This window comes from Equus caballus, chromosome 11, assembly GCF_041296265.1.
Source record: "Equus caballus isolate H_3958 breed thoroughbred chromosome 11, TB-T2T, whole genome shotgun sequence".
NCBI classification, from domain to species: domain Eukaryota; kingdom Metazoa; phylum Chordata; class Mammalia; order Perissodactyla; family Equidae; genus Equus; species Equus caballus.
The window spans coordinates 24,663,624-24,800,667 of NC_091694.1; the positions used below are offsets into that span (position 1 = coordinate 24,663,624).

Below are 137,044 nucleotides of genomic sequence, written 5' to 3' on the forward strand. Positions count from 1 at the left end.
TAGAGAAGGTGTTAAGAGGGCTATTTCACTGTTGACTCTCTCGGAGGAGGAGGAAGCAGCTTGTTCGATTTTCTTCAGGCACTAAGTATGTGCCTTAGCACTGAGCATGGAGAGAGGGATGGGGGGAGGGGCGGGAGGGGCAGGATGGCTGGAGGGGTCAATGGAGGATTTGGGCCACACCAGCCACAGCAGGTAGAGGGGATAATGTAGGCCCTAAAGGCTGCCTTCTGCAAACTGAGGACATGTATTTGACCACTGCCCATTTCAGGAAGATGTACAGCGGGGCCATCGAGTGAGTACTTGTCAGAGACCCAGTGCAAAGGTGGGCAGAAGAATTCAACAGGGCTGTTTAGAGAGACACAGAATTTGTACCTATGCTGATGCCCCAGCAACCAGATAAAACCTCACTAAAGGAGACTTTTAAGGTCTAGTACACCATGTCAAAGAAGAAGTTTGGTGGCTTTTCTTTCTTTTTTTTTTTTTTTGTATAAAATGTCCTCCTCTTTTTCAAACAAGAGTAAACGTAACTAAATGTTGGGGAAGGTGGCAGAGGATGAAGCCAGAGGAAAACGTGGCTAGGACACTTCTTAATACTCATATTTTTTGAATACCTGGCACCTGGCACACAGCACTGCATCCAATTACACGCTTGTTGAAAAGATTTCTTGCCCCATTCATTTAAATAATGATTGGGAGCATGATTCTTGTTGTAAAGATAGGAATTAATATTTGTTAAAATGGCTCTACCGGATACTGGAGAGGTGGATTATTGTCAAACATCGAGTCACCGCCTCCATTTTAAAGCACATGACACCAGCCGTAATAAATACTTATTTTTTATTTTATATTATTTTTTTTGAGGAAGATTAGCCCTGAGCTAACTACTGCCAATCCTCCTCTTTTTGCTGAGGAAGACCGGCCCTGAGCCAACATCCGTACCCATCTTCCTCTGCTTTATACGTGGGACACCTACCACAGCATGGCTTGCCAAGCGGTGCCGTGTCTGCACCCGGGATCTGAACCGGTAAACCCCGAGCCGCCAAAGAGGAATGTGCGAACTGAAATACTTAATACATTTTGTGAAGACTAACAAGTATACTTTTGGCATATATTGCTGCAGAGGAGATTAGAGTCATTTAGTTCTTCCATTTATTTTACAGATGGAGAAACTGAGGTCTGGAAAGGGGAAGGGACTCGCACAGGCATAAGTTAAATTTTTTTTTAATGACTCAAGGTTATCATGATTTCGAATAATTCCTCAATCTAATGGTCCTTTGCTTTCACCATAATATTAATGAACCATTCTTCTTAAAAGAATGACTCACCAAGAGCAGGGCAGACTGACCTGCCGCTTTGGGGACTCCACTGAAACCTTCCCACTGCAACCACAGCCCATTTAGAACCAGTCTGTGCTACAGACCACTCACAGTTGGTCCTCACCCAAGAGGAGCCCTGCCCCAATCAGGACGGGATGAGTGAGCACAGCTGCCTGGCGGTGCCCTCTAACCTGCCATCACTGGGGGGTCTACTGCCTTTTCTGGGAACCCCTCCTCTTCTCCCTCCTTCTCCATAGCCAGCCAGGAAAACTCAGTCTAAAGAGGATGACCCCAGAGACAAAACAAGGAGAAGGAGCTAATTTGGGATACAAGCATCCTGAATCCCAATTCTTGATGAATCCTAAATTGCCAGGCATTCCTTTGAATTTGAAATTGGGTGGGGAGATTGAAAACAGGAGTCACCTCCTTCTGGAAATGCATTGCCTCTTTGTTCTGCTGTAGTGGCATCAGAGATGGGGAGTTTTGTGAATATGGGAAAGAAGAGGAGAGAAAGCCTTGAGTGTTGCCTGTAAAAAGAGTTCCAACTCCTCTCTAATAATCAACCAAGGGAAATGCTAGACTTACTGATTCTCTGGATTGGTTGCTTCTCACCCCCAGGATACACGAAATACCTAGATCTAAACAGGTAGAGTGAGCCTTTGGCTGGACCCTCCTGGCTCCCCATGTACTTTGGCAGTGAGGACTCAGGACTGATGCAGCCTCAGGCAGGAGCTGAGCTTTCTTGCCCTTTGGGCCACTGGTTTGGGTTGGAGAGGATGGAAAGGCAGGGGCCAGGTAAAGTGGGTCAAAAATTCTTAAGCATGAAAGGAAGGCAGGAAGCAAGGTACTGCAGTATCTGGCAGTACTTCTCAAACTTTAATGTTGCCTATAAATTACGTGGAGATCTGTTAACCTGAGATTTTGATTCAGTAGGTTTGGAGTGGAGCCTAAGATTCTGCATTTCTAACTGGCTCACAGGTAGTGCTCTGCTGCTGGTCCATGGAGCAGTAAGGCTCTCAAAGAACTGGAGCCTCTGAGGCCCCTGGGTATTGCAGACCAAGCCATGATCCCAGCATGTGAATTCTCTCCAGCAGAGCGGACCCCACATTTTTGGCATTGATGAAGGGTGCTCTGCTTTTGACCAAAGAAAGTTGGAAGGTAGGCAATTAGCAAGATCCTTCTGGTATTCTTGATCTTTGTAACAACCAGCTATAGGTGAAAGAGCATTTTTAATTAGACCAAATTATCCAGTTTGGCTGTCCATAGAAATCAAAGCCCCAGCTGAAATGTCTGTATCATTTTGTTAGTGTAGAGATGGCTATGTGCTGTGATTTTTAAGATGTTAAACACTGCCTCTGGGCATATTTTATGGAGAAATAAACACCCAGCCCAATGAGATGTATAGTGTGGTTTTCATATATTGTATATTCACTTATTTATGGGGAAAATAAACACACAAGCCAATAAGCTGTGTATTATTACTTTAATATATTGAATTTATTTCTTACCTATATATTTTATGAGGGAAAATAAACTAATAAGATACACAATATTATTATAATAACACATCTAATTGTTCTATATTAATTTATTTATGAAAGAAATGAGTGCAATTTAACATGACATAAGATTATTTAATGCAGGAGATGAATTCTATATTAAGACAGTTTAAGGGATTAAATTCCAGCTGAATAAAATGTGTGGACTTTCCACACTGAGGGACCAGTTAAAAAATATGCTGGGGCCTGTCTAGTCCTACGTGTTACGACCTATGCTGGCTCCTGGCTTTTCCTGACAGTTGTTGCCTCTCGGTGCCTGGTACTCCAAGTTTCTGTCCTGCTGGTCCAGGGGAAAGTCTGGGAGGCCCAGGAAATAAACTGCTTTGAGAGAAGGGCAGCATCTGCCGGGGAGGTAGCCTGGCGGTGTCTGTTTCTGAGCCGGAGAAATATTAAATAAACCTAAGCAGGATGGATGGCTTTCCAGGGCCCTTTAAATCTCCACGTTCCCCAGAACAAACCAGGAGGCAGATGGGGGAGATCGATGCTTGCTTCCCGCTTACCAGGTTTGCAAGGAGCCAGGCAGGGTGCAATTGGGGATAGGAGACAGTGTTGAGATGGCAAATGAAGTTGTTGGTGAAGACAGGTAGGTTTGCATTTGGAGTAAGCTCTGGCAGGGCTTCAAATCCCAGAGCGAAGATCAAAAGTCAGACTCGGCGAGGCAGACCCGGGCCTGCAGAGCCGCCGCTCGCCCCCTCCCCTTCCCACCCCGCGCGGACTTTCCGTCCATCTCGCGGCCTCAGCATCCGTTGGGCTCATTTTTTAAACAAAAAGAAAAACTAAAAGGAGGCTCCCTGGCTCCTTTTTTTTTTTAATGTCGTCGGGAAGATCCGTAAAGGAGAAGGCGGGAGCGGAGACGGATGCCCGGGCTGGGCCCCGCGCGTCCAGAAGCGGCTGTCATGGCCGCCACAATCTCGTCGCTCACCCTCCCAGCCGCGCGGCCCCAGCGCCATTTTGAGCATCTTCTTTGCTTCCCTGTCTCCCTCCCGCTCTCCTCGCTCCTCCTTCCCTCCCTGCAGGCCAAGCGCCTCCCAACGCCGCCCGGGCCTCCCTGGGCTTGTCGCCCCACCGTTCCTCGGCCGCTCTCCCAACCCCAGGAGCCCTAGGGTGACTGCGGGGTCAAAGAGCATTGGTGCCCGGCCTCCTTTCTTGCCCTCTTGGAGGCCAGTTACCATCCCGGACACCAGGCCACGCTTCCAGAGAAAACCCCACGACCCCCACTCCACTCCTTGGCCCGGCCCATGTCCCCAGGCTTCTTCGCATCCCCAGGTTTCCTGCCTTGGGGGGCAAAAAGCTCCTCCACCCCGCTTGGGGCACTGAAGCGAGAAGCCTGGGAAACCCTAGGGTCCCTCCCAATTCAGCTGAACCTCGGCGCCCCGCGCCACGGCTCCAAAGCCTGTCCCCAGGCCGCCTCTCCTTGCACCTTCTTCCGTTGGCAGCACAGCCTCTCCCTCCTCCCGCCCACCTTTCTGTCTAAGCAGAGGCCCGGGAACACCCGCGCAGGGCCAAAGGCCGTCTGTTAGGGGCTGGCGAGGTGACGGAACTTCCAGCAAACTCCAGACTCTTTCTAGAGCTGCGGGCGGAGAAGCGGCGGCCATCTAAGGCCACTTTTGTACCAGCCGGACTTAGCCGGCCCAAGGCCAGACAAACGTCGCGCAGGTCCTGAGGGAGGGCCGGCCCAGGGGATGCGGCGACAGGGGCTGGGTCCCAACACAAACACTCGTTTTTGTATTATAAAGACATTTATTTAATCTATGAAAATAATGTACAATAAATACTTTTCCATTTTCCTATTATTAAAGAATTTTAATAAATAATCTACCGTCTAAAACAACAAAAAAAAAGAGGAAAATAGGTTCCTCTAATTCTTTTTTAAGAAAGTCCCCCCTAGAGTTTATTCCTGAGATTTTGTTGGAAGGAGTCTGCCAAACGGAATTTTTCCGTTTTGATTTTTAAAAGACGCCCGAGTGACCAATATTTTAGAGAGAAGAAGAAATGAAGTGGATTAAACACTAATTCAATAATACCTGAATTGTAGCAAAAAACAAAGTCTAAAAGACTTGGGGGTGGGGTCCTCGGGTTTTCCAGCAGACAGCCCAGGGGACCGGGGGTGGAAAGGGCCGGGAGCACGAAGCGGGTCAGGGGAACTGCAGGTCGATGGCACAGAGGGTGCTGGTGAAGAAGTCCAGCTCTTCCTCGGAAAAGGGAACCGGGCTGTTGAGCGAGCCTTGTAGGCTGGGGGAGAAGCCTCCGGACAGCTGGAGACAGGAATCGGCCGCGAAGAAGTCGAGGTCGGGCAGGAAAGGCGAGTCCTGCCGCTCCGGGCAGGCGTCTTCCGGCAGCGGCTCGGGCTCCAGCCCGCCGGCCCGGCGCAGGGCGCAGCCGGGGCTCGGCGCAGCCGCGTCCTCCACGCGAGAGGCCAAAGGCAGGGGGCCCGGGGGACGCGGCGCGACCTCGGGCGGGTGAGAGCAGGCGTCCCGCGCCGCCCGCGAGGCGGAGTGGCAGCCGGGGCTGGCCACGGGCTCGTCGGCCGGCTCGCCACTGTCCTCCAGGGCTCCTGGGCAGGCTGGCTCCCCGTCGGGCGGCTCTCGGTGCTGTGTCTGCCGCTTGTGCTTCATGCGCCGGTTCTGGAACCAGACTTTGACCTGCCTCTCGGTGAGGTCCAGCAAGGCCGCGATCTCGACGCGGCGCGGCCGGCACAGGTACTTGTTAAAGTGAAATTCCTTCTCCAGCTCCAGCAGCTGCGTGTTGGTGTAAGCCGTGCGCAGCCTGCGCGCCCCGCCGCCGGCAGCCTCCGGCACTGCCGGACCATCTACAGGGAAAGCAGGCTCGGCGTCAGAGCGGGCCGTGTCCTCGGGCCAACCTTAGTTTAGCCGAAATAAAGACGACTACATCTGCCAAAAACAATTTCAGCAGTAACCCCCGGCCTTCTCGCCTACCCAGGCAGCTCGCTCTCCGTTCTTTCCCGTCTACCTCTCGCCGGCAGACCCAGACCAGGGCAGGGCAAAGCATTCAGAGAGCCGCCCACGGCCCACGCAGGGGGTAGGGAGCGGCTCCTCTTCGCCCCCAGAACCTCAGAGCCCCCCTCCCAAGTCCTCCGAGTGCACCTCTCAATTCAGCACTTTCCAACTCAACCCGAGGAGAGGGCTCATAAAGATTGTTTCCCACCCCTTTTCCTCCCAGCTCTCAAATTCCTCCTCTTGTCTTGGAGCTGGGGAAGATGGGACTGAATGAAGCTTTTCCTGCCCCTAGACTCAACCCCAGCAACAACACATTCATTCCTCCACTCAGATAAAGGTGAAAACCTCCATCGAATCCTTTTCTTCTAGGAGAGAAAAAGCTCTTCCCCAGCCAACTTCCAAAAGCTGCTGTAAGGAAAAAAAAATGCTGGCAGCGACCAGGCCTGAACCCCAGCGGTATATACTGCTTCCTCGTCCCTGGAATCGACAAGGGCAAGGAACCCCAATAGGCTAGCCACCTTTTCTACCTCCCTCATCGATCTTTCTCCCCCCTCTTCCAGCTGCCCCTCACCCCACGCCTACCCCGCTTACCGACCTGCTGGCGATCCGACCCCGGAGGCCGGGAGGGAAGAGGCGGCCGGAGGAGACGTGGCGGATTGGCTGGGTTTCTTGGCGGATTTCTTCTCTTTCATCCAAGGGAACTCGGGGGCCAGAGGGGCGGCGGGGAGCGGCGGCGGCGGCGGCGGCGGCGGCGGCAGAGCGGGCCCATCTTCGGCTCGCTTTTGGCTCCCGGGTCTCTGAAGGGTGGAGGCGCCGGGCTGGAGACTGGGGAAGGTTTGCTCGAAAGGAGGAGGAGGAGGAATTAATGTCGACTCCTTGATTGATGAAGTTTGAAATGTCTCCAAGACAGCGGGGAAGGAAGTCAGACACTCGGCGAGCGATGGCTGGCTGTTTATAAACCCAATCTCCCTCTCAAATTCAAAATTCATGGCTTTCAATGGTGGGGGAGGGGGCCTGCTGGGGGGGCGTCAGGAGGGAGGATCGGAAGGGACCCCCCCTCCTGCCCCCCCCAGGTTTATATGATGGAGCGATTTTGGGAGGAGGGATTTTGCGCTTTCTCTCTCTCTTTTTTTTTTTTTTTTAATTTTGGGCCTTTATAATTGTATATTGCTGATAAATACAAGCGTATGGGGACTCTCTCTATTAAACCCAGGACTCCAGCGAAATTGCAGGGAATTCGTGGTCACGGGACTGGCCTTGGCCAATCGCTCGTCTGGGCCTAGTGGAAAACAGAGAGCATTATTTGCTTTAATTGATTCAAAAACTCTAGAGGACCACGACCTGGACACCAAGAGCCCCCTAGTCCTACACGCCTTCTCTCCAATGCCTCCCTTTCTCCAGAAAAACTAGAGGAACCTTTCCCTCATCCCCTTCAGAGGTTCTGGAAGCCCAAGAAACAAGAGAATCTAAGGGAAAAAATATTCCTCTTTTCCAAATATTTTTTATTTTTTAATACAGTAAATTAATGCTCTCTTTACATTCTCTTCCCCTCCCCCCCCCCAAAAAAAAGGAAACCTGAGTGAGGATCTCACTGTGAGAGGAAGAGGTAGTAGAAAGAGGCTTCCACTCTTTGGGAAAGGTCAGTGTTAAGGTGTAATAAGTAAGAGAAGAGATTTACAATCATCAGTATCACTATCCCGCCCCAACCCCCAAAAGCAACAGATAAATCCCGGAAAATCGACAGGCACTCCCAGGCTGACACAGAGGAGTGAGATGGATGGTGAGGGGTCCTTTTGGGCCTCTGGCCTCCATAGCTGTGTGGTCTCAGTCCCTTCTCTGCCCAGGGTTTGCAGCTCTGCCCCTGCTCTATGTCCACCTGCCTTCCTCACCTGGAGGCATCTGCCCTCCTCTACCACACCTCCAGCAGGCAGGGTGTAAGATGCATACGCACTCATTCAAGCCTCAAGCCTGTATCTGCATGTATATCCAGGGACATGAACAACCACCAAGGTAGCCGCCAATTTAACTCTGAGCGCTCTCAAAGCTCAGGTCAATGTATGGGGGGAGGCCTTTCCCCCCCAGGACAAAGAGACTCCCCCCCACACACTTTTTGCCATTGTGCTAGTAAAAAAAAAGAAATCCTTGGCAAGAAAGAATTCCTTGAACGTGGAAAGGGTGGAAATTACCACTGAGATGATATTCCACTTCTGGCACCTTGGGAAAAATTTTTTTTAATTTCTTTTGAGGAGACCACGTTTGTCTGAACTTTAGGGAGTGCTGTTAATTTACTGGAGGGAGGGGGCACGAGACTCAGGGCCCCAAGCAATTGGTGGGAAACTAGATCTCAAAGCAGAAAATGAAAAGTCGATCTGGGGGAAGATTTTTAAATAAGTGGGTCAGAGGGACCGAGAGGAGATGAGGCGATCAATCTTAGCCCCCTGACAGCTCCCTCCGATGGCATCAAAGAATTTGGCTCTTTGGGAAAGCAGAGGGAACAGCCGAAATTCCACATCCCTTTAAAAGGCCTGGGGGTGGGGGGTGTTAGCAAAAGAGAAAGGTGATTCCGGGAGAGCGGGGAAACAGATGGGAAATGGGGACAGAGGGAAGGGCGCTAAGTTGGGTGGAAAGTTTGTCTGGAGAACTCCCACGGCTCTGGCCTCCCCTCCCCCTCCTGGCTCTCTGACGCCCAGCGAGGAGAAGGCTGGTTAGCAGAGAAATGGCAACTCAGCCCGGAGCTGGAACTGGAAACTTTCTGTCAATGTAACAGCCAGCCGCGTGGGTGGCGGTGAGTATTTAAAAACGACAGAGAAGTCTGAGGGGAAGGGTGGGGGTGGAAGAGAGCCAGGATGGAGAAAGGGGAGTTGGAGGTGGGGGCTGCAGGCTCTGGAGGGCTCAGAACAGAGAGAGCTGCTTTGAACTGGGCGAACTGGCCAGAGACGGTTGTGTCTGGTTCCAAAGCAAGCAAGTTTTGCCACTTGGAGGCGTGGATGGGGATGGGGATATGGGTGTGGGTGGGGTCGTGGGTGGGGGTGGACAGCGAAGAATCCGAATAGGAGTTGTCTGGAAGTTGTGCAGTGAGGCCTGAGAGAGGATTCTCCCTCGGGCCACCCCCTTGAGAAGCCCTGGAAGTTTTTTTCACAGCCTCTCCAGCTGGCTGCAGAGCCAAGCGCGCTCCTCTCGGAAACAACTCCGGGAGAGACTGTCCCTGCAGGAAATACAGCTTTCTCTAACCCTGCTGACAGATTTTACAGCCAGATTAGAGAACAGCAGAAAACTTGGGTGTGAAAAGGGGCCAAGAGAACCCCCCTTTCTGGAGACCGCTTCCCCGCCCCTCTGTTGTGCTGTGAGTCTTACAGCACAGATATTTTCCCCACGACTTTGGCTGCTTAGCTAGCGCCTGGAATCTCGCAGAGAGAAGGGTAGGGGACACCAGGCCAAGTCGGCCTTTATTTTTCTGGTTTGCAATGCCAGCGTCAAGCCAAACCTCTGGTTTTCGAACTGGAGCTAAATTCTCTCTCTTGGCCTACCTCTCTCCTACTAGATACATAATCCACCCACAGAGCCAAACATGGCGCTTCATCTAGTTACATCATTCAGAAAATGTTATTCAGGGAAGAGGAAGAGAGAAAGACAGACAGAAAGAAAAACCCTTGAGCGTTATTTGATCCCAAACTTTGCACGCTCTTATGCCTTTAAATTATAGGCTGACCCAATGCTAAATTGCTTGCTGCTTGAATGAGCGCAGTCCGCTTAAAATCTTACTTGGTGGTGGTGGTGGTGGTGAGTAGGAGGGTGTAGAATTCAGGTTGCATTTTTATTGTTATTTATTGTTGCATAAAGACTGTAATTACTAACCTTGGACTGCCAGGATGCAACATAAAAATGAAAATGAGCCATCGCTTTAAGGCTGAGGGCCTGGAACGAGTCTCACCGACACTCCCCCCACCCAACCACCGCCATCACTACCGCCAAATATATGCTCCTAATTAAGCAGTGCGGGCGCATCGCTTACAATTAGAATTATGCAACTCTTCAGCAAGCAGCCCTCGCTTCTCTTTCAACGAATTAGCTCCATATTTCAGCCGCCCTGTCTCGTCGCTCTTATCGGCTCCAGCGACGCGGCGGTGACATTTCATCTTTGACAGACCCTCTCTATCCTCGCTCCAATGTGATAAAACTTTTATGGAACCACGACTGAGAAATGAAGTTTTCCCGAGGATCGTGGAAACAGAGGCGCACATTAGCCTGGGGACCATTTTATTTACGCGTGGATCCAGCAGCATCTCCCACCTCCTCCTCTCCCCTTTCCCTGGCGGGGAAATCAAATGCACCTCCTCTCCCTCCACCCCGAGTTTTATTTAGTGATTTAATTTCACTTTAGTTTTAAGGTTTGACCTGAGAAGTCTAGGCCTCAGATTTTTTTTTTTTTTTAGATTAATCATTTTCCTTTGTTTTCATTTTAGACCCAATGGTGGTTGGGCTTCGGGTCACGTGACGACTTCTTTGTAGCTCCGGAAGAGAACTGTGAAGTTTAGGTTGCGTGGAAGAAGCAGTAATCGGCCAGATTTTTTTGTTGATGGTGGAGAAGGGGGGGCGAGGAGGTTGTGGCCAAAGGAGCCAGGGGACAAAAGGTCAATGAATGAGAAAAACTAAGAGGCAAAGAAGCCAAACAGAAAGGCCCAAAGAAAGCACCCAAGAGTCCCTTTTCCCCAACTTGTTACTTGAATCTTAGCTAAAGAAGTTGGCAGAATGTTCCAGGCTCCTGTGAGTGAGAAAAACTATATAAACCTGAGACAGCAAGGGGGAGGTGAGGGCCTGGGCAGTGGACAAAAAGGCCAGGAGAGGGTCTTCAGTGTCCTTCTTCCCTCGGGGGAAGTCCGCAGTCAGTAGCCTCCCTCTGCTATCTAAATTGGACCACCAGGACAAGATAAAATTGATAACAGAAAGTTTATTCAAGAATTGTTTGACAGACAACCCTTTTAAGTAAGGAAAAAAGTAACTACAGAAGAACAAAGAAAGTTCCAAGAGGGAATTAACTCTAATTCTACAAATTCAGGACTATACAGTGACAATTAGGAGCTGAGTTCATGCCTTTTAGAACTAATTACAATTGCTCATAAGTACGAGGGTAACATAAATCTACAGCTCTTTTCTAGAGTACAATAATAACTAAAATAGCTGGTTTTACATGACAGGAAACACAACGTCCTTTATAACAAGTAAATACTAAAAAAAAGTACAATTTTTTCCTTTTTTCCCTCATATAAATACATAATGTAGGGGGATAAATAATACAAAAAAGAAAATATTTTAACAAGCTATAACCAATAAATATATATGAAAATGTTCACTAGAACACACGCTTTTTGAGCGATGCTGGACTCCTGCAGGCCCAGGCATCTCTCACAGTTGTTTTTATATCCATTAAAATGTAAACTCTAAGTGCAACAAAAGTGTCCTGTCAGGAGATTGAGCAAGGCGCAGGCCCAGCTGCAGCTCCTGCCTGGGACAGACAGTTTGTTAAAATATACCCTGTTTTCACGTTAAGTCAAGAGAGCAACAGAAGAAAAGAAAAGTGTAGAACCTCGTGTCGCTGATTGCCTGCTGTGGAGAGAGGGCGATGGACCTGGAGCTGAGATGGGAGGCAGCAGAAGTGACAGAGCTTCAGTCCTGACGACTTGCCTGCCCTCACCTCCCAGGTTTTCCATAAAAGAAAAAAATATATATTTATAATATAGACAGCTCTGACTTCCAGGATCTCTCACCATCCCTGAGCCCTCTGGAATCTGTAATTGATGGGGGCAGCGTATAGATATTAATATCGTAGAGCAGAAAAATACGAGGCTGGAAATGGAGGGAGTGCCCAATAAACCTCAAATAGATGGGAGGAAATTTGAGGCTTCAGGGAAGTAGGAGGGGGTGGGGTTTGTGCCCTTGGATTTGAAATGTGTTTTCTTACTTTTTTTAAAAGGAGAATTGAGGGAAAAAAATTCAAGATTTGGAGGCGTAACCTACAGAGATGGAAAGTAAGTTGTTGGTGATGGCCTAGCCATCTTGTCTGTTTTTGAAAATGTGCTTCTTTGCCTTGTTTCTCTATCTCCTCCTTCCTCTACCCCACTCTCCAACGAGCATGGAATTCCAACGGGGTACTGCTGGAGCCCTAGGGTTGATAGGGTCATCTCCAATCTGCTGCGGATTCTTCTCCGACGGGTTGGCAGGCAGATGGAACAAGGGTTGGAGAACTTTAAGAAAGCAACTTCTCAAGCCAAGGGAGGAGAAGGAGCTCCAGGCCGGTTCTTCCCAGGAAGCCTGGCTACCTCCTCCCGGCTTCCTCTTTCAGACTTCCAAGCTGCCCCCCAGAGCTCCATAGCCCTTGCCTCTCTTGCCTCTCCCCACCCCCACGATCTCGCCCCTCCTGCCCTCCCTCTCCCATCACAGGTGTGTTAATTTGGGCGCTTCTTGGATTCTACCCTGAGGAGGAGGCGCATGGTGAGAGGAGAGGTCTGTGTAGGTGGGGTGTGGGTCGCAGGGTCCGTGGTGCTGGCTGGGGGCCATAGGGGGCGCCCCGTTGTAGTCCAGGTTCCCCGAAGGGTGGTGGGAAAGGTGGTTGAGGCCATAGAGGGAGGGGCCGGCAGGGGGCGGCAGCGGATCCGCGTAGCCGCCCCCGCCCACGTACACTGGGCTGCCCTGCATGGTGGGCGTCCCGTAGGTGCCCCCGTTGGCTTGGAGGACGTGGGGCTCGTAATCGGGCGCCGGGGTCGGCGGGTACTTTTGCGGGGCGCCGCAGCCTTTGAGAGGGGGCTGGTAGTTGGAGGGCAGCGCGTAGGCATTCTGGTGGCCTTTGCCAAAGGCGGGCGGGGACGGGCTCTCGTAGCTGGGGGTCATGGCGTGTAAGGCGTTCATGAAGCCGGCCGTGGACTGCATGGGCTGCGGGGGGCTGCCGGCGGGGGACGGGCCCCCAGACGACGAGGCCAGGCCCTTGGCCTTCTGGTCCTTCTTGTACTTCATGCGCCGGTTCTGGAACCAGATCTTGATCTGCCGCTCGCTGAGGTTCAGCAGGTTGGCCATCTCCACGCGGCGCGGCCGGCACAGGTAGCGGTTGAAGTGGAACTCCTTCTCCAGCTCCACCAGCTGCGCGCTCGTGTACGCCGTCCGCGCCCGCTTGGACGCTGCCGACCCCGGGGGGCTCTTGTCCCCTCCCCCGCCGCCGCCGCCGCCCCCGCTGCCGCCGCCGCCGCCGCAGCCCTCCGCTGGATCCGCGGGGGAGGGGTGGGAAGGGGAGAAAATGAAATAAAAGATAATTACTGAACACGCCGAAATTGAATGCATCGTTTCTTAATAAATCCAGGCCTGGACTCGGAGCCCCCGCCGCCCTCCCCTTCCCGTCCCCGCCTCCTCCTCACTCTCCCCCCCCCCCCACGCCCGTCGCATTAGCGGACACTCTATAATAGTGGCATTTATTAAGAGACCTGTTCTCCTCTCGCTGCCCCAGCTTATGAAAATTTGATCATGTCACGCAGACAGAGCCGCATGGCCATTTATTTAGGGCTGGGTTTTCTCGCGCCCGCTTCTCCCCCGCCCCATCCCCAATTGTAGGTCTGGGAAGACACTCCCCCCACACACACCTCGTCCCGTCCTGTGGATAGGGTGGGTGGCTGGGGAGAACCTTAGGGGGAATCTGGACACTCGTGGGCAGGGCACGGAAATGTGGTGCGAAGAGACTGCCATGCCTGGAGGCCGGGACCCTGGGCCGCCCGAGCAATTGTGATTAATACCCACAGTAATCATACTTAATAATAATCAATCGTTGACGACTCTGCGTCTACTGGCAGCGTCTCCTGCCTCCGCAGCCTTGGAAGGGCTGAGGCCGAGCCCCTGGCCTTCTGGAGCTCTCAGAAGCTCAGGTGGAGGCGGCTGGAGGCAGAGGGTGTTGCCGGGGTCAGGGGTCATCAGGTGGTGGTGGGGGGGGGGGGGGGCCGAAATGCGCCACGGCCGCCGCCACCTAATATTGTTCCCAGGCCGCCGCCTGGGCGCCTAGGGGCTGGGTGCTAGAATAACAGTGACATTCCTGGCCCGGACAAAAGCTGACGAGGAGGTAGGCAGAGAGCGGGTACCTGTGCCGGGGGAGCTGTTTTTCACCTTGGACGTTTGCCTCGACTCTTTCATCCAGGGGAATATCTGTTTGGTGAGGGTGGAGTTGGAGCCAGGACCGCACTTGGGGGGGCCGCTTTTGCCGGGCCCGCCCCCGTTACTGCTGTTGCTAGTGGCACTGGTGGGTGCGGCGCTGGGCGGGGGCGAGCCGGGCGGGGCGGGCAGCGGCTCGGGGGCCAGGCCGGGCCTCATGCAGCTGCCGTTGAGCTCCTTGCTCTTGGCATGCGGGGCGGCGTTGCCCAGGGACTGCAGCGAGCACGCTGAGCGCTGGTAGTCGCCCTCCAGGTGCGTGGCGGCCTGGAAGGGGGGCTGGGGGGGAGCGTCGTAGCCGAAGCCATTGCTGCCAGGGTACGAGGAATAGCCTCCGAAGAGTGCGGCCGCGGCGTTGTCGTAGTAGGTGGCTTTCTGCATCGCTGGGCGAGGCCCGGGCAGTGGGTGGCAACTTGCAAGAGCCTGATACCCTCACGACCAGACATTGGCACCCCCGGGGGTCACGTGGCGCGCCGGACTCCCCCCCCCCCCGCCCCCCTCCTCCCGGGTCTGTTCGGAGCGGCTGACCTGCGGGGTGAGAGAAGAGACACAAGGGGGAGAAGAGGACTAGGGCACGAATCCATCTTACGGACTGAAAAGGGAACTGACATCAATAGTTTTGTCTTCTCCCCCACCTCAACATCTTCACAGCAGACGCTGAGCCCGCCTCCCTGACCTGAAATTTTTATTTCAACGTTTTAATTTTAAAGAAAAGGCCCACCAGTTTTTATTTCGACTTAACAAATGAGGACTCTACTCCCTTGGGGACTGCCTAAGTATAGAATCTTACTACTGCAGGGGCCATTGCTGCTCTCCTGCCGGGGCACTGGCCCCTGACCTCTCCTCCTCCCTCTCCCTTCCTCCCCCCACCCCCAATTCTGGGATAGGATGTCTTAAGGAGCGGGGGAGACCAGGAAACACCAAAACAAAAGCATCATCAGCACCCTCCTCTGAGCTGAGAGGCCTCTGCCTCCTTCCTTGTCTACCTAGGTCTCTGTCACCCCAGCAGAGTCTAGCCTGGAGAAAAAACAGGATGTCCGGAAGAGACAGGAGGGAGAAGCAAGTTGAGCAGAGAACCTTCTGTGTGAAGGGTCCTCTCCCTCCCCTCCCACCTCATGAAGACCACAGCAGCCTGACCTAGAAACTTCTTCAAAATTTTTAACCTCCAGAGCCAGCGGAACAGAGCCTCCTCCATGGCCCATGGTGCAGGTACCACCACCTCCGGTCTGAGTCTTTGCTCAGCCAAGTCTGGAAGCCGGCAGCCAGCGGCCCTCATGGGCCCCCAAATGGAGCAGGATTGTTTCAATTTCCCTGACCAGTCTGGGTGGTGCTGTGACCATTTGGCCCAGGTCCCCTCCCCTTCATTTTTTTCATCAGACTTAATTTTTTCCCACCCTTTTCTTGACAGTCTGTTTCCTTTGATTTCTCCAAAAGAAGAAAGAAATTGGATAACTGCTGGACTTTTCTACCAAGAGATGGGAAAGGGCTTTCTAAAAGAGAAAAATTTTCCCTAGCAGAAAAGAAAGTCAACAAAGCAATCTGAACAGTATTATTCTCTGGGTTGAAAACAGGGTACCCCTGTTTCCTGAAGTTCTCCAAGACAGAAAAAAAAAATCATCATTTTAATGCAGCCTTTTAAAAGTGTGCCAGAAAAATAAAGGTTCAAGCTGTCTTAGGATTTTGTGTATTTCTTCTGAAATTTCTGACTGCATGACCCCCCCCATCTGTCTTCCCCAACCCCTCACCATCACTTTTCAGAAAACTTCGACACTGACCCTCTCTCCTGACATGTGAGTTTGGACTACTTAAATCTCATTCAGCCCAGCTGGTTAACTCCAAAGAAAACTAGAAATAGGAAAATAAAATAAAAGGAGTAGGGGTGAAGGAAGTCCCTCCCACACATAAATTCCCTTCTTAATGGCACAGATTTATACTCAAAAGGGAGCTGGGGTAGCCCTGAGCTCCGATTGGTTTCTGGGAAGAATTTGTTTCTGAGAAATGCACATGGGTCTGCAAAGCAGCAGGTCCTTCCAGGGAGGAGCACTGGAGTTCAATTGACCAGGCTGACCCAATCCTTTTATTATTATTACCATTAGCCTCTGATGATTTAACCAAAATTAGCTTCGGAGCAGCCCTGGCTGAAGGGGGAATTAATTAACAGGCATCACTTGAGTTTGTTATTAATAGAAAGGAGAATGAAATAAAAACGTTGGAGGGGGTTGGCTGGCTGGGCCCTGGCTTTATTTAGTCTAAATGATTGTTACAGCAGTAATGATAATGATGATAATAATAATAATAAAACAATAATTTGACTAGACGCCTGGGGCCGAAATTCCTGTCGTTCCCCCTGCAATAAACCCGCAAACCATCGCAGGACCGAGGCCAGGCAAGTGTGGGAAGCGGAGAAGCCAGAGATGAGATAGGAAAGAATGGAGCCTCCGCCGGCGGCGAGACAGGGCCGGGAAGATCTGTGGACCGGGTGAGCCCCTGGCTGCCGCCGCCGGGCAGTCTCGACCGCTGCTGCCGCGGTGGCTGGCGACTAGCTATGCTGGCCCAAGGAGGCGAAGAGAAAGCGTTCAGGATGCTAAAACGGTTAGCGGCGGCAGGTTCCCAACACCCTGGCCTAGGGCCGAGCCCTAAGGGCGGCAGTAAGTTTGGGCGCTGGAGGTAACCGAATTAAAAGGCGCCTTAGCAACTCGGCTCCGGGACTTTGCCAGGCCGGCTGGGCTGGAGGGCGCAGAGGCCTGGCTGACGGGACAGTGAGAAGGCGGAAAGGTGCCGTGGGGGTCCGGGATCTGGGGATCCAGGAGAAGAGGGGGTGGGGAGCAGCTCTACCAAGCCAAACATGTCTATTTCCCTTGCCTCCATGTTGGAAAAATCCAGGCTCCATATGGCTTCTTGGGAGAGAGGGAGGGAGGGAGACGGTGGCTCCCGGCTTCCCCCCAGGGTCTCGCTGGAGAAGGGCGGTGAGCCACCCCAAGAACCCCACCTCTCCAGGCACACCCCCGGAAGAGCCGGGCAGAGTAACAATAGCTGGGGAAGCCCCGGGAGTAGAGGATAGGCCACCTTCCAGGACTTAAAAAAAAATTAATGGGAGGAAGAAAAAATAAAAGAACAAGAAAGGAAGAGAGAGAAATGTTAGGCTCTTCTTAGCAGCCGGGAATAAACTCAGCCCTGAATCTGGCTGTTGAAAGAAAAGAGGAGAAAAGGAGAGAAGCAGGAAGAGAGGGAGAGGGAAGAGAGGGAGGGAGGGAGAGAGAGAGAGAGAGAGAGGGAGAGAGAGAGAGAGAGAGAGAGAGAGTCGCTGCGTGGAAGGAAGCTTAAAGCTTGTGAACTCTTCTTGAACCGAGATTGGAGTCATATGGGCCATAAATCATTGAGACATACTCTCCGCCATTCACAAACTGATAGCCTATTTCAGTCCAGCTTACCTTAGCCACCGACGAGGGGAGAACAGGCAGACATAATATATATTCACATCGAGCCCCAGCGCGAGCGGCAGGCGAGAAATCTCCCCTCCTTGAAGGCAAAGGAAAAAAAGACCACTGTTTAAAGCTGCGTCGCCCCCCCCCCCCCCAATAGCCACCCCGGCTGGGGAGCCCGAGGGGCAGACCGGCCGGAGGAGCCGCGCGGCGTCCGCTTCAATTCACTCGGCTTAGGAGCGGGGGTGCGCAGGAGGGAGGGGGTGGGGGAGCGGGAAAAAAATAGAAGACCGAAAGGTGCTCGGGCGGCTCAGCTCGCCGAGAATCCAGCTCCGGGCTCCGGCACGGCCAAGCCGCCACAGTGTGGTTGCCCTATAAGACTGGTACGCCCTACTCTCCGTAACAATGGCCTCTGCTTTTGCACAGGGAAAAAAAACCACACAGACACACACACTCACTCACTCACACACACACAAGCTCACACACACCCCCACCACTCCCCCTTAAGCAAGCTTAGATGCCTGATAAGGAGGGAAGGTGATGGTGGTGTTGGGGGAGGGGGGAACTTTTTAAATTCTCCCCCCCCCCCCCCCCCGGCAAAAAAAAGTGGGAAAGGGAAGAAAGTAGAGGTTTATTGTTTTGGGTTTGCTTTTTTTTTAAGAACAGGTACATTTTTAAATTGAGATTTTGTCCAGGGAGGAAGAGGAGAGCAGAGGAAAGGCACAGCCGGTGCAGTTCACAGCTCTCCCAGCCCCACTAGCAAACCATTATGCTAATTGAGAAGTGGCTGGGGAGACCCAGTCAAAGGCACTGGCTTGCCTGGGGGTGGGGGTGCTGGGTGCCCCTCTGCACTCCTTCTCAGTGGGAACACGAGGAATTTCCTTTAAAGTAGTTTCACTCCTCTGGGACTGGTGGCTGGGTCTCCCGCCCTCTGGCTCTGGCTCCCTCCTTCTGAGTCTCCCAGTCTGTTTCTTCTCTCCCCGACACCCTCTCTATTCATCCTTTCTCCCGAAAATCTCCAGGCCCAGTTTCCAACCGGTAGGGGGGAAGGCCAGACCTCTTTTTTTTTTTTTTTTTTTTTGAGAACAGACAACAAGCGGTGAGTGATTATTTAAAAAATCCAGACCATCTTGCACGGGGGAGGGGAGTTGAGGAGAGGGTGACAAAAGGAGGACCCTGTGTTTAGCTCGAGCTTCAGACACGGCCGGCAATAGAGAGGCTGTAAGTACTTCATGGAGAAGTTTCTGTTAAGATTCTCACCTCCGTATAGGCAGAAGGGGCTAAGAGGTGATAAGGACATTTGTACTTCTAAGAAGATGAGAAGAACTAGCAAAACAGCTTAATTTTACATGCACTGGCAGAAGAGACGGGGGATAGTTACTATTATTCAGAGCAAACCTGTTTGTTTCTCTTAGCGCTGCAAGATTTATGACTCTTGGCACAAGTGAGGAAGACTACAAAAGCTAAACTTTTCCTAGCGTGTGTGAGAAGGGCAGGAAAAGGCAAGGAGGCCTGTAGGAGGAAGACAGGAGCCAAGAATGTAGGTGTCTGCAGATCTGGGGCGGGGGTGGGGAAGAGCCATTCCCGATGGGGAAAAAGACAAAAAGAGCACCAGGACACTTCCAAAAGCAGGAGTGTTTGCAACTCTGCCTAATTGCTGACTCCGGGGCTTAGGGGATAAAATAGAAGGCAGTCTCTCTTTTCTACGAAGGCAGCTTGGAAAACTTGTTCTCTTAAGTTCGAGTAGACAGAGCCAGCCACTGCCCTGTGACCACCTGGTTAGAAAACTTGGCTTTTTCCTTCTCCCATCTGGATGCACCAGGAGAGATGGGACTGGGAGAACAAAGGTGAGAGATGGTTTCCAGCTATTATCTCCCCTCCAGGAGAGGGTGGCTATGTCTGGCAAAGCTTCCTTTATACCCTGTTGATCCCTAATTACAGGCTCTGCTTTGGGCTGAGAAAGTGTCCTAGTCTCTCAGGGAGAGGCCCCTGGCCTCCTCTGGTCCCTACTGCTTCCAGGCCCGCTAAGTCAGGCTTCCTGGGCTGCAGCAGCCAGTTTCCTGGGATCCTGCTGAACAGAGAGTGGGGAACCCGTGTGCTCCCTACCCTCCAGCAATAGGAACTGCATGTGATGTCCCCAGGAACCTACAGCCTCCCTAGAGAGTTGGTGACTGAGGGAAAGGGGGAAGAAAGGTGAGGATGGAGAGTGGGAGACATTTTTATGTATTTACTACTAGTATCAAGAAAAGAAAATGCCCAAGCTAGACCCAGTATTGGGGCTCAAGCCAGGACCCTCAAAGAGAGCCCTGAGGGCTGCCTGAGTGTGTAGCTGCAGGGGTCTGTCCTGAGATCTCTGGACCTTGGTTAGAGACCCACAGGGTTGGAGCCGGTGTAGCTTTGGGCCTGGTGGGGGGTCAGGGGCTTGGGCCAGGGCTTCCAGAGGTTGAAGGCAATCATTCCCTTTGAGTCTTTCCTCTCACTCCCCAAAATAAAGTCAAGAACGTAACTCAGACCCTCCAGCTCTCCTAGCTGTTGCTACCACTGGCTAGAGAAGGACACTGTGAAATTGAGAGAAGAGGAGAGCCTGGTCACTTGTAGGGCTGCACAGCTTTGCCTCAAGGAATAAAAAAAGAGCCCGGAGGGCACCCAGCCAGCTGCGGGCCTGCAAGGCCAGGCTGCAGGAGGATCCGGCCTGGAGCCCAGCCAAGGGTGGAGGAGTTTCCAGAGACAGCGATGGACCTCTCCCCTCTCAGAACATCCTTGACTCCTTGTGGTCCCTTCAGGCTACACAAAGAGCTGGGGTGCAGCAGGGTGAGAGCAAAAAGGAGGACTGGGGAGCAAGAAAGCTAACCTGGAAAAAAATTTCAGAGGACATGCACCCCCAATTGTGGTAGGAAATGTTGTGGGAGCTTCTTAATCTTGGAAAACAGAGCCCATCTGAAATGCTGGGGAGGCAATGAGAGCCCAGTTTGGTTTCCTTCTTGCCTTTTTTCTTCCTTTCTCAGAGATTTCTGGCTGGCTGGCTGCCCCTGATTGGGGCTGGGAGGGTAGAGGGTAGATGGTAGAAGTGGCGGCCAGAGCGCGCCCATCTTGTCTGAGACATTGCTGCAGGCCAGGAACCTTTCAGACTTCAGGGGACAAAGGCGGGGCAGAGAGGAGCTTGGGGTGGGAGACTCCAGAGGGGTCTGAGGGAAAACTTGGGATCTGGAAAAAGAGGACCCGGAGGAGTTTTTCACCACTGACAGTGAAGTCATGATTCAGGAAGACTAGAGAGAGAAGAGGAGACAATTTCCTTCTGGATTCAAGGAGGGAAACTTGGACAACTAAGTGTGTGTGTGTGTGTGTGTGTGAGAGAGAGAGAGAGAGAAATTGAAAAAGCAAAAAATGAGAGAAAGATTAAGACACAGAGACCTTAGCGCAATCTAATAAATAGAAAAATTAATAATAAAGGTAAAAATTAGGGAAAATGTTCCCCTTCATAGACATTCTTTCCTCTGGGTTTCAGTTTCCACAGTCAGAGGACCCGCGCCGGCACTTCCCTCCCCCGCTCCTCCTCCACACCCGGGACCAGGAGACATGGAGCACTTTAACCCCCCTTGAGCCATCACTGACTGCCTACCCTTCCAGACTTTGGGGGGATCACGTCTGTTTCCCTCCTCCCCCCCCCAAAAAAAACCCCATCAAAGAGCAAACGAAAATTTTCCTCTCAACAATGACAAACTGGCTGACTCCTTTAAAATCGATTTCTGATAACAGCACTGGGGCCACCAAGGATCCTGCTCCCAGCGCAGCCGGCCCCAAATTCGTGTGGCCCGAATGGCTCCCTAAGACACTGGGACCTGGAGCCCCGGGCCAGACGTTTAGCGATCTGTTTCTTTCTAGTCCTGCCTGGGTTCTGGCTCCCACACACTTTTTCCAGCTTCACTGCCCAACTGTGTGGCCGCAGGAGAGTCGTGGAAAGTTCACACACGCATCTGAATCTCCATCTCTTCTTAAATGTTAATAAAGACTTCAAAGCTGGAGGTCGTAAATTGGGAATTGCTACCGAAGACTGCCTTTGGTCTTTGGATCCCCAGCCCCCACCTCTCTAAGATGCCTGGAGCGGGAGGGAACAAAGCGGCAGCAGGAAAGAGAAGATTCGGCGCCTCTGCAGAGGCCGGTGTAGACCCGGCTCAGCAGAAGCGGGATCGAAAAGAAGAAAAAGCTCGCTACTGTTGGAGAAGAAAAATCCAAGCTCTATTCTCCCTCCGTCCCAGGCGTCGGGACGCGAGAGGGATGCAGGAAAAAACGGGGCAGCTGCGAGGGTTTGCAAAGTCCGTCCACTCGGTGACCACGGAGGCCACGCCTGAACGCGCGGATGAGCGGATGGCGGCGCCAAGGGCCAGGTCGGGAGGGTCCGGAGTCACAGGCCGGCGGGCGCGGTGTGAGCGTATGAGCCCCTTTTGGATCAGGGGTCCCGCCTCATCTAGAAGCTCAGTCCTGGCCTGACAAACGCCACGCTGGCGGATGTTGAGACAAAAGTGGGCAGAGTGGAGAAGGCAAGATGAGAGGGGCGAATCTTGGACAGCTTGGGGGTGGGGTTGCTGGGGAAGGGAGGGAGAAGCAAGCAAGAGAGGACCCCGGCCCAGCCCGCTGCGAGTGACTGCGTAGGTCCCTCCTGACAGATTGGATGTCTCTCTCCCAGTGACCTCTGTTTAGCAGACAATAACTCACCGGATTAATGACCAATCAGCGCAAAGCCTTCCGAGGTGCCTCCAAATATAAAACTCCAAAGTCAGAGTGGGAGAGGGCCAGAGTCTGGGCCCGCCAGCCCTTTTGTTTTTCTCTCTCTCAAAATAGGGTTTGGGGTGAGGCTTTAGGAAATGGATTATCTGGCCAGAGATTCTGATTTCCAAAACCCAAAAGATGAAGTTGTTTCCCATCTCTTCCCACTTCCTCCCCCAGAACTCATATCCCTGACCACACTTCCCAAGGCAATCTGGGAACCTCCCCTCCCCTGCTGGCCTCCTCACATCCCTGATCCCACGAGAAATCTCCCTTCTCACAACCATGCAACTTCTGAGAAACCCCCATCCCTTTTGAATTTCACCTTCTCCCAGTTGGAGAAGATGGAAAATAAGAGCAAGAATAAAGAGGGCGGGGGTCACCCACCTTGCAGGCCTCCTGTCCTGGCTGCCCTGGGAGGAGACCTGGTATAGTGCGGTGGCACCCTTTGTGTGCCCTCTCCGAGAAAGAGAGGGTCCAAAGGCCCAGGGGTCAGGGTGAGGGTGGGGCAGGGGGGCTGCTGTCACAGAATCTAAATTCTGAAACCACAATTCAGTCCCTGGGCTGGGGTAGTAGGGACTTCAAATGCTGCATTCTGAACAACTCCAGCCTCAGCCAGGGTGCCTGGCATGGAAAGTGCCTTTCTCTGTGAGGCTGAGCCCTCCTTCCTTAGCCCCCATCCAAATGCCAATCCCACCCCAACCCAGCTAGCCAGCCCCCTTCCACTGCCTTCTATTGCCATTGCTCTGGGCCTGGGCTTCTCCTCTGCTGAGAATAAGGACGCATTCAGGAGGAGGAATGGTCCGGATTCCAATGGATTTCCTAGAGCCAGTTTGAGTAACCATCCACTTCTCTGTGCATATACAAACTCCCTATATACTGCAAATAAGCGTGCAGTGACACCCAGATGCCCTCAGAACCCCAAGATACACAAAGGAGCTGCTCCCAAGCAATAGAGAGTTACTCGAGGTCAGAGCTGGGGAGAACTCAGAGAGTGTCCTGTCCAACCCTGCCATTGTTACAGATAGGGAAACTGAGGCCCAGAGCCAGGAAGTGATTTGTCTACTATAATACTTGAGATTTCCTTTGGAGCCAGGAGGCTTGGATTCTAGGTGGTCCAGACTGTTGTGTGCTCTGAAGCAGAGAACACCCTGGGCCTCAGTGTTCCCTTCTGTGAAGCCAGAGTGCAGGAAGGTGCACGCACACATGTGTGTGTGTGTGTGTGTGTGTGTGTGAGTGTCTATGTGGAGGGGAGGGGAAGGGTTGGGCTAGATGATCTTCTGAGATCCATTTTTGGACTGACAGTTCGTGGTTCTCTGTAGGCTGATATAAAAGTGAGTGACAATAGCAGTAATAAACTGAGTTCAGACAATAATGGTCACCACTGAGACCAAATGCAGAATATTTCCTCTTGGGATTTAAATGCTTACACCCGCACTACTGAGTACCAATCCGACTCCTGGTCCTCCTTGCCTCCAGGGAGGCTCCTGGGCTGATTTTTACTGCTCTTCTGTGTATGCGTGTTGGGGGGGATTGTTCTCTACCTTTATTACCAAATCAAAACTGCTATTTTTGGACACAACAACCTGAGCAGTAAATAATTAATTTGTATAATTAAAGGAGGAAGGCTTCAACCTGGCAATTTTTAACCAGGAGTCAATGCACCCATTGTACCAGCCTGGCCTTCTCACCCCACCCCCAACTCTGCCCACATACCTACCAGCTTCCCCAGGGCCTCCCCCCTAGTTGGAGACCAGCCTTCCAAGACGGCCAGCAGGGTTCACAGAGTCAGACTCTGCTCCCTCCCCAAGAGAGTTCCATTCACTGCTTTGCTCCCCCACAGAAATCAGTCGGCCTGCAGCTGCCCCTCGCAGCTTGCTTTCACTACCCTCTAAAGCTGTGCTGGGCTCCGGGTCCAGGCTCTCTCTGCTCCTGGGACACACGTAATCCACCTCCCCAGCTCAAGATGCCCCAACAATGCCGCGAGTTTGCATTTCAAGAAACTCCCATTAATATCAATTTACTTCACTGAAACCTCGGGTTCTTCATCAAGTTGATGATTTATGATAAAATCAATTAAATTACGGCCACTTAGGGCCCAGCCGCTTCCTCTCAGATTTCATTGGTGCGGGGCCCAAGTGTCTGGTGGAAAAATGCAAGTTTAGCTGGAGGCGAGGAAAGATAATTCTGTGGCTGAGAAAATTTAATGCAAAACAATTTCCAGGCAAAGCCGGGCGTCTGGACAGAAATGCAAAAGCCACCAGTCGGCCTGCGGAAATAACTATCTGCGGGTCAAAATATTTTTCTCCCACCCCCATCATCCTGCATGGCTCCCTTGCTCTGTTCCCCTTTGTGCTCACTTGCCCCCTCCCAAGCAGAGACTTCGGGGGAATTTGAGCAGTGACGGTGGAACCCACGCCTGCCAAGGCCCAGCCTTAAACCATCATCTCCCCTACCACCTCAGGCCTTTTTCTCCTTTCTCCCTCCCCTCCCCATGCAGCCATGCTCACTAATTCCTCAGTCTCCTATGGCAAAGTTAAAGGTTCAAAGTTAAGATGACGTGGCGTGGGCAGATGGCGAAGAGAGGCCAGGGGCCAGGCCAAGTGGGCTCTGCTGCATATGGCTGTGGGAGGAAAGAAAGCACAGGAGGGAACAAGCCCTACTCATGGTGAGGGCACCGGCCAGCAAAGTGCCTCCAGAGCTGCCCCATCCCAGAATTCTAAGATCAGAGAACACTGAGTTTCCCTCCTGGCTCCATGTGTGCCCATGCACAAAGCGATGGGCACCCGACAAACCCCACCTCCAGCACACATTCGCCCCAATGTAGGATGCACTCACACAGTACACAAACACACCTACATGTGTGCATGCTTGCACACTCTCCTTATACCTCACACAGACCCATCACATCCTGTGTCTGTGAGGGACAGTTCCCACCATCTCCCACACCTGGGAAAATAAATCCCAGGGAATCAACCTGGCATCGCCTCTCACTCCAAGAAGAGGGGCTTCTCCCGCCTCTGCTCTGTTTGGTTTTTGGTTTCCAGAGCAGGCATGGAGTAAACACACTGCTTCTCTGAAGCCATAAATCACCCTCTCTCCTACTTCTCAGTTTAACACCCGGCCTCAGCGCAACCCCTTGTAGTTTCAGCTTCAAATAGGGTGCTAGGTGCTAAAAGTCTCTGCCATGGTGGCAGCTGGACTGTGGAAGCAGAGCTGGCGTGTCCCCCTACCCCAGTGATGCCCCTCACAGCCCACAGTTTAACTCCCCTGGAAAACCCTCCACAGCCTCCAACACCCTTCCTGAGTGGGAGAGCTCCTGATCCCCTGACCGGGATCCTGTCCACCACTTTCCTCCACACTGCCCTGCACACCAGGACCCCTCTCTCACTTCAGCCCCCACCCGCCTCTTTAAGTTGCCCTCATCTTTGTCTTCCACATTTCTCATCCAGCCTCTTTCCTGACCCAAGAGAGGCCTGGGAACGGGGACGCAGCCACCCCTGCTCTGCACCCCAGACGGGTCTTGGGCGCCCCAGCTCAGCCCGGTGCACTTACCTGTGCGCTCTCCCGCTAGGGCGCGGGCAGCGGCGAGCGGCCGGGAACGGGGGGCGCGCGGGAGCCGACGGCCAGGCCCGGGTCCCTGGGCCCCGGCTGGGGCGCCGCGACCGGCGGCATCGCGGTCATTCAGCCCCCGCAGCCCCGCAGCGGCCCGCCTGGCGAGGGGAGAGGCCCGGAAGCGCTCGCCCCCACCCCGCCCCCGCCCCCGCCCCCGCCCCCGGCTTTGTTCGGCCTTCGGGGCCGCCGGGCGGCAAGGCGCGCGCGGTGGCTGCGCTTGGGGCGCGGCCGGCGCCCCTTTCCGGAGAAGCGGGGGCTCCCCTCCGCGAGGGCCCGCGTGGGGCTGCGGGCCCGGCCCCGAGCTGCAGTCGGGCTTTGAGAGCTGGCCAAGTTGCCAGGCGAGAGGAGCGGCGACTGACAGGGCCACGGCGAGGCGCGGGGAGCGCCGGGGGCGCCATGGCGGAAGGCGGGCGCACGGGCGGCTCTTCAATGTCACCAGCGAAATGGGTTCCATATGTCCGGCCCGGCGGAGAAGGGAGGGGAAGGGAGAGAGTGAGTTCTGGGCAGGACAGGACGTGGGGGGGGGGGGGCGGGACGGGCGGTGCGCAATGGAGGGAGCAGTGGCGAGGGGTAATGGGAGGGAGGGATTGGAGAGGCGAGAAAGGATTGCATTTTCCATTTTCCCTGGAGTTTTCTAAAGCTGCTTAGGCTGGTAGAAACTTTCTTTCCCTTTTTCCTTTTTCTTTTTCTTTCCTGAAAGATGGGGAGGGAGGAGGTTAGTGAGGGTAGCATCCATTTGTTCAGTCTGTAGGTTCAAGGGAGGAGATGTGGATTGGAGATGAAAGGGAAAGTTCTTAGGCGGCTGAAGGATCAACATCTTCTTCCCGTCCCTGAAGAGGGAAGACCGAACCCACGAGGGGGAAGAGAGACCAAGGAAAGATCCCAGGGTCCAGGTGTGAGAGACTGACCCCAGGCCCCCCTCCCCCACGGTGGAATTCTGTTTTGGGAGATGCCACTCGTTAAGTTACTGCTGGTGGTGGTGGAAGAGGAGACTGAAGTGCCCAGGACATCTCAGCCATTCTCTGACACTTCAGCTCCTACCCCAGCTGCCTCACACCTGATTGAGCACCCCCAAGGGCCTCCTGGAGAGGCAGTTGCTTCTGGGATGGCCTCCCCTTTGGGCAGTTGTCTATAAAGAAAGCACAGTGTGGAGGAGCTTCCAGACCCCGCAGGTGCCTGCCCCTCTAGGGGTGGGGCTCTTTCTCGTGCTTTCTGTCCCTCGCGCTCTCTCTCTCTCTCTCTCTCTGCCTTTTCTAACCATCTCTGTTGTCCCTGTCCCTTTCTCATAGCCCCTTTGTCTTCTCACACTCTGCCTCTCTCTGTCTTAAGTGAATTTGAATTGAGCCCTGCAAAGGACTTAGGAGTGCCTCCAGAAATCAGTTATTAGGTTGCCCCTCTCCTGGGGGCAACCTGGAGCCCTTGGCTTCAGAGCCCTTTCCTCTGCAAGGGAAATCCACTCCTGTCATGGAGACATTCTCTTCTACAGAGAAGGTGGCAGAGTGTGTGGTTTCCTTTCCTCTTCCCTTCTTTTCACTTAACTTTGTGTGTGTGTGTGTGTGTACTCATCCAAGTTGTGGGACTCATTCTTGCAAGACTGCAGGGCCCCTCTGACTGCCCTTTGTCCCCACTCTCCCTGTCATCCTCTCCTTGGGTTCTGCCTTGACTTCCTACCCCAGAGACAGATCCTGCTGCTTGCGCTCTCTCTGGGGCCCTCTCTTTTTCCTTCATCCTCTCTCTCCTCATCTTTCTATCCAATTCCTCTAGTCATTAAAGCATTGGCAGCCCAGCTTCTTAAAGGCACCGGGAATAAACACTACAGTTATATAAAGTGGACACCAGCAGCGTCTGGGGAGAAGACAGAGTCAGCAGCTTTCCTAAAGCCCCTTCCATCAAATGCATTCTCCCCCATCCCCTGGACAGCACAAAAGCAAAGGGGGTGTGTGTGCAGAACTGGTAAGAGGCAGGTGCCTCACGGCTAAATGAACCAAATGTATATATATATTTTAAAAAATAACCAACTCTTCTCAAACGTCCTGGTTTGGGGGGTAGGCCAGTGCGCCTGGATGGAGGGCATCAGGCCTCACATAGGGAGACTTAGCGAGGGGCCAGCAACTAAAAGATAATGGAGGAGCGGGACAGTCTCCCTGCTTTTGTCTCCTGGGGAAGAGTCTGTGTGTGAGTTGGGGAAAGGGAAGGGGAGGGGGTATCCCCAGGGCCAGAGAGACAAAGACCTGAAGGGGGCTGAGAGAATGGAGAGGAAAAGAGGGGGGATCAGACCTCCACGTCACAGGCACAGGCGAAGGTGGGGGGGGGATGGAGAAGCGGGGAGGAGTTGGAAACCCAGGGGTAGGGGCCTGCAGGACTGGCTTCCAGCTCTCCCCACTAACTATGGCCTGTGCCAAAGAGCAAACCCTTCAGCCTCCCCATTTTGTTCCCCATCCTCCAAAACAGGCTGGATTTAGAAGCCTAGAAAGACAACTCTACCCTCTTCCTTCTCCATGTCTCTTCCCCTCTCCAAGGAAGAAGTAATCCTTCCCCGCTCTCTCAGGAATTCGAAGACATTCACCTAAATTCTGGAGCACTGGTTTGGGGGTGAATTCACCCTCTCCAGATTTACACCCCCTCACTTCCCAGGTGAGGAGGAGGGAAATACTCACCTCCCACACTGAGTGTGTGTGTGTGATTCTCCAATACACAGGGATGGGGGCCCTGAAGGGTTTGGAGACCCCTATCCCTCAGGTCTCTTTGCTGGCTCCCCCAGTCCTCCCCGCTCCCCATCTCCAGCCCTGTCAAAGCTGCCCCTGAATCCAGACTCTCCCCGCTTCCTTCTATCCAGGCGGGGTAATACCCACGCCCATCCCAGCCTAGGGTCTTGGACTTCTCCTTCTCTCTCCCTAAACCCTTTTCAGCCCAGACTCTCAAATTTGGAGGCTTCACCCACCACCACCCACAAGTCTGCCTGTTAACAAGGATGGGGCTCGGCACCCACTTGGAGCAGAGTGTGGGAGCTGGGAGCAAGCTCCTGGATGCTCCAGGACTGGGGCCTAAGCCGCCACTCGCACGGCCAGCTGATGCCATGAATAATTAACACCTGGGCAAGGCATCACTCTAATTTTCCTGCTCAAAGGTTTACACTAGCAGGCAGAGTTAAATATCACAGATAATAGTGGCTATAAAGTCAGTTGGCTGGGCTCCAGCCAGGAAAGGAACAGCTAGCAGCCTGGACTGGTTGTGGCAAATGCTCTGGCCCTCTGCCCCTCATCCATCAGAACTTTGGGGTGCAGCGCAGAATGTCCCCAGGAGCCACCTCTGGCTTTGCTCTTGACCAGCAGACTCTAGCCTAATGGGGAGAGACTGAGATCCCCACATGAAACTTGAGGGGAAAGTTACCAGCTCGCCCCCTACCAATCTGAACGCTTAGGGAGGGGAGCACACCCCATGTCCTGGAACACTCTCCAACTTTCTGGGACCATATGATTCCTGGAACATTTCTTTTCTAGAAAAACTTAGAGAACTTCTCCCTGCTTTAGCCTCAAACACACATAGTCCCTCACTACTGAGGAAACTTGCTTTGTTTCAGGAGGTCGAAGAAAGGCTACTGGGGTGTGAATTCATTTCCTTGTTTTGTTAGCCAGGAGGGTGGGAAGCCAAGGCTTCCAGCTTCTCTCCCTGCCCTTCACCCTCCGCCTCCATTGTCTCCCCCAATTTGGGTAGCTCCTTCTCCACCCTCGACACCCTGCCGCACACAACAGTCCTGTAGATTAACCTTTACTACTATAACTGAGTCCCCTGAGCCCCCTTGCAATTGCAGACAATTTTGACTGGGTCCCCATTGATTACAAAAATCTTTGCCTTCAACTCTAGCAATTCCTTCCTCCACCTCCACCCAGGCTCCTTCTGCCTTCAGAGTTGGTTCTTTACCCCGGGCTGGAGTCAGAACAGCCAAACTCCTGGAGGTGAACCACTGAAAACTGAAGCTCTGTCTGCTGCTGCAGGAATGTTGGCTCTGTCAGGCTTGCAAATATAATTTTTATATTAGGTCGTGGTCTTTGACTGGGTTTATATGCCAATGAGGCATTTCTGGTTTACCAAATTTATACAAATCTCGCCTTAATTGATAATCACAGATGCTGTAATTTAAGACCTCCAGCTATAGAGCTTTCATATTAACTGCTGATATATTACTGTAAATCGTCTGAAAGAACCAACTCCTGGGAGCAGAGCAGAGAGGGAGGAAGTACCTCCGAGAGCAACTCTCTCCCGGCCGCAGAAATAGCCCAGCTTCCACATCATTTTCCGTGAGAAATGATTTATCGAAGACATGGCCATAAACAACACAACTCGCTCACAAACACACGCAGATGCGCGCGCCCACACACACACACACACACACACAATGGCTGGCATGCCGGCCGAGAAGCTGACACCCATATTGCTATAAATCAAGAAAAAGGTTGGAGGAGAGGGAGAGAGAGAGAGAGAGAGAAGAGGAATATTCCTAAAATCTCTATGCAATGCCTCAATGGGTATAAATACACAGAGCACCGTGTGAAGAGAAATGGCAGGAAATGAAGATGGCTATTTGTCACATTTTACGACAATAACATTAATAACAAACAATAAATTTACATGGACACATAAGACGCGGTAGGTAGTGAGAAATCCCTTCTACTTACAATACCCCAGCCCGCGGTGTGGCTCCGGCTGCGGGGCTGTTTTATTGCTGTCTCCCTCTCTTTTTCTCTCTCTCTCCCTCTCTCTCCCCCTCTCTCTTTTTTTTCTCGGGGTACAGGCTTGTTTTTCAAAGGACAGTTGAATTGCACGTCAGAAACAGGGAGACCAAGCCTGCGATTTTCCTGACGAATACATATCTATTCTGCAACCTCGGCATTAATTATTTAATGAATCACGTGACCAGGAGGGGGAAGGGGGTCTTTCGATTTCAGGCTCAAAGGACCACTATGACCTTCCCCTTCAGGAGGAGAAATTTTCCTGCAAAATAGGTTCCCCCTAACCCACCAATGGAATAGTAGCGAGTTCTTCTCTCCCCCATTCACATCTATACCTACTATATCTACAGCTCCCTAACACCGCCCCAGACACACACTTACCCACAGCCCACCTCTCCTCTCTCCTCTCTCCTCCTGCTTCTGCTTAGTTCCTGGAGGTGCAGAAATAGTCTGCAGGGGCGTCTGGGGGGTGGGGGTGGGGTGGGCGCGGATCCCTTCTCCAAGCCCCTGGATTTCTCAGCTTCCAGTTCTTCTCTCAGCATCCTTTAAGATTTAGATTCCCCCCAACTCCATTCTCTCCCTCACTCCTAGGATATTTTGGAGAGATCCACTCCCCATTTCCTAAATAATCGACAAAATTTCCAAAAGGACCGGCTTCAACTGAACACTTCATAAGTCCATGTTATATGTGTATAAAGAATGGGGTTTCTGGCTTCAATTCTCTTTATGATCTTTTGTGGTACCTTTTGAAGGGACAGAAAAGGGACAGGGTGAAGAGATGACTCTGGAGCTTCCAGAGTTGAGGATAACCGCAAGGGGGACTTTTTTTCGTTGTGCTGTCACTGTTCTCAGGAGCCAAATTCAACTGACCCACTAAGAATATGCTCTGGAGACAAAGACCCGGACTAAGGTTTCTACACAAAAGAAGTGGACACTCAGTCTCTCTACCTATGTCACACCCTGTTTCAGTCCCCTCCACCCCCAACACACAGTGAAGACAGCTGGAGATTCGCACCAGAGGGAAGAGGAGAGAAAGGGAAGAGAGAGACTTTAAAGTTGGCCTGGCAGCCTGGGGTCCCTATTTCCCAGGTGTTAGTACCCTGAGCTTCCAGCAGCAGACAATGGAGATTGATCAATGGGGAAAACAGGGGGAGGGGGTGCATATTAAAGGGTTAACTATGGGGAAGATAGGAGAAATCCATCCCCCAGGCCTAGAGAGAGAAACATACACAGACTCCTTCATCTCAGATATAAACAAAACAAAACATCCTCCAAACCTTCACATACAGCTTGGCTCCAGAATGAGCAGATCAGTTACAAGCAGAAGTGGAGTCCTTGGCCACAGTGGTTGGGGGGGAGTTGCAAAGAGGAGCAGAAAAGATATTCCTGAAGAAGCCCCTCACCACACATTCCCAGCTTTATCTTCAGCAGCTCTGGGCAGCCTGGCCAAGCGGCTGGGGCAGGCAGGACGGGAAGAACAAATGGGGTTTAGGGGAGCATGGGGCTGTGGGGCCGCCCTTAGTTTGTTTGAAGGGGTCTGAACCAGAAGCAACTCAGTGGGGAGAAGGTTGAGGACTCAGCTGCCTTAACGACCTCCGCGGTATCGCCTCAGGCCGGTCCAGCTGTGGCAGCAGCACGGCCCCTGCCCGAGGCACTGAGCTGGACTGGCCTCCTCGGAATCTCGATCGAGACACACACGGGTGGGGCGCCGGCTGGCCCAGACTCTGTAGGGGGGTAGTCGGCTTTGATTGTCCAGATACAAAACACAGACTGGTATTGAATTCAGCCTCCTCCCAACGTGGGCCCCGGGCTGGCTCCAGCGAGGGCAACTCCCTGTAAGGTCCTGGCCACAAACCCATTAAAATAGTCCCCCAAATAAAAACACTCCACTGAAGTCTAAAAGAAAAATACAAGCCAGGGAGAGAGGAGATAATCTGCTGGAGCAGGGAAAGACAGCAATCTCTGCAACCAAGAAATTATTTTTAAGGATGAGAAAACAAACTGCAAAATGACACGAAGGCATGCCGGGCAGGTTCTGTTAAAATGCCCACACTCTCTGGTTCCTGGGAATGTCCATGTTCAAATAAACAAGCGCCCGGGCGCGAGCTGAGCGCTTTCTTGCTGCCGATAAAGCGAAGGTTTATACTGTGAGAAAGGCGAGATTGATTTACGAATCTAAACGCGCTGGTTTTATGGCCGATCACAAATCCGTCAGCGCTCAACTCACGCTGGGAAACTTCCCAACTCCGTTTTCCAACCAGATCCCCCTGGCCGGGCCGGCCGGTGCTTCCCAGGGAGACCCACCACCAGCCCTGGGGCCGCCTCCCGTCTCTGGTAGGACCGGGTAGCCCGGGTCTGCCCAGGCGGGTGGAAGTAGGAGGCAGAGTGGGGCGAGCCGCTGAGGGACCTGGAGGAAGAGAGGTCAAAAGATTAGTGTGGCTGCTGGAATTGTAGGAGCTGAGCCAAAGGGGCCAACGAGCCTTTCAGCAGGGCAGTGCTCAGCTTTGCAAAGGTCAGAGTCTGGGAGTAAGAGAAAGAGGGGACCTCACAGTTCCACCTGTGGGGCCGAACCCCTTGAGTGAACCCCAAACTTCCCTTTCCATTGTTTCCCTCCTCTTTCCTTTTTTTGGCCCCTAATCCTCACATTGCACACAGTAGCTTGTAAAGTCCTGGATAACAAGATCTTTGTCACCTGGGCCTATAGAGGGGCCACAACTGGTTGCCTGCCTTTATGAGTAATGGGTGCACATCTCCTCTGAGCCCCAGATATCTTCAGTCCAGGAGCAGCCCAGCTTACCTTTCCACTCACTCCCTTCCCTTCCTGAGGCCTCCATCCCCTGCATTGTTATGCCACCCAGGGACAAAAGAGAGGATACCAACCAATGCCAGTTATTTCTTGTCTGACAAAGTCCCCAAGTTACAGGAGACAATTTACAAAATGCAAACCAACACCCCCCACACATCCCAGCAAGGTTCTGTCCCTCCTAGTCTTAACCCGAAGGGAGCATTTCCTCTTCCCAGCTGGAATCTGTCTGTCTGTCTGTCTCCTTCTCTTTGTCTCTGTCTCCTCCTAAGACGACAGCTGCTGGTGTGGACTTTTAAGATACAGCCAGTAGAGTACAGATTTGGAAAGGCTCTATGTTCCGAGTTCACTTCTTAGCAAAACCTCCACCCATCTCTTAAATTAAAAGTTGCTGGAAACTTTGGTCAATGTGGCAGCGTATCCCCTGGAAATGATCAGAACAGCCTACACTGCTCCTTCTCCCCTCTCTCTTGCTCCTCTGGTGGGGAGGTGCTCCCTGGGCTCTGTGAGAAGCTGGGGTTGGATTGGGGATTACAGGAAGCGGGTGAGAGTGATTACAGGGCTAGCTTCCCAAACAAAGGAACTTCAGACAAGTGGGCCAAGAGGCTGTGGATTTGGCTATCAGAACTGGAGAGACAACAGCCTCCGAGGGACGGCTCTCGGGGGAGCCCTCTCCCTCTAAGGAGCACCCAGGGGCTTATTCCCCTACCCCTCTGAAACCCTATAGACTTCTCATACTGCCTCCCTTTGTCTTTCTTCCCTCAGCCCCCTCCAAGCAAAATAGGAAAGAAGGAGGGATGAACCAGACACGGGGCGGGTGGTTGCAGGCTAGCCAAGGGAGGGAAGGCGCTGTTCACAGAGACAGACCAGCACCCTACTTCCCTCCCCCACTGTACCCCTCGGCTAAAAGTTTTACTTCTTTTCTTCTCAACGGACAGTAATGGAAAAACAATCCAGAAATTCCAAGATAGCAAAGAAGGGGTTGGAGGCTAGAGGGGGATGGAGAAGATGGGACACACAACAGCCCAAGGACCCCTCCCTGTGGAGGTGTGACTTTCCCTCCTGGGCAGGAGGCAAAAGCCAGCACAATGTCCAGTCTCAGAGAGGTCAAGGGGCTTCCGAGGTCATTTTGTGGTTCTAATACTGAGCTAATCGCCTAGAAAACGTGGCCTCTCCATGAACTCTCTCTCCTGCCAGCCTCCTGCCTCCAAACCCTCAGTGAGCCTCAGGGAAAAAGGGCCAGCACATTCAGGTCTGAGGCAGAGCCCACTGGCTCCCTCACCCTCAGAAGGAAGGCCGCAGAGAGGGGAACAGAGCCCCCAAACCAAGAGAGCAAACCCAAACTGCACACTGAGCCTCCAGGAAGAAGGGAGGGGGGGAGAGCCGAGGAGGAAGATTCCGGTCAACGAACGCTGCCTGTGAACGGAGCAGTTTCCTGCTCCAGAGAGTTGCAAATATTTGTCTAGAATCCCAAGCTAGACACAAAAAGAAAAAACAAAACGAAGACATCTACCGATACCCCGCTTCAAGGCTGGGGAGTTCCACTCAAGAACTGCATTCCGTTTTTCCAGGAGGTGGCAGTGACAACAGCTCACCGGTAAACAGACATATGGGACACAGCTCCCAGTGTAGACAGAGTCACGGAACACACTGGCCACATGTGCACGTTGCTATACACACCCACACACTTATGCACACAGGCTGGGCTTCTCAGGCCCGCCTGCATTTTCCAAAACCAGAAAAGCACTTCTGAGCTGCCTCACCAACAACCTTCTCTGGGATTTTTCAGGGGCCAGGACACTTCCATCCCAACCAGTTCAAACACTCTCCAGGTGTCAGGCCCCTCTCTCTCCCTCTCACCCAAGCATCAGTCATCATAAAAGGCAGCAAACCTGACCAAGCATCCACCATAAAAACCCCCGTGAAGATAGTTGAAAAAGAAAAGGAGGAGAGAGTTTCTTCTTTCCCTTGTAAAAAGAGCCCATAAAACGATAAAAAAAAAAAAAAAAAAAAAAGAAAGAAAGAAAGAAAGAAAGAAAAGAAAAATGCCAGCCCAGGCAGGGGCTTTGTTACCTTTGCGCCTCTCCCCTCCTCTTGCCCGAACTCCACGGATCCCATTCATGATGAAGGGCTTCTTCCAAACTGAGAGAAAAAAGTTTTCAACTTTATGGTTCCAAATTTTTTCCCCCTCGCAGATCCGGGAGAGACGGCTAACACTTTTTTCCCCCAACAGCCGGTCTGCGGAGATTTGCTGTTGAATAATAACAAAGGAGAGAGGATACGTATTTAAAGAAAAGAAGTGATTAATGGTTTTCTGTATAATTCTCACATTTTTCTTAGCTCTTGTCTACACAGAATGGCTGTGAACTTTAAGCTCCATAGAAATCTTTTTAATTCTATTCATACCTTCCAAGGAGCAGCTTTGATTTGGTTCTATAGAGGCATTCCTGGGGGGGGCATATGCTTTTTAAGAACTATTTCCCCCCCTCTCGTAAGAGCGGCTGCATCCCCTGGCAGCTAAGCATCGCACCGCGATTCCACCGAAACAAAGCTCGCCACTCTCATCCTCCAGGTCCTGGGCGATTTTTTATGAGTCTCCCGGCAGCATTTAAACAGGCGGTTCAGCCACCCTTTCCTGCGCTGTGGACACTGGGCCCCGTCTGTCCCTGGGCCCTACCCAGCCTCAAACTCCTGGGCGCTGCAAACCAGAAGAACACAAAAGAAATAACAATAAAACGTGCGGGTGGAATTGGCTATTTTTATTTTCTGAAGGGAGACGGGATGGAAAAATGACTTTTAGTTGCATATGCTCTCCTGAGCCCCCAGCTTTTTGGAGGCAGGGTGGCTGTACTCTGGACCACCATAGGACCAGAGCCCCCGAGGCCGGAACCCCGAGACCTTAGAACTTCTCTTGGGTGCTGCACAAAAGCAGCTTCTGAGGGTCACCCGCACTCCCTTCCCTGCCCCCATTCCATTCTAGGGGTGACTGGGACCTCAGAGGCAGAAAGCTATTTGGTCCCCAGTTGTACTTTCAATACTTTCTATGAGAAAGAAAATGAAAATTAATACAGGAGCAGGGCTTCACAAAAGAGGCCATTTGTCTTCTTGATTATCTATTTGCTTGTCAGAGTTTGAGCTATGGCATCGGCTAGCTCCTTTGTAATATAAAAATACTCTGAAAACCTGCAAACACCCAGAAACATCTGTGCAAAAAATTAGACTCATTAAAGCCTTAAACACCTCAGAGGAAAACAGTACCTTCTTACGCGGGAGGAAAGAGGCCAGCCTCGCAGAATCCTCTCTTTCGGAACTTTAATAACCAAAGAGCCGTCTGTCTAGAAGGAGACAGCTTAACTGCATTTTATTTGCTTATGACAAATAAATCACAATATGAAAGGCTTTGCCATACTTAAGCCTCTTGTGTCCTAGAACGAAACATTTCCCCCCCCATTAGGGATTGGAGTCAGCCCTCTCAATCCATTTTTGGACTGGAAAGAACAAATTAAAAGCCCCAAACAAAACACACCCACCCCAAAAGGAAAACAAACCAGCTACCACAATTTCGAGTCCTCTGAGATAGAAATTCCCATCAGACTCTGAAAAAAATCCTCAACCACATACACCATGAGGCTGAATGGACCGGGGTGCTTAGGATATACGCTGGGGGGCATTTGTACCTTTACAGCAAGGTTTCAACAAAAACACGCCGTGCTGGTCACGAGAAACCAAACATTTATTTCTATAGTCACTCTGTACAGGACACAAATTTTCACGCCAACAAAGGGTTCTAGACTCAGGCAGCCCCACTACTAGGAAAGGGGCCTGGTTTGGAATGTCAGAAAGGGAATAGGAGAAAGGACGCACATGACATAAAATAATAATAATTAATAATAATAATAATAATAATAATCAATGCAACAATGATTAACTATGGGAGAGATCTCTGTAGCATCATTTCCCAGACCAAGAGGGGCACAACCTTTTATTTCCTAACTTCACATTCATTTTCAGTCTAGGAGAGAAGGCTCCCCCCGGCCGCTGTACAACTCTAAGTTCGTGAGAAGGCTGTGCCCAGCTTTCAAACTGAACTGGACCCTCACCCTGCCGGGAACGGCTTGATCTTCCAGAGGAAGGCCCTCCTGGGTCTCCCGGCCTCTTTTTTTCTTGGATTCAATTTCCCTGCCCACTCCTGCGTTGCCAAGGCTGCCCTCACCTCCACTTGGCCCCTTCCTGCTGCCCCCCACCCCAGCCCCGCGGTGGAAGGCGGTGAGCAGTCAGTGTCCCCAAGAAGGGGCACGGAGGAGGAGAAGGAGGTTGTGTGTGTGCGTTTGTTACCGTGGCCAAAACACTGCGCTATCTGGCAGTCAGAGTGGTTTCGCTGGGTGTCAGGAATGGGGGACAAAGAAAGAAAATCCAGGCTGTCTTCCAGCAGCGGCAGTAGCAGAGGCGGCGGCGGCCGAGCCGGGCCTCATTTGTTAGCCGGGTGTCGAGGTAATGGTCGCCACCGAGGCCCGTCCTCTCCTCGGCAGAGTAAACAAGACAGATGGGCCTGGGCCTGGCGTGATTAAAGATGAAACGTGGATCCATCTTCGCCAAAGCTGAAAACGAGGAGTGCAGCCTCCTCCTATTTCTCTTTCTGTCTTTTTCTTTCTTCCTCCTCCTCCTTCTTCTTTTTTTTTTTTAAGGAAGAAAGCAAGAGACTTGAACCTTGCTTTTGGGGGGCCTCGCCCGGCTCCCTATTGTCATTTCTATAAATAAAGCTTTCCCTTCCCCTCCTCTGCGTTTATTCTTGTAAATAGATAAAGTAGGAGGGGGGGTAGGTAGGCTTTTTCGGGCCCAGGCCCCAGGGTCCCCTCCCGCCTCTCTCCCCCAAACCCCTCGCGCTCGCAACCCACCCCCGCCCCGAGGTTCGCGGTTCCCGCGCGAGGGGCACTAGAGCGCGGGGGGGCCTCCGTTGGGCCGGCCAGGGGGCCCTCCGGCTGCGCCTGCGGTGCCACCCGAGCGGATCTTGGTGTTGGGCAACTTGTGGTCTTTTTTCCATTTCATGCGCCGGTTCTGGAACCAAATCTTGATCTGGCGCTCAGAGAGGCAGAGCGCGTGGGCGATCTCCACCCTCCGGCGCCGCGTCAGGTAGCGGTTGTAGTGAAATTCTTTCTCCAGCTCCAAGACCTGCTGGCGAGTGTAGGCGGTCCGAGAGCGCTTGGGCTCCCCGCCGGCGTAATTGGGGTTTACTGGACACACACAGAGAGAGGGAGAAAGAGAAAGTTTTATTGCCCCGAAAGGGAGGAGGGAGAGCTCTTTCTTCCAGCTAGCACAGTGTCTCCATCCCTCCCACTCCCGCCACCTCTTCTTCCTCCACGGGGGGGGGGGGGGGGGGGTGGGGACGAAAAGGGAAGAAAACGAGACCCCGGGAAGAGAAAGAGACTTCCAAGTTTTGGAAGGTTGTGTTGTCTCTACGTTGTTCAGAAGTCTGGAGAGGGGGTGGGGTGGGGTGGGGTGGGGTGGGGGACTGAGAAATCTTCACAAGGTTTTAAACTCTCCTCTCTCCCCCCTTGGCCTGGGGCCCTGGATGGGAAATTGAGGGGTGAAAGAGGGAGGGGAGCGTCCCTAAACCTTTCTTCTGTTAGTTCCCACCCTCGCTGCTCAGATTCCAAAGCGGTGCCTGCCCCCAGTAAAAACTTTTGCTTACTTCTCCAGCCAAGGAGCCAGACTAGAGGAAAGAAAGGGAAAAATAAATACTGGGAGTTGACTCCACTCTCTGCTTAAATACAGATTACCTCCTCCTCCTTCTCCTCCCCCACCTCCTACACCCCTCCCCAACCTCCAACTTCACTGAGACTGCATCTCCCCGGCAAAAAAGTCGCTGGTGAGAATGGCAAAGAGGATGGGGAACCGACTTCAAAGGCGCGGGGCCCACCGGGCCATAAAAATTTATGGGGGATGTAATTATGTGGCTCTGAAAACAGGCGACCGTAAATCTCCGGCAATGGCGAGTTTATAGCGGGGACAATTGGCTTCCCCCAGCTTCCCCCCGCCCCATGCCTCCTGGTCCCTTCGGGTGTAAAGCGCCGGGGGCGGGAGGGGGAAGGGGTGCCCACGCACTCACCCGTGCTCACGTGAACTTTGCGCATCCAGGGGTAGACGACGGGCTCTTTGCACGCGGAGTGGGACGGGCTGGGGTGCAGGGGGTTCTGGGCGCAGGGAGGCGGCGGGGGGCTGCTGCTGACCGCCTCGCAGCGCTGGCCAGGCTCCGGGAGGAGGGCCCCGGAGGGCGGCGGCGCAGGAGCCCGAGGGGACAGCCCGGGCGGTGGCGGGGGCGGCGGGGGTGGTGGCGGAGGCGGCGGGGGCCCGGGGTCCCGGCAGGCCGCGTAGCGCTGCACGGTGCACGCCGCGCGCCGCCCGAAGCCCGCCTCCGGCTGGAAGCTGCTCTCTCGCCTCTGGCCGCCGGCGTAGTACCCCGGCGAGTGGTCGCTGGGTAGGTAATCGCTCTGTGAATATTCCTCGCACGGAGGGAACTTGGGGTCGACATAGTTTGAGTTGATCAAAAAAGAACTCATAGCCATTAATTTCTGAGAATTGCCCACAAAATATACTAAAATTTATTCCGACCCCTGACTCGTTTTCCTGTTTCCGAAAGCCCTCCTACTTACTGTCAAGTGAACAAAGTTAGGGGCCCACGTGATCCTCGGAACCAATGGCCGCCCCGCCTGCGATTCCCGGATAAGGAAATCTGCTCACCCAGACCCTACTCCAGCCAAAGAGGTTTATTTCCCCTTCTTCTCTTCCCCCTCCCCACCCACCCAACACCAGGATTTACATAGGGCTCCTGCGGGGCGACCGCCTCCTCGCCCGCCCGGCTCTCTCCGGAATCTGGGAGACGGAGAGAGCGAGCAAGCGAGCGAGCGAGCAGGTTGCCACCGGAGGGCCTGTTGGGGTGCTGGGCAGAGCGCAATCCCGGGATCCCCCCAGAAGTTGGGGCTCCTGGTGTAGTCCCTTCTGCCCTGCCTCACCTCCGCCCAGCATTCTCTGCCTTCCATAGGCCCCCATCACCTCCTCACAACGGGAGGGAACCCATGGCCCCGCCGGCGTCTGTGTGGGGAGTTAAGTGAGGGGCTGACTGGGGGCTCCGCCCAGAGAAGGGAACCCACATGGGGGCGAGGCTCTGAGCGCAAGGCTTTTCTCTGCAGCCGCATGGGGAGGGGTAGGGAGTGAGAGAGGAGGCGTCGGGAGCAAGCAGGCGGGTGCACGGAGGGACTTGTCAGAGATGAATGGAACCGCGGGCGGATCGATAGGAAATTCATGCACTAATTCGGGGAGACCTCGCCTTCCAGATCGCATTTAGCTGCGCTATTAGTTTGGCTGTGTCAGTCAGTCCGTCTGTTCCCCTCTCGTATCCATTCCTCCCCTTACCCCACGCGGCCCAACCGGGATAAACGACTTGATTTCCCACACTGAACATGAGCCCTGGAGTAAAAACCCTACAACTTTTAAGAGCACATTGAATGGCAATTTGCTAATTCCAGAGCCACCGGAGCAATACTAACCACGGCGTCCAGACGTTCTAATTGCCACTAATGCAGCCTCCTCCCCAACGAATAGAAATCTCACATCCCTGTGATTCTGGGGATAAGAGCCTTAGAGGTGCCCCCCCCCCCCCACAATAACACCCCTTGGTAATCGCGTGTTTCCAGGGCATCTTGTTCTGAACCCAAACGGAAAGGCGACCTCAGCATCCGTTTGAAAAGCGAATTTCCTTCGCCTTCGCACACTGAAGACAACAGTTATTTTTTCCCCGGATTTTCAGTAAAACCTCCCTGAGCCCGGAATAGATAATAAGTAGGCTTGAGGGAGAGGATAAAATAAAAACATCAACATTAACCTATTAAGAGAAGTGCAAAAGGACCAAGGCTCCCAGGGGCAGGCGTGGGGAGATTCCAGGTAGATGATTCCTCCATCTCTAACCAGCGCAAGGAGGAAAAGAAAGAGGAAAAAAGAAAAAGGAAGGCGTCGTCGCGTGGTCAGTCACCGGATGGTCCTCATTTAGAAAAAAATCTTTCTTCGGGGAAAAAAAATGAGCGGAGTGTTTATGTCAACTACATATTCCCCTAGATACGAATTTGTGACCACAAAATTCCTTACACAAATTCGGATCTACAGGGTATATACAGAAGACAGACATCTTCTTGGCCCAGAAATTTTCCAGCTCTCCTACTTTCGGCGCGTTCTTCGTTTGGGGTATGGTTTGAGCGCTTGGATTTTATTTCGTTTTGTTCTAGTTTTGAGCTCTGGCAACGGGCAAAGGCACTGCGGGTCCATTCTTGGGATTACAAGGTTTTCAATTCTCTTTCTCTTCTATTAAAGAGAAATAGAAGCAGCCAGTCCGCAAAGGACACGAACCTCGCGGCCGGCCGCAGCGAAACTCTCGGCGGCGCATGAATTATGAGATGTAAACATTAGCTAGGCACAAAAGGAGGAAGGGTCATCCTGAGGCTGCCTCGAAGTCAGAATCAGGCCCTTCTGGGTGCCCTCACGCCCCTCCCCTCCCCCCCAGGACTTTTATTTTTTTTTAAAGAAAAACAAAACCCCAATCGTCTCCTCCGTGCCCCTCGCAGCCTTTAGTTTGTGATCAAACGAATATCTAGATATTTTCCAAGGCGCCTCTCAGCAAAGGGAGGAGAGAGAGGCGGCTGGGTGTGAAGGGAGGTGTCGTAAAAGTCCTTTTGGAAAAATTCTATGGTAAAAAGAGAGAAACAGCTGTAAAGAAAAATGCTAGGAGACCAAGCAGATGGGGCCCCGGATATTTAATGACGGGCAATTCTGTTTATAACCTGAGAAAAAGATCAAAGGCGTTTCACTTCCGAATGAAGGGCGATGAGGAACCATAAAAGATGCAGCCAGATGATGTTCCCGTCCCTCCCAACCTCCCACACCCCCTGGGGCCAGAAAAGGGGGATAATCCCCGGAGTGTGGGGAGGAATCCTGTTTTCCCCACCTCCCTAGCCCCAGGCAGGTTCTGTCTAAAGTTTCTCATCTGGCCACCTGCTCGGGCTGCTGGCAGTGGGACCAAAATGGGGATCTGGGTAATCTAGGGGGTCTGGGGGTTCCAAACGAACTTCCTGAGGCTCCCAGGAGCTGCTCAATTTGCTAGACTGGGAGATGGGATTGGGCTGGAGGGAACTGAGTCCTAGAATGTGAAAGCTGAGGGCCTTCACAGGGTGAGGGGAAGTGTGCACAGAAGCCTCCTCCCCACCCAGACTCCCTGCCCATCTCCCTGGGTCTCAGAAACACTGCATCCCTAGTGAGCAAGTCAGAATAATAAAAATTTAATTAACAAATATAGCAACAACACAAAAAACCACCCTCTAACCGCCACACTCCAGAAATCTCTGCCCATCCCCAGTCCTGGAAGCCTCGCAGGTGCGCATGAAGAGAACTTCCACCTGCCAGCACCCAGGTCCAGAGACCCTCTATCCCACATCTAGATTGCCAACGTCGGCCTCTAGGCCTGATTTCTAACACTAACACTCTCCCAGCCAGGCTGGACTCACGTGCATTTGAAAAATCAAACACACACACACACAATTATTTTGTAGTTATCTTTGCCAAGAGAGGGTCCAGCTGGTAATCTCAGACCCCCATCTGGGCACCCAAGGACACTGAAGTCTGGCCCTGGGCCCACAGACAAAATGTGTGAGGTAGGACCCCCACTAGCCCCCCAGTGTCAAGCAGGGACCTTTCCCCAGTCTTGTCAAAGGCCACGCAGTCAGGGGCTCCACGACCCATTCCAACTGGCCAGGCCCCTCCCCCACCCCATACCTCCTGCCCTTCTCAACTTGCCCGCTCTCTGAAACCCGTCCAACTCGTCGGCTTTTCAGAATTTTGGGAGGGCCGCTTGGCTGGCCACTGGGCCTCTCTGCTGCTCTACACTTCACAAGAGACGCGGCCCAGGTGCCCAGAGCACCCCAAGAGACAGATGGGAAGCAGAGCCACTGCGGGGCTGGGTATGGCCGATCCTAGGGACAGAGCGCGGAGATTTTCTCCTCTGCGCGCTGGGAGCCACCACCTGCCCATGCCACCGAGGCGCCGCACCCCCACCCCAGCCGAGGTGGGTGGAGGACAGGATTTATCAGCGACTCTCAAGACGGGTTTCACCAGAGCGGGAGGCTGCCTCTCCCCTCCACTCCCCGGAAGAATACTAACATCAATACGCATAATAAAAATATGAGCAAGGGCTCCGCGCGCGCGCTCGGAGCCGCCTCTCCTGCGATCCGGGGTCGTTCACTGGCTCGCCAGCCACCTTCTCCCGCAGCCACAGGTTGCTAGCGTGACCTGTCGCTGCTCAGCCCCTTCCACCAGCCCGGGCGTGTCCAGCCCTCGCGAAATCATCTACCTTTTGTCGGCGGGGAGGGAGGGACAGAGCGAGGGAGGGAAACCGAAGGGCCGTGGAGGCGAGCGCCCAGCCGGCCGGCCGGCGCGCCGGCAGCCCAGCGGCGCGGAGGAGTGGAAGGCCCAGAGGGGAGCCGGCAGGAGTACTCACCCGGCCGCTCCCCGCGCCCTCCCGGCCGCCGACCCGCCCGCGGACCCGCCGGCAGCGGATGAGCTCGCTCTTGTCCACTATTGTGTATCCGGAAAACCGAACCGCGGCTGCGGGCAGAGGAGCTACGGGCCCCCTTGGAAGCCGGAACAAGACTTTTTTTTGATGTGTTTTTGTTTTTGAAGCGCAAGTTTTCGTATTAATCTCATACTTTGGCAGTCTTTGTTAAACAGCTAGGCGCGTCACGAGGCTCTCGAACATTTTAATAATTTTTAGACGCCGTGACCTGCGGTTCACCCCTCTCCGGGCCTCCCCCACGAGCAGGCAGTTACCATAATACGCTCGCGCAGTTCGCTCGGTCATATTGAATTTTGCGCAGGTCATTACTTGGGAGAAAAATGACAGAGCAGGAATTTGATTCAGTTCATCCTCTCCAGCTCGACTTTTTGCCAGAACCTTCTCTTCCCTTCACCCAGCTCCCATCCCCCCAAAAACCCTATTTGGATAGGACTCTGCCCGGCAGGCCCCTGCTTTGATATTCCGTCATTCCTATATTTTTGTCAGTTTGGGTTTCCAGGGCAAAGAGGGAGAGGATGGGAATCCATGGAGGTTCCCTTTATGGCCTGTGAAGGAGGCTGGCACCTGGAGAAGAGGCAATGTGGCCTTGGGGATCTGGGTCCCAGAGAGCAGGCCTGAGCCAGAGCCCCCTTCTCTCCTGTCTTCCCTATAAATGGCTGCACTGGCAGGGCCTGTATCCTGACCCCATTGCACACTCCATCTGCTTTATTCCCTCCCCAGTGCCAGAGATACCCCCATTTCTGCCCAAACTTTGGAGGCTCCAGGGCCCCAGGAATGACCTTTCCACCTCCCTGCTGAGATTTGGTCCATAGGCTGGCATTTGGGGAAAACAGAGAAAACCCTGAGAGAGGGGCTGGACTGCTCTGGTCAAAGCTGGGCACTTGGCTTTCAGAGGCTTTAATTCTCCTTTAAAAACAAAACAACATCCTCCCCTAATTTATTTAAAACCACCTCTCATCTATACAGTAATTTGTTTGCCTGCCCCCATCACCACCACAAGGAGGTTCAGGAGCGAATCAAGGAGATATTGAAAATACTCAAAGATTTTCTTTGGTTTGTCCCTTCAGCATTAGAAGTTGCTGGACTGCCAACAACCCATTTCCCCATTTGTTCAGCCTCCAACGGACCAGCAGAGGAGGGTTAGGTGACTTCCCTTCCACCCAGTTCAAGTCTAGGGGGAGTGTCAGCAGGGTGGTATTCTCCTAGTGAAGGGGGGTCAGGGGAGAGCATCCCAAGGCACACAGCTTGAGGCCCCTCCAGCCTAGGACCCTGGGCTGCTCCAGTCTATCCCACAGAACCATAAATTTGCTACCATTTTGTCCTGGAATGGAGGGAAAAGAGACTGAGGGGGAACAGAAGGAGACAGATTCCTCCAGTTCAGGTTTTCACCTCTACCTCCTCTGGGCCCCAGGAATTCCTTCCTGGCCTGACTCTCCAGCGAAACTTGCCTGAAGATTGAATAGAAATGGAGACCCACATCCAGTTGGTTAGGTCAAAAACTGGGGTCATATTGATTCAAAATTTGACATGAAATCGTTGTTTCTTCTGGCTATATTTAAAAGGCATCTTTGTGAAAACTCTCAGGTTCTCTCTATTCTGGCAGGACAAACCACAGCACACCCACAGCACCCCTCTTTGTTAAATGCTTGGAAGAGACTATGATGGCATCTCATAATGCAACAGTCATTTAAAGACCCAAAGTAGGCATATGCCCTGGTGTTATAATTATAGTCTCTCTAAAGCATTTTACTTAAGAGCTAAGCTCAATGCATGGATTCGAGGTTCATTTCAGGTCGCCTGTTTCAACTCCAGTTAAAAAAATCTCTATGAGGCCATTCGGTATTTTTCCTCCTCGTTTCCCGTCCCTCCTCTTTAAAGAGGAAGAGAGGGATTCTGGATGAACATGCAAGTGGAGGTCTGGGAAAGAGAGTCTGAACAAGCCTGCCTTCTTTCAATATCCAAGTTCTTAAACCTAAGCAATTTGGAAAGAGGGATGGAAGTTTAGAAACCCTCCAGTCTGGGCCCATGGTCGTGGACTCCTGCTGCCTGGACCCAGCCTGGGGGTGAGGAGTCCCTGAAAAGCAGGCCTGCCTGGGGGAAGGGGGTTGGGGGAGGCAGCAGTTCGACCCCTTTAGGGGAAGCACGGTGGTGCTGATGTTGGTGAGAATCAGGCCTTCACCTTGGAAGCCTTCTTTGGCCCCAGCAAACGTCCTGCAAGGACGTGTGGGTAATTGGATTTTTTTTAATGTGTGCGGCTGGGTAGGTTTTAATTAAATTTTATGTGGTGACTCAAAGGTTATCTTTGGGGGAGAAAATTGCGCACAAGATTCGCCATGCCCGCAGCGCTCTCTTTGGTGCAGCTCCCCACGGCACCAACGCGGTTTTTTGGAGAAAGGTTTCTTCCTCCCTCAGTTTCTCCTTCCCCAGATGTCTACCTCTCCCCCGCCCCAGTGGTGTTCCCCCACTCCCCGACCCCACAACTCTTCCTTACCTCGAGCATCCCGTGCTCGCTCTGTCCTAGCTTCGCACACACAGCGTCCTCCCCTCTCCCACCCCGCCCCCGCCACTAGACGCTCACGCACGCTGTAAACTTTTGACCCTCCAACTTCGCGACCCCTCCGGCAATAACACTGGCCTTACCGCCCAGAGTCTCATTCCGCTGCGCCGGCTGCAGAAACCCAAGCGCAAAACGCCTTCCCTACCCCTCCCCCCTACACGCGGTCCTTTCTCCCCCCAACTAAGGGCCTTAGACCTGGGCAAGAGGGGTCTTTTGATTATTAAATAACTCCTTGGAAAAGACACCAACCCCACTTTCTGCATTGACCCCACTTGCTGCATTTTCACCGGTCTGTCGTGTTAGGATGCCTGGAAGAGCTTTTGACCGCCCACTCCTCTCTATTCTTGTCCCCCAGGGTGGGGCCGCCGTTGCTGCGCAAGGGGACGTGTGAGGAGCGGTAGAATGGGTAGCATAACCTGGACAAGGGTGTTTCTGGGCTGAAGAGCGGAAAGAGCTTGGAGCAAGGGTTCCTTGGGAGCGGAGGGGGCCATAGACCCCCCTAGGGCTCGGGAGAGCGCTCCGTGTCCAGACCATGCAAGGCCCAGCGGACCCGGGGCCACTTTGCGCGGCCGCTCGCTGGCGCCTCGGAGGCCCCAGCCTGGCTGTGAACTTGGTCTAAGGCGGACTCTACTGGCAGCTTCGGGACGTTACAGCCTCTGCCTCCCGGCCAGCGCAGCGGCCGCGCCGATGACCTGCGCTCTTTCGGTTTCCCTTGTACCCAAATATCGCTTCCCAGGCCCCCACCTCTCACAGGGAAGCGTTTGTTCTTCTTTCCTAGGGGCCCTTGGGAGCTGGAAAACAGAAAAGGGAGCTCATTAAAGAGACAGAGAGAGAGAGAAGGAGAATGGAACGGGCCGCAGGAGCTCCGATCTATAGGGATTATCCTCTCTGGTGCCTCCAAGCTCTGAAGCGGAGACGTTCCCACATGCTGGGACTTTCCCTTCACTTCTCTCCTAAATGCTGCTTCCCAGGCTCAGCCCTTCCTTTCCCCCTGGCCTGGGTCATCTCTTGGCTAGGCAAGCTTGACTGGGGACTGCGAGGTACCTTTCCTCCCTAGATGCCTCCATCCCTACCCCACAAGGCTCTGAGGTCAGGGATCCCTGCAACCAAAGCCAGGCGCGGGCGGCGCCGAGGCCGCAGCGCTCGGGGCTCAGCCCGAACCCACTCGGGAGAGCAAGGCCAGAGCACGGCTGGGCAGCCTGGGAGCCTTTTCCAGGGAGGAGAAGCTAGAGGATGCTGCAGAGAGAGCATTTTCCTCTCCAAGAGGAAATCTGGGGAGAAGAGAGATCAGAAGATGCCTAAAACATAAAGAAAAGAAGAAAGAGGGGGAAGAGAGAGATTAAAACTTGGGATGGTGATGATATTCGGGTCCAGCAGCTCTCGAATTGCCCGAAGTCCAATCCTCTCCAGTCCCCTAAATTCCCCACTTCCTCTTGGAGCCCGCAAACTGGTCTCAGTAAATTCAACAAAAGAAAGAATGAAAAATCCGCCTAAACCTGTCAGCATGCCCCATGCCCTGGGCTGGGAGTGGTGGAGGTGGCCGCGGTGTGGCCGGAGGGTAATATATGAGGCAGCCGCTCGGAGCCCCAAGCAGGCCAACGCTCAGGGCCCCGTCTGCTGACCTCTGCGTGATCCCGGACTCTATGAATTATTGATGAGATATGAGCGTTGATTTCCCCTTTCAGGATGCAAACTCCATTATATGGTTAAAATGGCGATTTAATCGTTGCGAATAGCTTTGGTGTGGGTTTTTCCCCCAACTCATTTGCGCCTCCTTCCTTTTCATTTAATTCTCTTAATTAAATCCTTTAACAGATTTTAATCACTTTTTGGAGGGAGGGGTGGGAGGAAGGGGAAGACCAACGCTACAACCACCAACAAACACTAAAACCAAACAAGCCGGAAAATCATAAAAAGCTTCTACCTTGGGGAAGTTGAAAGGAAGGTGGGGAGGAGGTGTTAACCCCTCCAGAAAGGTCGTGCTGAGAACATCCACCAGATCCATCCCCCGAAGGGCTGGGGTAATCTAACTCTGACAAGGAAGAGTCCTGGAGGTGTTTTATTCCACCTCTAGGAGACTCGCGCACCGAGTCCCGCTGTGGAGAGTAAGTCACGCTTACTCCTGCTCAGAAGTCGAGGGACTTTGAGCTGGGGAGGCCCACGTGATTCTTGTAGGGAGCGACTCTCCAACCTGCACCCCTGGGGCGCTTAGGGAGAAAAGTCCATTCTCCTTAAGGGGTCCCATTTCTCCCCTCCCCCTCCCCAAACAGCTCGGTTTCCAGGCGGTGTCTGGGTTAATTAATATGGATGTGTAACAGCGCCGGAGCAATCGATAAATCCCGCTGTGGGCAGATCCCAGCCTCAAAATCTGATTACTCTGAGAAACTCCGAAAATGGAGAGAGTGATCAGTGGGCTTTCCCCTAAAAGAGGGGACAGGTTCCTGCCAGCCCTCTCCTCCTTGGCTGGCTGTGTTGGTCCCCACACTGGGAAGCCCATGCAGGCTACAGCCTTCTCCTGTTGTCCTGGAAGGGACTGAGTTTGGGGGTTCTGCTGAGCCATCTGGTCTGTCTTCTCCCTTGCTCTGAATCCTCCTGCCCCAGCATCCAGACCCTGGGGATAAAGGAACCAGGCCTGGAGAAGAGTTTCTACTTGCTTCCGGCCCCCACACCCTGCCCCACTAGCCCCCAGGGAATACGTTCTCACAGCCAGGGAAGGGTTAAGTGTCCCCGCGGCAGTTATGGAGAGGAAGCCGATGAAATATGGACGCTTGGAACTCCAGGCCCCGCTGGCTTTCCTGTTTACACTTCTTTATACTTCCTCCCACCCGGCGGCCACACAGAAACAAAACAAAACAAAAAATAACCAAATAAAACAAAAAAAATCAAGATCAAATTGTCCACTGAGTCGTGATCAGGCTGGCTTCAGAAGGAAAAGGGAAACTGCCGCCTGAATCTCCATCGGCCGCCTGCCTCCTTGTCCCTGCCTCAGGTTGAGGGTAGACGGATGGGCCCATGGGCTTAAGACGGATGGGCCGATGGGCTTAAGGATCTGGTCAGAGGGTGCTGGCCTGTAGCTCAGAGGATGGAGGCCTGGACCCAGCCTGGAATCCGGGAGTCCGAGAGAATATCTTTGGGAAGACGGGAGGGGAGGGTGCAGGTCTGCGGCAGAGGAGAGAGTTCCTTTGCACGAGAAATCCCTTCGCACCGCGCCCGCTCATCCCCTCACCTAATGCGTCCTTGTTGGGGTTCAAGGGACCTTTGCCCAGAGAAGCTGAAGCAAAGAAGATGAAAGCCCAGCTAGAGCATCTTCTCCAGGGTCTGCTTAGAGCAGGAGGAGACCCTCCAAGGGTTTTGGCATCCACGGTGGAAGTGGGCACCCCCACCCGGGCTGCTCTTCAACATTCCGGAAAATCTGTCTAGATATGCCCAGCAGATGTCCCCGAGTCACCCCACACACTATCAGAGTTAGCAGAATTGACATGAGTGGAGGCAGAAAAATCTTCAAGGGCAGGCCTGGTAATCTGAGGTTTCTGAGAGAGGGAGGCCAGGGGCACAATAGGAATGGGGTTTCCCAGGAGGTCTCAGGTCTGATTCTGCCCCTGGGGCACTCTTCCTCTGCACCTCACTCAACTCGCTTGCCTTGTCCAGAGTGGAAGCCTGTAGAAGTTATGCCTCCAAAATTTACTAGTATTTTAAGTGGTGCTGGGAATCCTTTGGGAGCTGACCAGAGTCTCCTTTCCAAGGAATACAAAGGCCCTATCATTCTTGGGGAGATGTGCCTTCCAATCAGGGTGAGGACCCCAAGCTTTCTGTCCTCTTTGCTCTCAAAGCCTGTGAAGCGTCTCCTGTAAGTCAGGCCTGGAAGGGTTTGAAGAGCTCAGGAAACAGAGAGTGGCTACAGGAGAGAGAGGGAGAGAGTGCCAAGATGTCCTTCAGTGGGAAAAGGAGGGAATCTTGTGCCCCTCCCCGTGATCAAAGATCAGAAGCCCCTTAAGGTGCCACATGTCCAATTCCAGGGGCTATCCGCAGGAATTGGTAAGCTAACTCAAGAGATGGCGGGCTGGCAAAAGCAGGACTGACAGGGTGGTTGACCCCATGGGTCTTAAAATTGGGGGATCAATTTGGTGGAGAAGAGGCCTCTGGTTTTTTAGAAGAAGGGTAACATCCTTAGAAAATAACAGGTCCCCTGGGGGTCAAATAATGAAATCCCTCTGGTTTGTGGCACCACAAAACAAAGGGGCTTTTAAGGGTCTGGTGGGGAGAGAGGAGGAAAGGAGAGAAGAAAGAGAGCACCTTTTTAATTTTCTCTCTCAGCTCCTGAGTCCCTTTTTTCCCTCCCGACAGTTGGGGGTCTGTGTTCTTGAGCAAGTTTCATTTATGGAGGGATTGCCAGGGTTCTACTTAAATATCTAACTCTACACAAGGGAAGAAGCTCTCCCCTTCCCCATACTCCCGGCCAGGATTTAGGTTTTGGATTTGAGGGACTGCCCCCCTCTCTCCGCTCCCCACTCTGACCTCAGGACCCTACTTAGAGCCTAGCAGAGGGATTGGCTTGGGACCCACAGGCTGAAGTTGCGTGCAGAGGTGCCGTACTACCCATTCTGGATAACCCTGATGAAGCCATGCAGAATTGGAGGTACCCCCTTTCATGAGGTTCAAAGATCTGAAAACCAGAGAGTGCCCCGCACAAGGCAGCCCCCAGCAGCTGCGTTAGCCTTCCCGGTACTTTTTCTCAGCTCAGATGTATCCAGATAAAAGTGCCCAGCGGCGCGCCCCCACACCCCCCTGACAAATGAATGTCATAAACTTTCTTTCCTGGGGTGGGAGATGTCTGTCTGAAGATATCCAGCAGTGAAGTGGCCCCCCACAAGGGGCCCTTCTTTCAGCAGTACACGCCCCTCCTTCTTGTCCCCTAAATTTCCAAGGGCACTGAAGGAACCCACACAAGCCCTTTCCCCACAAAGAACCAGACACTCCAGCAAATAAAAACCAGGCACCCTAGCTGCTGAGGCCTTATCAAACCGAGTGCCCCCACTTCGGACACCCAGCTTGTGAGAACTTGGTGCAAAAAGCAGACTGAATTTCCCCTATTTATTATCCTACAGCCCTGCCGGAGGCAAGATTTCCTTCCCCAGTCCCAAGCCCCAAAATTGCAAGGGGAAAAAGCAAAAGCTGGAAGCGACTTACTGCGGGCGTGCTGGGCCTGGGCTGCCGCCACCGCCTTCTGGGCTAGGAGAGCGCTCACCTACCTCTGCCCCCTTCCCCACCACAGCAAGCAGTTAAAGTGTCACTTAACATTCTGGAGAATGTGAAATATACCGCGCGGTGTCAACTCCCCAAAACCATAAAACTAACTTTATGGACCTCACGTGACTTTCTCGAGCCAGTGAGGGGTATCTGTCTGACTTCTCGGCGATTTTTACGATCTAACTTCGAGATAAAACCCCTATCCATTTGACATCTAAATGTCATAGCGACTTTTGGGATAGTTTGCTATGGACAAAGGGGAACAAAGTCAAGGGGTGAGGGGAAAGTAGGGCCCAGTAGAACCTCCACGACCCTCGGCTGCCTCCTCACCAGCTCCCCCTCCCCCCAGGTCCTGTAAGAAGTTGGGCCAAGCTGGAAGGGATTGACCGGGTAAGTGTCCAGACTTGACTCTTGCGCTCAGGGTGGAGGCTGACTTGGATGGAGAAGGACTGGGCCCTGGCCCTGGGCCAGTCTGGCTGGAGGGGAAACCAGGGGTCTTCTAGGAGGGACCCCAGCTCATAATCAAGAGGGAAGGTCAGTTGGGCCCCTGGAGAGAGGGAGCCCCTGATAAGTGTAGAGAAAACTAAAGATGAGAGGAAACCTTTGAAATCAAGCAGATTTTTACAATTTTTTTTGCCTTAGTGGGTGGCAGAGCTGAATTGGGATTTGGAGCAGGGGACAGCAGGACTGGGCAGGCCTGTGCCAAGCCTGAAAGGCCAGGGCCTCCTGCTCAGGTCTTAGGCCCAAATACTTTCCCTGAAGAGGTTTCCAGAGGCTTTTCTGGCTGGCTGGTGGAAGGCCAGGGTTGCATCCAGCTCAGCCTTCCTTGGCCCCAGCTCTAGCCCCACAGGGGGTTTCTGGGTCTCTCAGCCCCCCAGGCATGAAAGCCTGTACCCTGGCCCAAGCACTGCTGGCCAAGCAGGGACTTGGGCGGCTGTGAGGGGCTGCTGGTAAGCCTCCTGCTTTCCCTTCCTTACACCCCAGATCTATCAAGAATGGTCTAGGGTGTGCCTGGTGATGGGAGAGGCAGGCCGCCAGAGAAAAGACGAGTGGAAGGGCAGTGGAGTAGGGGAGACATTTATTTGACTTCAAGGAAAGCTACAAACAAATACCAAAAGCGAATCACTGAGACAGGCCCGGCAAAGACAGATTTCACACGGAGCACAGCATCCACTCGCTCACTACAAATGGTCTTGGAAGCGAAATGGGTAGGGGGGAGGGGATGGGTCTGACCCAGACTATCCCCATATGTACAAGCTTTGGGCCCTCTATGCCAGACCCACGGATTCACAGAGAAATACACAAGACATTTTACACTGAGGATTATTTTTGTTTCCGTACACTCCCAGACCAGGCCCTGCAAGGCCTCCCCAGGCGGCAGGAACTTAAATCTCACTATTTTACCTTCCCTCTTCTCAACATCACCTCTTTGGCCCTCCCTGGCCCCTTTCCACCCCAGAACCAAGCCACTGGGAGACTTGGGCCTGCGGAGCAGGGAGGGAGGAGGAAGAGGAGGGTGGAAACAGACACAGTCATGGACTCCGTCTCCGAGGCCAGCTCAGCTGGGCCCGGCGCTGCGGCACTACCCCACCTCAACTGCTGCCCCTTAGAGAAGTTTCAAGCTGAAACTCAAAATACAGCGATCATCCTTTTATAAATAAGTTAGAACACAGATGGGGAGGGGAAAGTTCACATTAAACATGCGAGTTTCTTTTTTTTCCTGGGGGAAGGAGTGCAACCACAGACACGAACATTCAGAAACACTGGCGGATTTGGGGCGAGCGGAGGGGAGTGGGGACCATGGAGGGAAAATAATTACCATTATTATTAACAATAATAACAAGATTAACCAGTCCAAGAGAGAGGGAGCCACAGGAAGACCTAAGACCAAACGAAAAATCGTAACACAAGGCCGGGGCGAGGCAGGCTCCTGGGACCGGTCCCCAGGGGGCAGCGGCAGCGTGGGGATGCTTGGAGGGGCCAGGCTGGGGGCGGCGCGGGCTCTTGGGCCGCCCAGGGCTCCTCCCGGCAGGCTCAGGGCTGGAAGGCGCTGCCGGCTGTAGCCAGGCTCATACTTTTCAGTTTGTTGTCTTTCTTCCACTTCATGCGCCGGTTCTGGAACCATATCTTGATCTGGCGCTCGGACAGGCAGAGCGCGTGGGCGATCTCGATGCGCCGCCGCCGCGTCAGGTAGCGGTTGAAGTGGAACTCCTTCTCCAGCTCCAGGGTCTGGTAGCGGGTGTACGCGGTCCGGGCCCTTTTCCCGTCAGGCCCGGTCATATCTGGAGCAGACAGAGTAGAGCCGCGAGGCAACGTTATTCCGGTTAAGGGAGGGGGCACTGGGTGGGAGGGGGGCGTGGAGCAGGACCCAGGCGTCCCCAGCACCCAGCTCACCGCAGCTCCAATCCTCCCCACTCCAGACGCCCGCCTTCAAGCTTGCTTTCTGCACCCCCTTCTCCTACAGCCCCCACTTCTGCCGGCAGCAAATGCGCCCGGCTTTGTCTCTCGCTCCCTCTCTGTGCCTCACCCTTCGCTGGGCTCAGGCGGCCGCTCGCCCCGGGAGGGAGGAGAGGGCTGCACTTTTGCCCTGGAAAGCTCGTTTTACTGCTGGCCCCTCCTTTGCTAGCGGCAGTCTCAAAATTTCGGGGGTAAGCAGGAACCTTCCCCATGTTATATAAACCCCATCCTTCATCCAAAAGCTAGGACAGCTGGGCGAATAAAACCTAAGCCGAATCTGGGAACAAATTATTAAAATACTCCTTCCCAGCCCCCCAGCTAAAGACCTTTCTCTCTCTCCCCCCCGGGCTATGAGGACCCTCTTAGAGATTTCTCCCTCTCTGGAAAAAAATAAATCTCTATTTGAGGAAAAGCCAAGCTCTCCTGGCACCCGCACCCCCCCCCCCCAAACGCAGAGAAGGAAAGCCGAGAAGACAAAAAAAGGGAGCGAGAGCGAGAATTACCATGGCTGATATGAAGCTTCCTCATCCAGGGGAATATCTGCGGAGTCTGCCCCTCGGGCGCGGCTGTGGAGGTGGCCATGGGCTCTGGCTGTGCCCGGGCTAGGCTCGGGCTGCTTAGCTGGCTCGCCGCTTCCTCAGGCTCCGAGGACGCGCTGGCCTCGTCTATTTCGGTGAAATTGGCGCTGGAGCTGGCCGGGGTCGCCTGGTCGGAGGGGGACGAAGCAGAGGGCTTGGCGCCGTGGCTGTCGCCGTTGGTGCAGGGCAGGGACTCGGGCGAGGACAGGGAGCAGCTCGACGCCGCTTGCCTGAAGCGGGGCTCCTGGGCGGGCGCGGGGAAGGCGCGCGAGCTCTCGCCCACCGCCCCAAAGTGGCTGGAGGAGGCCGAGGAGCGGTTGACGCTGAGGTCCATCCCATTGTAATTGTAGCCGTAAGAGCCGGTGTGCATGGCAGCGGGATCCCTGTAAGAGCCGCTCAGAGAGCTGCCACTGCCATAATTTAGCAACTGATAGTCCGGGCCATTTGGATAACGCCCCGAGAAGGAGTTTACAAAGTACGAGCTCATTTGGGTGATTTTGGAGGGCTTGATTTGTGGATCGTGGTCGTTATAACCCTGTGCTTCACGATTTATGATGTATTAATGAATTATAGCGATGCACTGTACTTCGTTTTGCTATGTATGCGGCCAAATATGGGGGGGGGGGTTGGAAGGGGGATGGGGGGGCGTTAGGGAATCACGTGCTTTTGTTGACCAGTCGTAAATTCTCGCTGATGACCTCAAGAGGTAATTCATGCTCTATGGTTACAAATAATGACGATCCGAGAATCGTTAGGGCCGATTCAATGCGAGCCTCCGAGAGAGGGGGAAAAAAGGAGAAGGGGGAGAAACAGGGAGAAGGTTGGCGGCCGCCTCTGAGCAGAGCGCGCCACCTCCCGGCGATTGGCGGGAGCGCGGGCCGCAGACCGCCATGGCGGCGACGGCTGCCTTCCTGTTGGGTCCCTGCAACCGCCGGGCGAGAAAGAAACCCGGCCTAGGCTCACCAGCAGGGTTGAGTCTTTTAGAGGAGGGACCCACTTGAGCCTTTAACCACCTTCTTGGGAGTGGAGTTAGTCTATTTGTGTCCTTCTCCCTGTCATTATTTTAACTCTGGATGAGATGATCAAAGATTGAGTTGCTTTTCCCTTACTCGGGCTTTGTAAGTCTCCGAGTTGGGGGCGGAAATGGGGGGGAGGGTTGGAAGATGTGTGTGAAAAACAATGGTTGCAACGGGGATCCCCCGCGAGCTCGGCCTGGCCTGCTTCATAACCAGGCTGCAGTGGCCCAGCCAAGGCGTCCAGGCCCAACCGGCACGGCGGGGCCAGGGGTTCGAAGGAGAAGCTTTCACTTCTGGGCCCCAGAGAAGTTTGGAATCCTCTTCTTGACCTCCTCCCCATCCTTAGCCAGGCCCAGGGAATGACAGAGCAAGACAGGGACCCCAGAGGATGAGCAGGGCTGCAGCTAAGCGGCCTAGTCGCGGGGGAAAAAGGTGGCGGCGACCGCGTCACCGGCTGGGGTTTAGATGGAAACGTGGTTCAGAGGGTTGACATCAAGGCAGGACCCCGTCCCTCCTGCCAGATGACTGCTCTTGCATCGGGAGGCCCCACGCGAGAGCCCGCGCTGGCGGCTGGGCAGTTTCAGGATCCGCCCGGCAGCCCACGCCTTCCCGGGAAGGGGTTCCGAGGGCCGGCGGCACCTTCCTGAGCGCGCTGGGCGGCCCGAGACCAACGCAGCTGGGGCCCTTCTGCAGGGCGGCTATTTTCTTTAAAAATAAAAAAGGGAGAGAGGGAGGAGGAAGAAAGGAAAACAGTGTCCGCAGCATGCCGCCTGGGTGAGGGTGGGGGTGGGGAGAGAATGGGTCGTTTTTCGTTGAGGGGATGGCCAAACCGCCTCATCACCTGGCCTCCTGCCTTCAGGTCTCCAAGGAGCAGGGGAAAGTCGTGCCCTTCGCCCTGCGCCTGGCGGCGGTCTCGCATTCCCCTACTTGTCGCTGAGCTCCTGCTTGAGGCAGGAAGGGGCGCCTGGAACCTCCAGCTGCGGGCCAAGAGATAGTCAGTAGCTCCGCTTTAGTCTCCGGAGCCACAGGCCCGGAGCTGAGTGCCAAGGCCGGCGGAGATCAGGCCATGTGGACAGGCCAAAGGCCGTGGGCCTCCGCGAGCGCGAGGACAGAAAAGCCGGAGACCCGCCTGGCTCAGTCTCTGCAGGAGCTCCAGGCGAGGGGGCCTCGATGGTGGCCCTCCTGCCACGGACAAACGAGGAAATGCTAGAGAATAAGAGGGGAAATGGCCTTCTCCGTCCCCCAAGTCTGCACCGGGAGAAACGGTTCTGAGCCTCAGCACCGGGGAGGCGCGGCGCTGGAGCCGGGGCGGGACCGCTCCAGCCTTTATCTCAACTGTAACTTCCGAGTCTTGTCGGCCCGCTGGGCCGACCAGGGCTCCTGCTTTTGCTGCAGAGCTTCCGGCACGGGGACGATGGGGTGGCGTGAGGGCGGGGGAGTGGCAGGGGAGGAGCAGAGGTGACTGAGCGGCGAGTTTTTACGTCTTTATTATTATTATTATTATTATTAATATTATTACCGAAGTATTTCACGTCCAGAGCTAAGACAAGACTACAAACACAACACATAGAAAATTAATAAAATAGAACTTTGTTTTCTTCTGAGGCTCCTCTTCTTACTTCTAGGTAGTATGTGCTCCTTCCAGTGGCTTTGGGGAGGGGGTGGGAGAGAGGTCTGGGGTCAGGGAGTCTTCGAGGCCCCCGCTGAGGGGACTGCGAATCTACCATTGAACCGTGCACGGGGGACATGGACGAAATGAGACGCGACACGGACAAGAGTATTTTGCTCTGCTTCCAGGAAACACCAAGTGAGTTCGGTCCTCAGTTCTCACGGGGAGCCTGATCGGGCGGAGGCGGGTTCCACCGGGTTGGAGGGGGTGAGCGGGCTGCTGGGTGGGCTCAAGCGGCACGGCCTCCCAGCCCCCAGCTAGAGCTCTGCGGGCGGGGGGCGTCCAGGAGAGCGCTGGGCCCCGCCTGTCTTGCGCTGGAGAGCAGGTCCCCGGGCGCCCCCACCCGCAGAGCCTCCACCGGGCTCTCGATGCCCCACAGGCCTCTCCCTTTCACGTTCCCCCTCCCTTTCCAGCGCCTTCATTCGGCTGGTTTTTCTTCCTCCTCCTCGGCACTGAGCTGAGACGCGCTGAGCAGTTTGCTCTCCTTTTTCCACTTCATGCGCCGGTTCTGGAACCAGATCTTGATCTGCCGCTCAGTCAGGCACAGGGCGTGCGCGATCTCGATGCGCCGCCGCCGGGTCAGGTAGCGATTGTAGTGAAACTCCTTCTCCAGCTCCAGGGTCTGGTAGCGGGTGTAAGTCTGGCGGCCACGGCGGCCGCTGGGCCCAAAGGAGGAACCTGTTACGCAGAAAGGAGATGCTGAGGCCTGGGGTCACCAGGGCCAGAGCCCCCCTCCCCCACTCAACCCTCAAACACGGACTCCAGCCTGTCTCGGGATGCCCTCCACTCTCTGGTTCCCTGCCCCTCCTCACTCCTCCAGCGCCCCCTCCAGATTCCCTCCGGGTCTCTCAGGCCTGCGCCTCCAGTCTAGACTCTCGATGGGGGGATGGGAGGAGCAGTTTAAAATCCCACCTGAGCCTAAGGGGAGGGGCTGGGGAAGTACTGGCCAGGTGTGTCTCTTCCTAGCGGCATCTTTTCTTTCCATCCATCTGGTTCCGCCACCACCCTATGATAGATTCCGGCCCTTAATCCGTAATGACTTGGATCGATCCATAGTCGGCATTAACGGCTCCTCACTTTCGTGTCCTTCTAATGGACATCAATTTGGGACTTAAGGCCGACAAATAATCCAACCTGAGACTCAGGCGCCTGCTTCTCCCTGTCTCCCCCTCGGCCCGCTCCCTCTCTCTTTCTTCCCCTTATTCCCTCCCTCCTCTGACTACCACCCCTTTCCTGGTGCCTCATCTTTCCCCAGCCCCCGACCCCCAGGGAAACACAGTCCGGGACAGACTCAAGTCTCTGCCAGCGTCACGCCGCCCCCTTCCCATGACGCACTCCGTTTTTAAGGGAACAGTCTTTGGGTGGGGGACCCGACCAGGGCTGGGGGCGCCAAGGGAAAGGCAAGCCCGTGACAGCAGCCCCTGCCCCCTTCCCTGACCCGGAATCCCGCTCTGGCCTGATACTCCCAGAGAGCCCACTCGCTCCCCCTGGCTCCGAGTGCAGCTGGGACTTTGCAAACTTTGTAACTCCTGAGGGCGAAAGGACAGAGCGGGAGACCCAGTGCAGGCGCCCAATCTCCTCTCGGCTCCTCACTGAGACGCCCACCTAGAACCCTGGGGGAGAAGGGGGGGCGGGGAAGCCTTCCTAGTCCTGTCTCCCGGAGGTGGAGACCCGCGGGGGTCTGGGCGAGGGCGAGAAGTCTCACTCACTGTTGCACGAATTCATCCGCTGCATCCAGGGGTAGACCGGAGTGGAGCACTTCTGCTCCTCGGTCTCGCCGAACACGCTCTTGTCCTGCGCACAGTCGGACTTCCGCGGCTCGGGGTGGAACGGGGGCGGCTCGTCGGCGCCCGAGAGCGCGCAGGCCGACTCCTTCTCGCGGTAGAAGGCCGGCGCCGGCCCGTAGTCGCAGGGCGCCGCTCGGCCGTAGCCGCCGCCAGCCGGCGGGTAATAGGAGGAAGAGGCAAAGCCCTTGTCCTGGCCGGGCCCGGGCCCATAGGGCGCGGGGTAGTGCCTCAGCGGGTCCGCATAGCCCGACGAGTAGAGCGGTAGCTGGCCCAGGAAGGACTCCTGCCCGCTGGCCAGAGTGACGGGGAAGGTGGAGTTCACGAAATAGGAACTCATTGGGAGGGGAGGCGCGCGGCCGCTGCTGCTTCGCCGGCTTTATGATTTGTTGTGTTTTATAGTCCGAGCGCCGCGCCTATTAGTAGTATATCTGAGATTGGGTTTTAGCTGAGGGGGGATGGCGAGGTGCCAGTGAGGGCCAGAAGGAAATACAACCATCTGATCCAACACTGACCAATGGCAGAAGCAGGAATTGTCAAATAGCACCCAGGAGGAGCGCAGCCCGCACGAGGGACCCGCGCACAAACCTATCAACCTTTTTTTTCCTCCTTCTTCTCCTTCTCCTTTCTCTCTCTCCCCAACAACACGACACGTCCTATTCCACCTACGTAGGATCTGCGAAGGACGCGTCTGTGCCTTTGCGGGAGGAGGAAGCATTTGGATGGAGACCACCCCATCCCCCAGTGATTAAATAAATATATCCCTCCCCTCCCCACGCAGGATAGGAAAAAGTTAATTGTGTTTTCAGAAAAGTTAACCCCTGCGTTGCTCGAGCCCCATTCCCTCGAGGGAAGGGTGGGTAAATGTGCCTGAATCTCGAATCTTAATCTCGTTAGGAAAGGACTAAAGGAGAAGGTTTATTTCTCTCGTTTTGTATTAGTAGAGGGAAGAAGAGTTCTCCACTAATGGCATCGTTTTCAGAAAGAGAAGCTAAAGAAGAAACACTTTCTCAGGTTTTGAGAACCGTTTTTCCTGCTTCTCAGATCTACTGTCTCCTCCAAGCCGAGGTCTATTCTTCCTGCTTCTCCACAACTCTTATGGTCTGAGGGGCAGGCCAGAGCCTGCTGCTCAGAGGACCCAGAGGCCGGGAAATGGAAAGAGGGTCTGAGCCCAAGCCTCTCCCTTTGGCTCTGCAGCTAGGCTAGGAGCTTCTTGGAAGACTAAGGCTGCCGCTGCCCAAGACACCCCGCCTGGTTCTAGTATGTACTGCTCGCTCTTGGCACGGGAAGGGGCACTGGGGAAGCAGACTAGCTGGCTTCTCACTCAGGGATATGGACAGGAGTGAGGGGCATCCCCCAGCCTCGGTTTGTTTGATCCCTCTCCTGTCTGCAATCCTCACTGGACCGCCACCTCCTACCCCAGAAGACATGAGTGTCCTGGGCTACAGATTCATAGAAATCAAGACTGTCTCAGTAAGTGAGTCCGGGGAGGAAACTGTTCCTTCTCCAATTTGGGGTCCTCAAACCCTCCTGATACCTGAGGCAATCAGAGACCACCGGAAAGAGAGGTGCTCGCACTCCTTTTCTAGGTCTCTCCAGAAGCTGGCAGTTCTTTTTAAAATTAATTTTCCAAGACTTGATTTTGCTTTAGTTTTATAATTGAGGGAGGGATGTTTGGGTCCTCCTGGGGACTCAGCAGGCAGTTTACAACTATCAGCCTGCATCCCCTCTCCAGATGCTCACCACCCTTCTGTCTGTCTCTCAGCATCTCTACAATCCCTCCGACACCCCATGTTTGTATCACCAGCTTTGCTGCCCTACAAGCTTGGGTGTGAGAGAGAGTGTACGTCTCTGGCTCCCTCTCTCCAGTGCTCACTCTCCCTCTCTCACCTAAGGAAAATGAGCATTGAAGCCAGGCTGGAAGACTGAGCCACAACATGTTTTCAACATTCTAATATGCATGTGGAGGCCGGGCACTAAAGAGTGACAACCTCCAGACCTGGGGCCAGGAATGGTCCAGGGTATGAGACAAAGTCGGATGATGAAAGGGCTAGACTGACCCTCCTCTGCCTTGTTCTTTGGATTCCTTTTTATGAGTCACCTCTACCCACTGAAGACAGCACAAAACACTAGGGAAAGTGTTGGAGGGCTGAGATTGGTGACCAAGGATGGCAACTTGGTTGGTTGTAAAGTGGCCTGCAAGGTTCCCTGAACTGAGGACAAATTCTAGGCTGCAGCTTCATGGCCAAGTGGCGATCCCTGGATATCCCAGTGACCACTTCCTAGCCCACCTCTGGGGGGGGGCGGTTATCAAGATTTAAGAAAATAAACTCAAGCCTCCTAATGATGGAGGATCACAAACGCTGCATTCTAGCTGAGATTGGGCCCACTCCTAGAGAGGAATGGGGAATATTTGGGCAGGGGAGCAAGGTGGAGAAAGTGCACCTCCCTTCTCCCTGACACTGAGGCTGGGCCTTGGGCCTCAGCCCTCCCTGCCTCCTCCCTGGCCACAATATCCCCATCCTAGGACTGGACTGAGTGGGCTTTCCTGTGGAGTCTGGACAAAGTAAGATGCGGTGAGGGAGGGAGGCTTCCTCTGGGATAGAGGCACAAAAATCACCTTACCCTTAGAGTTGCTGCCCCAAATTAACCTCACCTCTGCAGGTTGCCTGTCATAAGATGGAGCCGCAAAGGCAGGGCCTGGGCGCCTGGAGTCCGGCATGAAAGGAAATAGCGCCTCATCGCTCTTATCTAAGCCCAGAGGTATTTATGAGCGTTTATTCGTCTGATCCGTTTGTTTGGGAGAAAGAGCAGGCAGGCAGGGCCCGGCCAGAGGCCGCCTGGTTTCTGGAGCCAGGTCTCTACGAATCTGTCTGTGGCTCTGTCCACCGCCGTCTGTCTGTCTCCAAGGGGGAATATGTAAATACACAGCAGGCACGGCTGTCTGCCGGTCTGGGGTGTCTCTCCATGCCTCAATGAGGAAGTGTGTATGGAGAGGTGGATCTAAATGTGTACTGAGTCTGAGTACACAACAGAAGGATTATACAGAAACCCCACAGGCGGGATTTATAATTCTAATTTTCTGTACTTCGGGTCTGCGGTCCTGTGGCTGCACACACGTTCCAGCTCCCGGGGAAATATCCAAGTGGTATTCGGCTCAGGAGTAAAACTCTCCTGTCTGGGTAACCTCAGGGAGGGGTCTCTGTATATGGATGGAGGGGAGGAGGACTGAGACATTGTCCAGGCTTCCCATTTCCTCTGGCTACAGAGCTGTCCCCACCCCCAGCTCTTTGGGTTGTGGGCACCTTTCCCCTCCTCACTCTCAACTCTGGCTGGGGTGGGGCGACTTAAAATATCTCACCCTAGTTCTTGCCCTGGACTCTGGGTTTGGGGAACATAATATTCCCAGAGGGAGCAGTGTGGCTGCTCCCAACCTCTGGGAGCTGTTTAGATGGGACATTGGCTTGAAATTGTCCGGTCCAAAGCTGCTTACAAAGACCTCATTTCCATTATGCAAATGAACGGCATAGTCTGTGATCTTGAGGGGGGAGTGGGCGGTGGTGCGGCTCGCTCTCCCGGTTCCTCCCCCGGGTAGAGGGGCACCCTGGAGCAGAGCCCTCAAGTATTTCAACCCTGTCTACCAGCCCCCTTCCCCTCCCTACCTGTCTTTCGGATTACCCATAAGAAAAAATCTCCGAGGGGCCCAAGACTTTCGGGGCGCGCTCCCTCTGGGCCTCCCGCGCTGGGGCTGAGCCTTCTAGCCGCCAGAAAGTCACTCTCGCTGCAGAAAAGCTGAAAAGGCTGCTCCTGCGGCCCAGAATCAGGAGGCGCCGAAGACGTGGGGCAGACACCGTAGCGTTTGCCCCCAGCACCGCCGGGCCCCTGGACCTCGGCAGCTCCGGGCCAGACCCTAGTAACACCTCAGCTTGCCTGGCACCACAGGCAATTTCCTGGAGCCCCCGCCCAGGAACTGGGGCCACAGCACCTTGAAAGGAGCGGCCAGAGCTTCCTCCTGCGGCTTGAAAGCCCGAGCTAATCAGTAACCCGTGAGACAGGGGCCAATATTCAAAGGCGGCAGCAGAGGCGCGCACCCCGCCCTCGCCACCCCCTTCTGGGAAAGCGGTCGAGTTAAGCGGGTGTGAGGGGTCCGGCAGGAACGGAAATAACAATGGTTTGGTTCCCTAATGATTGATTCCCACTCCCACTCTCAATTTTTTTCGCAAAGCATGTTTGTGTCGATTTCGCCTGAAACGATCGAGAATGGGGGAGGGGACCCACACTCACTTGCAGACACCAACAGTTTCCAGAAAACTCGGCTCGATTCCTTCATCGAGGACTCACCGGCCAAGGAACTGGCAAGACCCACCAGCCAACCCGGAGAAAACAGACCCGGTTTGTCTTTTGACAACCGAGTGGAACTGCTGAGGCCGGCAACTCCCCTGCCGGCCCCCTCCCTTGGCCGAAAAGAAAACCAAATAAACCTCGAACAGCCTTGGCCTCGGATCTCTCGAGCGGCCCGGATGATCCCCTCTCCCGCCTGGGTTGCGGGGGAGGAAGGGCTCACGGCTGTGATCCCCCAACCCTTTGATTCAGGGCCCCCTGCCCGCGGGATGCAGTACTAGTTCTCTTTAAATACGCCCTGGAAAAAGCCGCTTCCTCAGCCAGTCGCCAGGTTGGGAGCTGGGATGGAGAGGGCGGACGAGAGGGATACTTGTTCTCTAATCCACACGCGGGCGATCGGGAACCAAGATCCAGCGGAAAGCGACAATCCGGGCCTGAAATCCCCCGAATATCCCGCCAAACCTGAGCGGCCCGGGCTCCAGGCGTCGGGCGCGGTGCAGCAGCGACGCGGGGCTCGCGGCGCGGAAGCCGCATGTCTCCGAACGGACGGTAGATGGCAGCAAACCGCATAATTTGGGTCAGAGCATACTAAGGGATGATTTATACCCCGCAAAGACTCCAGGAGAAAAAGACCTTTAGTCTGGGTTGGTTTGTGGGATTTTTCCTTTGAGAATAGGCTCCGAGTGCCGTGGGTGCTGGCCGAGAACTTCTCTCGCTACGCAGCCAAGGGGTTCCTCCAGGCACCCAGTGCGGGCCTGCTTTCAGGTCATCTACCTGTGCCTCCAGGGGCCCCCTCCTGTGCCACAAGTGGCTGCGTCGCTGTCTTCCCAGCTCAAGACTGAGAGAGCCAACATACCCCCACACACCCCAGACCCTGCCATCCCTGGGCAACCAGATGCCCGAGGCTGAATGCTCTGGTCTTTAAACAGAGAAAAGCAGTCACCTATTTGTGCAAACTAAATCAGTCTTTCCTGTCCTCCGTGCCCAAAATCGCTTATTTCTAGGCTGGAAGATTCCCCAGAAACCCTCTCACTCTATTTTTAAGTGTTCACCTCGCGGTTTTCGCCTTCTTTCCACCCCATCAGCTACTTGAGGGATCTGTCTCCCGCCCAAAATGGTTCTTCTCCGCCTCCCCCCTCAGGAGGTCTGGCTAGGGAATGAAATCAGGCGCCGGAGGGACAGGAGTAGCTGTCTGAGCTCAGCGCCAGGCAGCTTTCCAGTCTGCACGCCGTCAGGTCCCTTAATTTTTTTTTTTAAATTCTTGTTTTTGTTTACAAGCCTAAAACAACAACACTCTAAACAGCTTCTTCACAATCGCCACACACAAGAAAGTTTGAAATGATTTCACGTCAGATACACACATGGCAGTTTTCTCCTCCACCGAAATCCACACACCCCATACCAATAAAACACAAGTAATAGAATCAATATTACACAGAAGCCAACACGTTGTAACCTACCGCGTCAAAACCACAAAATTGTCTCCCTGCAGAGCGAGGCTTCCTCCTGTGCAAGTGGTGAGAGACCTGGGCATTCTCAAGCAGGCTTCCTGGGGGGGTCTTGCTCGATTTGGGTGCCTCCACCCACAACCCTTTAATTTCAGAAATATCTCCTCCTCAGGGAGATAATGAGCATTTCTCTGTGAATTGTTCTTTCTGTGTCTCTCTAGCCTACTCCTCGCCCTCGCCAGCCTAGGCCCTCCAGAGACCAGGACTCCCTCCAGCGCCACCGCCCCTCGTGCCAATGCTGCTGGGAAATCGCTGATACCCTCACCGGGCAAGAGAACTGCGCGGGGCAACTGGGGGCGGCCGGGACAAGGGAAGGATGGTGGGAGGGGGAGGGGGCGCAAACCACGGAGGCCATAGCAACCGGCTTCTGCGGGCGCCCAGAAGCCCAGACACCCCCATCCTCTCTTTCACAGCCCCTTCGCTTGAGCCTCTCCTCCCAGCTTAAAAAGGCGACTTAGAGCTCGCCTCTGTGTCCCCTTTCGGTTCCTCTTCCCGTCTTCCCTGCCTTGGCTCCCCCTCCAGGAAGCAGCCACCCTTCTCTCCGGTCACAGAATATCCTGGGAAGCCTCTCCCTATAGCGCCCAGAGGTGGGGTTCGGCCCCGTCTTGGAGTGGGGGAGGGAGACAAACCCAAGCCCCACCCCCTATAAAATTGATGCAAAAGAATAAGAAGAGAATTGTAGAATCTCCCTTACCTTTGCAGACCTTGGGATTTTTTTCCTCCGGTTGAAAGGGGTGGGGAGGAAGGAGGGGGAAAAAAGAGCGTTCGGTTTCGTCTTCATCTTCCCGATAATATTGTCCCAACCTGAGAGCCGTCGCTTCCCCTTCTCTGACTTGGGAGAGAGGGTGTTTCGATTTTCTGATATTTGCATAGAAAATGGAGTAAGTTCTGGCTTTGAAAAATGGTATCAGGCTGCGGTCCTGGGCAGATTGTCCATTTACCCTCCATGATGACTAAAATCCCAGATCAGCAAGCAAATTAACTTAGAAATTAAAATTATTTTTGGTTCTCTCTTTTGTGTAATTCCCACCCCTCCTTCCCTCTCTCTCTTTTCCTCTCCCCCTCTCTCTCTTTTGCTTTATCGAGCTGATACTGAAGTATAAAAATATCAAGAGGCTGGAGCCCTGAAGGACGACAGTGCTCCGACCTAGGTGTGGTGTCCAAAAGAATGCTGCATTATAACCACCAGGGAAATGATAAAAAGTTCATGTTCACGACCGCCCGGCCACATGACCGGCGCCGGCCAATCGGCGGATTCAACCACTCATAAACTTCTATCACAAAGTTGTAAATTTTCATAAAACAACAAGGAATTTATTGCATTTCTTCATGGCTGCTCCACCAGCAACCCTTTTCTCAGTCGCCATCTTCTTTTCTTCTCCTTCTCGCTTTTTGGGGAAACCCCATGCAGAGAAGGGCTGAGATTTGGGGTGCAAGGGAATCAGGCGGAGGAGCCACAAGGGTTCAGCTGGGAAGGGTCTCCTTTTCGGAACCTCCCTATTCTCGAAGGAGCTCTCCTCGCTCTTCTAGTAAAAATTCACCCCAAATCCTCCACACAGGGACCATTCTAAGACAATTTGGGGGTGAGTCGGAAGCAGCATGCGGTGTCCAGACTTGCCATTTACATCAGGGCAAAATGAAAGCTTCAGCGCCCCTCTCCGCCTCTGCACGCCGCCCTCGTTCCCAGCCCTATAGATGGCGGGACCCCTACCTGTGAGGCTTGTAGCATTGCGGGTGTGGGGGCCCTAGATCCCCTAGGGCCTAGTTTTTGCCCCCCAGGAGGAACGGTGGCCCGGATGGAGGCCAAGGCGGACAGTCTAGCAAGCGGATTCTCGCCTCCACACCCCAGAATTTGGAGGCGGGTAAAGCCGGATTCTGGCCTCTCCCGCCCAAATGCCCGAATGCCCGGGTTCCCTGTCACAACTCATGTGCTCTCCAGGGGCTTCTGAGGTCATTAATGGGGGAAACTGCAGGTTTAAGGGCATTTTTCTTACAAATTCAAATTCAACAGCTTCTCTTAAGACACACTTCCCCTCCAACCCTCTACCCCTTTCTGGCCGGATGCCCGTTCTTTAAATTTAAATAATGCAGGGCTTACAATCGAATAAGTACTAAAAACCAGCTCCGCAGGTCTAGCGGCTTAGACGCCATCCTCCATCAGGGAGTGTTTTGGACAAAAACAACAACAAAATTCCCCCCATATTTCCCAGGTCCCCTGAAACACTCCCGTATTTTGAATGGAGGTACCAGTGCCTAAATGCAGGAAACGAAATAACCTCCCCCCAAAATGTTTTTCTTTTTTCTCTCTTTCTCTGCCTCCGGAGAAGATTCCAGGTTGCCGGCAGCGCGGAGAGCGGAGAGAAAGGCGCGGAGGAGCCGGCGGACCCCGGCGGGCGGGCGGGCGGCGCAGAGCGGCCGGGATGCGGCCACCCCAGCCGGGAAACTCGCCGCTCACGCTCTCGCTCTGCGGGCTCATTTACCCCCCGCCCCCGGTTCATTTATAAGTTTTATTTGGGTCGCTGTGTTAATTTAGAACGAGATAAATTGAAATAAATGAAAGTAAAATAAATTGCAGTAAAATAACCGAATAGCTCTTGCGGAAAATCTTTGCCGAGTGAGCGGGAAGCGGGGAGCACCCTGGCGACGGAGGCCTCCCTGGGCCGGCACGAGGCCTCTGCTCTCCGGCCTGGCCGCTGCCCGACGCCGCCCAAGAAGCTGGAGTGGAGCTGGGTGCTCATTTTCCCTTTCCTTCCCCCCTTCCCTCGTATGCGGCCTAGCACGCTGGATTTCAGCTCTGCAGTTGTACCCGGGCAGCCGCGCCGCCGCAGCCTCATTGGAAGGCCTGGACAAGGAAGTTTGGGGAACTGTGCCTGTTTTGTTTTGTTTCATGAATGTGTGTGACTGAGCATGTGGCTCATGGATGTGTTTACTTGGGGGCAGATGTGAATCTGTGTGTTTACAAGCCAACGTGTGAATGTGCATTGGTACGTACAAATGTGTCTGTGAGTGAGTGTGAATGTGTGTTTACTTGTGAGTGTGTGTGAACATGAATGCATGTGTTCTGAGTGTGGAGTTGGGATGTGTGAATGCCTGTATGTTTATCTGTGAACATAGGAATATGGGTTTTTATTTATGACTGTATGTGACAGTGTATATATTTATTTATGTGTGATGAGACCTGTAAATATATGTGATTATATGCATTTGTGTACGTCAACGGGTGTGAAAGTGTAAAGGGAATGAATGTGGTTGATATCGGTGTTCACGAGCTGGCAGCCCCCATAGCAGGTGGGCACCAGGAAAAAGAGCTGAACCCAGCACAGAAAGAAATGGGCCAGCGGCTGAAGTTGGAGCAGAGGGACATTGGGCTGCATGACAAACTTAGAGAGACACAGAAAATAGGGCACCTGTTTATTTTTTATTTGTGTTTTATTTCTCCATCCTTCAGATATACACAGAATGTAAAGAGGATCACAGGGGCTGGCGGGAGCAAGGAGCATCGGGCAGGCCAGGTGCACAGAGGGGACACTCGAGCTACTCGGTGGGTCCTTGGGGCTCCCTAAGGCCCCTTCAGTGCCACTACTGGGGAGTCGGGGGCTCAGAAGGGTGGGGAAGCACACACGTTTGTCCAGACCCAGAGACCACAAAGACAGCGTCAAGAAGGGGGCCTACAAAACAGCGAGATTTTACAAAGACCTTACAATAGCGACATAGAAAAGGCAGGCAAATTCCAGAAAGCTACAGAACAGGTAGAAGATGTCCTTCCCATACTGTACAAAACAAAGCCGACGTACTTTTCTATAGGTAGTATTTTTTTCTCAGTGTTAAGAATTCAAAATTTCACCTTCTCTCCTTAAAAACTTAACTGCTTTACCATTTAAATAGTACCCCCCCCCCCCCCCCCCCGCATTTGATCTGTTTTCTGGTTCAGTTCCCAGAGCTGGGCCTCTCCCTTTCTCTTCTCTCTCTTCCTCTGCCCTTTCTCCATCCCTCACTCTTCCTCATCCTCCTCCGCTTCGGTCTTGTCCTGGCCGCTGGCCCCCAGGCCCGCGGTCTTGTTTTCCTTTTTCCACTTCATGCGCCGGTTCTGGAACCAGATCTTGATCTGTCTCTCGGTGAGGCAGAGCGCGTGCGCGATCTCGATGCGCCGCCGCCGGGTCAGGTAGCGATTGTAGTGAAACTCCTTCTCCAGCTCCAGGGTCTGGTAGCGGGTGTAGGTCTGGCGGCCTCGCTTGCGGTCGGTCCCTGCGCACAGGATTTAGAGAAGAAAAATCAGTGCGTGTGGAAAAAGTCCCGAGAGTGCCCACCACCCTCTTAGATCCTGTGTGTGACTTGGCGTCGGTGGTGAAGAGCCCATTTTCCCATTAAACCAAATTCTCACTTTCCATACCCCAGCCTATGCCTGCCCTCTTCTCTCAATGTGCAAACCTTTGTATAGGCCTCTTGAGGCAAACATTCCCATTTTCCATCCAGGAAGTCTTCCAACACAGGGCTCTGAACTCGAGATCTAATTTGCTGGCTCTTGAAGGCCCGGCGCCTAAGGGGAGCATGTGGAAGGAAGGGAGGTTAATCCTCCCATCACCCTGGGGACCAGGGACCCCGGGCCTCTCATGTCGGATGCTGACTCTGATGGTCTTGGGGGAGTGGGGGAATGGAAACCATGCAAGTGACCCTGGGGTGGGGCTGTAGGCCTGGCCTGAGTGCTTTTCCCAAGAAGAATAGGAGACAAAGAATCCTCACAGGTCCCATGTCACCCCCACCCCCTTGTGGAATGAGGAGAAGGTGAGAATTTGTAGATTTCCTCCGAGCAGGGAGCATGGAGTTGGTCTGAGAGCAGCTGCCCTCTGACGGCTATTTTCCAGTGAGTGGCTGAGGTTCAGACAGGCCCAGGCTGCCCTGCCTGCCACCTGCCCAGTTCTCCAAAGCAATCTTTGGGCCTCCAGGAAGGCACGGGGAGAGGAGAGACAGCAGCCTGGGTTGGGGTGGAACATGAAATATCTGCGTGGTGGGGGCTGAAGGGTAGAGGAGAGCTGCCCAAGTTGGGCCCAGAACCCTGAGGCAGCTTGGGGGAGGTGGTGCTGGGGGAGGCGCTGGTGCCAGCCCTCCTGGGAAGGGGACAGTGGGAGGAGGGGCTGGGGCCCTAATTTCAAGTCAGATAAAAGCCAAACTGAAATGTTTACAAGCAGAAAAATTTGGGCTTTGATAAATCAACCGGAAATGCAGTTGAATTATGGAGCAGGTAATGGGGACCATGACCACCAATGCTGATGGTGTAAGAGCTGGGCTTCTCCTGGCTCTCAACCCTGGCTGGATTGGGAGCCTCTGACCACACGTCTTGGGGCTTCTAGACCTTGGGGCTGGCCAGGAGTCCAGGGCAGCATTAAGAAGGATGTCTGGGACAGGCTTGTCAGGAGACCCCATGGGGTCCAGTGGCCTGCACTCTCTAACTCTTGATTTGGCTCCATGGAGTCCTAGTCCCTCCCCCAAAAGGACATTCACCCTCCTGGAATGATACCCGCAAACTTGTTAGCCAGTTCACCAGGGGCACTTAGGAGCTCTAGGGAGGGCACCTGAGGAAGCCAGCTCTACTTCCCTGAGGCCTCTGCCCCTTTCCCTAGTTCTTCTGCCTCCCCCTTCCCAAGTTCACTGGGGGGTCAAGAGCCTCATCTCTCTTGGCCTCAGCCCCTCTCTTTCCACCTGCCTCTCTGGCTCTGTGTCCCTGGCTGGATCCTCATCTCCTTTCATACCCCCTCCTGCCGCCAGGCCTCTAGAGCCCACCTCTAATTGTCCAAAAGGGAATAATGGGGGAGCTGGGTTGGCTGGGAAGGAAGGGGGAGGGGAGAATTGTTCAGCGCTGGGTCCCCTCCCCCAGACCTTATCCAAGCTAGGGCTGGGGGACACACCCAGAGCTGAGATCCCCCGCGGGGGAAGGGAGAAGGGAGGGGGAGACCCTAATGGCTATTCTCTGCAAACCCCAGCCTTCCTCCGAAAGACAAACGGCCTCGTCTCCAGCCCGTGCCGGCGCGGTTGATAAATATTTAAAGCTAAAAGGCCGGGAGGAAGGGTAGGGGGCGGGCTGGGGGCTCGGAGCGCCACGGCGTCGGCGGAGAGAGATCCGCCTGGGAAGCAGAGGGAGCCTGAGAGCACCAAGCAAAAATGGGGGTGGGGTGGGGGCGGCGCGCCTGGTCGCGGCCCAGGGGGTGCCGCGTCCCCAGGGCCGAGCTCCTGCCGGGAGCACTCTGGACGCGGAAAGGGACACTTGGCCGAGAAGGGGGCGCCTTTCGGGGAATGTACCCGGGGCCACTGCGGCTCGGGAGACGGTTAGGTGCGCGGCGTTACCTGAGCTTCGCATCCAGGGGTAGATCCGGAAGTTAGTCTCGGCCGCCAAGTCCGAGTCCCTCTGCTCCTTGGCGCCCGCCGCCTTGGCGGAGTCTCCGGGACACACCCCGGAGAGGTTCTGCTCAAAGGGAGCGCAGTGCATGTTGAAGGAACTCGGCTCAAGCCCGTAGCCGGCCGCGTAGACGCCGGCTGCACTCTGGCCCGCCATGCCCCCCCCGCCGGGGTACAAGCCCTGCATCGAGGCGGCGAAGGAAGCGCCCGAACCCGCTCCATAGCCCGGGCGCTGGGGGTTGGAAGCAAACGCACAAGAAGTTTGTTCGGGGAAGGCTCCGGTAGCGAAAACCGAACTTGCGGCTGGATATTTAGAAAATAAAGCATTCGCATAATACAATGAACTCATAATTTGGCCGGATGATTTGTAGGCAGGGACGTTTTAGTGTCGGTTTTACGAGATTCCTTGATATATTACAGAATTAGAGTCCAGATTTACACCAAAAAGGACCCCCTTTTTTCCTCTCCGGACCACGTGACCCCGCCCACGTGACATCCCCTCCGCCAATGGCCGGGCAGCCTCCCCTCGGCTCCCGGTAATGTGGAAAAAATTGTGTGGCGTTGGATTTATAAAATATGATCAATAATGAATGGGAAAGCCAAGCCCCATGGATTGGGGCTGGGGGCTCAAGGGCTGCTGTCGACCCCCGTGGGCTGGAGGCAGCTTGCAGGCGAGATTTGGGGAGGAAAGAATTGAGTAGAAGGGAAAATAAATAACCTCCGAGTGATCTGTGTTGTCACCCCCCTACCCATCCTCCCCAGCCCGTTATCCAGCGAGAAACAAACGCAGGGATTGCACGCAACTAGGTGGGGAGGAGGTCAGCTCTTTATTAATCCGGACCAATTCAGCTTGGCTGGGCCTTTGGGTGAACTTAGTCCGGTTCCCCCGAGGTGAGGAACGAGGTGAGCCTGGCCTCACGGCTCTCTCTTCTAGTGCCCCAGACACACGCGCAGGGATGGAGCGAGGCTTCGTGGGTTCTCCTAGAGGCGCGGGATCTAGCCCCAGGGCGTAGGATGCTGCGGTTTCTGGTGGCTAAAAAAACGGTTTGAAAATAAAAAAAGGAAGGGGATGGAGTGGGTGGGAAGAGAAAGGAAGGGAGGAGGGCAGTCAGGGTAAGCTACTCTCCTGGTTCCGGGAGGCGGATGCCTCAGTCAAGCTTGGCTGCGGGAGAAACAGAGCGAGCGAAGGAAGGAAGGCTGGGAGCCACGACCTCGGAACTGGGCACTGGGCGAAGGTGGCCAAGTCCCAAAAAGGGAGAGGCTAGAAAGAGCATCTCCCCTCTTGTCCTGCTCCTCCCACCAGAGTCCGGGAAGAATAAAAATATGAGCTTGTTCAGCAGCCCTGCACTCCACCTTTACCCGCCCCCCATCACCCACATACACAGGAGAGGGCACACAGAAACAAAGGGGGAGGTGGTGGCGGACACAGCCACCAGCTCAGGCGCATCTCTGCAGCGTGGCCTGGGCGCCCGGGTCTCGGGGCCCTGGAGCCTAGGAACGCGAAGGGAGGGGGTTTCTCTTGGCTCCTCTCCCTCGTTGCTCTCTCCTCCAATCACGCGCAGCCGCCTCCCTCACCCCCTGCGCCCCTGGGCCTAGGGACTCGCACCACCTGCCTCCAGCCCCCGCCCCCTCCTCTGTGCGGCCTGGCCTGGCGGGCGCAGGAGCCCGATGACCGGCTCCCCCCAGCTCTGCAAGGCGCCAGGAGCCAACGAGGAGCGCGGGCCGGGCCAGTCTCGGGTTCTCGCTTGTAAACTTTATTGTAACTCTTTCGCCCTTTTCAGGCGCAGACAACAGAACAAAGTATAGAGGAACAACAAAATATATAATTAGCCCTCCCTCCCCCCAATAAAGCAATTCACGGATACAGGATACATTCTCTTCACAGTAAACCTAAGAACACTTTTAACAATTGCCCACAGCGCGCATGCTAACTAAAGTAACCTCTTTTGAGAAACACTTAAGACGAAATTGTCAAACCAAAGGCGGGGGGGGGGTTGGGAGGAAAAGAGAGAAGCAAGAGAGAAAGCCAGCGAGCTAGGGAGGGCAGCGGGGGGAGAGGGGTTAGGAGGGGGAAATGAGGACGCAGCGAGAGAGAGAGAGAGAGAGAGAGAGAGAGAGAGAGAGAGAGAGAGGGAGACAGAAAGAATTACGGCGTGAATAGGCAGTTTCATGTTGTTGGGAGAACTTAGCAGAAATCGGTACCTCGGTCATTACAAAGAAGCACGTTCAAAGGAAAAAAGACCATTGCACAAGGAGGCTTTTTACACGGGGCGGGGGCGGGGGGTGGGGGCTCAGCCAGGCCGCGGCCTCTCACCCTCGCTGGGCGAGGGAGTCCTTGCTTAAAATCCTTTTCTTTCCCCCGGCCCCCAGGAGAAGGGAAGGAGACCCACGGTAGCTCACACACAGAAGCTATTACGAGATACTACCACTAGCAGGGACTGGCGCGGCGGGGGGACGCTGCGGCGGGAGGCCAGGCTCCCGGCCCCGCTCGCGGGGCCAGAGCTCTCTCGGGCGGGGGCGGGCGACGGCGGCGCGGTCGGGGACCCGCGGACGGAGGGCGGCCGCGGCCCTGGCAGTCCCAGCTGGAGCCTACTTCTTGTCACCCTTCTGCGCGTCGCCCTCGTCCGCTGCCTCCGGGGCCCGCTCCAGCTTCTGTTTCTCCAGCTCCTCCTGCTCGCATTTGCTGCTGGGGAACTTGTCTTTGTTGTTCTCTTTTTTCCACTTCATCCTCCGGTTCTGGAACCAGATTTTGACCTGTCTCTCTGTCAGTCCCAGCGCATGCGATACCTCGATCCGCCGCTTGCGAGTCAGATAGGGATTAAATAGGAACTCCTTCTCCAGCTCCAAGGTCTGGTAGCGGCTGTAGGTCTGTCGGCCTCGCCTGCGTCCGGCGGCTGCTGGGAATGGGGGAAAGGGCGAGACAGAGGGGAGGGGAGGGTGGGGGAGGGGGCAGAGACGGAGAAGGTTGGAAGATTCGTGAACCAGCCTAGGAGACCAGTATAATAAGGGCAGGGGACCTTCTACCCCCGCGCGGGGGCGGGGGCGCTGGGAGGCCGTGGTCAGCGGACGGGGGGAGGGGATAAGACACCACTGAATCTAAGGGAGCCAGAAAGGGGGAGCCCCCTCCCCTGGTAACCAGCACCAGAGACTTGGGGGGGGGGGTTCAAATCTATTATAAGTGCCATAAACTTTAGAAGGAAGGATGTGGGGGGGGGGAATAAGAATAAAAAAGCCAGGATGGGGACGAATGGACCCACCTTGAAAAGCCCCCAGAGCCTCTGCCCCAGAAGAAAAGTTTCTTCAGGGTAATTAAACTATAAAGCAATTGAGAAGTGCAAAAGTTGAGCGCCCCTACTCCCACCACCCTCTCTCCATTACCCCCCATAAAACAGTAAAAGGGGGGAAAAAGGAGAGGAAGAAGAGAAAAGAGTAAGGCAGGGTGAGGGGTTTATGGATTCAGGAAATGTTGCTTAGCGACCCCCCCCCCTTCAAGGGAAACAAAAAAGGAAGAAAAAAAAACGAAAGGAAGGAAGGAAGAAGGGAAAGAAGGAAAGGAGGAAGGAAAGAATGGGAGGCGACCTGAAAGGAGCAGGCACGTCTTCCAGGGGCTGGAGGAGAGGCGCTTGGCCTGCCCGGCCTCGGGCCCTCCGCTCTCCCCTCCGCCCGTCGGGCCCCGATGCGAGCTCACCTTGCGGGCGCATCCAGGGGAAGAGCTGTGTGGGCGACGGGCTCTGCTCTGAGCCCTCGGCCTCCTCGCCCAGGCCGCTGGCGGCGGCGAGCTTGCAGTCGGCGTACTGCACCAGGTCTGGATCCTGCGCCCCGAACAGGCTCTGCCGCTGCAGCGGGTCGTAGCCGTAAAAGTTGCCGGGGTCCCCGTGGCACGCCACAGCGCACGGGTTCTGCTGGTAGGGAGCCGTGGACAGCGACGACGGCCCGTGGTAGAATTCCTGGATTTGCGACGGGTGCTGGAAGCTGCCGCCGCTGCTGGGACCATACACCACGGTGGGTCGGCCGCCCAGGTCCTGGGCGAAGCCGCAGTCATAATAATTGGGGCGCAGGGACTCCCCGGTTTTGTATTTGGAGAACAGTGAGTTGACGAAATAAGAGCTCATTTTATTGAATTTTGAGGCGGCGGCGGCGGCGGCGGCTGTAGTTGGGGGCTGTTGGGGAGGGGGTGGGGAGGGGGAAAGGGAGGGAGAGAGAGAGAGAAAAAAACGCGGATTCGCCGGCTCCTAGTCACCCTCGCCAGGAAAGGAGAGGGAAAGGGAGGAGGAAAAAAAAGGGGGGAAAAGAAAGAAAAGGCGAAGAAGATCTCGAAGCCACCACACTTTTTGTGATTTCCAGGAATAGAAAAGGACGGAGAAGGCTCCAAAAGTCTAAGCTTGCATGGCAGCCGCGGCTCGCGCGCCCTCCCCCCACCCCCCCACCCCCCAAACAAAAATATACCGCCACTTAAAGAGGTCCTCGCTTTACATTTCGAAGAAGGGATGCCAGTTCATAAACAGTTTTCGGTGATTTACTTCCCTGCAAATGAGTTGTTTCATATTTTGCACTGTCTTTTCATGATCATTTGCATCCATTAGAGACCCCGCATCCTATTGGCTTCTCCGTACTCCTCCCGGACAGAACGCAGAGCGAGGGTGAGAGCGAGAGAGAGCGAGCGAGAGAGAGAGCTAGAGCGAGAGAGCGCCAGGGAGTGAGGAGAGAGCGGAAAAAAAAAAAAAAGGAGGGGAAGAAAAAAAAACACCCAGGGAGAGAGAGAGAGGGGGAGAGGGGGAGAGAGAGGGGGAGAGGGAGAGGGGGTGAGAGAGAGAATGAATGCGGATTAAATCTGTTTAACTACCTACATTAATGAGATATCTCTCGCCTCACAACAAATCAAATACCTTCGCAGACCACCCCCAAAGACTGATGTGGGGGAGTCACGGAAAAAAACACGCACACACACATACACAACGCCCCAGGCGTAGGCACGCTGTTAATTTCGCGATTTTTAACGAGGCAGTTGGAGTCTTTTTAAATGTCAGGGTCGCTTCGGAAAAATGTAAAAGAACACGGTTTAATTGCGCCGAGTTTTAAAAGGTCCTATAAATGTAATTGGTATTTTAATACAAGTTATCAAATCATACAGCTTCTTCTCCTAAACATATTTTCAAACAAACGAGGTAGTCATATTTAAAGCTTTAATGATCAATTTCCTTATTATTGATAAAGGTTTAACTATCGTGTGGAGGGAATTGGCTGGGTAACCGGCCCCCAAAAAACGGCTGTAAACTCTTTAACAAACTATAAAACGCAATAAAGCCGGAGTCTGTTGTTGTTTATGCCGCAGCGCATAAAAGCTGTTAGCATTTTACGAGTTCTTTCCTCTACAGCTATAAAACTGCAGCTTCGATCGCCCCCGCCGCAGGACTGCTGCTCGGTGGGGGTGACGAAGCTGAAATGAGAACGATTATGGGTCTTTTCGGCGCAAACGGTGACTTTTCCGAGATTTTCGCCTCCTTCAGCGGTGGCCAGCACCTGCCCCCATCCCCTCTCGGAAGCCCCCAAGCCGCCCCCTCTCTGCCCCACCCTAGCCAGTCACCAACTTTCCCTCATTAAACAAACAAGCAAGGATTTTCTGTGGAGATGGGGTCCAGGAGGGCGTGAGGAGGGACCAGGAGGGGGAGAAGAAACTTTCTGGTTAATGGGCAGTGGCGAGGCAGGGAGCAAAGTTCATCTTGCAACAGCCAATTCTGCAGTTTTGCACCATCTCGGTTGTCTGGGGGGAGTGCTGGAAGGAGAGGGGGTGTCTCCAGAAGGCACTAGGGCCCAGTCAGCGCTTTTGGGGACGAACTTTGTGTGAGGGAGAGAGGGGTCTCATGCCACCAGCAGGATGACATGCAGTTGGGCTGCTCCAAGCCTGGACCCAGGCGTTGGGACCCAGTAAGCAAGCCCATTGGCTCCCTGCCTTCCCAGACCGGTCCTCCTCACCTCCGGCAGCACCCTCGGGTGAGTGGGCACCGCCAAACCCATTGGCACATCAAAGGGAGGGAAGGGCAATGGAGGCTGCTGCTGGGCATGGAGGCCCGGGCACCTGGCCGTAGTGCCCACTGTCCTGTGCCCTCCTCTGCCCTAGGCAGTGGTTGCAAAGTGTATGTTGGGGGTGGTACCTTTTTGCCTTCAGTGTCCTTTGAGCCACTGTCACTACCTAAACTGACCTTGGGGTAAAGGGCTCGGGATGCAGCAAGGCCACTGGGTCCCCATTTTCTCTCCTCTCCCCCTAGGGAGCCTCTAGTTAAACCCAGCTCTCCCTCCAGACCTGAGGACCTGGGACTTGAGACACAGGCTGCAGGACAGAGCGGACCGGATGCCACACTCTCATGCCGGTTGCCTTTCCCAGCCTACCCGGCCTAGTGACCATGGTGGCCAGGCTTTAGAAGGCCCCATTCTGAGCGTCAGAACTGGTGGCCTCCTGCAGCAGCTCACTGGCCAAGGAAAGGAAAGAAAGAAAGAAGGGAAAGAGAAAGGAAATTTCTGGCAACAAAGGTGGAGGCTTTACAGACACAATCAATCCATTGTTTATTCATCAGAGAGTGGTTTGCTTTTGGAAGGGGACATTCTGGGGATTCCATTCACCCCAACCTTTGTAAAAATGAAACCATCGCCTTTTCCAAGGGAAGGTTACCAGTGGGGCCACTTGATCCTTCAAAAGTGAATCCGGAGAATGGGAGAGGGGCTGCAGGGAGAGGGAGAGAAAGGAGAAAAGGAGAGGAGGGCACCGGTCTTGAATTTTCAGCGCGAGGCAGAGGGGGCGGCCAGGCAGCGGGAGGCAGAGTTAAGTTGTTGCCGAAGCGAACATTTTTATCAAGTGCGGGGGGATATTATGGTCATGATTTGAGGACTCACCGGTGAGGTAGAAATTCAATGGCTTGTTCTAAATCATCCCTACACCGTGCCAGAAATTCCTGATGGAAGGAAAATGTTTCTATTATAAGAAAAAACAAGAAAGAGCGAGGAGATAATTTATAAACACCCAACGGAGAGCAGATTTATTAGAGAAACTCAAGTTGAAGAGAAACTCCGCTTGCCTCTTCGCACCCGGTCCTGGGGGAGAGAGGAGAGGCTGCGGCGGGGCTAATTTTAAGGGGGGGGGGCATCTATTTCTCGTGCAGGTTCGTCTGGATGGGGGGCACCGACCGGAATGGGCCGGGAGGAAACCGGCGATTTGGAATCGAAGGGGCTGCGGGCAGACAGCGTGCGGGTCTCCAACGAAAAATGCCCAGAGTCCAGGCCTCCAGTCGCTAAATGCAAAATGACTTGTGTCCCCCAGGTTTGTTTGGGGCCCGGACCGCGGTGTAGAGAGCCGCAGCTCTCACCTGGAAGCCACGGACCGCGGAGAGACCCGAGCTCCTGCTCCCCGGCCGCCGTGCCTGCCCCACAGCCTTCCGGAAAACGCGCCTATTTTTGGCGGCCCAACTTGGGGGCGCAGAATAACCCGAGGAAACATCTGAGTCTCCGCGCATCTCGCCGTTCTGGGGAGCCCCTGCCCCGCGCCTGGCTGGCCCGGCGCGCACCCAGCCCGAACCCGGACACGTACAAAGGCTTCGGACGGAGCCTTCGCGGAGCCTGGCCGCCCCGCAGGCTATGGGCACCTCCAGTCCCCGCCAAAGCCACGAATCCATTTCCCCCAAATTGTCCCCCCACCCCCCTGGTTGGCTCACCCCGTTCCCTCTCCTGCCGATCCCGGCAACCGGTTTCGGGGCAGCTTCCTCTCCATCCGACCTTCTTGTGCCGGCTCTGCCCTCTCACCTGACCTGCTCACCGCATCCGCAGACATTCCTCGTGCCCCGCTCCCCGGAAGATCCCATTTTTCAGAATCAATTCCCTGTTATTTGGACCTATTATTCCTATTATTATTATTCCCCATTTCCATGCATTTGTTGCCCCACCAAACACAGTAACTGGGTGAGAGGCACTGAGCTCTCCTCCTGGGGGAAATTCAGGAAATTGACCATTTGAGGAGAGGGGGGCAACACTATTATATCTGAAATCTATAAAATGGGGGGAACGGCCACAAGGAACCCTATATTTTTATTACGCTCAAATTATTCATGACTTTTGGTAGCGCTCAGTTCGTAAATTCAGGGCCGACCAAGGTGCGATGTGCAGCCGCCGGCGTCCACAGCCGCCGCACCGGGGATTTTCACGTGGAGCAAGGGTGCCATCTAGCGGCCATTCTGAGAAAGGCGCCGCCGCTACCAGCTCGGCCACTTTCTCGGAGAGCCAGCCACCGGACCAGCGGGAGAAACTAACTTTATTAGCAAAAGAGGGGGAGGGAAACGAGAATGGACGAAAGAAAAGGCATCGGAAATCAGGAAATGGTTCATGAAATTGTGCAGATAAGCTAAAAAGGCGGGGGGGACGAAGAAGGGAAGGAAAAAAGAAATCATAAGCTTTTCCTGCGGTACTTGCACCCGCCCCCCCACCTCAAGCCCCTAATTTCTGGCTGAGACCGCCTAGTAGTACCGTTTATGGCCCGTAAAAAGGGAAGCCGAGCACTTTTCAAACCCAACACGATTGTTTCAAATTCTGAGGGTGGGGGGAGAAGAGGCCTGAGAGGGTGGGATGGGACTGTAAAAGGATCAAGAGGCTGCCCGCGCCCAGACGTCTGGGCCCGCTGGACCTGTGTGTGTGTGTGTGTGTGCACGCGCGCCTGTGCAGGGGGCTTCTCTCATTTATAATGCCCGATTCTGGAGGGGGTGTGAGGAACAAAGACAAGAGTCCGAATTGTGTTCTCTGAAGTGTTTGTGACAACAAAGTGTTCTTCCCCCCGTCCTCCCCTCCTCGCCCCTCGTTGCCCCCCAGGGCCCCGGAAACCCCAGGTCCCGCGTCCTGCGCGGGTGAGCGAGGGGGCTGCCAGAGCCAGGCGCACCCATTCACCCCGCCAGGCCCGGAGGCCAGGCCCAGCTGCGGCTCTCTCAGCTCCGGAAAGTTTCCCCTCACTGTTTGCTTTGCTGCTGTTTAGTTTCTTAACCTTCAGAAATTTATACGCTATAAACTTTTATAGCGGTCATATTCTTTTATTGCTGCGCACACGGCATTGAATTCTTCTCCCGGCTTCTCTCCGTCTCGCACTCTCGCGGTCTCCCTCTCTGAATCCCTCTCTCTCTTTTATGACAACAGATTTCCCCATCTCCGGCTTCCGAGCCTCCGCATCTTCGCCTTTGTTTGTCTTTAAAGAAGCCACCCCGGGCTCTGCATCCAGGCGCCGCCGGAGGCTCCTCCGGGCGCCCTCGCCCTCTGCTCTGCAGCACTCGTCCGGTTCCAGCCTCGCTTTCTGCTTTTCCTCTTGGCGGAATCCGGCCTTCCGGGCTCACTCTCGGCGCTAGCTGGCTCCAGGGAGCCCAGGAGCGGGAGGGAGCCTAGTCTACACAAGCTCTAAAGCCAGATTCATTTTATATCCCGAATGGAACCCTCCTTGGAGGATGCGGGTCGGGGCCCTGCCATACCCAGGAGCTTCGCTTTCTCTTGCCTCCTGCTCTCTCCGATTAGTTCATCCTTTCCTTCGCTGGAGAGGGGTAGGCCTGGACTTTTCACTTCTAGGCTCCTTTCACTTGGGCCATGCTTTGTCCCCACGTCTATCCCAACCCTCAGGGTCTCAGCGCCGCTAGGGTGGCCGGGTGGAAGGCTGCGGCAGGAGGTCGGTTCCCAAGCGCCAACCGGGCAGAAGTGGAATCTCAAAGCCGCGATGAGAAAGGCAGGGCTGTCATAACAGCAGTTGGCGTATGAGGCTCTGGCAGAGACACCACAGTCTGAAAGGGACAGAAAGGTGCCTCTCCAAGCCGAATTTAGTTCTGGGGTCCGATTGGGAAGCGGATTTTTTTTTTCTCCCGAAATGTTTCTGTTCCACACTCAATCGCCTCTCCTGGCCTTTGGGGGCTGCCTCCCCAGGCCTCCACCCCCACCACACTCCACCTGCCTTCCCCTGCAGCTGCTCTGCTGTGGCTGGAATTGGAGCATAGAATTCCAGGTGGGGACCAAGAACCCTAATGGGTTCGCTTCTTTTGAGCAAGACAAAGGAGAGCCCGGCCTTCCGGAGGCCTGGCTCTACACCCAGCCATCCTGCTGCAAGGAACAGCAAAAGGAAGTTGCTGCCTTCCTCGCTTACTGATATTTTAAAGCGGCCAAAGCAAGGTGACATTCTCAGCCCTCTGAGAGAGAAACTGCTTCCAGGACAGCCCCTGCCTTCCATCCGGCCCTGGAGTTGGTGGGGAGGTCTCCAGTGCAACTTTATTTGGAGGAAAATCTCATCGTTCCCTGCAAATCCAGACCCGTCTCCAAATGGCTAATCTTTCCCTTCCCCCCTCTGCAGCCACCCAGCTCTCCTGCTGCAGGGTTTTGCTCAGTTCAAGCAGTGGTCTTGGGACCTTGGGTCTGGACCAGCTCTCCGCTCCACCAGCAAGCCCGCTCTGCAAGGTCTGAGGAGAAACCTCTTGGGTACAGAAGTCTCTGTCTTTTTTCCAAGCCCCCCTCTTGGAACTAGGATCTCTACCTCTGGCCAGGTGAGGAGAGTCAACACAGAATAAGACACAAGGAGAGATTTATTTTCTAGAGTGATATATATTTTTTGTTCTTTTTCTTTTTTTTTTTCTTCCAAAACAATCAGAACTCTAGGTCCCTCGCCCTCCCCACTCCCACCCACCGCCCTCCCGTAGAAGCACAACTGAAAACAGGCGAGACAATCACCCCCAAAGAAATCACAAAACACAGCACAATTTCACAACAGCCACCGACAAAGCAAAAAAGTTCTACTGGAATGTCCCCTTGCAGGGTCAGGAGAAGCAGGAGCAAGAGTCCTTGGGACTGAAGGGGATTGGAGAGGTAGGGGAGCCGAGCGAGGAAGGGAAGCAGAGAGTAAGCTGCGGGACGATGCTTAGGTGCGATTTCTCCAGTCTTTCCTTTGCACGCGGGACTGTTCCCCAGGAGCGTGCGCGCAGCAGCCGCGAGTATTGCCATCCAGGCCCGAGTCGCAGGAGGCAAGGCCTGGCGCTGGGGCGGGCAGCCGCCGAGCCCGGGGCTCCTCCTCGTGGCTGGAGACTGGGCTGGATGGGGCGGAAGGTGCCAAGCTCCGTGCGCTGGAGCCGTTGCTCTTTCCTGTCCTCCACAACTTACCCGGGAAGGGAGCTCGGAATCGATTCACAATAAACTCTCAATGGGACTCTCCTGACCTGGCTTTCCTGCCTCTAATGGGGTTGAGCTAGCAAGAGATGGAGGGTGGAGGGGTTTTTCTACAAGGGGCGGCTTGACTCGCTGGTGCAAGGTGGATTTGGCTGAACAGAGTTGATGTCAGAGCTGGGGAGGATGCGGAAGGATGCAGGTCCGCTGCAGAGCTGGAGAAGCTATAGTCTCAGTCAAGGGGGCACAGATGAGCGGGAGGACGACATGGTCAAGGCTTACGACCCACGATTTGACCTCCTTTTGTTGGAAGGAGAGGAAAATAACATGCAGAATCAAACGCTTCCTGCAACAAAATGTGTGTATGTGGAACACCTTCATAAACCATAGATGCCTCCAGAAGACCAATGCTGCCTTTCCTTGCCCTCTCTAGCCCACCAGCTTAGGGCTGAGGGTACCCCACTTTCCCTTGAGTCTCTGCCCCAGGGATAGTTGGGGACTTATGGGGATGGGACGGTACAGTGAGGCTGAGCCCCTTGCGCTGCAGCACCTCATCAGGAGTGTGTCCCTAGACACCTTCTGGGTGTGTATTTGCGTCAAGGGTAGAACCTGGGCTTGCTGAGGGTGGGCTGTTCTGCCAGACTTGGGGTGCTATGGTCTGCGTTTGGGGTGTCACTGCATTTGACTGTTCGCTGTGAGCTTTCCCCATTTTTACTGTGGGCTCCAGGCTTTACACATGCGGGCGTCTGCCGGGCTGTGTGCAGCTGGGGTGTCCCAGGATGACGTTGGGATAGGTGTAGGGGAGGTAACAGGCAGGCTGGAGGTGAGGGGCTGGGGCTTCCCAGAAAAACTAGAGGGGTCGCTATGAGCTCCACTAGGGTCTCTCTTTCCTTATGGCCCATCACCTTCTTAGAAACCAACTACATCTACCTTCTAAATCAACAAAATTTCCTCCTGAGGCCCAGGAAGAAGAGAAGGGCAGGTAGGGGCGGAGGGAAGGAGAGGCTCTAGGTGCAGAAAAGGACTTTGAAGAGAAAGACTCCCTTCCCCATTCACTTGAATCCATCCCAGACAGCACTGGCTCTGCAGCCACCACTGATAAATAAGCGTGAGATGGGGAAGGGGGAGGGCTGGGGGAAATCTTCACTCTTTGCCCTGTTCCTTATTCATTTTCTTCATTTTCATCCGCCGGTTCTGAAACCAGATTTTGACTTGTCTCTCACTCAGATTGAGGAGTCTGGCCACTTCGTGCCTACGGTCCCTGGTGAGGTACATATTGAACAGAAACTCTTTCTCTAGCTCCAGCGTCTGGTATTTGGTGTAGGGACAGCGCTTTTTCCGGGAAGAGCGAGCGTGCAGCCAGTTGGCGGAGGGGTTGGCTGAAAGAGAAGCAGCATAGAATCAAAGAGGGGAAGCGGGGGATGAAGGCCCCCATGTTCTTCTTCCAAGAGGGCGCATCCCTGGTTTCCACTCCCCATCTTGCATTGGAGGAAGGGGCACCTAGGCCTTCAAGTTCCCAGAAAGGGTCCCAAAGATGGGTCAGGAGTTGCTACAGAAAACTCCAGGTGAGAGGTTATTTGGGCAGGATGGAGCCAAGCACATTCCAGGCTTCTCAGCACTTCCAAAGCTTTGCCTGCCTCGGGGTTCCTCTCAGTCTTTTTCTCCTCTTGGGTCCAAACTGATTAGGACTCAGATCAGAGCACAGCATGGCTAAAGCTCTCCCTCCAACCCCAGCACCCCTGGACTGACGAGGGGTGGCTGACCTGACTGGTCCAGGCTCTAGGTCTGGGAGGTGAGAGAAGGGTTGGGCTAGCAGAGAGGAGCTTCTGATCAGCCACAGCTAAGAGACCTCCTTGCCCTCCGGTCCAGTCCGAGTACACCCTGCCTTGACCACAAGCTTGTGTCTCTTGGCCACATGGCAGCAAGCATGTGTGTCTCTGTAGATATCTCGCTCCCCCTACACACACACCCTGCAAATATGAGTCCATACTTAGAGACACAAACATCCAGCACGCTCCAATTCACATGCAATGCAATTGCAACCATTTGTCAACTCCAGCCTGTGGACAAGAGAGCGCCGGGGGCTCACAGATAACTTATGGTTGCAATAGTCTCTCCTTTTCCGCTCCTGCTCAGCTCGCAGTTTGGTTAAAGCAAGTTCAGGGAAATTGGGAAGCAAGATTGCTCCAGTCCCAAGGTGGGGAACCATGGATGATGTGGGGGTATCAGAAATCCTTTCACAGCACAGCCCTAACTCCAACTCTCTCCGTATGGGGAGGGGAACAGAGAAAGGGGTAATTGACTGGAAGAAGAGAAAAAAAGAGGAAACAAAAATACATACAGGCTTCTCCTTACCATCTCTCTCCCTACCCAGGAACTCAGAAAAGTTGCCAAATAAAGCAGAGCCAATTAAAAGTAAAACCCATCCTCTGCTAGATTCCTTCTTGCCAAATGAAAAGCTCTGAATTTTTTGTTTGGTTTTTTTTTTGATCTGGTTCGTCCTACACTAAGTACCTTGCCCTCCCAATTTGCAGCACTATTTCCTGAATGTGATTGCCTGGGATGGGACCTGCAACCGCATTAAATATGAAAGGAAAAAAACTGTTAGTAATTGATCTTAGCCAAACCACTGCCTGGCAATAATGGGCTTTCCAGGCAGAGTCTGGGGGTTTGGTGTGGGGAGTCTGGGTGTGAGCAGGGAGGGTTTGGGAAGAGCCCATCACCCAAACACCAGCTCTTGTGACTCATCCTGGAAGGTTGGAGGTAGTGGGACCCTGCAGGGACCTCAGGGGAGTAAGGCAGCTCTCTACCCTCCAGCCGGCAAGGGCACCCCAAAGGGCCTGTGGGCCACTCTGTTGGTGGGAAATGTGGCAGGGCAAGCAGAGATGGAAAAATTTGACCCTCTTTCCCCAAAGAGAGTAAGAAGCTGCGATTTGCCTCCTCCAGCCTGAGCGTTATTGTTTGGGGCTAAGAGCCCCTAACCAGTTTGCCCTTCTCAACCTCAAAAAGGAAAAAATATGAGACCACCCCCCTCTCTCCCCGCAGCGAGCAGCACCTCCTGGAGATTAGCCAGACTTGGGTTCCTGGCGGTGGTGCTTTTGGAGGAGTGGGAGGTGATGAGAAGCTATGGTCGGAGGGTTAAGTTCTCCGCCTCTCCGCAGCCTCTCTTCTTCCCCCACCCTTCCTCTCCCCAGGGTCCCTTCGGGATCTCTCCTTCTCCACCCAGGCGGTCCGCCCCAAAGTTCGGAAGCGATTCTCCCCGACTCCCCGCGAGGCGGACCGCTCTGGCTGGGGCTAGGGAGCCAGCGGCGAGCAGCGAAGGGCCGCGGAAGACCCAGCGGCAACCGGGGCGAAGATGCCAAGGAGGGGAGGGGGCGGCCGGAGGGAAGACTCCCGGGGAGGGGCCGGCGCATCCGGGGAGGGGGCTCAGTCACCGGGTCCTGGGCTTCCCCCGCCCCTCCCGGCGCCGGTTGCGGACCCTGAGCGGCTACTGCGCGAGATCTGCTAGGAAGAATCCTCCGCCAAGCTGTTGCATCGCAAATAAAATCCTAATGAGCCCCCTCCCACTTCCCCTTGGCCGGCGTTTACGGTCTGCGCGTGGCGCGGGGAGCTCTGCCAGCCGCGCGGGCCCGGGCAGCCCCGTGCGCTCCCGCCCTCGCCCGCGCGGGCTCTCGGCCTCGCTGGCTGCCCGCCCCGGCCCCGCCAGTCCTCTCCCGGCCCGGCGATCGCTAGCCCCTTCCCCAGCTTTCAGCCCTGGCCTCCGGGAGAGTGGGGGAAGGGAGGCCGAGAGAGCAGCGAGCTGGTCCCTGCTCCCCAGTCCCCCACTGGACTTATAGTGGGGGCGGCGCTCCTACAGTGGCCTCAGTCTCCCCTTCTGGGACACCCAGCGTCCTCCCTTCCTTCCTCCCTCTTCCCTCCTCCCCCGCTCGCTCTCTGGCCACCACCGCGGTTTCCCTTCACATTGTCCGCAGTTTATTGCCTCTCCCCTCCCCTCCCCCTCGCCTGGCCTTCGGCCTGGGTATTTCCTCACTTTTTATAACTTACTTTGATCCGGCCTCTCTTTGTCTTCGCTTCCTTCGCAAATTTTATTGTCCCCGTAGCCGGGTCTTTGATTAGACAGGACGGCCTCCCTGCCCGCCGAAGTTTCCAAACTGTACTCGGGCGTGCCCTGTTTGAGCAGCTCCCCAGGCGCGCCCAGCAGCGGCTCCGCCTTCACCGCCGCCTGGCCCTGCCCCGGAGCAGCTTCGCCGCGCGGCGCCGGCTCTAGCCAGGTGCGGAGGTACCTGCTCTCGGCCGGCGGGACGCCCTGGGGCTGGATGTAGGGGTGGTAGACGGACGGCAGGCTTCCGGACGCGTGCGGGCTCAGCGGCGCCCAGGAGGCGCCGAACACCGGCGCTTTGGGCTGGAAGCTGCACGAGGGGAACTCCAGGTGCTCCGCGTGGCCCGGCTGCCGGGGGCTCGCGTACTGGCCGGAAGGAAACTTGGCTGGAGGCGCGTCCTCACTCTCGTGACTTATGATCGAGTCGACATAATAGCTGCTAAGCGTCCCAGAAATGGACATTCTCAGACATTATCCGGGCGCTCGCAGGGGGAAGGGAAGCGCTCGCGCGGCGGCGCCCAAGCAGGGAGAGGTGGCACCCAGACCCGTGTGAGGGCTTTCGGACGCGACCCCCCCAGCCCCCCACCCTCCCACCCCCACCCCCTGCTCAACTTCTCAGCCAACAAAGTACAGTGGAGCAGCCCGGTTCAGCGCTCCTTGCAAAATGATTGGTCAAAGTTTTTCCGACTGCCTGATAAAGCGTCAGCTCCGACATAAATCAATCGGGCGAGGGGGCTGCGCTCTCGCTGTCATCCGTCCGCACTGCATTCCATATCGAGGATGGATTGTTTTATGCTGATGCAATGTGCTATCACGTCAGGGCTCCGGTGGCCACGTAACCTCAGCCGGAGCTGCCGGCCGCCCGGTCCCCCCCTCCTTTTGCAGGAAGGCGGGGGGAGTTCTCGACATGGGGCGGCGGGGGCGGAGGAGAGGCGGAGGGAAAGCAGCGGGCTGCCTCGGGAGGGACGCAGGCTGTGGAGCCCTCTCCCCAGGCGGGTCCGGGAGGGAGAAAGGGAGAGCAGGGCAGGAGGGAGAGGGCCGGGGAGCAGCCAGAGAGGCCGACAGCATAATTAAAGAGGAGGTGGTCCTGTCCCCCCCACAAGCACACCTCCACTCCACCTTGCAGGCCCTCGTTTCCTCTTCTCTGTCCCCTTGACACAAGATGTTTATTAAACAACGGGGCAGCAGCAATCCACTGGAGAGGAAGTAAAGGGGATGGAGGAGAAGTGGGGATTTCACAGGATGTTATCCCTTTGGAGGGGGCTCTCTCTAACTATTTGAGGAGGTGTACAGGCCTGAGAGCGTCTCCTGACACTTCAGGAGCTGAGGGAAGTGAGAAGAGGGTAAGAGGGGGTGAGTGTCTAAAGATCGAGTCCTAACATTTAGCTGTCCCGAAATTAGAACCTGCGTGAGGTTAAAGGGATTCAGCAGGCCCTGCAAAGTCGAGCCTCTGAAAGAGTTTAATACAACTGGCCAAAGAGCCTTTAAATTTCTTGGGCCTCTCTCTGTCCTGGCCAGAGGGAAGTATGGGACGAGGGGCACAGCCATTTCTCCTTTCCTCCACTGAATAACGGGCTGAGCCCTTAGAATTGCCCAGATGGGGGAGCTGAACGTGAGAAGGGTGACGGGAACTTCTGTGAGGTGTCAGTAGAGCGGAGGCCCCGTGTTATCTCCCTTCCACCCAGTGATGAAGGAGCCGCGTCCGAGTTTTCGCCTCTCCTTCCGGCTCCTATCACTCGGCCTTGCCGTTCGGGAAGCTTTCCAAACGCCGGTATTGGACACCAGCGAGGATGGAGAGCCTGCGGGGTCAGTCTCCTGCCCTCCTGCCGCCTCTCCTCCTGCGGACTCTGGCTGGAGCTTCCAAATCTCTTGTTTTATTAGTACCTACTATGCGGCCCTGCGCTGGGACTCCCCCGGGACCACTAGCTCATCTCCCAGCCGCGGCTGCTCCAGCTTCTGTCCTGGGTGCCGCCGCTTCTTGTGTCCTGGACGCTCTGGGAGGCGCGGCCTCTGCACAGACCCGACTCTCCTCGGGTTGGATTTAGGGGCATGCTGGGGTGGGTTTTCTCGGGATTCTCCGACCCTGAGCCCTGATAAGATAGGCTGCCCCCAGCCTGGTCCTTTTAACAAAAGCGGGGCCATTCTAATTCGAGGTTTTATCTTTTGGGCCGTGTACCCCTCTGCCATGCAGAAGGCTGAGGATCACCTCCGCACACGCACAGACACACTCCCGCCCGCTTTTCTTTCCAAATGAAGCCATCTCATGTCATTACGTGTGAAATACGAGGGTGAAGCGCCATATTTCTTCACATTATGGCGATTTCAAAATGATTTTTTAAAGATCAATGCCGGCGCCCAGACGGCCCCCTCCCTTTCCATCCCAGCTCTCGGAGGGCGACAGCCGGGCAGATCAGGAACCAAACAGCGTGAAGATCTGCTTTTTCCATGGGACCCAAGTAGAGAAACAAAAGTCTGATGCAAATTCTTCTAAGTAGCAGTTGGACTCTTGGGAACGTCGAGGGAGCTCCCCGGACTCGCCAGCGAGATAGCTGGGCACAGAGCGAATGAATCACAGTTAAGGCCAGGCACCTGTTCTCGATTTGCCAGACGCATGGAGTCTGCTGTTGGCTTTACCTGTAATAAATATATTCTTCAGGAAAAAAAAAAAAACTCTCCTGCCATAAATAACGGTGTTATGAAGCATGGCGGGCTGAGTATATGACTTTCTGTAGTATATAAATTAGGGCCCAAAAGGACATGTGGACTGTGGCCAGGGGCTTTTTTATTTATGGAAGAGTCACAGCGCTGGGCTGTTCTTAAGACCCAGGCTGTGCAGGCGCTGGGCTCTGACGGCAGCCCTTCTGGTTCCACTGCAGGCCCTGGTTTGCCGCCGCTTCTCTTTGCAACAAGAGAGAAGTCAAGAGGGCCACTTAGTTGGGGGAAGAAGTTAGAGGAGGAAGAACCTTAGAGCTCATGGTTTGTGCCTCACCAGGGCCGAGTCACTCAGCAAGCAGAGTTCAGGTTTGTGGGTTGCTGTCTGAGTTGTTCCTGGTGGCTCCTGGGTGCTGAGTGAGGAGGGGACCCAAGCCTCTTTTCTGAGAGCAAAGCTTAGTCTTTCCTTACAAAGAAGCTGGAGGGTGGGAACAACTTCAACATGACAGGTTGTAGAGGTCTTAGTCTTCTCAGGAGAGGTGGATCTGGAGGGAGGAGAATGAACTAGCGCCCGAGCCCTGGAGTCTGCATCCCAGCTCTTCTCCCTCCAAGTGGGGATGCGGATGCACCAAGCAATGGGTGCCTTCACAGCCAGGCTTTCTAGAAAGCATTGCTGCCCCAAATTGGAGCTCAACTCCAGCTCAGGCAAATGATTAAAGGGTCGATTGACGGAGAGTTTGGGTGCTCTGAGGGCCTATGGACCACCCCCAAATCCTTATTTTCTCTCCCAGAGAAATGGTACCCATCATGATGGAGGGAGGCAAACAGGATCAGGGACTCTGGAGCCCAGTTTCTAAAGACGCCTAATAGAGGGCTTGTTTCAGTGGGGGCCACCTTGTCTTGAGAAAGCAAAATGGCTCCCCACCCCACCCCCAATCCTAAAGAGAAAGAAGGAAAACCCTGCCTTCCCTCGCAGCCTCTTCCCATTCCCTGCACAGGAGCCGCGCCTGAACACAGCTGGGGCCAGAAGCTTGGGGAAGGGGAGGCAGGGAAAAGCTGCAGCCCCTGGCCACACTGGGGCCCAGAGCAGCCAAGAGGCAGGCCGAGGTGGGGAGAGCAGAGGCCGACCCTGCTCAGGACCAGCTGGTGAGTCCCCGTGTTTTAGGGGTGGCTTTTAGAAGGGTCCTGTTAAGAAGAGAGAAAATCTAGATGGAGGGAAGAAAATTAGAGAAGGAAAAAAAGGAAAACAATAAATGGGAAAAGGGGAAAAGTTTGTTTTTAATCAATATGCTAAGCTGAAACTTACGCATGCTGTATTTGAATAGATGTGTGTATCCTGCATGTATATTTCAAATCAATATTGCTTCATGGGGAGCCCAGTGTACAAATGGGCTGTGCGCTATGCTGTGTATACAATATGTAATAAATAAATCTGCCCAACTGTAATGCTGATGTGCTTGGGCGTTCATATATAAAATTTGTAATGGTGCATATGTGGATGCGTGTATAACCCTTGTGTGTGATATGGGCTTACAATTCTGCTTGTGTAAGAAGATATATGACCCAAAAGCTTGTGTGTACATTTTTATAACCATCACACACCTATGCAAAGGGCAAAAACTTAAGTATCTGTGTACTTGAATTGTGGCTATAAAACATCAGCTGATTCAGAAGGTTCACTTGAAAATCTGCCTGTTGACTTGATATTCAAGCAAAATATATACCGTAACTCCAAAGAAATGCATGTGACTTAAGTCTGGATGCTTTTACAATTTCCTTCTGAAATATTTCTCTGGAAAGTGAAAGAAACACCTCAAATTTGCCTAGGGGAGGTCATGAAATTTTGTGACTTTTCTGTCAGACCATGAAATCCTTTCCTGCGTATCTTACCCAAAACTAGAGGGACAGTGCGCATCATATGATGCTTATTTTGTGATAGCGATGGCACGGGGATAAAGACATTATTACTTGTGCACAAGTGTGTCCCACACAAGTGTGAATCTGACCAGTGGGCAGAGATGAGCTGAATGCGAAAGCCCTCAGCCAGCTCTGTAGGTCACACAAACACATTGCTGTATACAACGAAATTAGGAAAGTCCCCAAGTCTATGTCTCCAAGAACCCAGAGCCATTTTTTCTGACCCAGGATCAGAGTCCAGACCCACTCTGGGAAAGAATGAGGGGTGGGGACACTTGTTCCAGAGGGGAAGAAATCAAGGTCCCCAGAACCTTCACCCTTTATACCAAATGGATCACATCAAATCTGCACACACGGGTTCCAACCTCAGTGCTTCCACATCCTCCACGAGGGGATTTTAATTACAAAGTAACGAAATCTTCTGCCAAACCTCCCTCCCCGGATGTCAGAGGTGAAGGGAAGGACGGAGAGGTCAGCGGCCCAAGCAGCCGTCGAGAATCTCCTTACCCACTCTCAGCCATCAGGGAGATGGAGGGTGAAGGGGGTGGCTGGCTCTTTGGGAGGGGGGCATCCAGGAGGCCAAACGGGGTGGGCGGCAGGCGGGGCGGAAAGGAGCTGAGCAGGTAGAAGGTTATTGCGGAATTGCTTCCATAAAACTGTGGCTGTTGTAAAACTCTCTGCTTTCCAAAGACTTTATTTCCTCCTTTCTAACATCCCCCTTTTTTCTTTTTACAGCACTATTCCTGGGAGGGGGGAGCCAAGGCACAGTCAGGCTCCAAGGGGCTGGGCAGGTTTGTGAGAGGCCCAGGGAGAAGGAAGGCAAGGCAGCAGGATACTCCAGACCATCTTCACCCAGACCAGAGGACAATAAAATGTCAAGGGACAGCGTTGTGGCCTTTGCTCACCAGGACAGTGGATTGAATGCTGCATTTCCTCTGGGTTGGGGGTGGGTCTCCCCAGGGCCCCTCCACCCTAGCAGAGGCCTCTTGTTCAGAGACCACCCCTCACCCTCCAAGTCAGCCTGGCGCCTGAGCCTCATCCGGTCGGGGCCTCTTTCCCCGGCCCCTTTCCATATTTCCTCTGCCTCAAGCAGGGGGAAAAAGTTTGGGAACAAAAGTTAGCTTATGCTTTAGAGCGTCCCCCTCCTTCTGCCAGCACTTCTAGTTATTCCTTTCCTGGGCAAAGAGCCAGCAGCCTGGAGAGGGCTGGGGTCAAAGAGGGTATCACTGCTTTGCCCCTGCCCCACCCCCAGCTTCATCTCCTGTCACTCCATCAGTCTGGACTGAGCTGCCCAACAGCCCAGGGTCCCCACTAGCCATAAGTCAGGCCCTTCACCCAGGGGGTGGCCCTCCGACGACGTATGTAAACCCACAGCCCAGCCCAAGGGTCTATGGGGAAGCCTTGGCCACCTGGTGGGGAAGGAGCCAACTGAGGGGTTGGGAAAGTGAAGACTTTGACTCACATCTGTCCCACTAGGGGGCCCTAGGAAGGACGCTGGGGGCCTAGAGGCTGAGACTGCAAGGGATCCTGATGTTTCCCTTTCAGAATGGGACATACTGAGCCCTCTTCAAGGACCTGAAGCTTCCTGTTGAGGTGGAGCCCTGTGCCCCAAAGGGTTACAAATACCTCAAGGACCCCCTGTGTCTCTTGAAATGGAGCATTTGTCAAATTGAGGAGACTTTCTTTGGAAAGCCTGAATGTAGATAGGAGCCCAAGACCTCAACGCAGGAAGCTTGAAACCCCAACTATCATCCTTTGGCTGCACAGAACAGCCCAGCAAGGTGCCTTTGGAGAGTGGAATGCCCCCCTTTCCCCCCCAACACATACTAAAAAAATACAGAACAGGGAAGACACCAAGAACTTCCCAGGTCTCTTCTCTGGGGAACATCCTTACGGCTCCTGGGTGAGGGACCTCAAACCTCTTCACCATTTTGCAAGGATGACAGACTAGTCGTGACTCTGCTTCACTCCCCACCCCCCCAACTCCTCCAGCTAAGCGAGGAGCAGTAACTGCCGTGAGTCGGGTGGTTTAATGTCGTTGTGTTCAGAAATCCAGGCCCAACAACATGAAACTACCTAACTCACTCAGCAGTTCCAGTTCACGCTCCAGGTCAAGGGTTCACTGGGGGCAGGTCCCTGCAGCCATTTTGTGGGCCCAAACGGCTGGCTGGCTAACTTCATTTTCCTTCACCTCTTCCCCAACAGAACCCAGTTGCCAGCAAGCAACATCTCCAAAGAACTGGAGGCAGGACTCCAGGCACAACCATCTGGAACCAGTCCTGGCAGCTCAGATGCCAGAAACTTTTGCTCTCTTCCGGAAGCCCTGGCTAGAGGGGACCCTGGACCCAGCCCCAGGCCTGGGCAGGGCCTTGTGGATATACCTGCTGGGTCACCCCCTCTCAGCCGCTGTCTCAGCAGCTGGAGGTCTCCATAGATAAAAAGACTTCTTCACTTCAAACTGTTATCCAGGTGGTCTACACTCACCGTCTGCTCAGTGCCTGTAGTCCAGGGTCACCCCGGGGAACTCTGAGAAGCCGAATCTTCAAGCCCTACCCCAAACCTCGGCTTCGAGACTGGGATACAGACAGGAGAGAGGAGAGGAGGGCCGAGAAGGTGACGGTCGGAGAAACAGACGGAAAAGCAGAGTGTGAGAAAGTATCAGGAGCACTAGGGAGCAAACGGAAGAACACGACTGGAAGGGAAAGCGAGTTGACCTGAACAGTCGCTGTGAAGTCCCCCTGCCCGAAAAGTCCGGGGGCCGGCTCCGCAGAGGCTGAGCTGTCCCAGGTAAGACAATCTATTCCGAATCCACGAAAGAAACCGGGAGGCTGAGAACCAATTCGCTTCCACCTTCTTGACCTCCAGCCTGGGCCCTTCGCTCGCCGCCCCGCACTGATGTCCCCCACTGATGTCCCCCTCTGCCACCCCTACCTCTCCGACACCCGCATCCCCACAGATGCTCGCGCGCACACCGCGCCCCGGCCGGCGGCCGACTTACCTGGACAGCGGCGGCGGCGGCGGCGGCGGCGGGCCGGGCGGGAGCGACCGTCGGAAGGTGCGGCGCGAGCCTCCCCGTCCCCGGCCGGCCGGCTCCCTCCCGCCCTCGCCCCGGAGGCGAGTGTCCGAGTGGCCACGTGTCCGGCGGGGAAGTCCGAGGGAGCGAAGGAGTCTGCCCGGCCGCCCGCGCCCCCTCCCGGGTATAAATCTTGGGGACCGGAAAGACAATAAAACTTCACCATGTTGATGAACTTCAAACGGTTTACATCCCCTCATGTCCTGAAAAGAAAGACGGCCGGGGGGGCGGGTTACAAGGCAGGGGAAACAAATTTACGAGCCGGGGAAGCCCCCGCCTCGGCCCCTTTCTCGGCCGGCGCTGCTGCCCGCGTGCAGAGAAGCGGCCTCGGCCGCGCGTCCCCGCCGCCGGGCGCGCGGTCCCTCGGAGGAGTCGCCGGGCGGGACTGAAAGCCACCGCCTAAACGGAAAGTTCACCCAGCCCCGCACATCCTCAGGCTCCGTTCGCCCGGGACCAGCCTCCCAGCCCTTCGCCCAAGCGGAGTTAGGGCCCTGGTCCCTCCTTGCTGAAGCCCTGGCCCTGCCCGCCACGCCTTGGGGCCTCCACGCTTTGCATCTTTCCGCAGAAAGCGGGTTTTTTTCTCCTTTTCATCTCTAGCAGCCAGACCTTTGCTCTGTCCCGCCCGTTTATTGCCAGGGACTTGCTGGAAGGGGACAGGGGGTCAGAAAGCCTGAAGGGGCTAAGCGGGGCTCCCAGAGGAGAAACCGAGGGGCCGGTCTTCGCTGGAGTGAAAGCGACCAGCCGGCGCTGAGTTGTGTCCAAACTGGCCTCTGCCGAGAGCACTGCCATCGCCTCCTCTCCGGCTCCCTAACCGCCTCAAAATCAAACACCACCACCCAGACCTCCACTACCCTCTCCACAGTTCTTTTCTGCCCCTTGCTTTTTCACAAAACTTTGTGGAATCCAGATTTGGAATCGCAATTAGGTCATTGTGAACCAAAACTAAGAAAAATCCCCTTTTGCCTTGGGCTCCAGATAACTGGGAGGGAAGTCATTGATCTCCTGCTCACTTTGTCTGCTGGAGGGGCCTGGTCAGGTGCGCTTCTTGGTGGGAGAGCCAAGGAATTCGATCATGCTTCACAGTTATTCACCCCCAAAATACCAAAGGTTCAGGTCTAAGAGGCACTGGAGGCCAAGAGGAGCTACAGCCCAGACAGGTCTGGGCACAGGCTGGAGGCCCAGCTGCAGACCCATGTGGGAGCTTGGTGCACTGAGGGCACCTCCCTTCCACAGACACACACAGGTGCGGCCCTGGGTAACCAGCCAGCTCCACCCTCTCTTCCAAGAAAAGGCGCCAAAACTCTGCAGGGGATTTTTTTTAAATGGACAAAAAATGGAATGGCCAGGGAAAATACTAGGCTATGGTCTACAGTTCCTGAATTTTCTGAACCGCTAACTCTGCTGCAGGCAGTCCCACTCTGCCCTAGCCGGTTGGGGTGGGGGCACCTCTGGCCCCTTCCTTGCACCAAGGAGGAGGAAGGGGACAGCTCTTGAACAGCAGGAGGACAGGAAGTAGCTTGTTTCCATCCCAACGTTCATATTCCAGGATATTGGGGGCGAGGCCCCTCCAACTCCCCTCCTCATTATGTGCCCCATACTCCCTTATTTCGCTCTTTATCATGCTATATTTTTATTAAAAATACTGTGATGGCAGCCACCAGCTGTCACCCCTCCTATCAGGGTTTGCCTCTGGGAGCTGTTACCGATGGGCGGAGGGCCAGACTGAGAGGCCAGCAGTTTCCACACCAGTCAAGACTGTTACTCCAGAGCCCCTGCCCCACCCCAGGGCCTGAAGCGGGGGCAAGTTAGTGTGCTGGCTCCCTGCCCCTTGCTGACCAGGATCTCTGTGGCTCCCTGGGCCGTGGAAAGGAGATTGAACCATTTTAGAGTCTTAGACTCTGGAAAATCTGAAGAGGCCACAGCCTTAAAATGACACACCTGTGCATACACAAGTTTTGCATACGCTTTTCAGGGGCTTTGTGGCTTCCCTCTGCCCACATCCCCAGAACCCAGGCCATGGATCCCGGCCTAAAAAATAAAACTCTCTGCCTGGGGCCAAATGACACCTCAAACCCATTCCCATAGATGCCAGCCAGCCTTCTCATTCCGAGGTCGCCTGGCCCCAGAGCAGTCAACTTTCAAATACTCAGCTCAGACACCCACCGACAGAGGCACTCGTGCCAACAAGCCCCCTCCTGAATGTCACTCAGATATTATCGAGCTGATGATCACTCTGAGTAAAGGCCACTTAGGCAACGTTTCTTTTCACCCTCAACAGTTTTCTGGATACTCTTCCAAAAGCACACCGATCTCCAAATTATTCAGAAAACTGAAAATGCAGATGACCAAGCTGTAAGATTTAGGGGTAACTTTTCCCTACTTCCTTCCCTCCTTGAAGATAAAACAGAGTTGTAGCATAATTGGAGGGGGCTGGACAATTTGGATGATGAGAGGAGGCAATGAAGACACAGATGGAGAACACAGGATCCTCAAAACAAAACAAAAACCGAAATTGAGACCCCTTTCCAAGAATAAAAGTTTCTGAGCCTTCCTGGCCCGTCTCCTTTCCTAGGCTTCATTGTTGTTGGGGGGTTGGATCTCAGAGAAGTAGAGGTGCCAGAAGCTGCGTCCCTGAGACCCGAGCTGGATTAATTTTTTTTTGCAATTTCTGGCTCCGGCTGGGGAAGCAGCTCAGCGGTCGCTGGCGTGTGAGGCTGAGGCCGCGGCCGACCTCTAGGCGGCGCCCTGGCGTTGAGTCCCCGCTGAACGAGATCCTCTCGCAGCTCTGTGTCCTGCGCCGGCGGAGGGGCCGCTTCCTTCAGACACGCAGGGCTCGGCCTGGAGCTGGCCGCCGTCGCGTCGCCTTTGGCGCGTCGCCTTTGGCGCCCTCTGCCAAGCGAGAGAAACACGATTAAACGAGTGACGGCTGGGAAAGGACTCGACAGCTAATCATGGCTCCATCCGCTCCCCACCCCCCCCACCCCCACCCCACCCCCACCCCCACCCTAGGAAGCCTTCCACAGCCCGAATTTCCTTTGATCTCCCCAGAAGCCTGCTCAAGGGCAGCGCCAGAATCTCCAACCCCTCCCCCAACTTACAAAAGAAGACACTGAGGCCCCAAGAAATTAAGTGGTTAGCTCACGATCAGAGTAGCTATTAGAAGTGGCGAAGTAAGGCGGGAGGACGTGTTCTCTGTTCAGAATGGAAAATTCTTACTCCAAATTACGACCGCCATCCACGCCAGCAAAAGTGTCTTTCTTGTAAGCAAAATTCATTTCCACGAAAGGCAGCCTTTAGGGGTTGTCTATGTTGGAAGTTTGGGGTTTTCTGGGTTTAAGATTTGGGGGAGCACATGAAAGAACTGGAGGCGGATATAGGAGCAGCTCCTCTAGGATTGGCAGCCAAGACGCGTCCGACCCCCTCCCTTCCAGGACACCGCCAGCTGGACGCTTACAACCTCCCTAGCTGCGTTCGTGGGCAAGTGCCTGAGGCCCTCAAAGGCTCCGACGAAAACGACCTACTGAATGGCGATGTCGTGAAGTTTGAGTACTTTGTAAATGAGGCCCTGGTGACTAAGGGAGGTGTCAAACACACCACTGTTCTTTATACCCAAAGAAGGGGCGATTACGGCAGGCAGTCCTTGGCCCGAATGTCGCCTGTTGAGTTACAGGGTGGGGTAAGGGAAAAGAAACCTTTTTCGGGACCTAAGCGCTCTGAATCTAGCCTCAAAGACTTCCAGAAGCTGAGAAGCACGGGGTCGGAGAAACTGGGGTCCCTCCTCCCCTCCCCCCCAAGGCAGAGATGCCATTTTATAGTGCCGAGCCCTCTGCAAGACGTTTCTCTAAAGTTATTCTTAGGATAGAGGTCCCAGAGAATCTCCTGCAGGGAAGGAGGGGAAGAAGAGGGGCGAGGGGGCCTCTGGGGCCAGGTCAGCAAAGGGCACGCGCCTACCTTGGGGCAGACAAGGACGTAGCGCCCGCCCAGCGCTGCGCCCCACGAGACGCGCCTTTCCCAGCGGGGCAGGGGCTCTCGCGCGGTCGCCTAATTACCGAGCGCACATCTGGAGCAGCTGCGCCCAACCTGGCCTCGGGCACATTATTCTGCTACAAACCCTATTTTCATTCCCGAGGCTGAGTCATAAAAGACTCAAGCAGGATGAAGTCGGGTCTGTGTGTGTCAGCATTCTTGTGTGTGGGAGTGTGTGCGTGTGTGTATGTGAGCTTGCGGGCGGCGTCTGCGCATTTCACTGAGATTGCCCAATCGATGCACAAAAGTTAGGGGGAAAATGGAGCGACATCAGGCGAATACGACTGCGAACATACTGTGGGCATCATTATCCGCCCATTTCCAGGGAAAGCATTTGGGGCTCGGAATTAGCCCGTTAATTGCATCAGTTCTTTGTTCACTTTAGGGCAGAAGAAACTATCCGCATTCCGTGAAAACATTCCATATTTCAAAAACTTTAAGATCTTTTCATTGTCAATTTTCTTTATTTCCATCCTCCTTATACCACTTGAGCATTCAGATGTGCCAATATCACTCCAACATTATTACACACACACACACAGGCTTCATGCCCCAAAAAGTAACTCAGTTTCTTCATCTGCAAAATCTGGATGTCTTAACTCTCAGGGTTGTTAAGGATTAATTAATGTGCGATGGGTCTAGGATTTAGCGCAATGTCTGGTGAACAGGGAGCATTTAGTAAATAGTAACTATTAATAAGGAGGAGGTGGAGGAGGAGGAGGTGGAGAAGGAAGAGGGGGTGAAGGAGGAGGGAGCCTGCTTTGTTCTCAGAGAACCAGTCTAGGTTGGAGCCTGTGTGTCTTGGCCTGTGTATGTAATGTATTCTTTTGACTTAGAGCAATGTCTGTAAAATGAGGCCCCTTGAACCCCTGGCTTGTACCTACCTCTTCAATAAGGAATAGAATATTGCGGCAATTATCTGGCTCATTTCAGGTTCAAACTCCCTTTAGCCTGAAGGATCTGGATCTGCTGGGGTTTCAGAAGGTCTGGGGAGTGGTGGCAGATTCTCATTTGGCTTCTCAATGAGCCTTTTCCCTTGGCTGGAGGGAGCAAGAGCTTGCCTTAGAGGATAAGTAGAAAAGAAATAGGGGGCCCAGAAAGCTGAAATGAAAACAGAACATCTGAGCAATGCTTGAGAAAAACCAGATCTTGCTCGTTTCCTGGGCAGCCAGGAGGCCTTGGAGCTCTCCACGAATCGGCCTCAGAGACTCCCCCTAACAAGCCACAGACCTTTGTCTGGTGGGAACTTTCATTCCACCTTCAACAAACATATCCTGAGTGCCTACTGTGTGCCCAGCACTGGGCTGGGCTCTGGGGCTCCAGTGTGAGCACCATCCCACCAGTTAGGGGTGCTGACCCACAGCCAGTGAGAGGGCTCTGCTCCCAGAAACTAGACCAGAAACCCCGGGAAGAGGGACGACCCTGCTAGGCAAGAACTTCTGGCCAATGGCAGCATTGCCTTTTCAGGGCCAAAGTCCTGGTGCAGGGGCGGAGCCAGCTGGTCTGAGGGCACCCCCCCCCCCATTGTCTGTCAGAAAGAGGCCAACTCCACGGTGGAGATGGCCTTGTGGGGGGAGGGGTGGAGCTTAGCAGAGCGAGGAGGGGTGAAGAGATGACTGAAGGCTCCTGGCCCTCAGTCGGAAGTTCCTGAGAACACCAATTAGCTTTTTTAATTAGTAAAGTAGGGAACAAATGGCATGTATTTCTTCTGCTCTGATTAAAAGCATTTAGGTCAGGTGTTTGCAACCAGAATTATTCAGTTTAAGTTGTCCCAAGCAGAAAATTGTCTATTTTTTTTCTTTTTATTTTCAGCCAGGGGTCTGAATACTATTAGCCAACCATTGGCTTCTTGTTCCAGCACAGAAGTGCTGGGGCTGGTAGGTGGAGGTTGTGCCAGCTCAGCTCAGAGACAGCCAGCCAGGAATGGGGTGGGGTCTTTCCTGCCCCAAGTCACATTTGCTTGGAATGTGTAGGCAATTGAGGACCAGCCCGGAGGGGTTGGGTTTGAAGAGTGTGTGTGTGTGTGTGTGTGTGTGTTTGTGCACGTGTAGGGGGAGGGCGCAATAAACCAGATGATTTCTAGCTCTCCTAATTTGTCTGAACACAGTCCTAAAAGAGGAAAGTTTGTTCACTTCCTGGACCCCAAAGAAATCTGAATTTTCTTCTGGGAGATCTGGCTGGATCAAGTCACAGAAGTAGGGAGAAGGCTGTGGAGGAAAATTAAATCTAAACAAGCCACACAGGAGACTGGGTGAAACCAGGAGGTCCCCCAGGCTTGTCAGGGGCCACCTGCTGTTTGGTTCCTACTAACAAGATCACAAAAATGTTCGGAAGTGAACCCTTCCCCTTTCAGGCCAGAGTTTAGTTTGTTGTTCCCCAGCTTCTAGCCTTGGCTAAGCCCTCAGCCCCACAAAGAGTTGGAGTCTCCGAGGAAAGTGAATAGGTAGACCTATAAGGGACACAAAAGAACATTCTATTGCCTGATCCGCATTTGCTTGGCTCACAGACAGCATTTATCTAGGGGGTTGTCGCTGGATAGCCTTCCCTTCCCAGGAGTTCTGGTAGGTTTTTTATTCCCTGGGAGGATGTGCAAGCCCCAATTCCCTCCAGCAGCTGGTCCCACCCCTTGCCAGTCCGCGATCAGCTCTCCCCAGCAAAGCTCTTCCTACGTTCTCCAGCCCCTTGGTCCTGGGGAGAGAGGAAAGACTGACCCCCACTAGGAACCCAGACCCCACCGTAGTGATAGGGAGAGGGACACTGCCACATGGGTGTTGTTAAAGGTGAAAGTTGACCTGGCAAACACCAAGATATCAGCCACAGGAAAAACTGTCAAGACTTGCGTTAACTGACCATTTTCCAAACAGCACCTTCTTTGATCAATCCAAATGGGAGTTCTTAACCTGGGCCCAAGGGGTCTGAAGCCCTCTGAAATAGTGGGATTTGCTGAGTACTACATAAGTGCATTTTTTTTTCTGTAGAGGAAGGAATCAATAACTTTCATTACATTTTAAAGTATCAGTGAGTGACTCCCAAAATGTCAAGAACCTTTCATCCACCACTCATATATAAATACCCCAAATGTGATGCAGAGGGAGGCAGTAAAATAGACTTGGATATCCGACAAGATGAATTAAAAGAGGACAAACAATTGTGTGTATCACAAGGTGGGTGGATACTGTCTCCTGGCCGTCCCGTGAACAATGGGCACCTGCTCACAGGTGCTGAGGGCTCCAGGACTGAGACAAGGCGGTCCACCATGCCCAATCCCGAACGGGTGCACCCTTGCCCACGTAGAGAAAGAGTGTGCAAGGTCTCTGTATCTCTAATCAAAATGATATGACGCTTTTCTCCACTGGGACCTGGATCTTCCCCAACTATTTGTCGCCTTGTCCAGAGTTGGTCCATACCAGAAAAGAACCGAAAGTTTCAGGATCCGTTTTCCCCTTGCAAATACCCTCGCTCTTGGGGGGAGACAGGGGAGAAGGAGAAAGGGGAAATATTTCCCCGGATCTCTAGCTCCCTCAGCTCCAGGCAGGCCTGTGGTGCCGCGTCTGAGACCCGGGACCGAGACCGCCAGTCGGGGCTGCTCGCCATGACCTTAAAGTTCTCTGGCCGCCGAAAAGGGCCGAGAGACAGCTGGGCAGGTAGACAGAAGCAGACACAAAGAAAGGGACCCTCGAAGGCGACCAGAGAGAAGATAGAGAACGCAAAGAGCGAAGTGAAACAGCCGGACAGGAGGCAGGAGGCGGGCAGGTGGAGCGGCCAAAACCCGCGTGCTGAGAAGGGCCCAGAGGGGCCGCGGAAGCGACCAGGCGCGTCTCCCTTCCCACTTTACCTGGAGGTTAATGACCTCGTTAGCGCCCCCTCGTTCCAAACCGCCCATTTACAACTCCTCGGTTTTCTCGAGGCTCTCTGATTAATTAGCCGGTTCGGAAGGATAGAGGTGCCCCTCCGCCGGGACCTGGCGGGGTTGCTCTAGATGGTTTCTCAATTGCGGGGAGGAAGGGCGCATCCGGGGAGGGGAAATGGGGGGTGAATGGTGCTGGCGCCTGCGGCCTGGAGGGAGTAGATGAACGGTTCGTGAGCTGCAGCCGAACGCTAAGACCCAGAGACTAGGACCCACTCCCCCTCGGATCAGGACAGCAGGAAGGAGATGCTCATTGGGAACTGGTGCCCGCCCCAGACTCTGCAGTCCCCGCGGCCGAGACCCCGCTTTCGGCGAGGCGCTGGGTCAGCGTTTACAGCCACTCCCAGCGCTGGTGGCTGGACAGAGCCCCCTACCCCACCTCATCTCCGCCCATCAGACAGCAGAGGTTGTAAGAATACAGGCCCTTGGCGTTGTGGCGTCCAAGGGGCACCTGTGTAATTGCGATCTCCCTTCTACCCTGAATTGCCGCTGCCGAATTTGAAAGCCGCCTTTCTAATCCCTCTGCCAGGCTCCCGCCTCCGGAGGGCCAGGGCTCCGAGCTAGGCCCTCCCAGACTTCCAGGTTCCACCCCTGAGGCGCCAACCTGCGGCTGGGCTGTCGGCGGATGGGGCTGGAGGGGCGCGGGGCCCGGAGGTGCCCCTGACCCTGCTCCCGACGCCAACTTTGCGCTCGGGCTCGCCACCTCCCGGACTGGGGACCTTCCTGTCCTCCTACCCGCAGCAGGTAGGCAGTCGCGGGGCAGGCCAGCGGCTTGCACTGAGATCTTCACTCTGAACCCAGCCCGGAGGCGAAGGTGCTGATCCCCAGGGAGTACCGCGGGGCGCGCGCCGTCGGAGACTGCTGCGCTGGCCCAGCGCAAGAGAACCCTAGACAGGACTTGGGTACGTCCCGCGCAGTCTCAAGTACGTCCGGGATCGGGGACTGAGGGCGCAGCGGTCGGTCTCCAACCCCTCACCACGACCTCTGCGACTATCTCAATCGCCACGCGCGACCTGGTCCCACAGCAGCGGTGCGGTCTCTCCCAGGAGCCAGTCACTCAGGAGCCGCAAGGCAGGGGCATCTCAGCCCCGGAGGCGCCTCGGAGGGAAAAGGTTGCTGTGAGGAGCATCGTTCCCTCCGGTTCATCTCGGAGCCTAGGAGCCGGGATCCCCGGGGCCAAGGGGCGAAGGGACTAGGAAAAGGTAAGCGGTTTAACGAGTAAAACTTTGGATCCTCTCTCTTTTTATTGTTTTAAAGGATAAGGTCTCTGGGTATTGACTTCTCTCTCCATAAAAGAGTTTCAGGCATTCTGACCAGTCCTCTCGGGTCTGGGCCAATGAGGGGACCTCGGCCGTATATTAAGGAGGAACTTTTCTGGATGGTGGAGACTCGGGAGTTCATGGCTATTTTTTCTCATTATTATTACTTAATATCGAGACTATTTCGGACTAAGCCCTCACCTCCACTCTGGCCGAGATTCAGCCTTCAACAGTAGCACGGGAATACTGCACAAGCGGAGGGCTGACATGGAGGCAACTCAGAGCTGCCCCAAGATGGGCGGCGGGATGGGGGTGGGGGCACTTTGGCCTTAATGACCCCTGCGAGGTAAAGGCTGTTGTTCCTATAACTCCGGCTGAGGAGAGGGCGGAAGGGAGTAGGGTAAGGATGGAAAGTGGGCTGAGGGTGGCCGCTCGGGCATCTTCCTAAGGAAGAAGATGTTGAGATTTGGGCCCAACCTTCAGGCCCAGTGGCTGTCGCCCTTTGTTTTGCTGACAGTGGTGGGGAGACACTGCTGCCTGAGTGCCTTCACAGGTGGAGTTCGACCTGGGAAGCACGGAGGGATCAGCTAAAGGGAAACAGTGAAGACCAACATTAACAATCATATTTGGTCTCGGAATTTTCCAGACACAAACTCCCCTGATCAATTCAAACAGGAGTTCTGAACCTGACATTCAAGGAGTCTGAAATCCTCTGAAATTGTGAGATTTCATGGCTCTACAAGAAAGCCCTAGACACCTTCTGGGAAGCTCTGGGAGAGAAAGGAAGCAGGGGGGGGGGGGGTGCATGGGAAAAGGAGGTGAGTGGCCCCAAACCCTGCAGTCTAGCTCCCTCGGCACTGAGCTCTGGACCCAAGATCTGAAACCTCAAGCTGACCCCATCCACACGCTGCCAAATTGAAGAGTGAGAAGCTGCAAGTCAGCCAAGGAGACATTTGTTTCCACTGCTTTCAGGATGGGTCTGGGTGTCTAAGCAGATTACAAACCTGGATGTTTTCAGGAATTTTTTTCCTTTTACCTATTCCTGATTTTGGGCCCAGAGTGGGCTCTGGGCCAGTGGGGCAGCCAGGCAGGAGAGGCGCCTGGACCTCCAGTACCCTGAGTCCAGATCTCACCCCCATCTGGTGAGCAGCCCATGGTTCCCTGTCCACCAGATTGGGGCCAAGCCTGCCGTTGCCAAGGCTCAGTCAGTGGCAGGCCTGGCCCCAAGGCCCTCAGCCCTGAGGACTCTTCTCTGCGGGTCCAGGCCTGCTGGCCAGACTGCAGAGTGGTTCCACATCTGGCCACCCAAATAACAGCAGCATGTTTTCTTCTTGTTTTTGAGAAATGCAGAAGCCCCCATTGGATTGTGGGATGAGGGGGGATTGTGGAATCAGATAATCCGTAAGTGTCGGAGGGCAGTTTACTATGATGCCTTGCTGTCACAGTTCTGGGTGCTGCCTGGATGGGTCAAATATTCCCTCCTTTCTGTCTCTATCCTTTCCCTCCAAGCTCAAGAAAGCCATAGATTTTCTGTCTTTCTATGTTTGGAGGAGAAACAGAAGACAAAACTCGACAGTAAGAGAAAAATGAGGGAGGAGAAAATGAGGAAGAGAATTCCAGTAGATTAAAATAATCAAAGTCTCTAATCCAACAGCATTTGAAGGCTGATGTTTGTTTCAATCAGGCCAGAAAAAGAAGTCAGAGGCAGGCCAGGTGGGAGTCTAAGTTTCCAGCCTAACAGATGCTCCAGTTATGGGGTCATTGCCTTCTGAGGTGGTGAGAAGGCAGAACTGCCAACAGTCTGCTGGGAACAGGGGTCTGGGTGCCCCCAAACTGCAGGGTGGAAGAGTGAGGGGCCCTTCTTAAGGGCGCCTGAGGTCTCCCACAGACCCTTTCCTGGGGCTAGTAAAGCCTTTCCTTGCGTTTCTTCTGGGGCAGTGTGCACGTGTCTGAGTGTGATGGGGTGGTGGCTCTGAACCAGGGCAGAGGCCGGGCAGCTCGCCTCCTGGGGAGCCCAGGGCGATGTGCTTGGGAGTGGAATGAGGCTTCATCCTTTCTGGGCCTGGGGAGTGAGGAGGCCGCTCTGGACTTGGAGCCAAGTGCTCCGGACTCCAGGGAAAGGGAGAAGCTGCAGCTCCAAGGGGGGATTTGGAGGGAAGATAATAGCAGCAAAAGCCCCAGGCTTCTTCCTCCGCAGGTCAGGGAAGTACCCTGAGAAATGGGGTCTTTCACTCAGGGAGCACCTCCCCTCGGGTGTGGGTCTTCATGCTTCTATTGATACTGGAAACTACAGTTCTGTGCTGTATGCTTCCACATTTAGCAAACGTGGAATATGTGAAATGTTCTGTGCACTGTTCTACTTTCAAAGGTGGGGTATAAAGGTGAAAATGTGAATTTCTCACTTGAGCACAACCGGGAGCATATAATTTCATGTCTCTCTTGCATGTTTGTAGGAATCCTCAATCTTTAACACCGTGCTTAAATACTGGGGGAGGCACAGCTGCCCTGAGACAGGATTCCCCACTGACTCCTGAGGGTTACCAATTCCTAAGAGACCCCACAATCTCCACCATGCACGCTCCGCTAGGCCTGCTTCTCTCTACCTGCCTTTTCAACAGCGGGTGTTGACCCACGAGTCAGTCTACACAGACTGAAACGCTTTCCCGGCCTTCTGCCCCCTTCCGTAAACGACAAGCCCCTCTACAAAAATGCACACGCATCTTTTTTGTGAGTGTGTTTCAAGTAAGATGGCGGCGCCAGGCATCCCTGCAGATTGAGCTACATGCTCTCCAGGCAGAAGACCAGCAGTGAAAGGCGGTCCGAAGCAAGAGACTCCCCCAAGCGTTTCCCCCCCCCCCATCCCTTCCAGGGGGCTGCTGGAGAGAGAGCTGATTCTGCACCTTGCGGGCCTGGGGCTTCCGTCTGGACCCAGAGTTCCAGGCCAATGTCTAATTTCCGTGGAGAAAGAATAACCGTTGTCCCTTTCCAAGCGAACCCCACCCACGAGGCTGCTCAGGGAAGCCGGCCTGTCTCTCTGGCTACATCCGCCTAGAATCCGCGGTTGTGAGCGGGGGAAACCAGCGGGCAGGGCCTGAGGCTGGGCGTGGCGCTCAGCACCCCGCTCTGGGGAGCCAGAGTTGCGGGGCAAGGTTGGGAGGCGACCCTCTGCCCCCCTACACACCTTCGCTTGGAGAGCGAGAGTCCTGTAGGAGCGGGCGGGGAAGGCCAAGGCTTTTGCGGGGGCCCCCCGGGGCTCCACTGGGGAGGCTGGATCGGTCCAGAGCTCAAGGTTAACTGCTGGCCCCGGGAAGCCCACGCTCGCCGTGGCCGATCAGTCCTGAAAGTGGGCCGGGGGCTTGTCCAGCCGCAGAGGGGTCTTTCACGCCGCCGCTCTGATCTGCGTGGTCGCGGCCCCCAGCGGCGAAAGCAAGGGCGGGGAGCGTCTCACCTACCTCTCCGAACCGCGCCGTCCTCCGCGCGTCTTCACAGGCTGCAGGAGCCCGAGGCTTTGGGCGCGACAGAGCCTAGGGACCGTGGTGATGGCGCCGGGGGCCGGGGGCCGGGCTGCTCCGGGTCGTCGGCCGCGTCCCCGTCCCTGAGAGGCCTCTGGGCGCAGTGTCTAGGTCTGGGGCGGCGGCGCCGACGGCCCTGGAGCGCGAAGAGACTCCTGCGTCCTCCGTCCCCCTGGCGCCAGCGAGATGGGGGCGAGCACAGGGCCCAAGCGACGGATTGGCGCGGGCGCCACCTTCCTCCGCGTCCGCCCGGGCGGGGCTCCCGCCAATCTCACCTGCCCCCTCCCCGGGGCGCCGTCGGACCACCTCACCGCGGCTCAAAGAAAGGGCCTTACGCCTTCTGAAAGGCCAGAGCCACGGAGGAAAGGCGCCGAGATGGCCGGCAGAGAGGAGAGAGAGGGTGTGTGTGTGTGCGTGCGTGTGTGTGTGTGTGTGTGTGAGAGAGAGAGAGAGAGAGAGAGAAAGAGAGAGAGATAACAGACAAGAGAGAAACAGATCCGAGGCATGCTTCCCAGAGAAGCCGTCAAACGCAGAAATAGACAAAAGAAGTAGGGGAGAAGGCAGAGTCTGGGGACGGAAAGAAGCCCCAGCTTCTGAAGTGAGCGACAAGTTGTCCTTGGGAGTTGGGAATGTGAGAGGGAGGGGCGAGGGCAGAGGAGTCTGAGAAGAGGAGGGGGCGCACAGACCCTTGGCTGGAGGAGACCGATCCACGTAGAAGACGCACAACCAGGAGAAGGAGAGCCCGGGCCCTCCTCCATCCCCCCACCCCCCACCCAGTCCCTCGCCCTGTTGCAGCCTGCTGGATGCAGCAACCCGGCGACTTCTCGAGCTCCCTTCCTGCTGCCCCGCCTCTCTGGGGCTTGATCCCGCCTGGGGGTCCACACCAGGCCGAGAGCTGCCCTTCTACCTGCTCCTTTCTTCTGTTCCTTGGGCCTTAAATAGGATTCTCCTACACTGAATGAACAGGACAAGTGAGGCTAGAGGGAACGACCTTGGCCAAGGTCAAAGGGAGAGCTTGGAAGTTTCACTTTCCCTTCCAGCCCTTAAGACGGTTTTGCGTTTTGGCCCTTCAGGTTACTAGAGTGTCATCCTGAAACCAGAGGCTCCGCTCTTTTTCTCCGAGACCCAAATAGAGGTTCCAACTTCCCGACAATTAGCGAAGCTGCCACAAAGAGTCGGAGTTCCGGCCTTCCTGACTCCCAGCTGGGTGGTCTCCAGGAGGTGCCCTGCTGGCCGGGCCTCAGACTGAGACCTTCCTCCTCAGCCAGCATAGGGCTGGGGACTCGCTCATAATCCAGCCCCTTCCTGAAAACGGTTGTCCAAGAGGGAGTGGGATTGTGTTCTGAGATCTGAGTTCTAGGCCTGGCTCTGCCACCAACTTATTGTGGAACTTCAACTGCATCCCCGCCCCCAAGTTCCTGCTGTAAAATAGAAGGGCAGAGTGTGTGATTTACATTTTGCCTCTGCATCCTCCTCCGGTTTGCAGGTTCTGGTGAACTGGCACTGCTGAGAGAAAAAGATATCCAAACGGTGATTTTATTCTATAGCCACTTAAATGTGCATATTGAAATATGACAAAATTGAATTTTGCTTCCATGAACGGGTCTGTTTTTCTATTTTCCTTTTCTGTACTTTTTATTGATATATAGTATAAATGCAGCAAAGGATGCTAATATTCAGTGTATGGCTCAATGTAGTTTTGCATATGTACATGTGTGTGTAGTCTCCACCTAGACCAAGATATTTCCAGCCTACCAGAAGACTCCCTTAGAACTCCTTCTAGTCAATAGCCCCCCACCCCGAAGTTACCATCATTCTGTCTTCTAACACCGTAGATTAGTTTTGTCTGTCCTTGAACTTCATACAAATGAAGTCATGATATGTATTCTTTTGTGTTTGGCTTCATCTGCTCAGTAATGTATGTGTGGGACTCACCCATGTTGCTGAATATCACGGTAGTTCATCCTCTTTTCTTGCCATATTCCATTTAGTGTCGTATGCCATTGTATGAATATATCCTAACATATTTATCTGTTCTTCTCTTGGTGGACATTTGGGTTGTTTCCAGTTTGGGGCTCTTATGGAAAAGCTGCTGTGAGCATTTGTGTCCGTGCCTTTTGATGGACACCTGCATGTGGAGATTCAGAAGTGGCAATGCCGGGTTGTAGGGTGGGGATATGTTTCTCTTCGCTAGATCCAGACAAAGTGGTTGACCAACTTACACTCCCACCAGCGATGTGTGAGAGATCCATTTGCTCTATATCCCTTCCAGTACATGGTATTGCCTATCTTGTTCATTTTAGGGGTTCTGGTGGGTTTATAGCGATGTTGCAATGTGTTCGTGTGTGTGTGTGTCCATTTAAAAAATTGTGGTAAAGGCAGTAAAATTTACCATCTTAACCATTTTAAGTGTACAGTTCAGTAGTTAACTATGTTCACATGGGTAGTGCGATAGATCTCTAGAACTTTTTCATCTTGCAAAACTGAAACTATATATACCCACTGAACAGCAGCTCCTTTCCCCCTTCCCCCAGCCCTTGGCAACCACCATTCTACTTTCTGTTTCCATAAATTTGACTACTTTAGATATCTCATGTAAGTGGAATCATACGGTATTTGTCTTTTTTGTGACTGTCTTATTTCTCTTAGCATAATGTCCTCAAGGTTCATCCATGTTGCAGCATTTGACAAGATTTCCTTATTTATTAAGGCTGAATAATATCCCATTGTATGTATATACCCCATTTTCTTTATTCATTCATCTGTTGATGGACATTTAGGTTACTTCTAACCCTTGACTATTGTGAATAATGCTGCAAATATAGGTGTGCAAATATCTCTTCGAGATCCTACTTTCAATTCTTTTGGATATATACTCAGAAATGGGATTGTTGGAGCATATGTTACATCTATTTTTAATTTTTTGAGGAACCCCCATACTGTTTTCCACAGCGGCTGCACCATTTCACATTCCCACCAACAGTGCACAAGGGTTCCAGTTCCTCCACGTCCTCACCAACACTTGGTATTTTCTGTTTTGTTTTTTAATAGCAGTCATCCTAATGAGGTGATATCTCACTGTGGTTTTAATGTGCATTTCTTTGAAGCTTAGTGAAATTGAGCACTTTTTCATGTGTTTATCGAAGTTTGGGTATCCTCCCCTGGAGAGCATTGGGAGGGATAGAGGTGACTAAGACTTAGGCACATCCTGCTGTCAGAGAGCACACGTTCTGGAGGGGAAGGCAGAGAGGAAGCCTGAAGCCATTTTGCAAAGTGTCAGGAAACGGGTCCCAGGACCCTGGGGAGGGCCCTTACCTGGGTGAGGGGCAGGAGAGGGGAGTCTTCCATTCATTTCAAATATATCTGTTCTTCAACACAGACTTATGAGTCAAGCATTGCACATTTTTAAAGTTTATGCGTGTGTGTTTTAAAATATCCTTCATTTGTTTTTTTCCTCCAAATTATATAAATTTTAGGATTTATATTAATACAAATTAACATTGTAACAAGTACAACTAAAACAAAACAAAAACTATTATACACGAATAAAAATAAAGCTAATCATCTTCATTCCTCAGAGGTAGCCAATATTAGCAGCCTGGTGTATTTTTCCATACCTTTCTCTTGATTTTGCAGACATAAACACACACATACACACAGGACTTTTCTTTGTTTGTTTGTCTATTTTTAAAGAGAGAGAAACATGCTATATATATATATGTATTTGATATGATTTGATATACTTTATATGTAATGAAATATATATATAATTTTATGGCCAGCTTGTTTTTAGGAGTTGGTCAAAAGATATGTACATTTCAATAGCTGTTGCCAGACAACTTTCTTAAAAGGCTACAGTAACTCTCATTTCCACTAATACTGTTATCCTTTATCATTTGTGCCAATGTGATAGAGAAAATTTCTCTCTTTGTTTCATTGCCTTTACCTGAATATCGTAGAGGCTGTCCATCTTTTCCTATATCTTTTGACCATTTGGATGTGCTCTTTGTATATATATTTTTTAAAAACTTTCCTCCCTTTTGTACTGAGTTAGTATTTTAGAAAGTTACAAAATATTCTACATGTTATAGTTATCAACCTTTTATCAATTACCTGCACTACAAATATTTCCCCCAACTTGTTGATTTTTTATAGTGTTTTCCATCTGTTTTAAAAATAACATCAAAGATGCTTATCTCCTTTTTTAAATAGCATTTTGGGACATCTGGCTTTATTTAGAAAGTTCTCCCCAACCTATAAGGTGGTCACATAGACACGTGTATTAGCTTTCTATTGCTACTATAAAAAATTCTCACGGGTTTGTCATCTTACAATCTATAGGTCAGATTCGCACTCTGGTCTCCCTGGGCTGCAGTCGGGGCATTGGAGGGGCTGCATCCCTTTCCGGTGGCTCTAGGGGAGGAGATTTCCTTGCTCATTTGGATTGTTGGCAGAATTAAGTTTCTGCCCTGCAGGACCCCCATTTCCTTTCTGGCTGTCAACAGAGGGCTGTTCTCAGCTTCTAGAGGTCACCCACATTCCTTGCCCCTTTTCTTCCTCCATCTTCAAAGCCATCAATGGCCGGTCAAGTCCTTCTCATGCTTCAAATTTCTTTTCCTTCTTCTTTGGTCTCATCTGTCTGACTCAGCCAGGAAAGCTTCTCCAGTTTTAAAGACCCATGTGATTAGATTGGTCCCACCCGGATAATTCAGGATAATTTCCCCAGCTCAAGGTCCTTAATCATATCTACAAGGTCCTTCTGCCCTGTAAGGTAACATATTTACAGGTTCCAGGAATTAGGGCGTGGAGATCTTTGGGGGGCCATTATTCTGTCTACCACAACATCTAAATGTTATTTTTCCTTATTTTTTTAAAAAAAATGTAAGCCTGGGGGCTGGCCCCATGGCCGAGTGGTTAAATTCGCGCGCTCCGATGCAGGCGGCCCAGTGTTTCGTTGGTTCGAATCCTGGGCGCGGACATGGCACTGCTCATCAAACCATGCTGAGGCAGCATCCCGCATGCCACAACTAGAAGAACCCACAACGAAGAATACACAACTATGTAGCGGGGGGCTTTGGGGAGAAAAAGGAAAAAAATAAAATCTTTAAGAAAAAAAAAAGTAAGCCTTTGATACAGCTGAGATTTATTGGTATTTATGGTGTGAAAGTCCAAGTGTGTTAGTGGGCTCGATCATCTTTTCATTTGATTATTGGCTCTTCTGTAAATTGCCTATTTAAAACCTTAGCTCACTTTAATTGTTGGTCTTTTCACTGTCCCTTTGTGAGAGCTCTTAGTTTTTTGGTAAGTATTAATCTTTAACGCTTCATCTGTCAACCATGATGAAAATGCCCTTTTGTTTTGTTAAACAAACATAGACATAGTTCCTAAACTCATGAAACTTACATTCTTGGGGAACTTAGATGTTAAATAAATTTATTAACATGGAAGCCAACATTTAATTACAAATTTATATAAAGTGATTGAAAAAAGAGGGAACTAGGTGCTATGATAGAGAAAAAAGAGGAGCATAATTTGAAAGGTGGTTCAGGGAAGTTGCCTGTGAGGATGTGATACTAAAACTATATAATAACAAACTATTAGCCCTAATAATAAGATTCACTATTTTAAAGAGTATAATCCAATTTGTCTTTTTTTAAAAGATTTTATTTTTCCTTTTTCTCCCCAGATCCCCCCAGTACATAGTTGTGTATTTTTAGTTGTGGATCCTTCCAGTTGTGTCATGTGGGATGCCGCCTCAGCGTGGCTTGATGAGTCGTGCCATGTCTGCACTCAGGATTCGAACCGGCGAAACCCTGGGCTGCTGAAGCGGAGTGTGCAAACCTAACCACTCGGCCACGGGGCTGGCCTCCAACCCAATGATTTTGAACAAATGTATGCAGCCATGTAACTAGCTACCACAGTCATGACATAGGACATTTCTATCACCACAAAAAGTGTCCTTTTGCAGTCCATCTGCTCCCCACCCATCCCCAAGCAACCACTGATCCGTGAACTTGTTGTCACTATTGTCTTGATTTTTCTAGAATTTCGTCCAAATGGAATCACTCAGACTGTAGTATTTTTGTCTGGCTTCTCTCACTTAGCATGATAATTTTGAGATTTATCCATATTGTACGTTTCAGTAGTTGGTTTCTTTTTATCACTGAGTGCATCTTTTTTATGGATACACCACAATTCATTTATCAATTTACCAATTGTAGGACATTGAGGTTGTTTCCATTTGGGGGCTATTATGAATAAAGCTGCCATAAACATTCACTACTATTCTTCATATGGACAGATGTTTTTTGTTTTGGTTTGGGTTTTTTTGAGGAAGATTAGCCCTGAGCTAACATCTGCTGCCAATCCTCCTCTTTTTGCTGAGGAAGACTGGCCCTGAGCTCACATCCGTGCCCATCTTCCTCTACTTTATGCGTGGGATGCCTACCACAGCATGGCTTGCCAAGTGGTGCCATGTCTGCACCTGGAATCCGAACTGGCAAACCCTGGGCCACCGATGTGGAATGAGCACACTTAACTGCTGCGCCACCGGGCTGGCCCCTGGACAGATGTTTTCATTTCTCTTGGGAAAATACACAGGAGCTGGGTGGGATGGTTGGTGTATATTTCACTTGTATCCTGTGACCTTGTTAATAGCTCTTATTACCCCTAGCTGCTTTTTTTATGGATTTTTAAGGTTTTGCAACATAGATGATTATTTCATCTGTAAATAAAGACAGTTTTATTTCTTTCCAATCTATATGCCTCTTATTCATTTCTCTTACCTATTTCACTGGATAGGACCCTAGTACAATGATAACGATGAGAGCATATAACCTTGTTTTGTCCTGACCTTATGGGGAAAGCATTCAGTCTTTGACTAGTAGATATGATGCTGGATGTAAGTTTTCCTTAGTTGCTCTTTATCAAGTTGAGGAAGTTTTCTTCTATCCCTAGTTTGCTGAGAGTTTTTGTCATGAATAGATGGTAAATTTCATCAAATGATTTTTAGTCTCTATCTTTTTTAGTTTTTTGATATAGTGAATTGAATTACCTGCACCGAATAACCACGGTTTCAGTCAACGACGGACCACATATATGACTGTGCTCCCATAACATTAGTCCCATAAAGCTAAAGTGTGTAGTAGGCTATATATCATCTAGTTTGTATAAGTACATCGTATGGTGTTTGCACAACGACAAAACCACCTAATGAGGCATTTCTCAGAACGTATCCCCATTGTTAAGTGGAGCATGACTGTACACTGATTGATTTTTCAAGTGTTAAACCAACCTTGCATTCCCAGGATGAACCTCACTTGATTTTGACATATCAGCCTTTTTTATTTATTGCTGCATTTGGTTTGCTTACAATTTAAAGATTTTTGTATCTGTGTCCACGAGGATTATTGATTCGCAGTTTTTTGTTTTTGTTTGGTTTTATAATATCTTTTTTCTCATTTTGATATCAAGGTAATGCCGGCCTCACAAAATAAGTTGGGAAATGTTGCCTCCTCTTCTATTTTCTGGACAAGTTTGTGTAGAATTGGTATTCCTTCCTAAATGTTTGACAGAATCCATCACTGAGGCCGTCTAGGCCTGAGTTTTCTTTCTGGGAAGATTTTGACCACAAGTTCAACTTCTTATAGACACAAGACTATTCAGGTTATATATTTTCTTTTGGGTGAACTTTTGTAGTTTGTGTCTTTCAAGGAATTTGTATTCTATGTTATTGAATTTATTGGTGTAAAGTTGTTCCCAATATTCTTTTACTATTCTTTTAATGTCATAGGATCTGTAGTGATGTTCCCTCATTCATTCCTGGTAATTTGTGGCTTCTGAGCTTTTTTTCCTGATTAGTCTGCCTAGAAGTTGATCGGTTCTATTGATATTTTTATTTATTTTTTATTTTGGTGAGGAAGATTGGCCCTGAGCTAACAACACCTGTTGCCAATCTTCCTCTTTTTGTTTGAGGAAGAGTGGCCCTGAGCTAACATCTGTGCCAGTCTTCCTCTATTTTGTATGTGGGACGCCACCACAGCATGGCTTGATGAGCGGTGTGCAGGTCCATACCCGGGATCCGAACCTGTGAACCCTGGGCTGCCAAAGCTGAGCACATGAACTTCATTACTATGCCACTGGGCCGGCCCTTATTGATTTTTAAAAAACTGTTTAGTCTCATTGATTTTTCTCTATTGTTTTTACATTTTCTATTTCATTGGTTTCCACTCTTGTCTTTATTATTGCCTCCCTTCTGCTTAATTTGGGTTTAATTTGCTCTTTTATTTTTTTGTAATTTCTTAAGGTACAAGCTTAGAGTGTTGCTCTTAGGCTTTTCTTCTTCTCTAATATAGGTATTAAATGCTATAGTTTACCTGTAAGCACTGCCTTAGCTGTATCCACACATTGTAGTATACTGTGTTATTCAATTTCATTCAGCTCAAAATATTTTCTAATTTCCTTTGTGATTTTTCATATGATCTGTGAGTTAACTGGAAGTGTGTTGCTTAATTTCCAGAAATTTTGATGATTTGTCAGATCTGTTGTTATTGATTTTTGGTTTAATTCTGTTTTGGTCAGAGAACATATTTTGTATAATTTCAGTCCTTTTAAATTTATTAATAATTATTTTATTGCCCAGATTATGAGCCAATAATCATATGAAAAGACGATCAAGCCTGTTAACAAGCCTAGACTCTATTATAATTCACTCTTGATGTTTGACTGATGATTAAAATGTGTTGTTCATTTAGCTATATTTGAACTTGTTTAAGTAAGCCATTATGGTTCTCTACAAGGCCTACAGCCTGAAGCCAGTAAGGGCATTGAACGTTCCATCAAATGCCTTGTTCAAGTGCCCAGTGTTATGTATTTTTAGAAGGGAAGTGAATGCCCTGGTCGCTCTCAGTAATGTCTGGAACGCTGAAGGAGATGAAGAGTGTCTTGGCGAGGCCTTGTATGTGGCTTTAGTGCGTGCAGAGACACGACTGACCTTGATTTATATTTTTGGCTATCTTTGAAGCAGGAACATTCCTGGAGTTCTTTACCCCAACTCTTGGATAAAGAGTTGTTGTTGCCGTTGGTTGGACCAGATCACTGGCAATGGCCTAAAGTCTGAAAAAATGTGCAGACAGGGCCAATTGTTGGCCAAGGCGTCCTTTATTGCTAAGACGGCTGCTGGCATTTGGGAAACTGCATGGACTTTCTCAGAGATGTGAGTTAAGGGGTAGGAGGCACAGGTGGAAAGCAAGCTTCATCAAGGATGACTGTGGCGCTGTCAGCCTTAAAGTGTACGAACTCCCTTTGCCGTTCACCCACTTGATCCCAGTGGGCTCCCCAAGTAGCCAAGAGGTCTGGGAGAGGGATGACCTCCTGCAGCACTGTGGCATTTGGCTAGGAACTGAGGACAGGGGAAGCCACCCCCTCCTTCAAACGGGATATGCTACCAGACGAGCTTTGGTTCTGTCATGCAGATACCATTTTCATTTTAGCAAGGAGGCATCGATGCCAAGCTTGTGAGTGATTTCTTATGCAACAATAGATAACTAGAAGAAATAATAGCCAACACTTATTGAGTAATAACCACCATACCATCCTGACTCTTTTATGGCTGTGAACTTTTTCTGTTTTTAAATTCACTTTGATCCTATGACCCAAGCAAAGGTCAACAGTTTCTGGTTAGGTCTTTGGAGACAGGCAGACCAAAGTTTGACTCATGGCTCTGCAATCGCTGTGTAACCTCAGGCACCTTAATCAACTGCTCTGAGCCCCAGCTTCCTTTACTTTAAAACTCAGCTAATAATTCCTTCAGACGATTACATGAGATAATATATGGAAATAGTTTAACATAGTGTCTGGCATATGGTAAGCCTTCAATAACTGTTAGTTATCATTTTATGACCTTATTTGCATCTCAACTATTTACTCTCTGTGGACCAACTTGAACCTCAGTTTCTTCATCTGTTGTGTGAGGACAATAATAGCAAGCATCTCAGAGTTGTTTTGAAACCTATCCCAGTGTCTCATACTGAAACACATATACCCTCATTGTAAGAGATCAGGGCACGAACACCAAGGACCCACCACCAACTCATTGCCATGGAACCTCCAACACTCTGGAACTCAAACATCCCTATAACGTAGCAGCTCCTACAATACAACTCAACACATACTCTAGCCCTACTCAGTTCATCAGCATCCCGGACACTGTGTCTGTGTGCTCTCAGCTCTGGCTACGGAAGGGGTAATTCTTTTGCCTAACGTGGTGATTGAAAGCTTGCTGTCCTGGAGTCAGACTGCCCTGTGTTCAAACCCCAGGTCACCCTCTTGTTAGCTGTGTGAACTGGGACAAATTCCTTAACCTCTCTGAAACTCAAATACAAATCAGGAATAACTAATGCCTATCATCTTTCAATGTACCATCACAGAGAAGGCTAACTCCAAACCCTGAAGTTGAGACAAAAAATGTTATTGGATAAGCAAATTAGATTTTAAAAATAAACTTACTGTTTTTAACCACAGGTCCTGTTACAAAAAGAAGAAATCTCAATTCTTCATCTCCAAAAATGGAGATGGGTGGTTGTAGCATGAAGAAATTAATTTAGGCCCAAGATGACATTTTTGGCAGCGTGGGTCACTGAAAGAAAACTAGGGACTAAGAAGAGGGGAAAGAGGCTGCAGATACATTAATGGGTCTCGAAGCACAGAAGGCAGCTTCACCTGGACGACATGGCTTGGCTACAGTCCTGGGGAGGCAGGAAGATTGCTCTATCAATGGTTTTCAAATGCTTTTGATCAGTGCCATACATATTCATATATATCTATAATATGTCACATATGTGTATGTGTGTGTGTGTGTGTGTAGATAGAGAGAGAATGTTCTGGGTCATCATGCACTCTAGTATTTTCCTGATCTTTTGTATTTCATTTTTAAAGATCTGATCACAATCCACTAAATTGTTACACAGCTCATCAGCGAGTCACAACCCGCAGTTTGCAAACTCTAGTTTAAATTCTTTCTTTCTCTCCTTTTCAGTATGAACCCAAGAAAGGCTTGTTCTCATTCCATACTTAATATTTCAACATAAGTCTGCTGGATGTATATAAATTAAAATTCTCGGGGCAGCCCTGTGGCCGAGTGGTTAAGTTCGCCTGCTCCACTTTGGTGACCTGGGGTTTTACCGGTTCAGATCCTGGACTTGGCCATGGCACTGCTCATCAGGCCACGCTGAGGCGGCATCCCACATGCCACAACTAGAAAGACGCACAACTGAAAAAAAAAAAAAATATATATATATATATATATATATATATATATACACACACACAACTATGTACCGGGGGGATTTGGGGGGGGAAAAGTAGGGAAAAAAAAGATTGACAACAGTTGTTAGCTCAGGTGCCAATCTTTAAAATTCTCCCAAGTAACTAGGAGAAATTTGACGAATTATCTGGGTGTTCCCTGTGGTGTTTGCTTCTCTTTGACAGTAAACCCAAAGAGCGTAACTATGGCGTCTGACCACTCGGACTGAATTCTGCCTCTGCCCCCAGCCGGCTGTCTCATTTGCCTGGATTTCTTCATCTGTATGATAATAATAATACTAGTGTCTGCCTCATGGGTAAGCCAGGAACGGCAATAAACACAGGGCCTGGGACATAGTAAGTGCTCAAAAAATGTTGGAAACTATGTTATTTATTATTTTCTAAACTGTCAGTGTTGTCTTGCAGCGGATCCTGAGAGCAGCTTAGCCTCAGCTGCGGTCAACTAGGGGAAGAAACTCTAGGCAGTAAGTAGGGATATTTGGAAAGTTGCGCGTTGGACTTGCTTTACCGTGAACAGACACTAGAGGGTGCTCCGTGCTCAGAAACCCACATGTTTCCAGGCCCGGCGAGCTCCGGCCAGAGCGCTTGGACAGCCCACCCTGCAACTTTCCCTTCGGGTCTGGGGATTTACGATTTACGGTGAAGCAGCGGCTGCGTTGGTTTGGAAACTAAGGACTTTGGGGGAATTAGGAGAGGACAGCAAGCGGCTGTACTGAGCCGAGATCTGGCTCCTTCCAACTTTCACCAGTGGGCTTTCAGCGGGGCTGTGACCTTCTGGAGGGCTAGGGCAGCGACTGATTCATCCATGAGCCCCAGGATCTAACACAGAGTGTCTGGTAAACTGTAAACACTGTAAATATTTACGGATGGGACTATCCAATGGGAGAGACTGAGACCAAATAGTTATCGTTACAAATTAGCAAGTGCTGGTATGTATGACACTGAGCATTATGGGAGCTTCCAGAAGTTGCGGGGGGGAGGGGGCGGCCAGAATGAGTTCCTTAAATTCAGGGGTCCTGTTCCTCTCTAGAGTACGAAGGAAAGATCTTTTCTTCCACATCTGGCTTTTGGAAATATTTAAAAACAGCGTTATGCTCCATTTCCTTCATGTCCTTCATGTGGAATGATTTCCAGGCTTTTCACCACGTTGATCACTCCAGGCAGAACTGTAGGAAGGCGAAGAACAGTTTAGCGCCTACTGGGTTCAAGTGTCTCCTATTATGTCTATTATATCCTTTAATTATGTCTACCTCAGTTAATCCTCACAGTGACTGTGTGAGGCCAGGGTTATGATCCACATGCTACAGACTAGGATATGGCGAGTGTTCATAACTGGCCCAAGCCCACTCTGTTAGGGAGTGGCAGGGCCGGTATTTGAACCCTGACAGTCTAGCTTCAAAAGATGCTTCTTAACAATTTCACTGGAAAGAATAACAACAACTAACAGTTGTCGGTGCCAGATACTCTTGTACGTGTTTTACATTTTAGACCCATTTTAGTCACTTAATCATCACACACACCTGACTGTCACCCTTATTATTAGTACAAAAATCTTAACACAGAAAATTAAAGAGAATAATATAACAAACAGCCATGTATTTACCACCTGGAATGAAAAAAAGTTAGTATTAAAGCTGGTATTCTCCAGCCAAAGCAATCTTGAAAAAGAACAAAGTTGGAGGACTCACACTTCTCAATTTCAAAAGCTACAGGAACCAAGACAGTGTGGTACTGGCAAAGGATAGACATGCAGACCAATGGAATAGAATTAAGAGTCCAGAAATAAACCCATATATCTATGGTCAGGGTATCTGGACCATTCAATGAGGAATGAATCATTTTTTTCAACTATGGGGCTGGGACAACTGGATATCCACATTCGGATTCATCCACAAAAGAATGAATTTTGGACCCCTCCCACCCATGATCTACAGAAATTAACTCAAAATGGATCAAAGACCTAAAAGTAAGAGCTGAAACTATGAAACTCTTAGAAGAAAACATAAGTGTAAATCTTTCTTCAGATTAATCAGTGGTTTTTTAGATATGACACCAAAAGCATAAGAAGTAAAAACACATAAATTGGAGTTTGTCAAAATTAAAAACTTTTGTGGGACAAAGCACTATCAAGAAAGCTAAAAGACAGACCACAGAATGGAAGAAAATATTTGCAATCATGGCTCTGATAATCTTGTATCCAGAATATAGGAAGAGCTCTTACAATTCAACAATAAAAAGATAAATAACCTAATTTAAAATTGGGCAAGTGATTGGAGTAGACATTTCTCCATGGAAGATATACAGATGGCCAAAAAGCACATGAAAAGATATTCAACGTCATTAGTCATTAGAGAAACACAAATCAAAACCACGAGATACTACTTCGTACCCACTAGCATGGCTGTAATCAAAAAGGTTACCGTGTTACATCCAAGTGCTGGCAAGTATGTAGAGAATTGGGACTCTCATGTATTGCTGGTGGGAATATCAAATAGTTCAGCCACTGTGGAAAACAGTTTGGTGGGTCCTCAACACGTTAAACATAGAGTTGCCATAAAACCCATCAATTCCACTTCTAGGTATCTGCTCAAGAGAATTGAAAACATACAGTTATATAAACACTTGTACCTGAATGTTCATAGCAGTATTATTCATAACAGCCAGAAAGTGGGGACAACCCAAATGTCTACCAACTGATGAATGAATAAATAAGATGTATATCCATGCAATGGGCAATTATCCTACCCTAAGAAGGAGCAGTACAGATACATGCTACCACATTGATGAACCTGGAAAGAAGTGAAAGAACGCTAACGTGAAAGAAGCCAGGCACAAAAGGCCACATATTGTACAATGCCATTTACATGGGATGACCAGATAGGCCACTCTGTTGAGATTTGGGGTTTCCAGGGGTTAGGGAGAGGGAGCGTTGGGGAGCGACTCCCCACAGGTACAGGATTTCTTTTGGGGATGATCAACAAGTTCTGGAGTAAGATAGTGGTGACGATTGAATAACATTGTGAATATACTAAAAACTACTGCACTGTACACTTTTCAATGGTGAATTTTATGGTATGTGAATTATATTTCAATAATAAAAAAAGAGAGAAATTGATATTCTCCTCATTGCTAGCTCAGTGGTTCTCAAACATTTTTGGTCTCAAAACCTCTGTATATTCCTGACAATTATTGAGGGCCACAAAGGGCTTTTGTTTATGTGTTTTGTTTTGTTTTTGTTTGTGAATTTATGTTAAAGATCCATTGCCATTTACCATGCTAAAAATTAAAACTGAGAAATTTTTAAAACATTTTTTGTTAATTCAAGATGGCATTAATAAACCATACACATGTTAATGTAAGTAACAGTTTATGCAAAAGAATTATTTTCCAAAACAACAACAAACAATAGTAAGAAGAGTGGCATTGCTTTGCATTTTTGCAAATCTCTTTAATGTCTGGCTTAATAAAAGACAGGCAGGGAGCTGGCCCTGTGGCCGAGTGGTTAAGTTCGCACACTCTGGTTTGGTGGCCCAGGATTTCGCCGGTTCGGATCCTGGGCGCTGACATGGCACCGCTCATCAGGCCGTGTTGAGGCAGCATCTCCCATAGCACAGCCAGATGGACCATAACTAGAATATACAATATGTACTGGGGGGCTTTGGGGAGAAGAAGAAGACAGAAAAACAAGAGATTGGCAACAGATGTTAGCTCAGGTGCCAATCTTAAAAAAAAAAAAAACGACAGGCAGATTCTCAAATCCGCTACTATGTTCACTCTGTTGTCATTGGTTGTTCTTGTTGAAATATATGAAAAAAAATATGACTTCACATAGATAGGTATTTGGGAAAGGGAGGAGTATTTTAATAGCCTTTTCAAATAACTGTGGCTATTTTTTCTTTTTCTTTTTCTTTTTTTTTTTTACTGGTGAGGAAGATTGGCCCTGAGCTAACATCCATTGCCAATCCTCCCCTTTTTGCTTGAGGAAGATTGTTGCTGAGCTAACATCCGTGTCAATCTTCCTCTATTTTGCATGTGGGACACCACCACAGCTTGGCTTATGAGTGGTGTGCAGGTCTGCACCTGGGATCCAAACCCATGGACCCCAGGCTGCCTAAGCAGAGCACATGAACTTAACCACTACACCACCGGGCCAGCCCCTGGCTATTTTTTCTTAGATACCACACCAAAACTGGACAAGTGGTAGTTTCTTAAGGGTTAGTTGCAATGTGGAATCTGAAACCATATCAATGAACTTTCCATTCTGTTACATTAAATTCCATTGGTCTATACCCACTTTGAATGTATCTCTTATCCATGCGTGATTTTGGAACATTGTGCATTGGTCATTTGGAAAATATTTGTTTCACTGGGTTATGCTACTCTTCCAAATGTTGACACATTTCATTCAATACCACAATATCACATTCATTAATGTCAACACCAAACTCATCAGAAGCATCTTTAGGTTTGGGGAAGCTGTCAAGCTCTTAGTGGCAGATATAAGTTTTCTAAAATTCCACTGTTTGTTTGAAAACTTGAATTTCATAATTGACAATGAATACCACCCGTTGTTTTCCTTGAAAAAGGGAAAGCTCACTTTGTTTGTTTTCAAAAAAATACCTGCCAATACCCAAGTCTGAATTAGCATAGATTTTTTTTCTGTCAGTCACTTATTCAAGGAAAAAACAATGTTCCATGAAAAAAGTGGCTAGTTTAGCTCACAACTCAAACAAGGGCTTTTCTTCAAGCCAACTGCTGTCATTTGGTTTGCAGCTGAAGCACTTTATGTCTACTTCTTATTTCATGTACTCAAGGCTTGAGATTTAATAAAACTAATAATTGTTATTGTTTAATCAAGGACGTTCTTGAGAGACTCTGGCTTTTGCTTTGTCCTGCTCTTGCTGTCAGGGCATGGTGGTGAGGAATGCAGTGGCTGCCACAGCAGCTTTACCCACCTTTGCTTTTGCACTTTTATTGTAAATGATGCCAATATCAATGTGAAAAAAGACAAATTATGACTTAGTGTTTGACTTTGCCGGCCCCCTGGAAGAGTCTAGAGTCCCCCAGGAGTCTGTGGACCAGACTTTGAGAACCACCACTCTTGTTCATTCATTCGCTGAAATGTTTTAATGGAGCCCCTGGTATGTGCGAGGCCTTATTCCAGGCCCTAAGGACACAGAGGGAAACAAGACAAGGCCTTGCATTCTTGCAGGGAGACAGACAAGGAGCATGTGCACACATAAATGAACACGAAATTCTCCGATGGCGGTGCCATAAAAGTGAAAGAATACCATTGGAGAAGGGGACAATACTGGTTAGGTCAGGGAAGAACCCGCTGAGGTGACATTTGAGTGGAGAGCTAATTGATGATGAGAAGGTGACCGTCTGATGGCGTCCTTGTTAAAATGCAGTGCTCAGGAGTGCCAAAGATGTGGAGCGAAGCCGTCTCCCCTCGGGGTCTGCCGGTTAGGCTTCATTAAGAAGGCATCAAGACACTGGGTCGGAAAGGATCAAAAACCTGCTTTCTGATCCCACCTTTTCATCAAGCTAATCTCTTTACTTCTCTGTGCTCCAAATTCCAAGTCCTTATCTGAAAGTAGAATGGCAATAGCTGCCCGGCCCACCTTACAGTCGGCGTGGAGTTCAGATGACCAGAGGATGCACTGGAAAGTTCTGTGCATGTGATGAGAGTGTTGTCTACTCCATCAGGCTCGACTACCTTGGTGTGCAGCTGGCTGGGCTGCAGGCCTTCTCACTCGGAGTGCGGGCTCAGCTCTTCTCGCCCGCCCCCTCTCCTTTTTCAGAAGACAGTTGAGTCAGATCTCTTCCATTCCAAACGGGGATTCTTGATTTGGGGAGAATAAGATAAAGGATCTGACATCAATCCTTATTTTTTTAAACATCTTGTTACTTTCTAAAGGTAATTCTGGCTTTTTGAAATTTTTTAGAATCTTGACTCCTAAATCAATACAATGGAATTGCTAAAAAAAAAACCTGTCTTCTTTGTTTTTATCCAAGTCATGGAATAAAATGCCAAGCACCCACAAGACACTACAGACACACACAGACCTCCCTCTGGATTGCTGTTGATCTTGTTCTCTTTTGTTTCACCAACTTCACATTATTACGAGGAGCATGCGCCATATCTCCAGCTTGTTCTCTGGCTGTCCCATGTCTGGCTGCATCACAAGCCACTCCCGCAGATGGCTCCCCCAAGCGTTTCTCTTATGATAAGAAATGCAAATGGGCATATGAAGATACACTTTTTACTTTGGTTCTCAGAGTGTTTAACTCACTTCATTTTCCAGACATCAAATGGAGGTGCAGAGCCACGTAGGAACGAAAAGCTGAGAATACTGGCTTTTAACTCATTTTTTAGCAATTTTGGACAAGGAAAGTGGAAAGCAGAGAGGGAGCAGATGGCATGAAATGGGGAGAAGCCGGATCCCTACATCTGGACTCTTAGCGGCCTAAACAGATGTTAGCGCGCTGGCTCTGCAGCATTAACCTCTCTGGATGGGATCCCGAGGTGGCGGCACGGGGGATGCCAGGAGGGGGACAAGAAGCAGGTGCGTTTGGAGGCCGCCGGCACAGAGTGTCTCCTCAGCCCGAGACTAAGCGGCCGTTGCTCCAGACTTGGTTAAAAAGCCCCACGTGAGGCTCGGGTTCAGCCGGAGGGGGGTCCCCCGCCCGCCCCAGGTGGCTGGCACCCAGGCGGGGCAAGGAGGGCGGCCCCCAAGTCCCCACACAAGGTGGGGGTGCTGCGCGGCACGGGGAGGCCCGGGAGATGCTCGGGATGGGGAAAATCCTCAGCTCCGGCCCCTTCTGGTGAGAAACTGAGTGAGCGGGGCGATGCGACGTCACCCTAGGTGGCCCAGGCGAGCACAGAGGTGCCGCCGCTTCTCCGGCCCTCTCTGCCTTGTTCCGGGAGAGGGGAGCGCGGTCCCCAGGGCTCCTGCCTGTGACGTGGGCGCCCGCCGGCTCCGGGAGCTGGGCCGAGCGCCGCTGCCCCTCGGGCGGCCGGCAGGGGTCGGTGTTTGGCCGCAGGTGAGCAGGCAGCCGCCAGATGCTGAATCTGGTTCCTCCGGTTGGGTTCTACCCCTACCAATCTGTCTGGATTTCTTCACTGGCCGTTAACTTCGGGGGGGGGGGGCGGTGTTGCCTACCTAGACCCCGCATCTTTCCTGGTTCCCCCAGACTGCCCCTGCCAAGTAAGGATACCCGCAGCTCTCTATAAACATACAACACTCGTCCGTGGTTAATTACTTCTTGGCCTTATGCCAGAAGGTGGCGCGAAGTCGAAAAGAGAATGTGGCTTGGAGTCAGATTTGAGTTCAGGTTCCTGCTCTGCCAATTACCATCTGTGTGACCTTGAGCAAATTACCCTACCTCTCTGTGCCAAGTTTCTAATCTTCAAAAATGAGCCAATGATGAAAGAGTAGCCGTTATGACATGTGCCAAAGATCTACATGCTATATACTGTGTATATTATCATCTCAGGGCTTAAGATGAGGAAATGGGGCTCTGAGAGATCTACAGCTGCAGGGAGAAGCAGAGCCAGCATCTGAACCCGGGTCTGGTTCTTTCCGCCGTGGTACCCTGCCTTGCAGGGCTGTAGTGAGAATTAAAATGTGGAGATTTTATTATTATTCTCTTCTGACAGTTTGGCCTGGATCCTGGGGGGTGTTCTCTCCTACTAAGACGGGAAGGAGGGGAAGGCCTTGTTCATTTGCCAGAAATTTCCCCAGTTAGCGGCCTTGCGGAACCAGCCCACTGGAATGCAAGCTCCAGGACATAGTGACCTCGTCTGTCTTGCTCACTGCTCTAAATCTGCTGCTCAACATGCTTCCTGATGCGTAGTAAATGCACAACAAATATGAAGGAATATAGAAATTCATACACCTCTTAAATTCACTCCAAGACAGGTCCTAATATGGAGCCATTTTTCATACCAATCATTCAATTACCAGGCAAGTGACACTAATTACTAGCTCTAATGGCTATTGTCTAATTCAATTAAAGGGGATTATTGGATCTTCTGAAACTCCTGCCACCCTCCCATTATCTAAGTCATGGGGATTCAGTAAGACTCTTTTTATTAGTATGTTCACAAGATGAATTAAGCAAACCAATTTAATGACTCATCTTTGTGATGAATGACATTGACAGTAAGGTAGGGGGAAATGACAAATGTGATAAAACTGAAGTCTCTGAGAAAATGCTGTGGCATGTGGCTTTGAGTGTCCCAGGAATGTTCTCCCATGTGGCCCGGGCTTCAGCAACCCTCGGCCTCCTGTCCATCTTCACTCTGCTTCAATGGTCTAACCACCCTTGTCCAAAGGGTTTTTGAAGGTCTTGATGCTCCTGGTGCCGATCAGGCTCATAGGACTAAAATACCAAATCCTAGACGTGTGAATATTGACCAGTAGGACGACAACAACAGGAGGGCAGAGGAAAGGCAGCCGTTGAGACCTTTAATAAAATACGTTGTCCATACTAACTCTCTCCCTAAAAATCCATTTGAAAAAAATAATAACACAGGATAATAAAAATCCATGGGACGTTTTTGGCAGTGGTGCAGTGGAAAGAGCGAAGGCCTGGATTTGAGTCTTGAATCAGCCAACTTCTTGGCTTAGCATCTCAGCTCATTTCTTCAACTCTGAATGGGCGCAGTACTCCTGCTCTTCTTCCTTGCTTCTCCCAACAGTCCTTCCCTTCCCGTCGTGAAGTCTTCTTCTCTTGCTCTCTCCTTGGCCTTTGGCAGATTTCATCCTCAGACTGCCGTTTCTCTCCCCGTCGACCCTCTCGTTGGAAAGTGTTATAAAGTCTCATCCATTCCTGGATCTACCTGCCGCCCAATGGGGTGATTCCCAGATTTATCACCAGTCTTGTCCTCAATATTCAACAACAACAACAACAACAACAACAAAAGAACTTTAGGTCAGGCGTCCGTACTTGACCAGTCAACTCTAGCTGGGGGGTTGGAGCTTGTATGAACATAGCCACTACCATTAGGGTCACAGAGCAGTAGGGGAAGGAGAATTTACCAGGGAAGACTAGGGTGGCGTGCTGGGCAGACCACCACTTAGAGCTACCACCCGAGGACCTTCCTATTTGGATGCACCCCCAGGTATTTCACTGCCATTCTCTGAGCTCACCATCTTCCCCTGAAAACCTGCGTCTCCTCCTGTTCTCCCACCTCAGGGCATGGGCCGCCATCGACAAGGTCACCCCAGCTGGAGATCTGAAAGCCAGCCCAGAATCCTCCCTCTCTATCACCAACCCCAACACATCGAATTGCTCACCAGCTCCTTCGAATTCCACCTTCTAAACACTTCCCCTCTCCCTTCTACTACTGCTTTCTGAGTTTGGGCCCTCCTCATGGATCTTCTGGAATATTGCAGTAGTTTCTTAGCTGGTCTCTCTGCTTCTAGTCTTGCTCCCCTAAGCCACTCTCCTTAATGATGGGCTTCATTTTCCTGAAAGAAATAGATTATTTCTGATTGTATTAAAAATGTGTGATCATTTAAAGTATCAATCAATACAGAAAAAGCACAAGGAAGAATGTAGGCATTATCTGAAATTTTACTGCCATGAGATAATTATGCTTTCGTTTTGGTGACCATTCTTTTTTGAATTTCTTTATCCTATTTAAATATATGTGCAAATATTTGATTTATGAGATATGTGTATATATCATTTATGAGCTACATTGACCACAGGCCATGTCTTGCCTTGAACACGATGCTCCATCAATAGGGAGTTGCTCATAATTTTCCTGCAGGTACCGTATTGTGTGTTTCTCATCTCTCTGACTTTGCCTATGCCCAAAACACCCCGTGTTCATTTCCTGGGGCTGAAGGAACAAAGTACCACAAAAAGGAGCTGGGGGAAAGGAGCTTAAAACAGCATAAATTTATTCCCTCACAGACCTAGAAGCCAGAAATCCGAAGTCAAGATGTTGGCAGGACCTTGATCCTTCCAGAACCTCTAGGAAACGATCCTCCCTTGCCTCTTTCATCTTCTAGTGACCCCAGGCCTTCTGTGGCATGTGCAGCATGACTCCAATCATTGTCTCTGACTTCGCACGGTCGCATCCCTCATGTCTGTGTCTCTGCGTCTTCATGTGGTGTTCACCCTTTGTCTCTGTCACTGTGTCCAGATTTCCCTCTTCTTAACAGACCTCCAGTCTATGGGATTAAGGACCCACCTTACTCCAGTATGACCTCGTCTTAACTAATCATGTCTACAATGACCCTCTTTCCAAATAAGGTCATATTCTAAGGCACGGGGGCTTAGGACTTCAACATATCTTTTTTTTTTTTTTTTTTAGGGTGACACAATTCGACCCATAACATCCCCTTTTCCATTTTCTTTCCTGACCAACTCCTCTTTGGCCTTCATCCTTCATCTGAGGCATCATCTTTTCAAGGAAGTCTTCCCTGAAGCCCCTAGGTGGCCTGTGTTCTTCCAGAGCAGCTGTTTGAGCACAGCACATTCTATTGGAATGATCTGTATATGAATGATTGCCCTACTCAAACTAGAATCCCCTTGAGGCTGGGGACTCTACCTTCTACCTTTAATGTGCCGAGCACTTGTCTCTTATATTAATTCGTTCAAGGCTAAGTGGGCTGGATGCTCAAACATACAGTGACTTAAAGAAGCTTGTTTCTCTCCCGCATGGCAGTCCTGAGTCGAACAGTCCAGGTTAGTAAGGATTCTGTCCCCACACGACCATCTGGGGACTCTGGTTCCTTCCATGTTGTTGCTTTGCCAATATGAGGACTTTGGAGGGTCCTGCTTCGCCCCTCTTTTAGGTGGCCCTTCCCCACTAGGTGAGGAGTCAGTGAGACAAAAGGATGGTCCCATCTGGAGGCTGAGTGTACCCGTTCCAGAGTGTGTCCCAGGTCCCTGAGACACTGGAATTTGCCGTCCAAATGGCCCAAAGCCTGCATGGGCCTCTTTTCCGGGACTAAAGCCTGTGCAGGTCTCTTTAAGACATCTACCTTCCAGAAGAAGAGTATGCCACTGGCGTATTCACTGTGACCAAAGGGCAGCTGTTTGCAGCAGGTATGGAGGGAGGCTGAGATGTCCACACATATGCTCACCAGGCCCCTTAAGGCGGTGGCTTGTTCTTGGGGGGAAAGCACTCAATCTTTAACTGTTAAGTAGAAGGTCAGTTGGTTTTTATTTTTTTTAAAGATTGGCACCTGAGCTAACATCTGTTGCCAATTTTCTGGGTTTTTCTTTCTTCTTCACCCCAAAGCCCCCCCAGTACATAGTTGTATATTCTAGTTGTGAGTGCCTCTGGCTGTGCTATGTGGGACGCCGCCTCAGCATGGCCTGATGAGTGGTGCCATGTCCGCGCCCAGGATCCGAACTGGTGAAACCCTGGGCCGCTGAAGCAGAGGGCGCAAACTTAACTGTTTGGCCACCGGGCTGGCCCACTTAGTTGGTTTTTATAGATGCTCATTATCAAGTTGAGGGCATTTCCTTCGACTCTTATTTTTATTATTGCTAAATTATATTTGCTAATATTTTGTTAAGGGTTTATGCATCTGTATTCATTAGGGATATTGATCTGTAGCTGTGTGTTCGAATTTTTTCTTTTTTTTGGTACTGTCTTTATCTGGTTTTGGTATCAGGGAAATATTAGCTTCATAAAATAAATTGTTAAGTATTCTTCCTCTTCTGTTTTCTGGAAGAGATTGTGTCTAATTTAATTCTTCTTTAAGTATTTGATAGAATTCTGCAGTGAGACCATCTAGGCCTGGAAATGGGGAGGAGAGGAATGGTTTTCATTATAAATTCAATTTCTTTAGTAGTTATAGGACTGTTTAAATGACCTCTTTCATACTGAATGAGTTTGAGGAATTAGGCCATTTCATTTAAGTTGCCAAATTTCTGTGTGCAGAGTTGTTCATAGCGTGTTAGTTTCCTGTGACCGCTGTAGCAAATTAACGTAACCGAGTGGCTTAAAACACAACAGAAGTTTATTCTCTCACAGTTCTGGAGGCCATAAATTCAAAACCAGTATCAATGGACCAAAATCAAGGTGTTGGCAAGACCACGCTCCCTCCAGAGGCTCTGGGGGGAATCCATTCCTTGCCAGTATTCCTTGGCTTGCGGCCTCATCACTTCAACCTCTCCCGTGATCATATTGCCTCATCTTCTGTGTGGGTCAAATCTCCCTCTGCTCTCTCTTATAAGGACACTTGTGGTTGTACTTAGGGGTTACCAGGATAACCTCCTCATCTCAAAATCCTCACTTAATCACATGTGCAAAGACTCTTTCCAAATAAGGTAATATTTATGGATTCCAGGCCTTAGGACCTAATATCTTTGGAGGCCATTATTCAGCCAACTACATTACTATTCCCCTATTATCCTTTTGTTTCTAGGTTCTTGAGGCGGGATCTAAGGTTACTGAGATGTTTCTTCTTTTCTAAGGTATGCATTTAGTGCTTCAAATTTCTTTCTCAGCACTGCTTTAGCTGTGTCCCACAAATATTGGTGTTCTATTTTCATTTTCACCCAGTTCAATGTATTTTTAAATGTCCCTTGAGACTTCCCTTTTTGGCCCATGGATTATTTAGAAGTGTGTTGTTCAGTTTCCAAGTATTGGGAGATTTTTCTGTTGTCTTCTTGTTACTGATTTCTATTTTGATTCCAGTGTAGTCAAAGAACATGTTCAGTATGATTTCAATTGTTTCAATTTGTTGAAGTTTGTTTTATGGCCCAGGATAAGGTTTCTCTTGGTGTATTTTCCACGGACACTTGAAAACAATGGGGTTCTGCTGTTATCGGATGGAGTGTTCTATTGATATCCATTAGATCCTGTTGGTTGATGGTGGTGTTGAATGCTTCTATATCCTTGTTGATTTTCTGTCTAGCTGTTCTATTAATTATTAACAGGGGGGTGTTGAAGTCTCCAACTATAACTGTGGATTTGTCTATTTCTCCTTTCAGTTCTACCAGTTTGTATTTCACATGTTTTGCAGCTCTGTTGTTTGGTGCATACATATTTAGGATTGTTAGTCTTCTTGCTGGATTGACCCTTTTGTCATTATATAATGTCTCTGTCTCTGGTAAGTTTCTTTGCTCTGAAGCCTCCTTTATCTGATATTAACACAACCACTCTTGCTTTCTTTTGATTAATGTTTGCATAATTTATCTTTTTACTATTAACCTGCCTATATTGCTATTTTTAAATTTAATTATTATTATTATTATTATTTTTTAAAGATTTTATTTTTTCCTTTTTCTCCCCAAAGCCCCCCGGTACATAGCTGTGTATTCTTCGTTGTGGGTCCTTCTAGTTGTGGCATGTGGGACGCTGCCTCAGCATGGTCTGACGAGCAGTGCCATGTCCGCGCCCAGGATTCGAACTAACGAAACACTGGGCCACCTGCAGCGGAGCGCGCGAACTTAACCACTCGGCCACGGGGCCAGCCCCTTAATTTAATTATTTTATTGAAGTCATATTGGCTTATAGCATTGCATAAATTTCAGGTGTACATTATTATGTATCAGTTTCTGTATATACTGCGTTGTGTTCACCACCAATAGTCTCATTTTTATCTGTCACCATACATATGTGCCCCTTTACCCCTTTCGCCATCCCCCCACCCCCTGGCCCTCTGGTAAGCACTGATCTGTTCTCCTTATCCATGTATTTGTTTATCTTCCGCGTATGTGTGAAATTATATGGTGTTTGTCTTTCCCTGTCTGGCTTATTTCACTTAGCCTAATACCCTCAAGGTCCATCCATGTTGTTGCAAATGGGATGATTTTGTCCCTTTTTTCGTGGCTGAGTAGTATTCCATTGTGTGTATATACTACATCTTCTTTTTTTTTTTTAAAGATTGTCACCTGAGCTAACATCTGTTGCCAATCTTCTTTTTTCTTCTTCTTCTCCTCCCCAAAGCCCCCCAGGACATAGCTGTATATTCTAGTTGTAGGTCCTTCTGTCTCTGCTACATGGGACGCTGCCTCAGCATGGCTTGACGAACAGCACTAGATCTGTGTGCAGGATCCGAACCAGTGAAACCCTGGGCCACTGAAGCAGAATGCATGGACTTAACCACTCAGCCACAGGGCTGGCCCCATGCCACATCTTCTTTATCCATTCATCTGTTGATGGGTACTTGGGTTGCTTCCATGTCTTGGCTATTGTGAATAATGCTGTACTACTTTGCTATATTTAAAGTGAGTTTCTTATGGACAGCGTCTATTTAGGTCATGTTTTTTAATCCACTCTGCTAATCTCTGTGTTTAGAAAATTCAGACCATTTATATTTAATGTAACTATTGATATGTTAGGGCTTAAGTCTGCCATTTTATTTTTTATTTTATGTTTGTTCCCCCACTTGTCGTTTCTCTGTTTTCTTTTTCCTACCTTCCTGTGGGTTACTTGAACATTTTTTTAGAATTCCATTTTGATATATCCTTAGTGTTTTTGAGGGTTTCTTTTTTTTCTAAAGCAATTTTTTTTTTTTTTTTTTGCAGGGGAAGATTCGCCCTATGCTACCATCTGTTGCCAATCTTCCTCTTTCTTCTTCCTTTTTCTCCCTCCCTCCAAAGCCCCAGTACATAGTTGTACTAAGTTCTTCTAGTTCTTCCACGTGATCCACCACCACTGACAGACAAGTGGTGTGAACGGTTCTGCGCCTGGGAGTCAAACCCAGCCCGCCAAAGCAGATCGTGCTGAACTTTAATGGCTGGGCCATCAGGGCTGGCTCTGAAGGTATCTCTTTTTATACAACTTTTTTAGTGATCTCTCTAGGTATTAAATTATATGCACATAACTTGTCACAGTCTACTTGTTTTACCATTTCAGGTGAAGTATGGAAACCTTACCTCTCTTTATATTACTTTACCTGCCCTCATTTTTAATATGATTGTCTTAAATATTTCCTCTGTATAATTTAGAACCACATCAGACTGTATTATAATTTTTGCTTCAACTATCAAACATAATTTAGAAAACTCAAGAAGAGAAGGAAAATCTATTGTATTTACCCTTGTTTTTACTAACTGTGTTCTTTCTCCCTTCCTGATGGTTGTTTCTTGTCTGTTTAGAGAACTTTCTTTAGCCATTCTTTTCAGGTTTGCCTGCTGGTGACAAATTCTTTCAGTTTTCCTTCATCTGAGGATATCTTGATTTCTTCTTCATTCCTGAAGGATACTCTCAGATGATATAGAATTCTGAGGTGACAGTTCTTTCCTTTCAGCACTTGGAAGATACTGTGCACTTCCTTTTGCCCTCCATGCTTTCTGATAAGGAATCTGCCGTCTTTTGAATTATTTTCCTCTTATAGGTAAGGTATCATTTCTCTCTCACTGCTCTCAAGATTTTTCTTTGTCTTTAACTTTCAGAAAGAAGTTTGACTATGATGTATCTTGGTGTGAATTTCCTCAGTTTGTCCTGTTTGGGGTCTACTCAGTTTCTTGAATCTGTAGATTTATGTCTTTTGCTAAATTTTGGAAGTTTCAGCCAGTATTTCTTTGAGTACTTTTTCAGCCCTGCCATCATCCTTCTCTTTTCTTCCAGGCAGCCAGTGACATGAATGGGAGATCTTTTCTTCTAGTCCCACAGGTTCCTGAGGCTTTGTCCATTTTTTCCAGCCTATTTTCTCTCTGTTTTTCGGATTGGGTAGTCATCATTCTATCTTTAAGTTCATGAGTCTTTCCTCTGCCCCCTCTATTGTACTACTTAACCCATTCATTAATTTTTTAAATTTTGGTTGTTGTATTTTTTAGTTATGAAATTTCCATTTATTTCTTCTTTATATTTTCTGTTTCTTTTCTGAGGCTATTTCTTTGCTGAGATTTCTACTTTTCCATTTGTTTCAAGTGTGCTCTTAATTACTCGCTGAAGCATTTTTATAATGGCTACTTCAAAGTCTTTGTCAGATAATTCTCACATCTCTGTCATGTCAGCATTGGCATCTATTTATTGTCTTTTTTTCCTTTTGATCAGTTTGAGATCTTTCTGGTTCTTGGTATGATGAGTGATTTTTAATTGATACCTGGACATTTTCAAATTGTATTATGAGACTCTGGATGTCATTTAAACCTTCTGTCTTAGCTGGTTTTCACTGACGCTGTTCTAACAAGGGAAGGGGGGTTGTCCCTCTTTGCTTCCAGGTTGAGGTAGAAGTCCAGGTTTGCCACTTGGCCTCCCTTGACACCCGAAGGGGAGCTATTCCTTGTTACTGCTAGGCAGGGGTGAGAGTTGTGCCTCCTCACGTGGTCTCCGGTGACCCCGCTGTGCGGGTGTCCTTGTTATCACTGGGTAATGGTGAAGGTCCTGCCTCCTCACATGGCCTCCACTGACACTGTTACTGGCCTGCAGGGATGAAAGTCCCAGATCCCTACAGGTTTTTCTCTGATACCACCCCAGTGGGCATGTTGGGGGGCCTAGTTACAGCTTCGCCCTTGAGAGAATAGAACTCCAGGCTCCTCACTCAGCCTTTGCTGGCGTGGATGGGGCCACAGCGTTTTCTGCGATGTTTGGCTGGAGCAGAGTGGTTGCAGTCTAAATGTCTTCTGTCTTGCTGGGCTGTCCTTTTCATGGTCCTTTGCTAGTGAGAGTGGGCTTTTGGTTGAGGCCTTTTTTTTCTCCTGTACCTATCAGCATTTGGGGTTGCTATTCCAAATCTTGGATATATGAAACGAAGAAAACCGAGAGAACTCACCACTGTGCCGTTTGTCGGTACTGAGATCCGTAGCCAGTCTGCCTTCTTCTCTCCACATTTCAGAGTCTTCTCATAGTTGTCTTACGGGTAATGTCCAGGGTTCTTAGTTGTACTTAGCGGAAGGAATAAAGAAAAGTACAGCTTCTCCATCATCTCAGAAGTGGAATTCTTTGCTTCCTTGTTTTTAAACAAGACAAACTCAAGAGGGGGCAAGCAGAGAGCAATTTTATTCTTTCTCATGACTGTCTCTTTCAATCTGATCTGTGGCTTCGTTTTTCTCATGGATGAAATCTCAGGTAGATCCATAGCTTTTTTAGTCACTTTCAGTTATAAATATACGTATGTGTGATTATATATACATCAATACTCTGAACTCTTGTCCAATTTAATTTTTTCCCTCCCAAAGCCTGGGCCTGCCTTAGGGACCACCTATGGTGGGAAAGGGAGTCTTAGTTCGCTTTTTCACTATTTCTGCTCCTTACTCTCATACTCCTCCTTCATTGTCTATGTTGCATCTGGCTCCACCAGTGTTGGAGTGGGGGAGAGCAAGGAAAGATAAAGGGCAGAGGAAAGATCCTATGTGACTAGTGTAGTTTTAATCAAGTGTTGGAGCTCTCTGGGTGTGGCCAATGTCCAAAGACTAACTCTTTCTAGTGGAGCACTCTTGTGGGTTTTTCAGAGCCCTCCCATGTCTGGCTATTATTTAGAATCAGAATACTAATAATTAGGCAACTCTCCTTGTTGAGCCATGAACCAGCCATGCCCAATTGTGTCTGCATTTCTTTGCTCACGCTGTGCACTGGCTGGAATGCCTTCCTCTTCCTCCTCTAGCCAAATCCTGCTCTTTCTTCAAGGCTCATATAGCCCCTCTTTCTGGAAGCCTCTCATGACTACTCCAATTTGCTTCTTTTTGCAAGATCCTCCCAACTGTCACTATCTACTCTTGCTTCATAAGGGCTGATCTTGTCTCTGCAATGGATATTGTGCACCCTGGGGTAGAACGGAGAACGCAAGGCTTCAAGTCAAACAGTGTGAGTTCAGACCCCAGCTCTAGTGCTAAATGGCTACATGACTTTGAGCATGTTAGGTCATTTCTCTGAGCCTCAGTCTCCTCACCTGCAAAATGAGGAAAAGAATTAACACTATTGCTGATTGTTCTGAGGATTCTGAGAGAGAGAAAGCAGGAGAAGTAACTAAGCAGCCTCAGACATGCAGTCACCTCTACAACGCCATTCACTTGGCATCTAGGAAGATGTTACCCATCAGAGTACGACCTCCTCAGCATCTTTCTGCTGGGTTCAAATCTCCCAGGGCCATTTGGGCAGGGTCATCCCCTCCCCAGCCTGGCCCCCTCCCAGAAAGGGAGACAAATCATGCTGATGGGGCAAAACTAAAGATTTTGGCAAAAAGGGTCAATGACTGTGTTCTGTTTCAGCTCAGAGGTGAGCTGGGAAAGCTACTCCAAAGCCAAGACAAGCAGTTTTCTGGAAAAAGAAGGCTTCATTTCCTGAACTGGCTGTTCAGCTGGTTACTGAACGGCCAATAAAGCAGAACTCATAAAAATCGACAAGCTTGGGCTTCGTCACTGCCATGGTATCCAAACACTGGTTGCTCTGGGCTTTCATTTGCTGATGGACAGAGGAGGGGATGCTCCAACACATATCCTGAGTGATGGGGGTGGGGAGAGAATGGGAACAATGCTCTCCAGAGATGTATCTGTGTTCTCTAATGTAAATAGGGTAATGTCTACACAAACTTCCTTAACCACACTCAGTTATCTGGACCTCTTGGACTCTTTGTGTATTTTTCCTTTACCCTTTGTGAAGCCCTGAAAAGTGTTAATTATCTAAATGATGATGTTGTGTACACAGAGATCTCTTAAAGATGCTCAAGTGTTAAAGATGTATTTGTTTA

At 51.9% G+C, this 137,044-nt stretch overlaps 8 protein-coding genes, 3 long non-coding RNA genes and 2 other non-coding genes across 26 annotated transcripts; 3 read left to right on the plus strand and 10 right to left on the minus strand.

Annotated features, from left to right (window-relative positions):
• Positions 1-4,650: 4,650 nt before the first annotated feature.
• Positions 4,651-6,838, minus strand: HOXB2 (homeobox B2). Its single transcript, XM_023652678.2, has 2 exons — positions 6,428-6,838; positions 4,651-5,684 (listed from the first exon to the last, which is right to left on the minus strand). Exons 1-2 carry the CDS (start codon positions 6,819-6,821, stop codon positions 5,011-5,013), a joined length of 1,068 nt encoding a protein of 355 aa, XP_023508446.1. The 5' UTR covers positions 6,822-6,838; the 3' UTR covers positions 4,651-5,010.
• Positions 5,677-13,151, plus strand: LOC138916144 (uncharacterized). 4 transcript variants are annotated; one of them, XR_011422933.1, is made up of 7 exons: positions 5,677-6,288; positions 6,393-8,617; positions 10,296-10,463; positions 11,381-11,531; positions 11,804-11,858; positions 12,271-12,333; positions 12,860-13,151. It is a non-coding gene; the product is annotated as an uncharacterized lncRNA (long non-coding RNA). The 4 variants fall into 4 exon arrangements; XR_011422932.1 differs by having other exon boundaries at positions 10,296-10,384; XR_011422931.1 differs by having other exon boundaries at positions 12,271-13,151.
• HOXB3 (homeobox B3) lies at positions 10,761-65,949 on the minus strand. Of its 8 annotated transcripts, none has more exons than XM_070226236.1 (6): positions 51,704-51,813; positions 35,754-36,045; positions 35,421-35,598; positions 17,445-17,532; positions 13,947-14,541; positions 10,761-13,082 (listed from the first exon to the last, which is right to left on the minus strand). In XM_070226236.1, the coding sequence occupies exons 5-6, from the start codon at positions 14,392-14,394 to the stop codon at positions 12,265-12,267; spliced, it is 1,266 nt and encodes a 421-aa protein (XP_070082337.1). In that variant the 5' UTR covers positions 14,395-14,541; positions 17,445-17,532; positions 35,421-35,598; positions 35,754-36,045; positions 51,704-51,813; the 3' UTR covers positions 10,761-12,264. The 8 variants fall into 8 exon arrangements, with proteins under 8 accessions (XP_070082337.1, XP_070082338.1, XP_070082339.1 ...); XM_070226237.1 differs by lacking the exon at positions 51,704-51,813 and adding an exon at positions 36,606-36,914; XM_070226238.1 differs by lacking the exons at positions 35,754-36,045; positions 51,704-51,813 and adding an exon at positions 65,811-65,949.
• LOC111775659 (uncharacterized) lies at positions 13,824-15,691 on the plus strand. Its single transcript, XR_011422935.1, has 2 exons — positions 13,824-13,927; positions 15,004-15,691. It is a non-coding gene; the product is annotated as an uncharacterized lncRNA (long non-coding RNA).
• On the minus strand, positions 37,063-43,147 carry HOXB4 (homeobox B4). Of its 2 annotated transcripts, XM_070226245.1 has the most exons (3): positions 40,358-43,147; positions 39,454-39,862; positions 37,063-38,578 (listed from the first exon to the last, which is right to left on the minus strand). In XM_070226245.1, the coding sequence occupies exons 1-3, from the start codon at positions 40,382-40,384 to the stop codon at positions 38,280-38,282; spliced, it is 735 nt and encodes a 244-aa protein (XP_070082346.1). In that variant the 5' UTR covers positions 40,385-43,147; the 3' UTR covers positions 37,063-38,279. The 2 variants fall into 2 exon arrangements, with proteins under 2 accessions (XP_070082346.1, XP_070082344.1); XM_070226243.1 differs by lacking the exon at positions 40,358-43,147 and having other exon boundaries at positions 39,454-40,351.
• On the minus strand, positions 41,420-41,529 carry MIR10A (microRNA mir-10a). The gene has a single exon (NR_032896.1). It is a non-coding gene; the product is annotated as a microRNA mir-10a (primary transcript).
• LOC138916145 (uncharacterized) lies at positions 51,926-67,700 on the plus strand. The gene is made up of 3 exons (XR_011422934.1): positions 51,926-52,153; positions 65,278-66,699; positions 67,444-67,700. It is a non-coding gene; the product is annotated as an uncharacterized lncRNA (long non-coding RNA).
• Positions 52,825-56,586, minus strand: HOXB5 (homeobox B5). The gene is made up of 2 exons (XM_001502074.6): positions 54,724-56,586; positions 52,825-54,045 (listed from the first exon to the last, which is right to left on the minus strand). The coding sequence occupies exons 1-2, from the start codon at positions 55,283-55,285 to the stop codon at positions 53,798-53,800; spliced, it is 810 nt and encodes a 269-aa protein (XP_001502124.2). The 5' UTR covers positions 55,286-56,586; the 3' UTR covers positions 52,825-53,797.
• HOXB6 (homeobox B6) lies at positions 57,286-65,278 on the minus strand. The gene is made up of 2 exons (XM_003362395.5): positions 59,193-65,278; positions 57,286-58,161 (listed from the first exon to the last, which is right to left on the minus strand). Exons 1-2 carry the CDS (start codon positions 59,605-59,607, stop codon positions 57,902-57,904), a joined length of 675 nt encoding a protein of 224 aa, XP_003362443.1. The 5' UTR covers positions 59,608-65,278; the 3' UTR covers positions 57,286-57,901.
• An 815-nt stretch (positions 67,701-68,515) lies between the features above and the next one.
• Positions 68,516-71,984, minus strand: HOXB7 (homeobox B7). The gene is made up of 2 exons (XM_001918171.6): positions 71,456-71,984; positions 68,516-69,361 (listed from the first exon to the last, which is right to left on the minus strand). The coding sequence occupies exons 1-2, from the start codon at positions 71,853-71,855 to the stop codon at positions 69,108-69,110; spliced, it is 654 nt and encodes a 217-aa protein (XP_001918206.1). The 5' UTR covers positions 71,856-71,984; the 3' UTR covers positions 68,516-69,107.
• A 1,255-nt stretch (positions 71,985-73,239) lies between these two features.
• Positions 73,240-86,723, minus strand: HOXB8 (homeobox B8). 3 transcript variants are annotated; one of them, XM_023652679.2, is made up of 5 exons: positions 79,210-79,337; positions 78,395-78,453; positions 75,953-76,179; positions 75,195-75,666; positions 73,240-74,400 (listed from the first exon to the last, which is right to left on the minus strand). In XM_023652679.2, exons 4-5 carry the CDS (start codon positions 75,616-75,618, stop codon positions 74,096-74,098), a joined length of 729 nt encoding a protein of 242 aa, XP_023508447.1. In that variant the 5' UTR covers positions 75,619-75,666; positions 75,953-76,179; positions 78,395-78,453; positions 79,210-79,337; the 3' UTR covers positions 73,240-74,095. The 3 variants fall into 3 exon arrangements, with proteins under 3 accessions (XP_023508447.1, XP_070082347.1, XP_014592373.2); XM_070226246.1 differs by having other exon boundaries at positions 73,240-74,403; XM_014736887.3 differs by lacking the exons at positions 78,395-78,453; positions 79,210-79,337 and adding an exon at positions 86,708-86,723 and having other exon boundaries at positions 73,240-74,403.
• Positions 80,961-87,321, minus strand: HOXB9 (homeobox B9). Its single transcript, XM_023652680.2, has 2 exons — positions 86,708-87,321; positions 80,961-84,042 (listed from the first exon to the last, which is right to left on the minus strand). Exons 1-2 carry the CDS (start codon positions 87,222-87,224, stop codon positions 83,807-83,809), a joined length of 753 nt encoding a protein of 250 aa, XP_023508448.1. The 5' UTR covers positions 87,225-87,321; the 3' UTR covers positions 80,961-83,806.
• Positions 87,322-93,346: 6,025 nt separating this feature from the next.
• MIR196A (microRNA mir-196a) lies at positions 93,347-93,416 on the minus strand. Its single transcript, NR_032903.1, has one exon. It is a non-coding gene; the product is annotated as a microRNA mir-196a (primary transcript).
• Between the last annotated feature and the right edge of the window lie 43,628 nt (positions 93,417-137,044).

Coding starts and splice junctions, on each gene's coding strand:
- HOXB4 (XM_070226243.1), bottom strand. CDS start 39,910: ATGGCTATGAGTTCTTTTTTGATCAACTCAAACTATGTCGACCCCAAG. Junction 38,579..39,453: donor CAAAGTTCACGTGAGCACGG/GTGAGTGCGTGG, acceptor GTGTGTGTCCAG/TAAACCCCAATTACGCCGGC.
- HOXB9 (XM_023652680.2), bottom strand. CDS start 87,224: ATGTCCATTTCTGGGACGCTTAGCAGCTATTATGTCGACTCGATCATA. Junction 84,043..86,707: donor CAAAGAGAGGCCGGATCAAA/GTAAGTTATAAA, acceptor CTTCTCTTTCAG/CCAACCCCTCCGCCAACTGG.
- HOXB7 (XM_001918171.6), bottom strand. CDS start 71,855: ATGAGTTCATTGTATTATGCGAATGCTTTATTTTCTAAATATCCAGCC. Junction 69,362..71,455: donor CCCCTGGATGCGAAGCTCAG/GTAACGCCGCGC, acceptor TCCTGTGCGCAG/GGACCGACCGCAAGCGAGGC.
- HOXB6 (XM_003362395.5), bottom strand. CDS start 59,607: ATGAGTTCCTATTTCGTGAACTCCACCTTCCCCGTCACTCTGGCCAGC. Junction 58,162..59,192: donor GCGGATGAATTCGTGCAACA/GTGAGTGAGACT, acceptor TCTGCGTAACAG/GTTCCTCCTTTGGGCCCAGC.
- HOXB5 (XM_001502074.6), bottom strand. CDS start 55,285: ATGAGCTCGTACTTTGTAAACTCCTTCTCGGGGCGTTATCCAAATGGC. Junction 54,046..54,723: donor GAAGCTTCATATCAGCCATG/GTAATTCTCGCT, acceptor TGTCTGCTCCAG/ATATGACCGGGCCTGACGGG.
- HOXB2 (XM_023652678.2), bottom strand. CDS start 6,821: ATGAATTTTGAATTTGAGAGGGAGATTGGGTTTATAAACAGCCAGCCA. Junction 5,685..6,427: donor CGGGGTCGGATCGCCAGCAG/GTCGGTAAGCGG, acceptor CTTTCCCTGTAG/ATGGTCCGGCAGTGCCGGAG.
- HOXB3 (XM_070226238.1), bottom strand. CDS start 14,394: ATGCAGAAAGCCACCTACTACGACAACGCCGCGGCCGCACTCTTCGGA. Junction 13,083..13,946: donor AAACAGCTCCCCCGGCACAG/GTACCCGCTCTC, acceptor CCGCGGATCCAG/CGGAGGGCTGCGGCGGCGGC.
- HOXB8 (XM_014736887.3), bottom strand. CDS start 75,618: ATGAGCTCTTATTTCGTCAACTCACTGTTCTCCAAATACAAAACCGGG. Junction 74,404..75,194: donor CCCCTGGATGCGCCCGCAAG/GTGAGCTCGCAT, acceptor CCCCATTCCCAG/CAGCCGCCGGACGCAGGCGA.